The 144,179-nt window shown below is 43.9% G+C and overlaps 1 protein-coding gene across 9 annotated transcripts; it reads left to right on the top strand.

The window, feature by feature from the left end:
• The first annotated feature begins 1,446 nt into the window (after positions 1-1,446).
• Positions 1,447-115,074, top strand: LOC110513668 (histone deacetylase 9-B-like). 9 transcript variants are annotated; one of them, XM_036965598.1, is made up of 12 exons: positions 1,447-1,595; positions 2,596-2,751; positions 80,835-81,070; positions 84,441-84,609; positions 87,903-88,035; positions 91,543-91,664; positions 101,992-102,123; positions 103,222-103,337; positions 105,300-105,425; positions 107,392-107,578; positions 107,895-108,112; positions 113,846-115,074. In XM_036965598.1, the coding sequence occupies exons 3-12, from the start codon at positions 80,900-80,902 to the stop codon at positions 114,221-114,223; spliced, it is 1,752 nt and encodes a 583-aa protein (XP_036821493.1). In that variant the 5' UTR covers positions 1,447-1,595; positions 2,596-2,751; positions 80,835-80,899; the 3' UTR covers positions 114,224-115,074. The 9 variants fall into 9 exon arrangements, with proteins under 9 accessions (XP_036821493.1, XP_036821496.1, XP_036821470.1 ...); XM_036965601.1 differs by having other exon boundaries at positions 1,451-1,595; positions 2,543-2,751; XM_036965586.1 differs by lacking the exons at positions 1,447-1,595; positions 2,596-2,751 and adding exons at positions 54,978-55,020; positions 55,233-55,324.
• The last annotated feature ends 29,105 nt before the right edge of the window (positions 115,075-144,179 follow it).

The raw sequence follows: 144,179 nt of genomic DNA on the forward strand, positions 1-144,179 counted from the left end.
TGAAGATGGGGATGACCGCGGCAGCTTTCCAATCTTTAGGGATCTCGGACGATACGAAAGAGATATTGAACAGACTGGTAATAGGGGTTTCAACAATGGCGGCAGATAGTTTTAGAAAGAAAGGGTCCAGATTGTCTCGCACAGCTGATTTGTTCGGGTCCAGGTTTTGCAGCTCTTTCAGAAGAACTGCTATATGGATTTGGGTGAAGGAGAAGCTGGGGTGGCTTGGGCAAGTAGCTGCGGGGGGTGTGGAGCTTTTGGCCGAGCTAGGGGTAGCCAGGAGGAAAGCATGGCCAGCCGTAGAAAAATGCTTATTGAAATTCTCGATTATCGTGGATTTATCGGTGGTAACATTGTTACCTAGCCTCAGTGCAGTGGGCAGCTGGGAGGAGGTGCTCTTATTCTCCATGGACTTTACAGTGTCCCAAAACTTTTTGGAGCAACAGGATGCAAACGTCTGTTTGAAAAAAGCTAGCCTTGGATTTTCATACAGAATAATACGAAGTGCTTGTGGTGCACGTTAGCTAACCCTTCCCCTAACCCTTACCTTAAACCTTTTAGCTAACCTTTCCCCTAACCCTAACCATAACATTAACCCTTTAACCTAACTCCTAAACTTAACCCTAACCCCAACCCCAACCGCTAGACTAGCTAATGTTAGCGAGCTCGGTAACGTTAGCCACCTAGCTAGAATTCGTAACATATCATGCAGTTACAAATCTATAACACATTGTACATTTTGCAAATTTGTAACATATAATACTAATTGTAATTGGTACCATATCATACGAAATGAGTGATGGACAGCCACAAATGAATTCATACCATACGAAACGTAACATATCATCCTACAGAATAATACGATATGCTCTGAGACCAGGTTGCCACAAGACACCCAGGGGAGAAAGTTCTCTTCAGTGGCCCTGAGGACAACCACCCCCGCCACCCATACACATACACAGACCACAGCTTCCCGCCCACCACAGTGGACCCCAGACACCTCAGACAGCCCAAACCAACAGAACATAAGCAGCCTGCTCTGCAGCATACTAACTGCACTTTCTCACAAAGACAAACTTAAATAATAACCCTATCACTCATTAATACCATTCCTTTGTGACATGCAATCTATTGTAATAGCAGTACAAAGTAAAAACACAATCACAAGGTAGTCTAGTATTATTTAAATGTATGTAGGGTAATCTGTTATCAAGATATTCACTGGCACCTGTAACAAGGCATGATTTTTAAGACTAGTTCTTCTTTATCCAGTGCAATCTTGTAGAGGTTGAAATATAACATCACTTTATATCCACATGTATTTATAAACACCGTTGCTATGTCTACAGTCCCTCAATACCACATAGGCTACAATTTTGATTGTACGGCTCCTGCTCTCTCCTCGTAGTTATTTTTAGCCCATTCGTCATACCGTTTTTAGACGCATTTCTATTCGCTTCGATTTTAAAACACGGCGCTCGCCTGACCCGAAGCCCTCTATCTGCCTTCGAGCAGGGTACTAAATTCACTTTACCGTTGCCAAATTGATCCAACCGAGTTTCTTCTCAACTCAACGTGGTTTTGTTGTACAGAAGGTAAGATAGCTAGTGTCAAATCCTTGCAATGAGATACAATAGTGCACCAGGTCGGTACAGTAGCAAACATGATCATGTTTTTAGTAGAGAATCTACTATTTTGAATCGGAATGTATTACTGTTATTTAGCCTATTACTGTCAACTCTAGCTTGGTCTGAACTTAATTGTATTTTATCACAGTTCAAAAGTGACTTCCATGTTTTCATTCATAGCCCACCTGTATCTTGCCACTTGCTTTTTTTATGTAAGAGGCTGTTTATTACATGATACAAAATGTTTTACTTAATAATAACCTAACTGAATTCATATTGCACATACTTCACATTACTCTGCATGAGCATAAACTACCCGATATTGTCCCCCTTAATTGTTTTACGCCGGTAGACAGATAAAATGCCATGCGCATTGATTCTGTCTCCAAGCAGTACCACAGCCAGACTATAAATAGACCAATGCCCACATGTATGATCTCACCACCAGACGTGACTGAAGTAACAATGAGTTAGCTGCCTGCAACAGTATCATCTCTGCTATTATCTCCACAGATAGATAGACATGGTGTTAAGCGGCTGACTTAAAAAGTGGTTGTTTAAATGCATTTACATAAGGTTTATATGGCCGGCTATGTTAGTAGAGGCTGCTGAGGGGTGGAATGGCATTAAATCCCTGGAAACTATGTGTTTGATGTATTTGATACCATTCCACTACCATTCTGCTCCAGTCATTACCACAAGCCTTTCCTCCCCAATTAAGGTGCCACCCACCTCATGTGGTGAGTGTGTGTGTGTGTGTACGTGTGTGTATGTGTATATGTGTGTGTGTGTGTACGTGTGTGTACGTGTGTGTGTGTGTGTGTGTGTGTGTGTGTGTGTGTGTGGCTTTACAATACACGCTATCAGTATATTAGTATTATCCCTTATCTAGATTGTTCACCTGTTGGTTACAGGGATGGTCCATTCTCATCAGCATCATAATATCTGTGGATCTCTTGTTCTACAGTCAACTTCTCTAGTCAAACAGCCAAAGAGCAAAGACAGGACAACAGCACAGAAGAAAAAATCAGCACAGTTATAAACCCACCACGGTCATCCTGGCTGATCGCCTACGAGCGTTACGTCTCACAGACAACCATACGACCAACAGATCCAGCTAGTGGTAAGTGACCCCCCCCCCCCCCCCATTCCCCCTACACAATAAAACAAAAACAGGATGTCAACATTGATTCCTTGCAATTTTAAAATATTTTTTCAGATTTGACTCTAAATCCAAGAGTGGACAGCTCAATTAAATATCAATCAGCATTGGCTGTAGGGATGTTGTGATATTGGTGAAAATGCATATTTGACTGTCTTGTTGACCCCAGTGTTTGAGTTGCCAAGTTTCCTATGGTAACTTATTGCAGACATGCTGCTAGATGGCTTTGATTCAATTTTTGAGTAAATTTCAGGTTTTATGAAGCTATTGTATCTGCCAATGTTCTGTCTCGAGGTGTCAGATGTTGACAAAAGCCAACTGTTATTTCGGCGTGGTAATGAGAACACACAGGAAGTGGGGGCTTGCCAGTATTCACTTGACATTTTCAACTGTGACAAGAACAAAATGCTCATGTGTTTTGATACGAAAGCCCTTCTCAGACCACGTGCAAACGACCCTTCAGTCTTTTCTCCACCTCATAATGTTGATGGTATTTTTACATCAGACTTTTTCTTGGCAGTGCGAGGGCTCACAGATGTCCACTCTGTGCTGTTCAGATGGCTTGAGGGGGCAGGTACCATCTGAGCTGTGTCATGGATGGACCGAGTCATTTTAACAGCTCCATGCACTTACAGTAGGTTTGACACAGTGCATCCTGATTGGCACCCTTTTCCCTATATAGTGCACTGCATTTGACAGAGCTAATAGAATAGGATGCCATTTGGGATGCAGCCTCAGTTTCATGGTACCAAAATGTTGCTTAGATTAAAACATTTTTTGGGATTAAATACAGAGGGACGAAACACGTTGATTTGACAGGTATTGTTAGTCACTTGTAGATTATGATAATGTACGTCCGTAGAGGTGTGGCCATATTACTAAGCACATTGGCAAGTCAGATCCAATGAGGCACAGCACAGTACGTGCTGCTAGTCAACACACACTGACAATACATTCATGTCTAGTTGGATATTTAACTTGTCGGTCCAATTCTGCGATAACACTGTGATTGCAAAGTGAATGTAATGTAATGTGTTTACTGAGTTTGATGATAATTGTTTATTGTTTTGACACATTGTACACAGGAAAGAATAATGCCTGTGAATGTGTTCATTCAACCAGTTAGAACAGCACTTGTTGAACATGGGCCCTGGTAAAAAAAAGTAGTGCACTGTCGAGTGCATAGAGTGCCATTTAGGACGTAGATATTGTTTCAAATGGGACTTGTTACAGTAAAGAGAAGTGTGCATTGCCTTGTAGTTTAGAGGGAATTGAAACTAAAGGCCTGTTGTTGAATGGCTTGGTCATCATAGTTTCTGTTCCACAAACACTCCTTTGATATAGTAGATGTCTCCATAGCAGGTTTGATTTGATGCCTTGTTATACAGTGTCTGGCTGTGTTTTCCCTCACATCTTACTGAAACCTGACCTGTAATGTAGTGAGGGACATGTAAGGGAACTGAAAGAAGAAATGCTGAACATTTTGTTCTTTTTATTATTCTCCTATTGATATGAAATGGCCTTTGGGAGCCCCCTTGTTGGCCTTTTCACCAAACTAATGACAGTTTTAAAGTGATGTGAGAGTGTAGGGTTTGAGAGTACTGAGGTTCACAACAGTGATGTGTCCAAAATGGCACCCTATTCCCCCCAGGGCTCTTGTCAAAAGTAGTTGCACTATATAGGGAATAGGGTGCCATTTGGGATGGAGGAAGAGGAAGTATGTATGATGACGCTGGTCAGAGGAATGATATACAGCACAGTAGTCAACAGTCATGTGCTTTATAACATGACTGTGTGAAAAATAACATTACTAATCGAAAAATGGGAAAATTGGGAGCAAAAAAAACAGATCATATTTTGCTATGTAATTATTGCCCGTATGCGAACCAAAATGAGAAGCTCTGACGTTAGTCATATTTCACACATTGAATTTCACACATTGAAAATGTGTGCCGTCAATTTAACCAGCATTTTCACCAACAGTAATCAGTTTTAACTTGACAAATTGAAATGCATTATAGAATCAGTTTCAACAACATAAAGCAGTTAACCTTATTACTGTAAGTTTCATACGTACAGTAGATATATAGGCAGTAACAATATAAATATGGCCATTTTTGACTAATAGAATGTGTTTATGGTCAATCAATATCCTACTATACATCAGACAGTTACTATACATCAGAGAGTTACTATACATCATACAGTTACTATACATCAGACAGTACAGTTACTATACATCAGAGAGTTACTATACATCAGACAGTTAATATACATCAGACAGTTAATATACATCAGACAGTTACTATACATCATACAGTTACTGTACATCAGACAGTTACTGTACATCAGACAGTTACTATACATCAGACAGTTACTGTACATCAGACAGTACAATTACTGTACATCAGACAGTTACTATACATCAGACAGTTACTATACATCATACAGTTACTGTACATCAGACAGTACAATTACTGTACATCAGACAGTTACTATACATCAGACAGTTACTATACATCATACAGTTACTATACATCATACAGTTACTATACATCAGACAGTTAATATACATCAGACAGTTACTATACATCAGACAGTTAATATACATCAGACAGTACAGTTACTATACATCAGACAGTTACTATACATCAGACAGTTACTATACATCAGACAGTACAGTTACTATACATCAGACAGTTACTATACATCAGACAGTACAATTACTATACATCAGACAGTTACTATACATCAGACAGTACAGTTACTATACATCAGACAGTTACTATACATCAGACAGTTACTATACATCATACAGTTACTATACATCAGACAGTTAATATACATCATACAGTTACTATACATCAGACAGTTACTATACATCAGACAGTACAGTTAATATACATCAGACAGTTACTATACACCAGACAGTTACTATACATCAGACAGTTACTATACATCAGACAGTTACTATACATCAGACAGTTACTATACATCAGACAGTTACTATACATCAGACAGTTACTATACATCAGACAGTACAGTTAATATACATCAGACAGTTACTATACATCAGACAGTTACTATACATCAGACAGTACAGTTACTATACATCAGACAGTACAGTTACTATACATCATACAGTTACTATACATCAGACAGTTACTATACATCATACAGTATAGTTAGTATACATCAGACACTATAGTTAGTATACGTCAGACAGTATAGTTAGTATACATCAGACAGTATAGTTACTATACATCAGACAGTATAGTTAGTATACATCAGACAGTATAGTTAGTATACATCAGACAGTATAGTTACTATACATCAGACAGTATAGTTAGTATACATCAAACAGTTACTATACATCAGACAGTACAGTTACTATACATCAGACAGTATAGTTAGTATACATCAGACACTATAGTTAGTATACGTCAGACAGTATAGTTAGTATACATCAGACAGTATAGTTACTATACATCAGACAGTATAGTTAGTATACATCAGACAGTATAGTTAGTATACATCAGACAGTATAGTTACTATACATCAGACAGTATAGTTAGTATACATCAGAAAGTTACTATACATCAGACAGTATAGTTAGTATACATCAGACAGTATAGTTAGTATACATCAGACAGTATAGTTACTATACATCAGACAGTATAGTTAGTATACATCAGACAGTTACTATACATCAGACAGTATAGTTAGTATACATCAGACAGTTACTATACATCAGACAGTATAGTTACTATACACCAGACTGTTACTATACATCAGACAGCTACTATACATCAGACAGTACAGTTGCTATACATCAGACAGTACAGTTGCTATACATCAGACAGTATAGTTACTATACACCAGACAATTACTATACATCAGACAGTTAATATACATCATACAGTTAGTATACATCAGACAGTACAGTTACTGTACATCAGACAGTTACTATACATCAGACAGTTGCTATACATCAGACAGTTACTATACATCAGACAATTACTATACATCAGACAGTACAATTACTATACATCAGACAGTTAATATACATCAGACAGTTACTATACATCAGACAGTTACTATACATCAGACAGTTACTATACATCAGACAGTACAATTACTATACATCAGACAGTTAATATACATCAGACAGTTACTATACATCAGACAGTTACTATACATCAGACAGTTACTATACATCAGACAGTACAATTACTATACATCAGACAGTTAATATACATCAGACAGTTACTATACATCAGACAGTACAGTTACTATACATCAGACAGTTAATATACATCAGACAGTTACTATACATCATACAGTTACTATACATCAGACAGTACAGTTGCTATACATCAGACAGTTACTATACATCAGACAGTTACTATACATCAGACAGTTACTATACATCAGACAGTACAATTACTATACATCAGACAGTTAATATACATCAGACAGTTACTATACATCAGACAGTACAGTTACTATACATCAGACAGTTAATATACATCAGACAGTTACTATACATCAGACAGATACTATACATCATACAGTTACTATACATCAGACAGTACAGTTGCTATACATCAGACAGTTACTATACATCAGACAATTACTATACATCAGACAGTACAATTACTATACATCAGACAGTTAATATACATCATACAGTTACTATACATCAGACAGTTACTATACATCAGACAGTTAATATACATCAGACAGTACAGTTGCTATACATCAGACAGTACAGTTACTATATATCAGATAGTTTCTTTACATCATACAGTACAGTTACTATACATCAGACAGTTACTATACATCAGACAGTATAGTTAGTATACATCAGACAGTATAGTTAGTATACATCAGACAGTATAGTTACTATACATCAGACAGTATAGTTACTATACATCAGACAGTATAGTTAGTATACATCAGACAGTTACTATACATCAGACAGTACAGTTACTATACATCAGACAGTATAGTTAGTATACATCAGACAGTATAGTTACTATACATCAGACAGTATAGTTAGTATACATCAGACAGTACAGCTACTATACATCAGACAGTGTAGTTAGTATACACATCAGACAGTTACTAGACATCAGACAGTATAGTTAGTATACATCAGACAGTATAGTTAGTATACATCAGACAGTTACTATACATCAGACAGTATAGTTACTATACATCAGACAGTTACTATACATCAGACAGTATAGTTAGTATACATCAGACAGTTACTATACATCAGACAGTATAGTTACTATACACCAGACTGTTACTATACATCAGACAGTATAGTTAGTATACATCAGACAGTTACTATACATCAGACAGTATAGTTACTATACACCAGACTGTTACTATACATCAGACAGTATAGTTAGTATACATCAGACAGTTACTATACATCAGACAGTATAGTTAGTATACATCAGACAGTTATTATACATCAGACAGTATAGTTACTATACACCAGTCTGTTACTATACATCAGACAGTACAGTTGCTATACATCAGACAGTTAGTATACATCAGACAGTACAGTTGCTATACATCAGACAGTTATTATACATCAGACAGTATAGTTACTATACACCAGACTGTTACTATACATCAGACAGTACAGTTGCTATACATCAGACAGTTAGTATACATCAGACAGTATAGTTAGTATACATCAGACAGTTACTATACATCAAACAGTACAGTTACTATACATCAGACAGTTAATATACATCAGACAATTACTATACATCAAACAGTATAGTTAGTATACATCAGACAGTTACTATACATCAAACAGTACAGTTACTATACATCAGACAGTTACTATACATCAAACAGTACAGTTACTATACATCAGACAGTTAATATACATCAGACAATTACTATACATCAGACAGTTACTATACATCAGACAGTATAGTTACTATACACCAGACTGTTACTATACATCAGACAGTATAGTTAGTATACATCAGACAGTTACTATACATCAGACAGTATAGTTACTATACACCAGACTGTTACTATACATCAGACAGTATAGTTAGTATACATCAGACAGTTACTATACATCAGACAGTATAGTTAGTATACATCAGACAGTTATTATACATCAGACAGTATAGTTACTATACACCAGACTGTTACTATACATCAGACAGTACAGTTGCTATACATCAGACAGTTAGTATACATCAGACAGTACAGTTGCTATACATCAGACAGTTATTATACATCAGACAGTATAGTTACTATACACCAGACTGTTACTATACATCAGACAGTACAGTTGCTATACATCAGACAGTTAGTATACATCAGACAGTATAGTTAGTATACATCAGACAGTTACTATACATCAAACAGTACAGTTACTATACATCAGACAGTTAATATACATCAGACAATTACTATACATCAAACAGTATAGTTAGTATACATCAGACAGTTACTATACATCAAACAGTACAGTTACTATACATCAGACAGTTACTATACATCAAACAGTACAGTTACTATACATCAGACAGTTAATATACATCAGACAATTACTATACATCAGACAGTTACTATACATCAGACAGTACAGTTACTATACATCAGACAGTTACTATACATCAGACAGTTACTATACATCAGACAGTTACTATACATCAGACAGTACAGTTACTATACATCAGACAGTTACTATACATCAGACAGTTACTATACATCAGACAGTACAGTTACTATACATCAGACAGTTACTATACATCAGACAGTACAGTTACTATACATCAGACAGTTAATATACATCATACAGTTACTATACATCATACAGTTACTGTACATCAGACAGTATAGTTACTATACACCAGACTGTTACTATACATCAGACAGTTACTATACATCAGACAGTTACTATACATCAGACAGTTGCTATACATCAGACAGTTACTATACATTAGACAGTTACTATACATCAGACAGTTACTATACATCAGACAGTTACTATACATCAGACAGTTGCTATACATCAGACAGTTACTATACATTAGACAGTTACTATACATCAGACAGTTACTATACATCATACAGTTACTATACACCAGACAGTTACTATACATCATACAGTTAGTATACATCAGACAGTTAATATACATCAGACAGTTACTATACATCAGACAGTACAGTTACTGTACATCAGACAGTTACTATACATCAGACAGTTACTATACATCAGACAGTTACTATACATCAGACAGTTAATATACATCAGACAGTTACTGTACATCAGACAGTTACTATACATCAGACAGTTACATTACATCAGACAGTTAATATACATCAGACAGTTACTATACATCAGACAGTTACTATACATCAGACAGTTACTATACATCAGACAGTTACTATACATCAGACAGTTACTATACATCAGACAGTTACTGTACATCAGACAGTACAGTTACTATACATCAGACAGTATAGTTACTATACATCAGACAGTTACTGTACATCAGACAGTACAGTTACTATACATCAGACAGTACAGTTGCTATGCATCAGACAGTACAGTTGCTATACATCAGACAGTTACTATACATCATACAGTTACTATACATCAGACAGTTACTATACATCAGACAGTACAGTTACTATACATCAGACAGTTACTATACATCAGACAGTTACTATACATCAGACAGTTGCTATACATCAGACAGTTACTATACATCAGACAGTTACTATACATCAGACAGTACAGTTACTATACATCAGACAGTTACTATACATCAGACAGTTACTATACATCAGACAGTACAGTTACTATACATCAGACAGTTACTATACATCAGACAGTACAGTTACTATACATCAGACAGTACAGTTACTATACATCAGACAGTTACTATACATCAGACAGTACAGTTACTATACATCAGACAGTACAGTTACTATACATCAGACAGTTACTATACATCAGACAGTACAGTTACTATACATCATACAGTTACTATACATCAGACAGTTACTATACATCAGACAGTACAGTTACTATACATCAGACAGTTACTGTACATCAGACAGTACAGTTACTATACATCAGACAGTACAGTTGCTATGCATCAGACAGTACAGTTGCTATACATCAGACAGTTACTATACATCATACAGTTACTATACATCAGACAGTTACTATACATCAGACAGTACAGTTACTATACATCAGACAGTTACTATACATCAGACAGTTACTATACATCAGACAGTTGCTATACATCAGACAGTTACTATACATCAGACAGTTACTATACATCAGACAGTACAGTTACTATACATCAGACAGTTACTATACATCAGACAGTTACTATACATCAGACAGTACAGTTACTATACATCAGACAGTTACTATACATCAGACAGTACAGTTACTATACATCAGACAGTACAGTTACTATACATCAGACAGTTACTATACATCAGACAGTACAGTTACTATACATCAGACAGTACAGTTACTATACATCAGACAGTTACTATACATCAGACAGTACAGTTACTATACATCATACAGTTACTATACATCAGACAGTTACTATACATCAGACAGTACAGTTACTATACATCAGACAGTTACTATACATCAGACAGTTACTATACATCAGACAGTTACTATACATCAGACAGTTACTATACATCAGACAGTTACTATACATCAGACAGTTACTATACATCAGACAGTTACTATACATCAGACAGTACAGTTGCTATGCATCAGACAGTACAGTTGCTATACATCAGACAGTTACTATACATCAGACAGTACAGTTGCTATACATCAGACAGTACAGTTGCTATACATCAGACAGTTACTATACATCAGACAGTTACTATACATCAGACAGTACAGTTGCTATACATCAGACAGTACAGTTGCTATACATCAGACAGTACAGTTGCTATACATCAGACAGTTGCTATACATCAGACAGTTACTATACATCAGACAGTACAGTTACTATACATCAGACAGTTACTATACATCAGACAGTTACTATACATCAGACAGTTACTATACATCAGACAGTTGCTATGCATCAGACAGTACAGTTGCTATACATCAGACAGTTACTATACATCAGACAGTACAGTTGCTATACATCAGACAGTTACTATACATCAGACAGTACAGTTGCTATACATCAGACAGTTACTATACATCAGACAGTACAGTTACTATACATCAGACAGTTACTATACATCAGACAGTTACTATACATCAGACAGTTACTATACATCAGACAGTTACTATACATCAGACAGTTGCTATGCATCAGACAGTACAGTTGCTATACATCAGACAGTTACTATACATCAGACAGTACAGTTGCTATACATCAGACAGTTACTATACATCAGACAGTACAGTTACTATACATCAGACAGTTACTATACATCAGACAGTACAGTTGCTATACATCAGACAGTACAGTTGCTATACATCAGACAGTACAGTTGCTATACATCAGACAGTTGCTATACATCAGACAGTTACTATACATCAGACAGTACAGTTACTATACATCAGACAGTTACTATACATCAGACAGTTACTATACATCAGACAGTTACTATACATCAGACAGTTACTATACATCAGACAGTTGCTATGCATCAGACAGTACAGTTGCTATACATCAGACAGTTACTATACATCAGACAGTACAGTTACTATACATCAGACAGTACAGTTACTATACATCAGACAGTTACTATACATCAGACAGTACAGTTGCTATACATCAGACAGTTACTATACATCAGACAGTACAGTTACTATACATCAGACAGTTACTGTACATCAGACAGTACAGTTACTATACATCAGACAGTACAGTTACTATACATCAGACAGTTACTATACATCAGACAGTAGAGTTGCTATACATCAGACAGTTACTATACATCAGACAGTAGAGTTGCTATACATCAGACAGTTACTATACATCAGACAGTACAGTTACTATACATCAGACAGTTGCTATACATCAGACAGTACAGTTGCTATACATCAGACAGTACAGTTGCTATACATCAGACAGTACAGTTGCTATACATCATACAGTTGCTATACATCAGACAGTTACTATACATCAGACAGTTACTATACATCAGACAGTATAGTTACTATACATCAGACAGTACAGTTGCTATACATCAGACAGTTACTATACATCAGACAGTACAGTTACTATACATCAGACAGTTGCTATACATCAGACAGTACAGTTGCTATACATCAGACAGTACAGTTGCTATACATCAGACAGTACAGTTACTATACATCAGACAGTTACTATACATCAGACAGTTACTATACATCAGACAGTTACTATACATCAGACAGTATAGTTACTATACATCAGACAGTACAGTTACTATACATCAGACAGTTGCTATACATCAGACAGTACAGTTACTATACATCAGACAGTTACTATACATCAGACAGTTACTATACATCAGACAGTTACTATACATCAGACAGTATAGTTACTATACATCAGACAGTACAGTTACTATACATCAGACAGTTACTATACATCAGACAGTTACTATACATCAGACAGTACAGTTACTATACATCAGACAGTACAGTTGCTATACATCAGACAGTAGAGAGACTATATGTGTACGTTATGCTGTATATTGTAGTACATTGTTGTCATTTGGGAATAGAGATTTCTATAGAGGGCAATTGAAAGGCTTGTAGGCTGTGGTAGTTGTTCTGTTTAATTCTGAGATGAATCCTCAGCATGCCATTAGGTTACCAGGCAACAGTGTGCTCTTCTGTCAAATGCTTCTTGTATTTATTTATTTACCTACTTAGCATTTAGTTATGAGGGCAGGAAGTAAATGGTTTCATGCCTGTCTGGCAATAAACAAGAATATTAGCTATATGCCAACAAATCACTTGATAAACTGTGTCATGCGCTTATGATAAAATATAATGTAGTTTTCCATTCAAGCTATGTACTTTTCACAGTATCTCCTCAGAAATGATTGAGGCTGAAAACATCTCTCCATAACTTTTCATAAATGCATGTTTTATACAGAACATTTCACCTACTTTGCAGTACAATTTGATACAGGATACAGGACGCGTACTCAGAGCGCTGACTAGTTGGCAAGTATCTTTTTCAATCTCTCCCTGACCCAGTCTGTAATACCTACATGTTTCAAGGAGACCACCATAGTCCCTGTACCCAAGAACGCCAAGGTAACCTGTCTAAATGACTATCGCCCCGTAGAAATCACATCTATAGCCATGAAATGCTTTGAAAGGCTGGTCATGGCTCAGATCAACACCCATCCCAGACACCCTGGACCCACTCCAATTCGCATACTGTCCCAACAGATTCATAGATGACGCAATCCCCCCCCACACACACACACACGGACACTATTTTTCCTACCTAAATGTACATATTACAGATGTAGGATCTTCATTTATTTGATCACCTACTTTACCTGCAAAACAATGTGATACATGATAGTAATAGCTTTCCTATAATGAGTAAGTTATGTATACATTATGGTATATATGCTGTTTATAGGGATTTGGGACTGTTGATATGTAGTGCTCGGCAGGGACAGATTGGGACTGTTGATATGTAGTGCTCGGCAGAGCCAGATTGGGACATTTAATGTGTAGTGCTCGGCAGGGCCAGATTGGGACATTTAATGTGTAGTGCTCGGCAGAGCCAGATTGGGACATTTAATGTGTAGTGCTCGGCAGGGCCAGATTGGGACTGTTGATATGTAGTTCTTGGCAGGGCCAGATTGGGACTGTTGATATGTAGTTCTTGGCAGGGACAGATTGGGACTATTGATATGTTGTCCTTGGCAGGGCCAGATTGGGACTGTTGATATGTAGTGCTGGGCAGGGCCAGATTGGGACTATTGATATGTAGTGCTGGGCAGGGACAGATTGGGACTATTGATATGTAGTGCTTGGCAGGGCCAGATTTGGACTGTTGATATCTAGTGCTGGGCAGGGCCAGATTGGACTGTTGATATGTAGTGCTGGGCAGGGCCAGATTGGGACTGTTGATATGTAGTGCTGGGCAGGGCCAGATTTGGACTGTTGATATGTTGTGCTGGGCAGGGACAGATTGGGACTGTTGATATGTTGTCCTTGGCAGGGCCAGATTTGGACTGTTGATATGTAGTTCTTGGCAGGGACAGATTGGGACTATTGATATGTTGTCCTTGGCAGGGCCAGATTGGGACTGTTGATATCTAGTGCTGGGCAGGGCCAGATTGGACTGTTGATATGTAGTGCTGGGCAGGGCCAGATTGGGACTGTTGATATGTAGTGCTGGGCAGGGCCAGATTGGGACTGTTGATATGTAGTGCTGTGCAGGGCCAGATTGGGACTGTTGATATGTAGTTCTGGGCAGGGACAGATTGGGACTGTTGATATGTAGTGCTGGGCAGGGCCAGATTGGGACTGTTGATATGTAGTGCTGGGCAGGGCAAGATTGGGACTGTTGATATGTAGTTCTGGGCAGGGACAGATTGGGACTGTTGATATGTAGTGCTGGGCAGGGCCAGATTGGGACTGTTGATATGTAGTGCTGGGCAGGGCAAGATTGGGACAGTTAATGTGTAGTGCTTGGCAGGGCCAGATTGGGACACTTAATATGTACTGTATTGCCAGATTGGGAAGAAGTGGAGACAGACAGAGGCTCAGAGAAAGGAGGAAGGCTGAGAGGTGAGAGACAGGTTTATAGTGCATGGCCTCAGAGGTTTGGGTTGCATCTCAAATGGCACCCTGTTCCCTATTTAGTGCACTACTTTTGACCTTGGCTAAAATCAGTTCTGGTCAAAAGTAGTGCACTATATCAGGAATAGGGTGCCATTTGGGACGTATCCTCTTGGGCTGTCTATATTTGGCTTTTATGCTCTGATGTGTTCTGATTACATTTTGTCTGTCTGAGGGATGTCAGCATCCCTCCTATCTTGCTACAGTATAATGTTAGCAGGGGATAACAGAGAAATGAACGGCTGTTTTCAGAGCATGAAAAATGCAGCTGGGTCAAGTGGGCGAGGGTCCTGAGTATATTAATCTACTGTATGTGTGTGTGTGCGCAAGTGTGTGTGTTTGTGTATGCATTATGTGTGTGTGTGAGGTTAAAGAGAGGCATGTGGTGTGGAGCGCTGGAGTCTATCTCAGTGTGTTTTCATGATAGGAACACCAGAGACGTGGTGTGGAGCGCTGGAGTCTATCTCAGTGTGTTATCATGATAGGAACACCAGAGACGTGGTGTGGAGCGCTGGAGTCTATCTCAGTGTGTTGTCATGATAGGAACACCAGAGACGTGGTGTGGAGCGCTGGAGTCTATCTCAGTGTGTTGTCATGATAGGAACACCAGAGACGTGGTGTGGAGCGCTGGAGTCTATCTCAGTGTGTTGTCATGATAGGAACACCAGAGACGTGGTGTGGAGCGCTGGAGTCTATCTCAGTGTGTTGTCATGATAGGAACACCAGAGACGTGGTGTGGAGAGCTGGAGTCTATCTCAGTGTGTTATCATGATAGGAACACCAGAGACGTGGTGTGGAGCGCTGGAGTCTATCTCAGTGTGTTGTCATGATAGGAACACCAGAGACGTGGTGTGGAGCGCTGGAGTCTATCTCAGTGTGTTGTCATGATAGGAACACCAGAGACGTGGTGTGGAGCGCTAGAGTCTATCTCAGTGTGTTGTCATGATAGGAACACCAGAGACGTGGTGTGGAGCGCTGGAGTCTATCTCAGTGTGTTGTCATGATAGGAACACCAGAGACATGGTGTGGCGCGCTGGAGTCTATCTCAGTGTGTTGTCATGATAGGAACACCAGAGACGTGGTGTGGAGCGCTGGAGTCTATCTCAGTGTGTTGTCATGATAGGAACACCAGAGACATGGTGTGGAGCACTGGAGTCTATCTCAGTGTGTTGTCATGATAGGAACACCAGAGACGTGGTGTGGAGCGCTGGAGTCTATCTCAGTGTGTTGTCATGATAGGAACACCAGAGACGTGGTGTGGAGCGCTGGAGTCTATCTCAGTGTGTTGTCATGATAGGAACACCAGAGACGTGGTGTGGAGAGCTGGAGTCTATCTCAGTGTGTTGTCATGATAGGAACACCAGAGACGTGGTGTGGAGAGCTGGAGTCTATCTCAGTGTGTTGTCATGATAGGAACACCAGAGATGTGGTGTGGAGCGCTGGAGTCTATCTCAGTGTGTTGTCATGATAGGAACACCAGAGACGTGGTGTGGAGCGCTGGAGTCTATCTCAGTGTGTTGTCATGATAGGAACACCAGAGATGTGGTGTGGAGCGCTGGTCAGGTGATCTAGAGGTTACACTGCTGCTACCTACAGCACATCTACAGTACTGTGTTGGAGTGGATTTGAATACGGCCTTCTAACATAATGTCTCTCTTAACTTCCTGTCCTTTTGTCACTGTCTCTAGACAACAATTCTTATTCGTATTATATATACATATATTATAAATACATTAGCTATATGCCATACATACAGTACATTATCTACGTATATCCCAAATGGCACCCTATTCCCTATATAGTGCACTACTGATGTGGGATGAAACCTTAGAAGACATCTAATTCTGACACTGCGGTTTTGCTAGTGGAGAACATTCTACACAGTACTGTATGTAGGGTAACTCATCCCTCAGTGTTGTTAGTGGAGAACATTCTACACAGTACTGTATGTAGGGCAACTCATCCCTCAGTGTTGTTAGTGGAGAACATTCTACACAGTACTGTATGTAGGGTAACTCATCCCTCAGTTTTGTTAGTGGAGAACATTCCACACAGTACTGTATGTAGGGTAACTCATCCCTCATTTCCAGTCATGTTCCTCACTCCTCTACTCCAATGTTCCCCACGCAACATCACCTGCAGCTGGAGCCACACTGAGGGAGAGAGGGTCAGAGCAGTCCTTACAGACATACCACGACATTTCTCCTACAACAGCTTCTCTTTTATAAATGAGTGGGCAGTGCTGTACTGTTGTATAGCCTAGTTGGAGGAATGTTGATACTCCCCATTGCACTTACCGGGGGAGTAGCCTTGCGCCACAGAGGGGCTCTCTCAGTCACTCAGACAGGCTGCAGCTGAGAGGTGGGCTGGGGGACTGGGGCTGGGGGACCTGGCTGGCTGGGGTTTTAGCCTGGGTTACATCCCAAATGGCACCCTATTCCCCGGGCCTGGTCATAAGCAGTGTTTTATAAAGAATTGGGTGCCATTTGGGACGCAACCTAAGCCTCCCTCTATTTGTTTCCATTTCCTGTCCCAGTGCATGCTGGGCCATGAATCATTCATGTCTCATCCTGTATGGATGAGAAATGGAATAATTTAAAGAGGCTGTCGCAAGTGTTTATGTTAGATTAATGTGTTTTTTGTCTTTTTTTTTGGTTTGTTTAATTTTAAACTACAATTTGACTTCAACTTTATTTGACAAACAATGTCTGCTATGTCACTGTATTTTCATATACTTTCATGTATTCTAATGCTGAAAGGCTTTTTCTAAATAAAATGTCAGTATACATGTGAAATTGTAAAAAAATAGAAAAACACACTTTTCAATGACGTGCGCCCCATAAATAGACCGGTGGCCGACCCATAAATAGACCGGTGGCCGACCCATAAATAGACCGGTGGCCGACCCATAAATAGACCGGTGGCCGACCCATAAATAGACCGGTGGCCGACCCATAAATAGACCGGTGGCCGACCCATAAATAGACCGGTGGCCAACCCATGTGGAGCTTGTTGTTTACGTTGCCCAGTCAAAGCAGCAAAGAGGCTCAATGTGTAGCAAGTGTGTAGCAGAGTTCACTAATGCAATGAAACTTGGAATAAAATGACGGAATGAAAAGTTTGTGAAATGAACAGGAGTAGGCTACAACGAGCAATCAACAGGTAGGCTGTTGATTTACCTGAATGGGGTTGTGGTTTATATGAATGGGGTTGTGGTTTATATGAATGGGGTTGTGGTTTATATGAATGGGGTTGTGGTTTATATGAATGGGGTTGTGGTTTATATGAATGGGGTTGTGGTTTATATGAATGGGGTTGTGGTTTACCTGAATGGAGTTGTGGTTTATATGAATGGGGTTGTGGTTTATATGAATGGGGTTGTGGTTTAAATTAATGGGGTTGTGGTTTATATGAATGGGGTTGTGGTTTATATGAATGGGGTTGTGGTTTATATGAATGGGGTTGTGGTTTATATGAATGGAGTTGTGGTTTATCTGAATGGGGTTGTGGTTTATATGAATGGGGTTGTGGTTTATATGAATGGAGTTGTGGTTTATATGAATGGGGTTGTGGTTTATATGAATGGGGTTGTGGTTTACCTGAATGGAGTTGTGGTTTATATGAATGGGGTTGTGGTTTATGTGAATGGAGTTGTGGTTTATATGAATGGAGTTGTGGTTTATATGAATGGGGTTGTGGTTTATATGAATGGGGTTGTGGTTTACCTGAATGGAGTTGTGGTTTATATGAATTGGGTTGTGGTTTATGTGAATGGAGTTGTGGTTTATATGAATGGAGTTGTGGTTTATATGAATGGGGTTGTGGTTTATATGAATGGAGTTGTGTTTTATATGAATGGGGTTGTGGTTTATATGAATGGAGTTGTGGTTTATCTGAATGGGGTTGTGGTTTATATGAATGGAGTTGTGGTTTATATGAATTGGGTTGTGTTTTATATGAATGGGGTTGTGGTTTATATGAATGGGGTTGTGGTTTACCTGAATGGAGTTGTGGTTTATATGAATGGGGTTGTGGTTTATGTGAATGGGGTTGTGGTTTATTTGAATGGGGTTGTGGTTTTACTGAATGGGGTTGTGGTTTATCCGAATGGGCGCAGCATGTAGCTTCAATTAGCCTAGCTAGCTATACTGTGTAGCTAGCTTCTCTAGGCTACTCCAGTCAAGACAGGCACTGTTATATGGGATGATAAATAACGTTGTGGCTGCTACAAGTTATTAAGTCTTGGCTGTCGCCGAGTTGCCTTGGCTACAGCGTCTCCCTCTCTCTCCCTCCATCTGCACGCTCCCATCTCACAAACCCCGGCCCCTCCGCAGCTGCAGCAATAGAGAGCAAGCCTCTCTCCCTAGTGCAGCAGTGCTCAGATTTGATGTGTGCATAAATGTGAGAAGTAAGTATATGCGACCAGGTATTGAATGTGCCCAGGAGACAGCCACCTTAGGGCCAGGGCCAGGGCCAGCTCCGTCATGACTCCAATGGTCGGCCAATCCAAGCAGATTATTCATGATGACAATATAAATATGTACAACAACAAAATAACAACTTAAAAGCATTCCCATCTTCAGAGGTGGACTAACACAAAGAAAGGCCTCTGAGAAGTTTCCAACCTCCTCTCTCTCCCGGACTGACAATCATCTTCATTGGCAGCACCTGTGTGCAAATAAAAGCTTGGCTCAGCAGATAGACCATTTTAGTGCTGCCACCTGGGGATGGAGTGTGGAAGTGTATCATGGTAGTGTGTTTGTCTATAACACCAACCTTCCCCCCCATATCATAACAAGGGCCTGTAGAGATTCAGAAAGCCCTTGCCCAATATCCTCTTCTCCCAGTTAGTCAGAAAGCCCTTGCCCAAGATCCTCTTCTCCCAGTTAGTCAGAAAGCCCTTGCCCAATATCCTCTTCTCCCAGTTAGTCAGCCACTCCCGTCTGTCCTGTAAAAACATGGAGCCCAGGTTGGTGATGACTTGGATCTTCAGAATGATGTGATGCTGTCACTGAGACGTCAACTGATCCTGATGGCAGAAACAGACCCTCAACAGACTTGACAGAGTCACGAGGTGTCACTCCTCCCCATCTCGTCCCATCAGCCACTGGGGTGCCCGTTTTCCCCTGGGCTGCCACGCTCTGTGTCCAAAGGGGCTGTCTTTGTTGTCTTCTTTCATCTGACAGGGGTACCTGCCACCTCGCCTGAAGCAGCCAGACCCCATCCTGTGAGTTATGGGGCCTGTGAGTTATGCCACTCCCCCCACCTGGCGTGAAATGTGCAGAACAAACTGGTGGGGGATTACACAGGGATTGGACACACTGACTCTGACTGGCCCTGGAGATCCAAGGATATAAGAGTCCCCCCACAACCCCTCGTAAAGACCCTCTGTCCAGATAGGTGTGAAAGAGGTTACCAGCCCATCTGTTTCCTCAACATGATCTTCCTCCCTTTGAGGTGACAACCTGGGATCATCCTCTGCTTTCTCTCGTTTAACTGGGTGTGCTCCGACGGTCTGACCTTCTCCACCAGGACATTGACTGAATTGACCATTTCCCAGAAGCGGTGGAGAACCCAATGAGGAAGATCCATCGTGTTCACATTAAAGGCAAAGGAAAATGTCAATCAATCATGTATATTGTAGAGAGAGGAGAGAAATGTGTTAAAGGCTTCTGAAGTTATTGGAAAGGAAAGAAGAAAGGTTTTCTATAAACACCAAGAATGTGGTGCATTTCAACATCAGTTAGCATCATCAGCAGGCAGAGCAGAAACACGATAGCATGAAAAGGCTCTTTTGATCTTTAGCGTTTTCCCCTCAGTTTCTGATTTCTCTTTTCTATGTTCAGAATGTTAAAAGGTACACTGGCTTATTCTGACATGCCGTGTTTAGTACAGGGAACAGGGTTGAAATGTTTGATGAAATCTTCTCTTTTTTCATCATGTTGTTTGTTCTGTGGCTCAACAGATTTGTCACACGTTGCATGTGTTTTAGGCAGTAGAGGCATAAAACTGAAATATCTCCCATTCAGCTTCATCAGATCCCATAGCTCTGAGACGAATGTAATGGTTTTTGTTGCTCCCAGTCTGTGGATGTTAGGGATATCAGTCTAAAGCTTGTTAGTCCCAGTGTTATTACTGGGGCTGGGTTGAAAAGTCAACATGGTTGTTACTGGATCTGAGATGAAAGGAGAGGTCAGCGACGTTGCAGCCGCTCCCAAACACAGCATGGGGTGTGTGTGTGCGTGCATGTGTGTGTGGTGTCTGTTTATCTGTGTGTGTGTGTGTGTGTATGTGTGCATGTGTGTGTGTTGTCTTTACTGCAGGGTGGGACATTTTTTTGCAGGTAAGTAATGCATTCACAGTGTACCTCCAGGGGGCACTGTTGCAGAGGGATTTGGGTTTCTATCCCAGATGGACCCACTGTCCTACCTATCGTTACCCTTATGCACCTTGTACACTAGCAGGTGGTGCCGCGCTGTGAAACACCGCTTCCCATTCATTTTCAATGGAAGGAAAGCGGTGAGAAGCGGAGAGGGCGGGGGATCTTTGTGCGGAGGGTAGGTGGCAGTGAAAATGTTCAACATTTCCCAACTTCATGCACATCACCAGCGACGACCACTGGGCGATGACCAATCATATTGACTGGTTCCCATTACCAAGTTGATGCTAGGAGACCCAAGGCTGGAGACTTTATTCAGCAAAGATGGCTGACAAAAATACTAGGATGGGAGCAAATGTAAGTAATTATAACGTCATAGCATATCATGCAAAAAAAATGTACAATTGAGAGGAATATGTTACTTAATGTAGAGACAAACGATTATGTATTTTTTTTGTCATTAAGTTAATTTATGAAAATCACTATTTAGCAAGCTATCTGACTAGCTAACATTAGCCAGCTAGCTGACTAGCTAACATTAGCCAGCTAGCTGGCTAGCTCTATGGGTGTTGTGACATGAGTATGAAATTGTAATTCTAGTTGTTTAATGTTTTATCGACTCCTGAAACAACCAGCAAACCAGGCTGTCGTCTTGTGAAACAGTGGATGTAAAGAATATACCTAGCTAAAGCATTTACTGCAAATGTAATGTACAATTGTGTACGCTTGCCTTGCTAATATTGTCCATACAATGAGGCCAAGGTAACGTAGCTAGCTAGCTATTTTCTTGCTTATTGTGCAGTGGAGGATAAAATTACCTGTATGCCTATGGATGTGTAGCTAGCTATGTAGCCGATCTGTGTATCGATCCAAAAACTTTTGGAATACATATTTGTTCAGAACCTAGTGATGCGCCTCAGCTATCAGTGTAGGCCGTCATTGTAAATAAGAATTTGTTCTTAACTGACTTGCCTAGTTAAATAAAGGTTAAATAAATAAAAATAAATACAAAATCATAGCCAGTTGTATCAACTTCAAAACAGTCTTAATGACATTAATGAAGCTTATGGATTGAGTAGAATGTAATATAACTTTGTGCCAAGCATGCAAGTTGTATGTATATATGTAGTTATTACCATGCATGAGATCCCCACATTGTAGCAGTGGTGTAAAGTACTTAAGTAAAAATATTTAAAGTACTAATTAATTTGTTTTTGGGGGTATCTGTACATTATTAATTTATATTTTTGCCAAGTTTTACTTTTACTTCACTACATTCCTAAAAAAATAATGTACTTTTTACTCCATACATTTTCCCTGACACCCAAAAGTACTCGTTACAATTTGACAGGAAAATGGTCCAATTCACACACTTATCAAGAGAACATCCCTGGTCATCTCTGTTGCTTCTGATCTGGGGGACTCACTAAACACAAGTGTTTTGTTTGTAAATTATGTCTTAGTGTTGAAGTGTGCCCATTTTTTTAAATGGTGCCGTCTGGTTTGATTAATATAAGGAATTTAAAATGGTGCCGTCTGGTTTGATTAATATAGTATATTTAAAACCAAATACTTCTAGACTTTTACTCAAGTTGTATTTTACTGGGTGACTTTCACTTTTACTTTTTCATTTTCTATTAAGGTATCTATACTTTTACTCAAGTATGACAATTGAGTACTTTTTCCACCACTGTATTGTAGCCTGTACATTTAATATATTCACTGATCATATACTCTACCTTGGCAACTAAAGGTGCAGTTCAAGTATTTCATTAATTAATTAACCTTTATTTAACTAGGCAGGTCAGTTAAGAACACATTCTTATTTTCAATGACGGCCTAGGAACAGTGGGTTAACTGCCTTGTTCAGGGGCAGAACGACAGATTTTTACCTTGTCAGCTCGGGGATTTGATCTTGCAACCTTCCGGTTACTAGTCCAACGCCTGTGAGATTATTTTTCAGTCATATCCAATACCAAGAGTATCAAATTTCAGTATTTGAATGATGCTGTGTCTGCATGTATGTATTACAATTATACACTTCAACAGTGTTTACCGCTCCTGGTTCTGGGACATCAATGGTTACACATTGTAACTATCAAATAGACTAGAACCAGGATTTAACTAGGTATAGGCTGATTTGTAATTCATATATACAGAAATATAATTGATAAAACAGTACACTACACTTCCTATGCATCATGTAAATTCTCTAAAACCGGTTCATCTCAGTATCTAATTTCCCTCATCTGCATTTATCTGATAAACACAGGATAGGTGTAGTACTTCATCAAATTAGAGACTTAATTTAAACCAGTAGAGAATGTGAAACGCTTTATTGAAAGAAGTTCATTATCCAAGTGTTATAAATATGTAATACATGCATTATAAATATTATACTTGTAATATTATTTTATAAATACAAGTTCAATCTGTACTTCAGTGCACATCTGTTGTGCATTATAAATACAGAGGAAGAAAGAGGAGGTGGGGAGAGAGATGTAAAAGACAGAAAGGGAAAGAGGTAAGAACAGAGGAACAGGGAAGACAGAATATGATTAATGAATCACATTGCTACCCTAATATTCTCTCAGTTCATCACAATTACATAAAAGTGTCTCTAGTGGTGTCTCCAAACCAGCCTATGGCTCCCAGTCGACCTGAATGTGATCTTAAGAGCGGGTGAGGTGGCGATGACAGGACTCGGGGTTGGCATCCTCTCTCACATCAAAACATACCTGCAGTCGAGAGACCGATGGAGAGAGAGAGAGAGAGAGATAGCATGTTTAAGTCTTGTGTTTTTTTTATTCTAACACTGTCAGTCATCATAATCATCAGGAGGTGAAATGCAAAACTGACTTTGGGGACTACCACATCTCTATCTGTATTTCATTGTAAAGCATTTGTTTAATAATACTTCCTGTTGACCCGACCAAGTGACCTCTCACCTCTGATCATGCTGTGCCCTCTATGTAGCCAGTTCAGAGGATTTAGGGAGAAGGGGAAAGAGGGATGAAGTGAAGGAGGGAGACTGTTATTGAGAAAATACGGTAGTTAAAGAGACAGTGTTCAACAGGAATATGTGTGTTTGGCCTCACCTGGAGTCCACACTAAGTGGCTGCAGAGTATTGAATACTGAAAAACATGCACAGACACACTAAGTGGCTGCAGAGTATTGAATACTGAAAAACATGCACAGACACACGAGGCCAAACAATACAGTGTAGTTACAGAAATAATGAAGTGTCTTACTATTCTCCATGGTTGGCCCTCTTGCCTATTCTCCATGGTTGGCCCTCTTGCCTATTCTCCATGGTTGGCCCTCTTGCCTATTCTCCATGGTTGGCCCTCTTGCCTATTCTCCATGGTTGGCCCTCTTGCCTATTCTCCATGGTTGGCCCTCTTGCCTATTCTCCATGGTTGGCCCTCTTGCCTATTCTCCATGGTTGGCCCTCTGGCCTATTCTCCATGGTTGGCCCTCTGGCCTATTCTCCATGGTTGGCCCTCTTGCCTATTCTCCATGGTTGGCCCTCTGGCCTATTCTCCATGGTTGGCCCTCTTGCCTATTCTTTGAAGGTGGAAGGAGCCACAGTTATACACCTGAGCTTGCCTACTGCACAACACAATCCATCAATCAGATTGATACACGGCTGTGTAGGTGTGGGTTATAAGGTGTCTAATTGTTCGAATTCTTAAAATAGCCTCTTTTGTTTTTGTACGGACATCACACCCCCTTATCTAAACAGCAGCCTCATCTGAGAAGTAGAAATCAAAGGGAGAGAAACTGGGAAATTAATATACAGTTGACATAGCTAAGTAAATTGAAGAATACTCTTATTGCAATGTGAATGGCTCTTAAACGAGCCTTTGGTTGTGCATAGTGTGGTCTATGGTGTTGCCAGGGAACAGCAACCTCGTTTAAGAAGTAGGAGGTGCAGATCTCCCGCACATGGATTGCCTCTCTTGCTGCGTTGTTGGACCCCATCTTTGAAACATCCTGCAGAACAGCAGGCTTCTCCTCTGGCACACAGCGGCGAGCTGCAGATCCCCTCCTGGTCCTCGTGTCTATCCTCAGGAAGTTATGCAGGACACAGGTAGCCTTCAAACACCTGAATTCCTCCAGGAGGCAGTCCCAGATGGCCCTGGTCACCCAACCTTGCAGTGCCCTACAGCCTACAAGGTAACTGTAGGTAATCATTTTGAAGGAATCTGGTAGGAATATGAAAGACAATGTAATTATTAGACTTTTACATCACCAGCTCAGTGTGGATTACTACAGTATAATATCCTTTCTAACAAATCATGATAACATTAGATAGATAGATAGATAGATAGATAGATAGATGCATGTGCACACAGACGTGCATGTGTAGCATGTGACAATAGCAGGATCATATCAAGGATAGCATCACAAATGACATAAATACCACTAGAATATTGATCATGAGTTGATCATTTGAATCACCTGTGCAGTGCTAAGGCAAAAACAAAATGTGCCCCTCTGAGTCCCCAGGACCAGGACTGAGAACCACTGCTCTTCATCTGCAGACAGGCTTCACAGATCTCTGTATCTGAGGACAGAAAACCTCACAAGAAACAGACTTCATTCTAGTCAAATTACACCACACTGAATATTATGTTACTATTATCTCTGTCCTCACTTCTAGGGACAGGAACTACACAAAGTATCTGCCCTATCCAGAATAGCCTACTCTCTCACTGACAGTTGGTGCTGCTATCCTTTCACCCTCCTACATGGCGGTTAGCTAGCTACCTACAAATGCATTTGGAGTTGTTTTTTTTATAGTGATAAATACATCAAGATAGCTAGCTAATATGAAGTTAGGTACAAACCTGCTATGCTGAATTCTTGATGCACAATCAAACATGCTGCCATATGCTGCCAGCACGCCCACAAGCAAGTCTCTCTGGACGGCCTTAGCGGCATGCAGCAATTTACAGTGTGCCAGTGTACACGAGCCGTTAGTACTGCTGTCTCAGTTCACTGTACTCTGATCCACCACAAGGGACAAACACACAAAACAATATATTTTAGAATCGGTAGCTAGGTTCCCATCCGATTGGCGACAGATTGTCATGTGAATACTCCACAGTGTGTGGTTATGTACTTTTTTCCTTAAATGTTCATGTACCGAATTAAAATCTAAAGTTCAATAGGTTTCCATCACTGTAGCAATATATATCATCGCGTGACTCCAAGTTTACTTCGATATGATGTTTATTATATCCATATTTGTGCATAAAAGCATTGCCACTGCCATTTTCCTCATAATAAATTATACCAACACAATAAGACCCCTCCATGTCGAACGATGATCTGTCGGCATTCATAAAATTGTAGCGAAACTTCCTGTTCCCATCACAGCTGTCATGATTTGTTTTTATACACTATTTTATAATGTCTATGGACTTCGCATAAAAGCTGTGGATGGAAACGTGGTTAGTGTAGTGAAACGTTTTGGCTGAAGTCCATCGACAAGCTCCACTGAATTACTCTTCTGACCATAGAAACATGTCAATTCAGCTTGAGAAAGTCTATGCTGTGAGGACAAGGAGACGCTGGTGGTGGGGGAGATTGATGTAGACAGGGGCTGGAGATGAGACTGGGAGACTGGGAGACTAGGAGACTGGGAGACTAGGAGATAGGAGACTGGGAGACTAGGAGACTAGGATACTGGGAGACTAGGAGACTGGGATACTAGGAGACTAGGAGACTGGGAGACTAGGAGACTAGGAGACTGGGAGACTAGGAGACTAGGAGACTGGGAGACTAGGAGACTGGGAGACTGGGAGACTAGGAGACTGGGAGACTGGGAGACTGGGATACTAGGAGACTAGGAGACTGGAAGACTAGGAGACTGGGAGACTGGGAGACTAGGAGACTGGGAGACTAGGAGACTAGGAGACTGGGAGACTAGGAGACTGGGAGACTAGGAGACTGGGAGACTAGGAGACTGGGAGACTGGGAGACTAGGAGACTGGGAGACTAGGAGACTGGGAGACTGGGAGACTAGGAGACTGGGAGACTAGGAGACGGGGAGACTAGGGACTCATCAGTGGTGGAAGTGAACGTTCTGTAAGAGGTCTGCCATTGCTTTTCTACCAAACAAATGGGATGACCCCTGACCTCTTGCCTCATCACTCTGAAGAGAGGAACACAGGAAGCTGGGAGCTCTAGGTGCAATTTAAATAGAAGGTCAGACGCTCTCTCAGGAGTGATTATTTCATTTTTTGAAAAAAAGTTATCCCAGGCCCAGCAATTTACAAGTAGTTTGTAAATGCCCGTAGCTCAACTAAAACATGTGGGTTGTGTGAATTTGTAAGTATGGTATACTGTATATGATACTGAAATAACATCCCAGACCTCAATAATGTCACCTGTAGCAAGCAAGGCCCTCAATCTTTAGCCCTCCAGGTTTTTACATTTTAATACAGACATGGTTGCATCCCAAATGACACCCTATTCCCTATTTAGTGCACTACTTTAGACCAGAGCCCTAGATAGGGAATAGGGTGTTATTTGGAAATTGGAACACAGAAATGAACTATTTTAACAGTGGTGGCAGTCAAGTCTGTGTGGACTATTCCCTAGCTAATACTGCACTGTTTTAGTTAATAGTCAGAGGAAGAGGTGTTTTTTCAGCAGCATTGTTGTGTCTGAGACCTCTGAGACAACACAGCAGGAGAGGACACACTCACCATGGTCAAGAGAAGAAACGGTGGCGTAGGTGGAAGTCGCTGGGACAATGAGCGACAGCCGCCCCTTCCTATAGGCAATCTGATTTCCTGGTCCGTTTTTTCTGTTGACCTTTGAAAGTCTATGAATGGAATCCTTGCTGCTTTAAAGGTCAGTGAGAAAATGTCAAGTCAAGTTAACTACTGTTACTTCCAGGGTATGTACTGTAGACTATCCATCATTAGTTGAGTATATAACAAGTTTAGTCATATTTTTATGTTTTATTTTAATGAATAGAATTGAATAGTATGTATAATATTTAGAATGTTTCAGAATTGAGCAGTTGTTGAACATACTCAGTCTTTATCCCTATTTCGCTTTCTAACTCTATATTATTCCCAATCTATCATTTAGCGAAATCAAGGACACATTTTGAAATACAGTACTGTTGGCTCACTATTTAAAAAGAAGATGAAGAACAAGCTATAAGGATGAAAAATACCAGATTTTTGTCACAGGTAGCCAGTTGACTAGCGCTAGCTGATGCTACCTAGAAAACATTGTTTATTATTATAAGAGAGCATGATCTGTCAATCTGTAGAAATAGTGGATCAATGTTTTCCTACAGAGATGAACACATTGATCAGTTTGATGATTTCGGAGAGGCGGAGAGGTGGAGAGGCGGAGAGGTGGAGAGGCGGAGCGGCAGCCTCTGTTTTCAGTGGTCCTTTGTGTTTGGCTGCTGGCTACCACTGCTATATTTAGAAAGCCTAGCAATGCAGCCCGCTGAAAGCACAGCATCAGGGACCTGGCTAAAGATAGAACGCTGACCTGTAGGTCAGGATACAATGCGGCTAGGATGCTTTTAAAATGGGCTTTCAGATTTAACACAAGAGTAAACACTGAGTGTACAAGACATTAGAAACACCTTCCTAATGTCTTTATTTTTATTTAACCTTTATTTAACCAGGAAATATTGAGTTGCATTTTGCTCTCAGAACAGCCTCAATTCGTCAGGGCATGGACTCTGCAAGTTTCCATGTTGACTCCAATGCTTGTGGCAAGTTGTTCTTTGGGTGGTGGTCCATTCTTGATACACAACTGTTGAGCGTGGAAAAACCCAGCAGCTTGCAGTTGTTGACACAAACCAGTGCGCCTGGCATCTACTACCATACCCCGTTCAAAGGCACTTACATCTTTTGTCTTGCCCATTCACCCTCTGAATGTAACACAATCCATGTGTCAATTGTCTCAAGACTTCCCTTCACTTACACGCATTGAAGTGGATTTAACAATTGACATCAATAAGGGATCATAGCTTTCACCTGGATTCACCTGGTCAGTCTGTGTCATGGAAAGAGCAGGTGTTCTTAATGTTTTGTACACTCAGTGTAGTCTTTCAAATGTAAGATCAGAATAAGGGGAATAGTCTGTTTTATAGATTGATCATAACTATGTTCTAGTAGCTGCAGCACTCAGGAGAAGGGTACATTACTGTGTTGTTTTGTTGAATATATACAGTAGGTCTATCTATGTACATGTATATATGCATGTATACACACACACACACGCACACACGCACGCACGCACGCACGCACGCACTCACGCACACACACACACACACACACACACACACACATACACTGCACACACACAGTACACACATACACTGCACACACACAGTGCACACACACACACGCAAACACGCACTCTAAAAAAGTAAATTACACCCAAAAACCCAAACAGTTATTTTACTTCCACAGACGCGTCCTAGACTCCCAGGGGTTCCCTTGCATTATTGCATTATAATTAGCTTCATCACCAAACATTGTTTTAAATTGAGGAACCAAACATTACTGCCTTTTAAAAGCTTTTTGTGTGCTATTTGATCCAACATGTAAAGTGCCCTCTGTATCACCCAGAAAGTCCAACAGGAAATACCACAGGACGCCAGACAGGCTAACCTAATAAAAGTGAGAGCGCCCAATCATTAGCCAGGGAAACTCACTCCCATAACGCGTCCAGATGTAAGCTAATTGGGTATAGACATCAAATCAACAGTTCTAATGCCTTTGCGCTTTTATGAGGCCCAGCCGCAAAAGTATGCCACAGTCAGAGAAAATTGACTTTCTTTATTTTTTTAAAGTGATTTTATCCTATCTTACCCATACACCTCAGTGGGTAGTCTAGGCTAGGGGGCTTTTCCTGGTTTCTCCATGCCGTGGTGAGTCACCGTCAGAGAGCTGATGTAATGTTGCAGGCTCCCGAGGCTCCCAGTTACACTGGTAATTGGTGTGTGGAGGTAATTTCCCAGCAGGGCTATGTCTCCTCTTAGGGCAGAGGAGGGCCAGCAGGAGGGACGGGGGACTGTTACCTCAGAAAGCCCTGTTACCAGGCACCTCCACCTAGGGATGGTCCCTAGTGGTTTAGGGAGGTTGTCACCTGGTCATATTTACATCCTCTGTGACATCCCAGGGTAGCATGATGAAACTCTGTTAATTCTGTGACATCCCTGGGTAGCATGATGAAACTCTGTTCAAACTGTAACATCCCTGGGTAACATCCCTGGGTAGCATGATGAAACTCTGTTCACACTGTAACATCCCTGGGTAGCATGATGAAACTCTGTTCAAACTGTAACATCCCTGGGTAGCATGATGAAACTCTGTTCACACTGTAACATCCCTGGGTAGCATGATGAAACTCTGTTCACACTGTTACATCCCTGGGTAGCATGATGAAACTCTTTTCACACTGTAACATCCCTGGGTAGCATGATGAAACTCTGTTCACACTGTAACATCCCTGGGTAGCATGATGAAACTCTGTTCAAACTGTAACATCCCTGGGTAGCATGATGAAACTCTGTTCACACTGTTACATCCCTGGGTAGCATGATGAAACTCTGTTCACACTGTAACATCCCTGGGTAGCATGATGAAACTCTGTTCACACTGTAACATCCCTGGGTAGCATGATGAAACTCTGTTCAAACTGTAACATCCCTGGGTAGCATGATTAAACTATGTTCACACTGTAACATCCGTGGGTAGCATGATGAAACTCTGTTCAAACTGTAACATCCCTCCCTGGGTAGCATGATGAAACTCTGTTCACACTGTAACATCCCTGGGTAGCATGATGGAACTCTGTTCAAACTGTAACATCCCTGGGTAGCATGATGGAACTCTGTTCAAACTGTAACATCCCTGGGTAGCATGATGGAACTCGGTTCACACTGTAACATCCCTGGGTAGCATGATGAAACTCTGTTCACACTGTAACATCCCTCCCTGGGTAGCATGATGAAACTCTGTTCACACTGTAACATCCCTGGGTAGCATGATGGAACTCGGTTCACACTGTTACATCCCTGGGTAGCATGATGGAACTCTGTTCAAACTGTAACATCCCTGGGTAGCATGATGGAACTATGTTCAAACTGTAACATCCCTGGGTAGCATGATGAAACTATGTTCACACTGTAACATCCCTGGGTAGCATGATGAAACTCTGTTCAAACTGTAACATCCCTGGGTAGCATGATGAAACTCTGTTCACACTGTAACATCCCTCCCTGGGTAGCATGATGAAACTCTGTTCAAACTGTAACATCCCTGGGTAGCATGATGAAACTCTGTTCACACTGTAACATCCCTGGGTAGCATGATGAAACTCTGTTCAAACTGTAACATCCCTGGGTAGCATGATGAAACTCTGTTCACACTGTTACATCCCTGGGTAGCATGATGAAACTCTGTTCACACTGTAACATCCCTGGGTAGCATGATGAAACTCTGTTCACACTGTAACATCCCTGGGTAGCATGATGAAACTCTGTTCAAACTGTAACATCCCTGGGTAGCATGATGAAACTCTGTTCACACTGTTACATCCCTGGGTAGCATGATGAAACTCTGTTCACACTGTAACATCCCTGGGTAGCATGATGAAACTCTGTTCACACTGTAACATCCCTGGGTAGCATGATGAAACTCTGTTCAAACTGTAACATCCCTGGGTAGCATGATGAAACTCTGTTCACACTGTTACATCCCTGGGTAGCATGATGAAACTCTGTTCACACTGTAACATCCCTGGGTAGCATGATGAAACTATGTTCACACTGTAACATCCCTGGGTAGCATGATGAAACTCTGTTCACACTGTTACATCCCTGGGTAGCATGATGAAACTCTGTTCACACTGTTACATCCCTGGGTAGCATGATGAAACTCTGTTCACACTGTAACATCCCTGGGTAGCATGATGAAACTCTGTTCACACTGTAACATCCCTGGGTAGCATGATGAAACTCTGTTCACACTGTAACATCCCTGGGTAGCATGATGAAACTCTGTTCACACTGTAACATCCCTGGGTAGCATGATGGAACTCTGTTCAAACTGTAACATCCCTGGGTAGCATGATGAAACTCTGTTCAAACTGTAACATCCCTGGGTAGCATGATGAAACTATGTTCACACTGTAACATCCCTGGGTAGCATGATGAAACTCTGTTCAAACTGTAACATCCCTGGGTAGCATGATGAAACTCTGTTCAAACTGTAACATCCCTGGGTAGCATGATGAAACTCTGTTCACACTGTTACATCCCTGGGTAGCATGATGGAACTCTGTTCAAACTGTAACATCCCTGGGTAGCATGATGGAACTCTGTTCAAACTGTAACATCCCTGGGTAGCATGATGAAACTCTGTTCAAACTGTAACATCCCTGGGTAGCATGATGAAACTCTGTTCACACTGTAACATCCCTCCCTGGGTAGCATGATGAAACTCTGTTCAAACTGTAACATCCCTGGGTAGCATGATGAAACTCTGTTCACACTGTAACATCCCTGGGTAGCATGATGGAACTCTGTTCAAACTGTAACATCCCTGGGTAGCATGATGGAACTCTGTTCAAACTGTAACATCCCTGGGTAGCATGATGGAACTCGGTTCACACTGTAACATCCCTGGGTAGCATGATGGAACTCTGTTCACACTGTAACATCCCTGGGTAGCATGATGGAACTCTGTTCAAACTGTAACATCCCTGGGTAGCATGATGAAACTCTGTTCACACTGTTACATCCCTGGGTAGCATGATGAAACTCTGTTCACACTGTAACATCCCTGGGTAGCATGATGAAACTCTGTTCACACTGTAACATCCCTCCCTGGGTAGCATGATGAAACTCTGTTCACACTGTAACATCCCTGGGTAGCATGATGGAACTCGGTTCACACTGTAACATCACTGGGCAGCATGATGGAACTCTGTTCAAACTGTAACATCCCTGGGTAGCATGATGGAACTCTGTTCACACTGTAACATCCCTGGGTAGCATGATGGAACTCTGTTCACACTGTAACATCCCTGGGTAGCATGATGGAACTCGGTTCACACTGTTACATCCCTGGGTAGCATGATGGAACTCTGTTCAAACTGTAACATCCCTGGGTAGCATGATGGAACTATGTTCAAACTGTAACATCCCTGGGTAGCATGATGAAACTATGTTCACACTGTAACATCCCTGGGTAGCATGATGAAACTCTGTTCAAACTGTAACATCCCTGGGTAGCATGATGAAACTCTGTTCACACTGTAACATCCCTCCCTGGGTAGCATGATGAAACTCTGTTCAAACTGTAACATCCCTGGGTAGCATGATGAAACTCTGTTCACACTGTAACATCCCTGGGTAGCATGATGAAACTCTGTTCAAACTGTAACATCCCTGGGTAGCATGATGAAACTCTGTTCACACTGTTACATCCCTGGGTAGCATGATGAAACTCTGTTCACACTGTAACATCCCTGGGTAGCATGATGAAACTCTGTTCACACTGTAACATCCCTGGGTAGCATGATGAAACTCTGTTCAAACTGTAACATCCCTGGGTAGCATGATGAAACTCTGTTCACACTGTTACATCCCTGGGTAGCATGATGAAACTCTGTTCACACTGTAACATCCCTGGGTAGCATGATGAAACTCTGTTCACACTGTAACATCCCTGGGTAGCATGATGAAACTCTGTTCAAACTGTAACATCCCTGGGTAGCATGATGAAACTCTGTTCACACTGTTACATCCCTGGGTAGCATGATGAAACTCTGTTCACACTGTAACATCCCTGGGTAGCATGATGAAACTATGTTCACACTGTAACATCCCTGGGTAGCATGATGAAACTCTGTTCACACTGTTACATCCCTGGGTAGCATGATGAAACTCTGTTCACACTGTTACATCCCTGGGTAGCATGATGAAACTCTGTTCACACTGTAACATCCCTGGGTAGCATGATGAAACTCTGTTCACACTGTAACATCCCTGGGTAGCATGATGAAACTCTGTTCACACTGTAACATCCCTGGGTAGCATGATGAAACTCTGTTCACACTGTAACATCCCTGGGTAGCATGATGGAACTCTGTTCAAACTGTAACATCCCTGGGTAGCATGATGAAACTCTGTTCAAACTGTAACATCCCTGGGTAGCATGATGAAACTATGTTCACACTGTAACATCCCTGGGTAGCATGATGAAACTCTGTTCAAACTGTAACATCCCTGGGTAGCATGATGAAACTCTGTTCAAACTGTAACATCCCTGGGTAGCATGATGAAACTCTGTTCACACTGTTACATCCCTGGGTAGCATGATGGAACTCTGTTCAAACTGTAACATCCCTGGGTAGCATGATGGAACTCTGTTCAAACTGTAACATCCCTGGGTAGCATGATGAAACTCTGTTCAAACTGTAACATCCCTGGGTAGCATGATGAAACTCTGTTCACACTGTAACATCCCTCCCTGGGTAGCATGATGAAACTCTGTTCAAACTGTAACATCCCTGGGTAGCATGATGAAACTCTGTTCACACTGTAACATCCCTGGGTAGCATGATGGAACTCTGTTCAAACTGTAACATCCCTGGGTAGCATGATGGAACTCTGTTCAAACTGTAACATCCCTGGGTAGCATGATGGAACTCGGTTCACACTGTAACATCCCTGGGTAGCATGATGGAACTCTGTTCACACTGTAACATCCCTGGGTAGCATGATGGAACTCTGTTCAAACTGTAACATCCCTGGGTAGCATGATGAAACTCTGTTCACACTGTTACATCCCTGGGTAGCATGATGAAACTCTGTTCACACTGTAACATCCCTGGGTAGCATGATGAAACTCTGTTCACACTGTAACATCCCTCCCTGGGTAGCATGATGAAACTCTGTTCACACTGTAACATCCCTGGGTAGCATGATGGAACTCGGTTCACACTGTAACATCACTGGGCAGCATGATGGAACTCTGTTCAAACTGTAACATCCCTGGGTAGCATGATGGAACTCTGTTCACACTGTAACATCCCTGGGTAGCATGATGGAACTCTGTTCAAACTGTAACATCCCTGGGTAACATGATGGAACTCTGTTAATTCTGTGACATCCCTGGGTAGCATGATGAAACTCTGTTCACACTGTAACATCCCTCCCTGGGTAGCATGATGAAACTCTGTTCACACTGTAACATCCCTGGGTAGCATGATGGAACTCTGTTCAAACTGTAACATCCCTGGGTAACATGATGGAACTCTGTTAATTCTGTGACATCCCTGGGTAGCATGATGAAACTCTGTTCAAACTGTAACATCCCTGGGTAGCATGATGAAACTCTGTTCAAACTGTAACATCCCTGGGTAGCATGATGGAACTCTGTTAATTCTGTGACATCCCTGGGTAGCATGATGGAACTCTGTTCAAACTGTAACATCTGTGGGTAGTATGATACAACTATGTTCAAACCGTGGACATAAAGATAAATAGACACACATTCAAATGTAGAAATGCTTAATCAAACTGGTCATGGGAGACACATGTACGCATAACACACGTACAAGTGTGTTACAAGTGTGTTACAAGTAAGCTGATATACCCCCCTCCCTTTGCCTCTAGAACAGCCTGAATTCTTTGTGGCATTAAACATTGCTCAATTGGTATCAAGGGACCTACCGTGTGTCAGACACAACATAAACCGGGATTCGAAACACCAGGAAGGGTTTTTCACTCCTCAATTGTCCAGTGTTGGTGATTCATATTGATCTTGAATCTTGAGATGATGTAACATCGCTGTGAGATACACTCTCTGTCTTACTAATGTGTTTGACATAAGAAAACCTTCTATGTCTGAGATAACAGGACTCTTTGAACTAGAATAGATAAAACAGTTCCTCCTCCCATGTCTCCTCCTGCCATCCTCCCCTGGCTCCTCCTGCCATCCTCCCCTGGCTCCTCCTGCCATCCTCCCATGGCTCCTCCTGCCATCCTCCCCTGGCTCCTCCTGCCATCCTCCCCTGGCTCCTCCTGCCATCCTCCCCTGGCTCCTCCTGCCATCCTCCCCTGGCTCCTCCTGCCATCCTCCCATGGCTCCTCCTGCCATCCTCCCCTGGCTCCTCCTGCCATCCTCCCCTGGCTCCTCCTGCCATCCTCCCCTGGCTCCTCCTGCCATCCTCCCATGGCTCCTCCTGCCATCCTCCCCTGGCTCCTCCTGCCATCCTCCCCTGGCTCCTCCTGCCATCCTCCCCTGGCTCCTCCTGCCATCCTCCCATGTCTCCTCCTGCCATCCTCCCCTGGCTCCTCCTGCCATCCTCCCATGACTCCTCCTGCCATCCTCCCCTGGCTCCTCCTGCCATCCTCCCCTGGCTCCTCCTGCCATCCTCCCCTGGCTCCTCCTGCCATCCTCCCATGTCTCCTCCTGCCATCCTCCCATGGCTCCTCCTGCCATCCTCCCATGGCTCCTCCTGCCATCCTCCCATGGCTCCTCCTGCCATCCTCCCCTGGCTCCTCCTGCCATCCTCCCATGGCTCCTCCTGCCATCCTCCCATGGCTCCTCCTGCCATCCTCCCATGGCTCCTCCTGCCATCCTCCCATGTCTCCTCCTGCCATCCTCCCCTGGCTCCTCCTGCCATCCTCCCATGTCTCCTCCTGCCATCCTCCCATGGCTCCTCCTGCCATCCTCCCCTGGCTCCTCCTGCCATCCTCCCATGTCTCCTCCTGCCATCCTCCCCTGGCTCCTCCTGCCATCCTCCCATGTCTCCTCCTGCCATCCTCCCATGGCTCCTCCTGCCATCCTCCCATGTCTCCTCCTGCCATCCTCCCCTGGCTCCTCCTGCCATCCTCCCATGGCTCCTCCTGCCATCCTCCCATGTCTCCTCCTGCCATCCTCCCATGGCTCCTCCTGCCATCCTCCCCTGGCTCCTCCTGCCATCCTCCCATGGCTCCTCCTGCCATCCTCCCATGTCTCCTCCTGCCATCCTCCCATGGCTCCTCCTGCCATCCTCCCATGTCTCCTCCTGCCATCCTCCCCTGGCTCCTCCTGCCATCCTCCCATGGCTCCTCCTGCCATCCTCCCATGTCTCCTCCTGCCATCCTCCCATGGCTCCTCCTGCCATCCTCCCATGTCTCCTCCTGCCATCCTCCCATGGCTCCTCCTGCCATCCTCCCATGTCTCCTCCTGCCATCCTCCCATGGCTCCTCCTGCCATCCTCCCATGGCTCCTCCTGCCATCCTCCCATGTCTCCTCCTGCCATCCTCCCATGGCTCCTCCTGCCATCCTCCCCTGGCTCCTCCTGCCATCCTCCCATGTCTCCTCCTGCCATCCTCCCCTGGCTCCTCCTGCCATCCTCCCCTGGCTCCTCCTGCCATCCTCCCATGGCTCCTCCTGCCATCCTCCCATGGCTCCTCCTGCCATCCTCCCCTGGCTCCTCCTGCCATCCTCCCCTGGCTCCTCCTGCCATCCTCCCCTGGCTCCTCCTGCCATCCTCCCATGGCTCCTCCTGCCATCCTCCCCTGGCTCCTCCTGCCATCCTCCCCTGGCTCCTCCTGCCATCCTCCCCTGGCTCCTCCTGCCATCCTCCCCTGGCTCCTCCTGCCATCCTCCCATGGCTCCTCCTGCCATCCTCCCATGGCTCCTCCTGCCATCCTCCCATGGCTCCTCCTGCCATCCTCCCATGGCTCCTCCTGCCATCCTCCCCTGGCTCCTCCTGCCATCCTCCCATGTCTCCTCCTGCCATCCTCCCCTGGCTCCTCCTGCCATCCTCCCATGTCTCCTCCTGCCATCCTCCCCTGGCTCCTCCTGCCATCCTCCCATGTCTCCTCCTGCCATCCTCCCCTGGCTCCTCCTGCCATCCTCCCATGGCTCCTCCTGCCATCCTCCCATGGCTCCTCCTGCCATCCTCCCATGGCTCCTCCTGCCATCCTCCCCTGTCTCCTCCTGCCATCCTCCCATGTCTCCTCCTGCCATCCTCCCCTGGCTCCTCCTGCCATCCTCCCATGTCTCCTCCTGCCATCCTCCCATGTCTCCTCCTGCCATCCTCCCCTGGCTCCTCCTGCCATCCTCCCATGTCTCCTCCTGCCATCCTCCCCTGGCTCCTCCTGCCATCCTCCCATGTCTCCTCCTGCCATCCTCCCCTGGCTCCTCCTGCCATCCTCCCATGTCTCCTCCTGCCATCCTCCCATGGCTCCTCCTGCCATCCTCCCCTGTCTCCTCCTGCCATCCTCCCATGTCTCCTCCTGCCATCCTCCCCTGGCTCCTCCTGCCATCCTCCCATGGCTCCTCCTGCCATCCTCCCATGGCTCCTCCTGCCATCCTCCCATGGCTCCTCCTGCCATCCTCCCATGTCTCCTCCTGCCATCCTCCCATGGCTCCTCCTGCCATCCTCCCATGGCTCCTCCTGCCATCCTCCCCTGGCTCCTCCTGCCATCCTCCCATGTCTCCTCCTGCCATCCTCCCATGTCTCCTCCTGCCATCCTCCCATGTCTCCTCCTGCCATCCTCCCATGTCTCCTCCTGCCATCCTCCCCTGGCTCCTCCTGCCATCCTCCCATGTCTCCTCCTGCCATCCTCCCCTGGCTCCTCCTGCCATCCTCCCATGTCTCCTCCTGCCATCCTCCCCTGGCTCCTCCTGCCATCCTCCCATGTCTCCTCCTGCCATCCTCCCCTGGCTCCTCCTGCCATCCTCCCATGTCTCCTCCTGCCATCCTCCCATGGCTCCTCCTGCCATCCTCCCCTGGCTCCTCCTGCCATCCTCCCATGTCTCCTCCTGCCATCCTCCCCTGGCTCCTCCTGCCATCCTCCCATGGCTCCTCCTGCCATCCTCCCATGGCTCCTCCTGCCATCCTCCCATGTCTCCTCCTGCCATCCTCCCATGGCTCCTCCTGCCATCCTCCCATGGCTCCTCCTGCCATCCTCCCCTGGCTCCTCCTGCCATCCTCCCATGTCTCCTCCTGCCATCCTCCCATGTCTCCTCCTGCCATCCTCCCATGTCTCCTCCTGCCATCCTCCCATGTCTCCTCCTGCCATCCTCCCCTGGCTCCTCCTGCCATCCTCCCATGGCTCCTCCTGCCATCCTCCCATGGCTCCTCCTGCCATCCTCCCATGGCTCCTCCTGCCATCCTCCCCTGGCTCCTCCTGCCATCCTCCCATGACTCCTCCTGCCATCCTCCCATGTCTCCTCCTGCCATCCTCCCATGTCTCCTCCTGCCATCCTCCCCTGGCTCCTCCTGCCATCCTCCCATGTCTCCTCCTGCCATCCTCCCATGGCTCCTCCTGCCATCCTCCCCTGGCTCCTCCTGCCATCCTCCCATGTCTCCTCCTGCCATCCTCCCATGTCTCCTCCTGCCATCCTCCCATGTCTCCTCCTGCCATCCTCCCATGTCTCCTCCTGCCATCCTCCCCTGGCTCCTCCTGCCATCCTCCCATGACTCCTCCTGCCATCCTCCCATGGCTCCTCCTGCCATCCTCCCATGTCTCCTCCTGCCATCCTCCCCTGGCTCCTCCTGCCATCCTCCCATGACTCCTCCTGCCATCCTCCCATGTCTCCTCCTGCCATCCTCCCATGTCTCCTCCTGCCATCCTCCCCTGGCTCCTCCTGCCATCCTCCCATGACTCCTCCTGCCATCCTCCCATGTCTCCTCCTGCCATCCTCCCCTGGCTCCTCCTGCCATCCTCCCATGTCTCCTTCTGCCATCCTCCCCTGGCTCCTCCTGCCATCCTCCCATGTCTCCTCCTGCCATCCTCCCATGGCTCCTCCTGCCATCCTCCCATGGCTCCTCCTGCTATCCTCCCATGCATGGATCATCGGTTAAGAACAACACATTTAGAAGTGGGATCATATGAGGGTAGAGGAGACCCCTAGGAGTCCCCTAAGCAAGCTGGTCCTGGGGCTCTGTTCACAAACACAAACAAACCCCACAGAGCCCCAGGACATGGCCAAATTTTCTATTGTTTTTTTCTCTCTTTTGTTTATTATCTATTTCACTTGCTTTGGCAATGTAAACATATGTATCCCATGCCAATTAAGGCCTTTGAAATGAATTGAGAAAGAAAGAGCGTTAGAGGGAGTGTGAGAGAGAGAGAGAGAGAGAGAGAGCAGCCATGCTGCATTGATTAAGCCACAGACATCACCATTTGGAGGAGAACAACACAGGACATCACCATTTGGAGGAGAACAACACAGGACATCACCATGTAGAGGGAAACAGCACAGTCAATCACCACGTAGAGGGGAACAACACAGGACATCACCATGTAGAACAACACAGGACATCACCACGTAGAGGGGAACAACACTGGACATCACCATGTAGAACAACACAGGACATCACCATGTAGAGGGAAACAGCACAGTCAATCACCACGTAGAGGGGAACAACACTGGACATCACCATGTAGAACAACACAGGACATCACCATGTAGAGGGGAACAACACAGGACATCACCATGTAGAGGGAAACAGCACAGTCAATCACCACGTAGAGGGGAACAACACAGGACATCACCATGTAGAACAACACAGGACATCACCACGTAGAGGGGAACAACACAGGACATCACCATGTAGAACAACACAGGACATCACCATGTATGAATGTTTTAGGTGGCAGAAAACCTGTTCTAGCGTGTGTCCTTGTGTGTGTGTGTGTGTGTGTGTGTGTGTGTGTGTGTGTGTGTGTGTGCTTGTGTGTGTGTGTGAGTGTGTGTTTGTGTGTTTGTAGTGAGTGCGTGTGTGTGTTTGTAATGTGTGTGTAGTGTGTGTGTGTGTGAGTGTGTAGTGTGTGTGAGTGTGTAGTGTGTGTGTGTGTTTGTAGTGTCCTTTCTCTGTTGACACCCTGATCTCTCTGAGTAGAGCTATAAAGGCCTTTATTGGAAAACACTCTGGGCCACCTCCACACACACACACACACACACACACACACACACACACACACACACACACACACAGTGTGGGGAGGGAGGTGACAGAGGCCCAGTCCCCCTACACTAGCACCTAGTCTCTCCAGGAGCAGAGTGGAGTGACTCCCTCTCCAGACGCCGTGCTGACGTTGACAGTTAAATGCTTTAATCGGACTAAATCAGACCACGGGCTCTGGTGACGCAGGAGAGCAAGCTATAACAGGCCACAGGTACTGGTCATGACTCTGTCCAGCCACACAACACCTCATCAGACTCAGGAAGAGGAGAGACGGGTTGAAATACAAAGTATAGGTTAATCCCTGCTCACGGCCTCCAATGAGTTGTCTCTGTTAGCTGCCAATGAAAGCTTGTCTGTGGAGAAAGTGGGGTGATTTTGTTAGATATGACTGATTGATTCGTGCAACGTTCCAAGACATGCATTGTTTATATGCAGTGCAAATATTTTAAATTATTCTGCCGGGGCAGCAGGTAGCCTAGTGGTTAGAACGGTGGACTAGTAACCCACAGGAGGTAAGATCAAATCCCTGAGCTGACAAGGTCAAAATCTGTAGTTCTACTCCTGAACAAGGCAGTTAATCCACTGTTCCTAGGCTGTTATTGAAGATAAGAATGTGTTCTTAACTGACTTGCCTAGTTAAATAAAGATCATTCAGGTCAGAGTTGAAAAATGCAATTATTTTTGGAATTGGTCATATTTAGGCAATATTGTAACACAGTATTCCTAGAACTCATTGTGAAATGATAATGGTATCATTATGTGACTAGTCATTCAGGAATTTCCTAGCCTGGTTAACCAGCTTTCTGTGTGTCAGGACTTTCCACCCAGTAGAGTTTTAATTTCTCATAATAGGAATTGCATTGTCATAATCCCAAACCTAATGCCTGGACGCTTGAGACTTCCTCTGTTTAGCCTGACCTCACCTGTGACCTGTGACCTGTGACAGCTCCAGGTCTCTAGGTTTTAGGATCAGAGCTGGTCTGTCACTGTGACAGCTCCAGGTCTCTAGGTTTTAGGATCAGAGCTGGTCTATCACTGTGACAGCTCCAGGTCTCTAGGTTTTAGGATCAGAGCTGGTCTGTCACTGTGACAGCTCCAGGTCTCTAGGCTTTAGGATCAGAGCTGGTCTGTCACTGTGACAGCTCCAGGTCTCTAGGTTTTAGGATCAGAGCTGGTCTATCACTGTGACAGCTCCAGGTCTCTAGGTTTTAGGATCAGAGCTGGTCTGTCACTGTGACAGCTCCAGGTCTCTAGGTTTTAGGATCAGAGCTGGTCTGTCACTGTGACAGCTCCAGGTCTCTAGGTTTTAGGATCAGAGCTGGTGGGTCACTGTGACAGCTCCAGGTCTCTAGGTTTTAGGATCAGAGCTGGTCTGTCACTGTGACAGCTCCAGGTCTCTAGGTTTTAGGATCAGAGCTGGTCTGTCACTGTGACAGCTCCAGGTCTCTAGGTTTTAGGATCAGAGCTAGTCTGTCACTGTGACAGCTCCAGGTCTCTAGGCTTTAGGATCAGAGCTGGTCTGTCACTGTGACAGCTCCAGGTCTCTAGGTTTTAGGATCAGAGCTGGTCTATCACTGTGACAGCTCCAGGTCTCTAGGTTTTAGGATCAGAGCTGGTCTGTCACTGTGACAGCTCCAGGTCTCGAGGTTTTAGGATCAGAGCTGGTCTATCACTGTGACAGCTCCAGGTCTCTAGGCTTTAGGATCAGAGCTGGTCTGTCACTGTGACAGCTCCAGGTCTCTAGGTTTTAGGATCAGAGCTGGTCTATCACTGTGACAGCTCCAGGTCTCTAGGTTTTAGGATCAGAGCTGGTGGGTCACTGTGACAGCTCCAGGTCTCTAGGTTTTAGGATCAGAGCTGGTCTGTCACTGTGACAGCTCCAGGTCTCTAGGTTTTAGGATCAGAGCTGGTCTGTCACTGTGACAGCTCCAGGTCTCTAGGTTTTAGGATCAGAGCTGGTCTATCACTGTGACAGCTCCAGGTCTCTAGGTTTTAGGATCAGAGCTGGTCTGTCACTGTGACAGCTCCAGGTCTCTAGGTTTTAGGATCAGAGCTGGTCTGTCACTGTGACAGCTCCAGGTCTCTAGGTTTTAGGATCAGAGCTGGTCTGTCACTGTGACAGCTCCAGGTCTCTAGGTTTTAGGATCAGAGCTGGTCTGTCACTGTGACAGCTCCAGGTCTCTAGGTTTTAGGATCAGAGCTGGTCTGTCACTGTGACAGCTCCAGGTCTCTAGGTTTTAGGATCAGAGCTGGTCTGTCACTGTGACAGCTCCAGGTCTCTAGGTTTTAGGATCAGAGCTGGTCTATCACTGTGACAGCTCCAGGTCTCTAGGTTTTAGGATCAGAGCTGGTCTGTCACTGTGACAGCTCCAGGTCTCTAGGTTTTAGGATCAGAGCTGGTCTATCACTGTGACAGCTCCAGGTCTCTAGGCTTTAGGATCAGAGCTGGTCTGTCACTGTGACAGCTCCAGGTCTCTAGGTTTTAGGATCAGAGCTGGTCTGTCACTGTGACAGCTCCAGGCCTCTAGGTTTTAGGATCAGAGCTGGTCTGTCACTGTGACAGCTCCAGGTCTCTAGGTTTTAGGATCAGAGCTGGTCTGTCACTGTGACAGCTCCAGGTCTCTAGGTTTTAGGATCAGAGCTGGTCTATCACTGTGACAGCTCCAGGTCTCTAGGTTTTAGGATCAGAGCTGGTCTGTCACTGTGACAGCTCCAGGTCTCTAGGTTTTAGGATCAGAGCTGGTCTGTCACTGTGACAGCTCCAGGTCTCTAGGTTTTAGGATCAGAGCTGGTCTGTCACTGTGACAGCTCCAGGTCTCTAGGTTTTAGGATCAGAGCTGGTCTGTCACTGTGACAGCTCCAGGTCTCTAGGTTTTAGGATCAGAGCTGGTCTGTCACTGTGACAGATGGTGCAGTTGTGTTTATTATTATTACATTTTTACGCCACGATGTCCATACACACAATAAAAAATATATTAAAGACAGACAACTTTACTATTTACATTGCAAGACTGACAGATCTTTAATCGCCCACTCCCCTCCCGGCACCACAGCCAAATTCCCCTTTAGATAGACTACATAGAGATGGATGGATCAGGAGTTTCCTAACTCTAATTGCTCTAATTTACTGGGGATTATGTCGCCTGTGGAGATAAAAACAATCACTAATTGTAGACCATGTTTTCCATGATGTAGGTACTTTAGGTTAGCCAGGCAGATATATAAATCTTACTAGGATAGATATATTTAAATCTCACTAGAATAGATACAATGATGTACAGTATGCATGGCTCTGCAAACCCGACATTGCAATCACATTGCCTCAATCTAAATCTAACATTTAAATGTAACTCAAGCTTTTAGGTAGCTGATAATTCCCAAGGCTGTCCAAATGCTCATTGCTTTATTAAGAAAAAGAAAAAGAGTGTATTGCCTACAGTATGACGCTGTTTAATATAACAGAAACAAATATGATAATTTAGTTTTATTCCAAAATGACATAGATTTTTTTGCCACTTGAGTATAGCCTGTGAGCTGTGCATTCCCTATTCTGTGTTTCCCATGTTGTGTTGTAATAAAAGCATTGAGGGTTTAACTGTTTGGCCAGCTGAAATAACACAGTCCAACTCCTTTCTCTCTTTCTCTCTCTGTCTCTCCTTCTCTCTCTCGCCCTCTCTCTCTCTCTCTCTCTCCCCTGCCTGTAGAGTCATAAAAGCGCTGAGCAGGACTCTATAAATAGCACTGTGCTGGCTTCACGCCCCTGGCTGGAGGACAGGTCAAATTATGAAGGAAAAGAAGATGACAATTTTAAAGGCATAGCCCGCTAGCTTAGCCAGTAACTCAACCCACTAACTTAGCCTGTAACTCAGCCCGCTAGCTTAGCCAGTAACTCAACCCGCTAACTTAGCCTGTAACTCAGCCCGGTAGCTTAGCCAGTAACTCAGCCCGGTAGCTTAGCCAGTAACTCAGCCCGCTAGCTTAGCCAGTAACTTAGCCCGCTAACTTAATCTGTAAATCAACACACTAACTTAGCCTGTAACTCAGCCCGGTAGCTTAGCCAGTAACTCAGCCCGCTAACTTAGTCTGTAACTCAACCCACTAACTTAGCCTGTAACTCAGCCCGGTAGCTTAGCCAGTAACTCAGCCCGCTAACTTAGTCTGTAACTCAACCCACTAACTTAGCCTGTAACTCAGCCCGGTAGCTTAGCCAGTAACTCAGCCCGCTAGCTTAGCCAGTAACTTAGCCCGCTAACTTAGTCTGTAAATCAACACACTAACTTAGCCTGTAACTCAGCCCGGTAGCTTAGCCAGTAACTCAGCCCGCTAGCTTAGCCAGTAACTCAACCCACTAACTTAGCCTGTAACTCAGCCCGCAAACTTAGTCTGTAACTCAACCCACTAACTTAGCCTGTAACTCAGCCCGGTAGCTTAGCCAGTAACTCAGCCCACTAACTTAGTCTGTAACTCAACCCGGTAGCTTAGCCAGTAACTCAGCCCACTAACTTAGTCTATAACTCAACCCACTAACTTAGCCAGTAACTCAGCCCGGTAGCTTAGCCTATAACTCAGCCCGCTAGCTTAGCCAGTAACTCAACCCACTAACTTAGCCTGTAACTCAGCCCGGTAGCTTAGCCAGTAACTCAGCCCGGTAGCTTAGCCAGTAACTCAGCCCGGTAGCTTAGCCAGTAACTCAGCCCACTAGCTTAGCCAGTAACTCAAGCCTGCTTAGCCAGTATCTCAGGCCCACTTAGTCAGTAAGTCAGGCCTGCGTCTATCAGTGGTCAGAGAGAACACTCGACCTGACGTGTATGTTATGAGTCTAATTATCATGTTATGGGTTCTCTACGGGGCTCTGATGGAATAATACACTGTTCTGTTTTTAGAGCCAGACCAAAGCGATTGCTTCCTTCCCCCTGCCATTCAAACAGATCATGTGGATGTATTATCAAACAATGAACTATTTTGTTCCTCTGTACCAGTGGAGGCTGCTGAGGGGAGGACGGCTCATAATAATGGCTGGAACGGAGCAAATGAAATGGCATCAAACACATGGAAACCATAGAAACGTGAAACATAGAAATGTGTTTGATGTATTTGATACCCTTCCACTCATTCCGCTCCAGCCATTACCACAAGCACGTCCTCCCCAATTAAGGTGCCACCCACCTCCTGTTCTCTGTAATGCTATCAATGCACAGCACTCCCTAGTGACCTAGTTCTGATGCAGTAGTTTGTGTTTTTAAAAAACCTGTTGTGTCACATGAAAGACTATGAAAAGGATAGTGTTGTCCTGTGTTTTAGACAAGGACAAACGGAAGCAAAGCTGAAAGCTGTTAAAGTTTTTTTTAAGGTCACTAACAAGCATTTACCTATACTTAAGATACTTTTTCTAAACTCTTAAATACAGCAACACACAATTAGCCAAATAGTTAATGTTCTGCTCAAAACCACATTTTGTTCATTAAATACATTTCAACATACAAAAACACTTTCTCTACCTACACTAACTCTATCAAAACACTTTCTCTACATACACTAACTCTATCAAAACACTTTCTCTACATACACTAACTCTATCAAAACACTTTCTCTACATACACTAACTCTATCAAAACACTTTCTCTACATACACTAACTCTATCAAAACACTTTCTCTACATACACTAACTCTATCAAAACACTTTCTCTACATACACTAACTCTATCAAAACACTTTCTCTACATACACTAACTCTATCAAAACACTTTCTCTACATACACTAACTCTATCAAAACACTTTCTCTACATACACTAACTCTATCAAAACACTTTCTCTACATACACTAACTCTATCAAAACACTTTCTCTACATACACTAACTCTATCAAAACACTTTCTCTACCTACACTAACTCTATCAAAACACTTTCTCTACATACACTAACTCTATCAAAACACTTTCTCTACATACACTAACTCTATCAAAACACTTTCTCTACATACACTAACTCTATCAAAACACTTTCTCTACATACACTAACTCTATCAAAACACTTTCTCTACATACACTAACTCTATCAAAACACTTTCTCTACATACACTAACTCTATCAAAACACTTTCTCTACATACACTAACTCTATCAAAACACTTTCTCTACATACACTAACTCTATCAAAACACTTTCTCTACATACACTAACTCTATCAAAACACTTTCTCTACATACACTAACTCTATCAAAACACTTTCTCTACATACACTAACTCTATCAAAACACTTTCTCTACATACACTAACTCTATCAAAACACTTTCTCTACATACACTAACTCTATCAAAACACTTTCTCTACCTACACTAACTCTATCAAAACACTTTCTCTACATACACTAACTCTATCAAAACACTTTCTCTACCTACACTAACTCTATCAAAACACTTTCTCTACATACACTAACTCTATCAAAACACTTTCTCTACATACACTAACTCTATCAAAACACTTTCTCTACATACACTAACTCTATCAAAACACTTTCTCTACATACACTAACTCTATCAAAACACTTTCTCTACCTACACTAACTCTATCAAAACACTTTCTCTACATACACTAACTCTATCAAAACACTTTCTCTACATACACTAACTCTTATCAAAACACTTTCTCTACCTACACTAACTCTATCAAAACACTTTCTCTACATACACTAACTCTATCAAAACACGGTAAACCCGACTCAATATCTAATCATTTTGTCAAAACACTAGCACATGTTTTCTATCCAAGAGGAGCATATAGTCAATCTTAGCACAACGACTTTCAAAATACTAACAGTTGATGGCATTACAAAAACTGCATTACTGTTTAGGTTTCGGTTCTACCTGCAGACATTAGACAATATGAAATCCATCGTTTTTTATAATTCAGTTTCGAGTGTCGAATGTGTGCAATTTTGGCAACATACTATCTAAAAGTGAATGAGTGATCTTTACTTCATAGAATGTACAGTGGAAACAAATAGGAAGTGCTGCAGTAAAATCGTTATCAGCAACATGAAATTACTGCCAGGGATCAACAACACATCCAACACACATGGCCTTTGGTTCAACAACACATCCAACATACATGGCCTTTGGTTCAACAACACATCCAACATACATGGCCTTTGGTTCAACAACACATCCAACATACATGGCCTTTGGTTCAACAACACATCCAACACACATGGCCTTTGGTTCAACAACACATCCAACATACATGGCCTTTGGTTCAACAACACATCCAACATACATGGCCTTTGGTTCAACAACACATCCAACATACATGGCCTTTGGTTCAACAACACATCCAACATACATGGCCTTTGGTTCAACAACACCTCCAACATACATGACCTTTGGTTCAACAACACATCCAACATACATGGCCTTTGGTTCAACAACACATCCAACATACATGGCCTTTGGTTCAACAACACCTCCAACATACATGGCCTTTGGTTCAACAACACATCCAACATACATGACCTTTGGTTCAACAACACCTCCAACATACATGGCCTTTGGTTCAACAACACATCCAACATACATGGCCTTTGGTTCAACAACACATCCAGCATACATGGCCTTTGGTTCAACAACACATCCAACATACATGGCCAATTACAGTAAAAAAGGCACAGAAGGTAAAAACAGTAAGATGCCCCGTTCTGTTCTAATCTATACCATCTTCAGCATTTGGCCACATGTTCTCATTCACATCACATCTTATGTCGTCTCTCGCTATGCACCTTGGATAGAAACGCTTGGCCTGCCTTATCCACCCCTGGCAGTCTTCAGCTGAAATGTCTCTGCATCTTGGATAGAAATGCTTGGCCTGCCTTATCCACCCCTGACAGTCTTCAGCTGAAATGTCTCTGCATCTTGGATAGAAATGCTTGGCCTGCCTTATCCACCCCTGGCAGTCTTCAGCTGAAATGTCTCTGCATCTTGGATAGAAATGCTTGGCCTGCCTTATCCACCCCTGACAGTCTTCAGCTGAAATGTCTCTGCATCTTGGATAGAAATGCTTGGCCTGCCTTATCCACCCCTGACAGTCTTCAGCTGAAATGTCTCTGCATCTTGGATAGAAACGCTTGGCCTGCCTTATCCACCCCTGACAGTCTTCAGCTGAAATGTCTCTGCATCTTGGATAGAAACGCTTGGCCTGCCTTATCCACCCCTGACAGTCTTCAGCTGAAATGTCTCTGCATCTTGGATAGAAACGCTTGGCCTGCCTTATCCACCCCTGACAGTCTTCAGCTGAAATGTCTCTGCAGACGGCATCCATTGCATCCAGAAGGGACATTTGGTCATGTGACCGATGATCATACACTTTCCACCTCCAGGCAGAAAAAAGGTTGGGGAACGGTGAGTGGAGGGGGGGGGGGGGGGGCATTCTTGGATGGTCTTCCAAACCAGTTTGTGATTGCATGTGAATGGTGGAATGCTACATTGTCCCATGCAATCACACATGTCCTCATGTTTCCTCCCAGCTGTTCTCTTTCTGCTTCTGGCACCAGTTGTTGGTGGAGGTCATCTAAAAACAAAAGAAGGTGCTCAGTGTTGCAGGGACCAATCTGGCATTTCTGCAGGACCAAACCAGCACTCGAGGTTGAAGCACACATTGGGATATTTGCTCCTCTCTGACCCGGCACGTCAACAGTGGCCCTTTTCTCTATGACGTTTCTTACCCTCCAATGTGCTTTTGCCAGGTTAAACCCTGCCTCGTCTACATAAATTATTTCCTTATGGGGTCTGATTAGCCTCCACCTCCATGACTCTCTGAAAGAAATCAAACACAGCATGTGTAAATGCTTTTCAGTATGTCCTACTGTATGTACTGTAACCTATGTTTACATGTAGAGTAGCATAGTGTAAAAGTCACTATAGAACTAGACATATTGGATAGACATCATACCTGGACGTATTGGTGCCGGAGTTCCTTGACCTGTTCCTTTCAAAAGTGTGTAAAACTGTTTCATTCCAACTCTGTGTTTGGTCAGAGTCTGAGCAATGGTAGTCAGGCTGATGCTTTCCACATTTTTAAATACCAGGTTGTACCAAAAAAGTGTTAAACAAATTAAAATATATTTTATATTTGACATTCTTCAAATAGCCACCCTTTGCCTTGATGACAGGGCAAAGTATTGACAAGTTTTTTTGAATTGAGAAACGAGCTTAAAGTTTTCTTTACTGACCATAATTTTCACTTGTCTGACCACTTGCATGATGACGAGTTTCTCACACGACTGGCCTGTCTGGGTGATGTTTTTTCTCACACGGCTGGCCTATCTGGGTGATGTTGTTTCTCACATGACTGGCCTATCTGGGTGATGTTTTTTCTCGACTGAATGATCTGAATCTAGGATTGCAGGGACTCTCCGCAACTATATATTCAATGTGCGGGACAAAATTGAGGCTATGATTAAGGAGTTGGAGCTCTTCTCTGTCTGCATTAATAAGGACAACACACAGGTCTTTCCATCATTGTATGATTCTTTGTGTGAAAATGAACTCAAGCTTATGGACAATGTCAAATGTGATATAGCGAAGCACCTGAGTGAGTTGGGTACGCAATTACACAGGTACTTTCCCGAAACAGATGACACAAACAACTGAATTCGATATACCTTTCATGCCCTGCCTCCAGTCCACTTACCATATCTGAACAAGAGAGCCTCATCGAAATTGCAACAAGCGGTTCTGTGAAAATTTAATTTAATCAGAAGCCACTGCCAGATTTCTGGATTGGACTGCGCTCAGAATATCCTGCCTTGGCAAATCCTGCTGTTAAAACACTGATGCCCTTTGCAACCACGTACCCATGTGAGAGTGGATTCTCGGCCCTCTCTAGCATGAAAACTAAATACAGGCACAGACTGTGTGTGGAAAATGATTTAAGACTTTGACTCTTTCCAATACAACCCAACATGTTGAGTCATTGCCAATTTTTGATGAACAAATACAGTTTTATATGTAAGATGGTTAAATAAAGAGCAAAATTGTTGATTATTATTATATTATTATTTGTGCCCTGGTCCCATAAGAGCTCTTTGTCACTTCCCACGAGCTTTGTGAGAAGTTGTGACAAAAACTCACACTCATTGTTATGTTTAAGAAATGTACCGTATGAGTGTGGCAGGCTTACAATGATGGCAAAAAAACAGCATTTGAGAGTGCGCTGACCCTGGTGCTAGAGGGGGTATGCAGCTGGAGGTTGAATGTTTGAAGGGGTATGGGACTATAAACATTTTGGGAACCACTGCCTTAGGGCACGCTTCCTCACATGATTGTCTGGCTCACGGCATGCTTCCTCACACGATTGGCTGGCTCACGGCATGCCTCCTCACACGATTGGCTGGCTCAGGGCATGCTTCCTCACACGATTGGCTGGCTCACGGCATGCTTCCTCACACTATTGGCTGGCTCACGGCATGCTTCCTCACACGATTGGCTGGCTCAGGGCATGCTTCCTCAAGAGCAGTACAGATTTAGGATCTTATTTGATGACTATTTTGTATCTGAGAATGTTCCAGCATGGCAGGAAAGGCCAACTTGTAGTGTAGGGTTAGGGTTAGGGTTAGGGTTAGGGTTAACCCTATTTTGTAGCTGAGAATGTTCCTGCACGGCAGGAAAGGCCAACTTGTAGGGTTAGGGTTAGGGTTAGGGTTAGGGTTAGGGTTAGGGTTAACCCTATTTTGTAGCAGAGAATGTTCCTGCATGGCAGGAAAGGCCAACTTGTAGGGTTAGGGTTAGGGTTATGGTTAGGGTTAGGGTTAGGGTTAGGGTTAGGGTTAGGGTTATGGTTAGGGTTAGGGTTAGGGTTAGGGTTAGGGTTAGGGTTATGGTTAGGGTTAGGGTTAGGGTTAGGGTTAACCCTATTTTGTAGCTGAGAATGTTCCTGCATGGCAGGAAAGGCCAACTTGTAGGGTTAGGGTTAGGGTTAGGGTTATGGTTATGGTTATGGTTAGGGTTAGGGTTAGGGTTAGGGTTAGGGTTAGGGTTAACCCTATTTTGTAGCTGAGAATGTTCCTGCATGGCAGGAAAGGCCAACTTGTAGTGTATTCAGGGTTTTAAAAAGGTTCTAAAGTTTGTCATTTCCACGTTAAAATGTAAGACTTGATTTGCCCTGATGAAACATGTATTAACGCCATCATAAAAATACCCATTCATTATAATCCACACAATAATTCACTTTTCTTGTTGCTGCAGGATTTGTTTCCTGTTATAGCAAACTGGCTGAAATGAAGATCCTACATCTGCAGTGTCCTGGATGCACACTGACCCCTGCTCTCTCTCCATCCTACAGTCTGAGATAATAGCTACTATTCCACTTGGTCAGGTGGTTAGGTCAGGGTGATCCCTGCTTCTACACCTGCATTGCTTGCTGTTTGGGGTTTTAGGCTGGGTTTCTGTACAGCACTTTGAGATATCAGCTGATGTACGAAGGGCTATATAAATACATTTGATTTGATTGGATTTTGATTTGATCTGGGAGGGTTGACACAGCTAGTTATATAATACATGTGTTTCTTTAACATGCAGAATATGGTGCTCGTTTGTTACTCTCAATGACTAACCAATCATCTTGAGATTGAACTAATGACCAACCTATCAGATATGGGCTGCTTGAACTAATAACCAACCTATCAGAAATGGGCTGCTTGAACTAATAACCAACCTATCAGAAATGGGCTGCTTGAAATAATAACCAACCTATCAGAAGTGGGCTGCCAATAAGAATAGAAGTTACGTTGTCAAAATACAGAATATCACAGGCACCATGTACGGATGAGGAAATATATTTGATTTGGATAGTATGTTTTGGAAAAAGGGATATAAGGATGAATCTTGTACGAGAGAAAGAAATGAAGAATCCCAGTTGAGAGAGGGTAGAGAGAGAGGGAGAGAGAGATGAGAGAGAGAGAGGGAGAGAGAGATGAGAGAGGGTAGAGAGAGAGAGAGAGAGATGGAGGGAAAGAGAAAGGAGAGAGAGATAAATAGAGTTGAAATGAGAGAAAGAGTGAGAGAAAAGAGCAAGAGAGAGAGAGAGGGGGAGAGAGAGGAATCAAGCAGAGTGAGCCTCCATCTGCAGCTTGGCTGGGCTCTGCTCTGGGAGAGAGGGAGGGGGAGAGTCAGTCAGGAGACATGCCTTCTGGCAGGAATCTAGCTGTAGAGCTGTAGAAGAGACAGCTGTGTTTGGTGGAGGTATTTTTAAACGCATCACTGCTGCTCCAATCCCCTCGCCTCGGCCCTCCTATTTATAGCTGGGGCCGGCCATTGTTCTATTTCTGTCACCTGTGGGCCACGCTGTTGTTAATTCACATGCAAATGAAGCTTGCACCCTCTCCGGCTCAAGCATTACTTTCCTGTGAGAGGTTGACGGATAAACAGTGCACGGCTTAGCTCATCTCTGACTAGTACACCCCCCACTGGAAGCTTGAAACACAGGCAGGCTCACTCTCACCGCTCAGACATTACTGAGAGAGGAACAGAGAGGAGAAGACAGACAGACGAGAGAGAGATCAGAGGGAATAAGAGCAGGGTAGTAGCTCGGTGTCACAACAAGAGAAGAGAATCAGACTGCCAGTCATCTTCTAACTCTGTCTGAACAGGGACTTCTTGACTGAAGCTCTGTGTTCTATTGTGCTGTGTAGTCACAGTATAGTGGGGAAAGCCTCACAGAGGGAGTGTGTGGTGTGGTTATTGTATTGCGTTTCAGCACAGCAAGAGAGAGAGAGTTTCCTCAGAGGAAAAGGAGGAGAGCTGTTTCTGTGTCTAGTCTCCGTACGCCGTCGTGGTCGTTCCCCTGAGTGCACTGCTGTGAGAGGGTTGGCTCTTTAGGGACAGGAAGAGCAGGACTTGCGATGCGACCTGAGCGCTGAGTGGAGTATGCTGCAGACGATTTACGAGAGCGAGTCAAATTTCTCCACCACAACAAACAAGCTCGTTGTCCAACAGCGACTCTTGGACCAGCAGAAGATGCACAACGTTAACTCAGGTGACCAGACCCACCATGCTCTCTCTCTGCTCCTAAAGGGATCTTTCTCTTTTTCCTCTGGATTTTTACAGCACTCTTATCCTCTCTCTCTGTTTCTCTTAATCTGGCGGTCTGCCGCTCTCTCTCCTTATTTCCCACTCTCTCTCTTTTTCTCTCACTCCCTACCTCCCTCTCCCTCGGTTTCATTCTCTCAACTCTCCGGTCTCTCCCAGTCAGTCTCTATCTGTCTGCCTCTGTGAAAGGAGGGCTCCAAACTTCTCAGCACAGCAACGCGTTATGATCAGGCACTGCTTTCTGTATCCAGGTATTTACATGTGTAATACTATACTGCATGGTTTTACAGTGTGCAGTGCTTCTGGATGGGCAGTTCCTCCTTGTATTCATTTACTGTCATTGTTTCTCTGTTTGCTTGTGTCTGAAAGGAGTAAAACAAACATGTTTAAAACGGTCTGTATAGTGAGTGTTAGTAAATACACATAGTTTTATCATTGTGTGGATATGGGACTGGGACTGGATGTTTTGGTGCATATTAATAGCACTGTGCTTTTTACACTCATTGTCACCACAATGAAATGGCATGGAAGGGATGTTGTGTTTGGATAGGGAGGCTTCCATGTCAGGCTTCACTTTTTGAGGTATAACAGTAGCAGGAAATGCCATGGTAAAAATACAGACAGTACAAGGCAAAGGGAAATGAACATCAAAAGATTATCTCTGCGTCTCTGTGGATGTTTACCGAACACAATGACATTCTATTCCTGACCTGAGAAATGAATCTCAGGGTTCAAACGAATCTGACATCATTCTGAGTAATGTCGGTTTTTCGGTATTCACTCAATGTGAGTCACTCTGCTATTCTCTGCCTTTTGGACTTGTGGTAGTTCAGAACATTCACTTGGCTGTTGTCATCTAATGGGACCAGCATTGTATTATGGGAAAGCACACACACTACAGTAAATGTCAGGAGTTTTGGTGGGCAGCATTGTTATGACAATACACAGATTGAGTCATGTACTGCGTATTGTGGGCAGAGTTGTATACAGGAAATGAATATTATGGCTATTGATTTCTCAATAACTTGTGAACATCAGAGATAAATGCTTAAATGATTCATTTCACACATCCTCACATTGATCACCAAGGATACCACATGCTCTGTGAACATGACTCTTATAGTGTGTTTCTGTAAACTCAGTGTATTTCTCCTCATTGTACTGTTGTCTGTTGTAGAACTATATTTAACCACCAGTACAATATATTAACTACAGGACAAACACATATCTACTTCATTAACTACAGAACAAACACATATCTACTTCATTAACTACAGGACAAACACATATCTACTTCATTAACTACAGAACAAACACATATCTACTTCATTAACTACAGAACAAACACATATCTACTTCATTAACTACAGAACAAACACATATCTACTTCATTAACTACAGAACAAACACATATCTACTTCATTAACTACAGAACAAACACATATCTACTTCATTAACTACAGAACAAACACATATCTACTTCATTAACTACAGAACAAACACATATCTACTTCATTAACTACAGTACCAAAACATATCTACTTCATTAACTACAGTACCAACACATATCTACTTCATTAACTACAGAACAAACACATATCTACTTCATTAACTACAGTACCAACACATATCTACTTCATTAACTACAGGACAAACACATATCTACTTAATTAACTACAGTACCAACACATCTCTACTTCATTAACTACAGGACAAACACATATCTACTTCATTAACTACAGTACCAAAACATATCTACTTCATTAACTACAGAACAAACACATATCTACTTCATTAACTACAGGACAAACACATCTCTACTTCATTAACTACAGGACAAACACATATCTACTTAATTAACTACAGGACAAACACATATCTACTTCATTAACTACAGAACAAACACATATCTACTTCATTAACTACAGTACCAACACATATCTACTTCATTAACTACAGAACAAACACATCTCTACTTCATTAACTACAGAACAAACACATATCTACTTCATTAACTACAGTACCAACACATCTCTACTTCATTAACTACAGAACAAACACATCTCTACTTCATTAACTACAGAACAAACACATCTCTACTTCATTAACTACAGGACAAACACATATCTACTTCATTAACTACAGAACAAACACATCTCTACTAAATTAACTACAGGACAAACACATATCTACTTCATTAACTACAGGACAAACACATCTCTACTTAATTAACTACAGTACCAACACATCTCTACTTCATTAACTACAGAACAAACACATCTCTACTTCATTAACTACAGGACAAACACATTTCTACTTAATTAACTACAGTACCAACACATCTCTACTTCATTAACTACAGAACAAACACATCTCTACTTAATTAACTACAGGACAAACACATATCTACTTCATTAACTACAGAACAAACACATATCTACTTAATTAACTACAGTACCAACACATCTCTACTTAATTAACTACAGAACTAACACATCTCTACTTAATTAACTACAGAACTAACACATCTCTACTTAATTAACTACAGAACAAACACATATCTACTTAATTAACTACAGTACCAACACATCTCTACTTAATTAACTACAGAACTAACACATCTCTACTTCATTAACTACAGAACTAACACATCTCTACTCATTAACTACAGAACAAACACATATCTACTTCATTAGCCACATAACTAAAAATCTCTACTTCATTAACTACAGAACTAACACATCTCTACTCATTAACTACATACTGCATTGTTATTCTATTCTGCTCTGTTCGATTATATTCTATTATAGTATGTCTCTATTCTGTCCTATTTTATTTTATTCTGCTCTGTTCTATTATATTCTATCCTATTCTATCCTGCTCTGTTCTATTATGTCTCTTTTCTGTCCTATTCTATTCTGCTCTGTTCTATTCTATTCTGTCCTATTCTATTCGGCTCTGTTCTGCTCTATTCTATTCTGTCCTATTCTGTTCTATTCTTTTCTGTCCTATTCTATTCGGCTCTGTTCTGCTCTATTCTATTCTGTCCTATTCTGTTCTATTCTATTCTGTCCTATTCTGTTCTGCTTTGTTCTATTATGCTCTAATCTGTCCTATTCTATTCTGGTCTGTTTGATTCGTTTGTATTCTGCTCTGTTCTATTATATTATATTGTATTCTGTCCTATTCTATTCTGCTCTGTTCGATTATGTTCTATTCTGTCATATTCTATGATATTCTACTCTGTTCTATTATATTATATTCTGTCCTATTCTGTTCTGTTCTGCTCTGTTCAATTCTGTTCTATTCTATTCTTCTCTGTTCTATTCTGCTCTGTTCTATTCTGCTCTGTTCTATTCTGCTCTGTTCTATTCTGCTCTGTTCAATTATGTTGTATTCTATTCTTCTCTGTTCTATTCTGCTCTGTTCTATTCTGCTCTGTTCTATTCTGCTCTGTTCTATTCTGCTCTGTTTTATTCTGCTCTGTTCTATTCTGCTCTGTTCTATTCTGCTCTGTTCTATTCTGCTCTGTTCTATTCTGCTCTGTTTTATTCTGCTCTGTTCTATTCTGCTCTGTTCTATTCTGCTCTGTTCTATTCTGTTGTTCTTTTCTGGTCTGTTCTATTCTGCTCTGTTCTATTCTGCTCTGTTCTATTCTGCTCTGTTTTATTCTATTCTGTTGTATTGTATCCTGTAGACAAGCTGAAAGGTAGTACAGTACATGATCCATGGTAGTCAGCAGAACAAGAAGAGCAGAACAAGTGTGAATAAGGCTCTAGCATGACACATTCTATCTCCTCTGCTCTGTCAATAGAACACCAGGTCAATCCCAACGTCCATTGCTGCGTTTCTCTCTCCTTCAAGCCAAGCATTTCAGCTCTTCTTGTTCTTCTTGTTCTTCTTGTTCTTCTTCTCACAGAACATTATCTGCCAAACAACAAGATATTTTAAGTGCCTGAAATTCAGGCTTCTTGCTTATTCTGTGGGTCAGCTATTCTTAGGTGTGTTATTTTGGGCTTATGGCATTAGCCAGCTAAGATTAGGCGCCTTGCTGTCTTTATCACTCCATCTCAGCAGCCAGCAGCACACCCCTGATATAACAGTGCTTTTGGAAGGAGAGATATACTTTATTTATCATTCATCTATTAAGTGTGTGTGTGTGTGTGTGTGTGTGTGTGTGTGTGTGTGTGTGTGTGTGTGTGTGTGTGTGTGTGCCTGTCTCTTATTCTGGTTTCACTTGTTGACGATTATATTTTCGGTTCTAAAAATAGCCTTGTCACATGCCTTTTATGACGGCTGCATGGGAGGCAGGGAGGCACCACAGTGACTGCTGCACAGCACATAGGTCTGTTCTGTTGGACTAAGACCATGGAGACAGGGTAAACAGTGTAGACAGGGTAAACAGGTTAAACAGGGTAAACAGTGCAGACAGGGTAGACAGGTTAAACAGGGTAGACAGGGTAAACAGGGTAGACAGGGTAAACAGGTTAAACAGGGTAGACAGGGTAAACAGGGTAGACAGGGTAAACAGGGTAGACAGGGCAGACAGGGTAGACAGGGTAAACAGGGTAGACAGGGTAAACAGGGTAGACAGGGCAGACAGGGTAAACAGGGTAGACAGGGTAGACAGGGCAGACAGGGTAGACAGGGTAAACAGACGTTGTTAGGAATTTGACCTAGTGAAGCTCACGTACAGAAAGATACCCATACATTCATTCCCTGACAGTACACATGTTAGACATAACATCTGAAACCATCTAAAATGGTGTGTTATGAGTGGGTTTATAATCACATTCAGTGGTGATGAAGCTGTTCTTGCCACTATCTGGAGAACCAACATTCATAAAGGTTTCTGTCCACAGAGCTCTTCATGAATTCACACTTCACTTAATAACACTCTCATCTCTCCGGCTTTCATGTTGAAGAAGCTCAATGAATTCAGAGGGAGGAAGACAACATGTCTTTGTGATTTTAATGAGATGAGCCATGTAGCAGTGACATCAACATGTTCTAACGTGACCAAAACAAAGTGCTCAGACACAAAGGCTTTTTGAAAAAGAGAAAATGACTAATTAGTTAACTGAATGTAATGTCAGGAAGTGGGATTGTTGAGAATAATAAAACACACAACAACACTGTGTTTATAATGCGCTCTAATATGACCATGGCCTCTCCTTTGTCTGCTGCTCTCTCTACCGTTATATTCATTTCAATCATCTGCTGCTTAACAAAGACTGTCATTGGTGAAGTAGATTTGTATATTGCATTACAGTTACTCTGTACCCCTTCTGCATTACAAATATGTAACAAGATGTTCCTCTTGAGCTGTTAAACAATAGTTGAACGTTCCAAATATACGGTTTGAAAATGAATAATACCAAGACTACGATAAGCATAGTCTTGGTATCAAGCAATTATTTCTTCACTCTAATAATTTGATGAAATTTAGAGGAACATAATATCAGAGGAGCAGCTGTTGTTGCGTAATTTCTAATACACAACGGCCAATCAGAGTGTCTGTACGGCCTATCAGAGTGTCTGTACGGCCTATCAGAGTGTCTATACGGCCTATCAGAGTGTCTGTACGGCCAATCAGAGTGTCTGTACGGCCAATCAGAGTGTCTGTACGGCCTATCAGAGTGTCTGTACGGCCTATTAGAGTTATCTATACGGCCTATCAGAGTGTCTGTACGGCCTATCAGAGTGTCTATACGGCCTATCAGAGTTATCTATACGGCCTATCAGAGTGTCTATACGGCCTATCAGAGTTATCTATACGGCCTATCAGAGTGTCTATACGGCCTATCAGAGTTATCTATACGGCCTATCAGAGTTATCTATACGGCCTATCAGAGTTATCTATACAGCCTATCAGAGTGTCTGTACGGTCTATCAGAGTTATCTATACGGTCTATCAGAGTTATCTATACGGCCTATCAGAGTTATCTATACGGCCTATCAGAGTTATCTATACGGCCTATCAGAGTTATCTATACGGCCTATCAGAGTTATCTATACGGCCTATCAGAGTTATCTATACGACCAATCAGAGTGTCTGTATGGTGTGAAGCTCTGTTGAGTTGCTCTGAATGTGCTGGACCTGTACAAGGAAAAAGACAGGCTTCGCATGGCATCCTGGGAAGGTAGTAAAGTGCTATACAAATGTGAAACGTACAGTTCTCTCTCTGTCTGCCACCCTTATGTACATTACCTTGATTGTGTTGCTATGTTACTGTACAGAACAGAACGGTAGTGATTTTGGGAGGTGACAGAGTCCTATAGACTGTATAAAGCAGTGCCCCATGGTTGGACAGTGTACAGAACAGAACGGTAGTGATTTTGGGAGGTGACAGAGTCCTATAGACTGTATAAAGCAGTGCCCCATGGTTGGACAGTGTACAGAACAGAACGGTAGTGATTTTGGGAGGTGACAGAGTCCTATAGACTGTATAAAGCAGTGCCCCATGGTTGGACAGTGTACAGAACAGAACGGTAGTGATTCTGGGAGGTGACAGAGTCCTATAGACTGTATAAAGCAGTGCCCCATGGTTGGACAGTGTACAGAACAGAACGGTAGTGATTTTGGGAGGTGACAGAGTCCTATAGACTGTATAAAGCAGTGCCCCATGGTTGGACAGTGTACAGAACAGAACGGTAGTGATTCTGGGAGGTGACAGAGTCCTATAGACTGTATAAAGCAGTGCCCCATGGTTGGACAGTGTACAGAACAGAACGGTAGTGATTTTGGGAGGTGACAGAGTCCTATAGACTGTATAAAGCAGTGCCCCATGGTTGGACAGTGTACAGAACAGAACGGTAGTGATTTTGGGAGGTGACAGAGTCCTATAGACTGTATAAAGCAGTGCCCCATGGTTGGACAGTGTACAGAACAGAACGGTAGTGATTTTGGGAGGTGACAGAGTCCTATAGACTGTATAAAGCAGTGCCCCATGGTTGGACAATGTACAGAACAGAACGGTAGTGATTTTGGGAGGTGACAGAGTCCTATAGACTGTATAAAGCAGTGCCCCATGGTTGGACAGTGTACAGAACAGAACGGTAGTGATTTTGGGAGATGACAGAGTCCTATAGACTGTATAAAGCAGTGCCCCATGGTTGGACAGTGTACAGAACAGAACGGTAGTGATTCTGGGAGGTGACAGAGTCCTATAGACTGTATAAAGCAGTGCCCCATGGTTGGACAGTGTACAGAACAGAACGGTAGTGATTTTGGGAGGTGACAGAGTCCTATAGACTGTATAAAGCAGTGCCCCATGGTTGGACAGTGTACAGAACAGAACGGTAGTGATTTTGGGAGGTGACAGAGTCCTATAGACTGTATAAAGCAGTGCCCCATGGTTGGACAGTGTACAGAACAGAACGGTAGTGATTTTGGGAGGTGACAGAGTCCTATAGACTGTATAAAGCAGTGCCCCATGGTTGGACAGTGTACAGAACAGAACGGTAGTGATTTTGGGAGGTGACAGAGTCCTATAGACTGTATAAAGCAGTGCCCCATGGTTGGACAGTGTACAGAACAGAACGGTAGTGATTTTGGGAGGTGACAGAGTCCTATAGACTGTATAAAGCAGTGCCCCATGGTTGGACAGTGTACAGAACAGAACGGTAGTGATTTTGGGAGGTGACAGAGTCCTATAGACTGTATAAAGCAGTGCCCCATGGTTGGACAGTGTACAGAACAGAACGGTAGTGATTTTGGGAGGTGACAGAGTCCTATAGACTGTATAAAGCAGTGCCCCATGGTTGGACAGTGTACAGAACAGAACGGTAGTGATTTTGGGAGGTAACAGAGTCCTATAGACTGTATAAAGCAGTGCCCCATGGTTGGACAGTGTACAGAACAGAACGGTAGTGATTTTGGGAGGTAACAGAGTCCTATAGACTGTATAAAGCAGTGCCCCATGGTTGGACAGTGTACAGAACAGAACGGTAGTGATTTTGGGAGGTGACAGAGTCCTATAGACTGTATAAAGCAGTGCCCCATGGTTGGACAGTGTACAGAACAGAACGGTAGTGATTTTGGGAGGTGACAGAGTCCTATAGACTGTATAAAGCAGTGCCCCATGGTTGGACAGTGTACAGAACAGAACGGTAGTGATTTTGGGAGGTGACAGAGTCCTATAGACTGTATAAAGCAGTGCCCCATGGTTGGACAGTGTACAGAACAGAACGGTAGTGATTTTGGGAGGTGACAGAGTCCTATAGACTGTATAAAGCAGTGCCCCATGGTTGGACAGTGTACAGAACAGAACGGTAGTGATTTTGGGAGGTGACAGAGTCCTATAGACTGTATAAAGCAGTGCCCCATGGTTGGACAGTGTACAGAACAGAACGGTAGTGATTTTGGGAGGTGACAGAGTCCTATAGACTGTATAAAGCAGTGCCCCATGGTTGGACAGTGTACAGAACAGAACGGTAGTGATTTTGGGAGGTAACAGAGTCCTATAGACTGTATAAAGCAGTGCCCCATGGTTGGACAGTGTACAGAACAGAACGGTAGTGATTTTGGGAGGTAACAGAGTCCTATAGACTGTATAAAGCAGTGCCCCATGGTTGGACAGTGTACAGAACAGAACGGTAGTGATTTTGGGAGGTGACAGAGTCCTATAGACTGTATAAAGCAGTGCCCCATGGTTGGACAGTGTACAGAACAGAACGGTAGTGATTTTGGGAGGTGACAGAGTCCTATAGACTGTATAAAGCAGTGCCCCATGGTTGGACAGTGTACAGAACAGAACGGTAGTGATTTTGGGAGGTGACAGAGTCCTATAGACTGTATAAAGCAGTGCCCCATGGTTGGACAGTGTACAGAACAGAACGGTAGTGATTCTGGGAGGTGACAGAGTCCTATAGACTGTATAAAGCAGTGCCCCATGGTTGGACAGTGTACAGAACAGAACGGTAGTTATTTTGGGAGGTGACAGAGTCCTATAGACTGTATAAAGCAGTGCCCCATGGTTGGACAGTGTACAGAACAGAACGGTAGTGATTTTGGGAGGTGACAGAGTCCTATAGACTGTATAAAGCAGTGCCCCATGGTTGGACAGTGTACAGAACAGAACGGTAGTGATTTTGGGAGGTGACAGAGTCCTATAGACTGTATAAAGCAGTGCCCCATGGTTGGACAGTGTACAGAACAGAACGGTAGTGATTTTGGGAGATGACAGAGTCCTATAGACTGTATAAAGCAGTGCCCCATGGTTGGACAGTGTACAGAACAGAACGGTAGTGATTTTGGGAGATGACAGAGTCCTATAGACTGTATAAAGCAGTGCCCCATGGTTGGACAGTGTACAGAACAGAACGGTAGTGATTTTGGGAGGTGACAGAGTCCTATAGACTGTATAAAGCAGTGCCCCATGGTTGGACAGTGTACAGAACAGAACGGTAGTGATTCTGGGAGGTGACAGAGTCCTATAGACTGTATAAAGCAGTGCCCCATGGTTGGACAGTGTACAGAACAGAACGGTAGTGATTTTGGGAGGTGACAGAGTCCTATAGACTGTATAAAGCAGTGCCCCATGGTTGGACAGTGTACAGAACAGAACGGTAGTGATTTTGGGAGGTGACAGAGTCCTATAGACTGTATAAAGCAGTGCCCCATGGTTGGACAGTGTACAGAACAGAACGGTAGTGATTTTGGGAGGTGACAGAGTCCTATAGACTGTATAAAGCAGTGCCCCATGGTTGGACAGTTTCATTACATTAAAGGCTATTTCTGGATTTTCACCAGTCAGATGAACTTGTGGATACCGTTTTTATTAGTGCAATTGCTAACTAGCATGCTTGCAGATAACCATAGACTTCCAGTCATTATGCTAACGCTAGTTAGCATTGGCTGATGAGACTACCTCTAACTTCCTTCATACTGGACACGGAGACACACCACAGAGTTCATCTGATTCTTGGGAAGTAGATAAAGGGCCTCATTGCCAAAATCCCCAAGTATCCCTTTAAGGACATACACATTAAACTCTATGGTGAATGACCAGGGTTTGAGTGGTTCGGTTTGTGGCTCGGCAGCGGCTCGGCAGCGGCTCGGCTCCTTTTGTTAGCGTTAGATGATAGCCTGCAAGCCACAGCTCTGTTTGAGCTGCGAAGACGAGCCTGACCGCCTGGGACTTAAAAATAAAGCTCTGTTTCCTGCTTTAGACGTGCCAGCTGCCCAAAAATAACAAGGCACTTAATGAGAGATCCAGCACCACATAGCAGACCCAAGCATCAGGCTATTCCTGCCCTGAAACATCTTCTGCATCTCCCAGTTTCTATTTATACAAGGCCAGTTAGAAAGAGCTCTGAGAGCTTGGTTGAATGTCACAACGTTTTTGGAAAGCAGGAAAAAGTATTGTTTGGGATTGTTGGATTGACTCTATTGCACTGTATTTATAATTAAGTGTCAGTTGTTGTGATCTAAATTTTTGTTTGTTGATGTCTTTTCACTTATATTCAGATCATTTTGGATTGTTGGATTGTAAGTGTTATATTATTATTATCATTATTGTCTTGTTGTTTGTTGCTGTCTTTTAACGAATGTGCCTGTAAGATCCAAAACAGATGTAGAATCTTATTTGATCGCTCTTTTGTTGCTGAGAATTCTTCTTTGCCACAGGAAATGCAGATGAGCTTCCTAATTTACATAAATTCACTGAAAACCCTCATTATCACACTGTTATATTAAGATTATTGCACTTTTTATAGTCTTCACAGAGATCTATAATATTATTATGGTTTTCACAGAGATCTATAATATTATTATGGTCTATACAGAGATCTATAATATTATTATAGTCTTCACAGAGATCTATAATATTATTATGGTTTTCACAGAGCTCTATAATATTATTATGGTCTATACAGAGATTTATAATATTATTATGGTCTTCACAGAGATCTATAATATTATTATAGTCTTCACAGAGATCTATAATATTATGATGGTTTTCACAGAGCTCTATAATATTATTATGGTTTTCAAAGAGCTCTATAATTTTATTATAGTCTTCACAGAGATCTATAATATTATTATGCTCTATACAGAGCTCTATAATATTATTATGGTTTTCACAGAGCTCTATAATTTTATTATAGTCTTCCCAGAGATCTATAATATTATGATGGTCTATACAGAGCTCTATAATATTATTATGGTCTATACAGAGCTCTATAATATTATTATGGTTTTCACAGAGCCTTATAATATTATTATGGTTTTCAAAGAGCTCTATAATTTTATTATAGTCTTCACAGAGATCTATAATATTATTATGGTTTTCACACAGATCTATAATACTATTGTGGCTTTCACAGAGCTCTATAATATTATTATGGTCTATACAGAGATCTATAATATTATGGTCTATAAAGAGCTCTATAATATTACTATGGACTTCACAGAGCTCTATAATTTTATTATAGTCTTCACAGAGCTCTATAATATTATTATGGTCTATACAGAGCTCTATAATATTATTATGGTTTTCACAGAGCCTTATAATATTATTATGGTTTTCAAAGAGCTCTATAATTTTATTATAGTCTTCACAGAGATCTATAATATTATTATGGTTTTCACACAGATCTATAATACTATTGTGGCTTTCACAGAGCTCTATAATATTATTATGGTCTATACAGAGATCTATAATATTATGGTCTATAAAGAGCTCTATAATATTACTATGGACTTCACAGAGCTCTATAATATTATTATGGTCTTCACAGAGATCTATAATAATATTATGGTCTTCACAGAGATCTATAATAATATTATGGTCTATAAAGAGCTCTATAATATTACTATGGACTTCACAGAGCTCTATAATATTATTATGGTCTTCACAGAGATCTATAATAATATTATGGTCTTCACAGAGATCTATAATAATATTATGGTCTTCACAAAGTGTTGCTATGAGTAAGCAGTCAAGCAGTCAAGCAGTCAAAGTACCATCAGAAAGATGAATAACCCAATACTTCTTAATTAACCTAGTGGTGATATGTCTACTTAGTGTCATAGTGTCGGCCACAGTCTCATCGCCATTCAGAATGATACATTAAACACTATGGGCCAGTTTCTCGGACACTGATTAATTAAGACAATACTATATATATAAAGGTATGTGGACACCCCTTCAAATTAGTGGATTCGGCTATTTCAGCCACATCCGTTGCTGACAGCACACAGCCATGCACACAGTCATATGATGCCACCTTTCCAACAAGTCAATTCGTCAAATGTATGCCCTGCTAGAGCTGCCCCATTCAACTGTAAGTGCTGTTATTGTGAAGTGGAAACGTTTAGGAGCAACAACGGCTCAGCCTCAAGGTGGTAGGCCACACAAGTTCACAGAAAGAGACCTCCGATTGCTGAAGCGCACAAAAATTGTCTGTCCTCGGTTGCAACACTCTCCACCCAGTTCCAAACTGCCTCTGGAAGAAAACGTCAGCACAAGAACTGTTCGTCAGCAGCTTCACTAAATGGGTTTCCATAGCCGAGCAGTGGCACACAAGCCTAAAATCAACATGCGCAATGCCAAGCGCTGGCTGGAGTGGTGTAAAGCTCGCCACCATTGGACTCTGGAGCAGTGGAAATGTGTTTTCTGGAGTGATGAATCACGCTTCACCATCTGGCAGTCCGACTGACGAATCTGGGTTTGGCGGATGCCAGGAGAACACTACCTGCCCCAATGCATAGTACCGACTGTAAAGTTTGGAGGAGGAAGAATAATGGTCTGATGCTGATATTTCATGGTTTGGGCTTGGCCCCTTAGTTCCAGTGAAGGGAAAACTTTGTGGCAACAGTTTGGGGAAGGTCCTTTCCTGTTCCAGTGTGGGAGAACTTTGTGGCAACAGTTTGGGGAAGGCCCTTTCCTGTTCCAGTGTGGGAGAACTTTGTGACAACAGTTTGGGGAAGGCCCTTTCCTGTTCCAGTGTGGGAGAACTTTGTGGCAACAGTTTGGGGAAGGTCCTTTCCTGTTCCAGTGTGGGAGAACTTTGTGGCAACAGTTTGGGGAAGGCCCTTTCCTGTTCCAGTGTGGGAGAACTTTGTGGCAACAGTTTAGGGAAGGCCCTTTCCTGTTCCAGTGTGGGAGAACTTTGTGGCAACAGTTTGGGGAAGGCCCTTTCCTGTTCCAGTGTGGGAGAACTTTGTGGCAACAGTTTAGGGAAGGCCCTTTCCTGTTCCAGTGTGGGAGAACTTTGAGGCAACAGTTTAGGGAAGGCCCTTTCCCGTTCCAGTGTGGGAGAACTTTGTGGCAACAGTTTGTGGAAGGTCCTTTCCTGTTCCAGTGTGGGAGAACTTTGTGGCAACAGTATGGGGAAGGTCCTTTCCTGTTCCAGTGTGGGAGAACTTTACAGGTCTGCACAGAGCCCTGACTTCAGCCACATCCAACACCTTTGGGATGAATTGGAACGTTGACTGTGAGCCAGGCCTAATCGCCCAACATCAGCGCCCGACCTCACTAATGCTCTTGTGGCTCAATGGAAGCAAGTTCCCACAGCAACGTTCCAACATCTAGTAGAAAGCCTTCCCAGAAGAGTGGAGGCTGTTCTAGAAGCAAAGGGGGGGGGACCATCTCCATATTAATGACCATGATTTTGGAATGAGATGTCTGACGAGCAGGTGTCCACATACCTTTGGTCATATAGAGTCTGTCACTTTTTTATTGAATGTTTTTATTGAACCTTTATTTAATTCGGTCAGTCAGTTAAGAACAAATTCCTGTTTTACAATAACGGCCTCGGCCAAACCCTCCCCTGACCCGGACGACGCTGGGTCCATTGTGTGCCGCCCTGTGATTCAATGATGAGTCTCCATTAAGCATGCTTTTTAGTCCAGGACGAGGCTTCATCTGTGTCTGGGAAACTGGCCCTGTAGCCTATCCATTGACTGCAAATGATGCTGGACACCACCTATGGTATGTAGCTGTAGGATCTAACATGGGCACTGTCTTCTAGCCTATTGTCATTATTATTATTAGACAAATAGATAATGGAAAGAGATCCAAGAACACATATCTCACATCACAGACGTCACAACATGTAACACTCTCACCAGTCCAGACGACTGAAGCCTGCTAGTGTGAGTCCTCAAGGTAAAAACAGACACGGACTGTGTCCCACATGGCACCCTATTCCCTATGGGCTCTGGTCAAAAGTAGTGCACTATATAGGAAATGGGGTGCCAATTGGGAAGCAAACACCTGCCATTGCCATGCCAACATCTCAAATGAAGGCTGTGATCGTCACTCTAACCGCCATGGGGGCTAACGAGAGACAGATCTGTTATAGAAATAAACACGTTGGGGACAGGCGGTCACGGAGCTGTGTGGTGGTAGTGTTGGCCCATGGTGTCAGGGAGGAGGCTAGTGCAGTGGGAGTGCAGCCACTGGTTATGAGTCACCCTATCCCCTGTTGGCAGGGCCCTCGGAGGGGAAGAATTTGGGCATGGGGCAGGGTGCTGCTTGTCTCTCCCTGGTGCTAAAAACAAATTGGACCTGTCATTCATAAATCTCCTTTACCCGCCAGTCCCTGCCGTTGGCGCTTAGTGACACCTCTCCACCAATGAGGAGGCCCCATCACTTCTTTCGCTCAAGGAAAACTGCAGGTGAATTAATATCTAGTAGTAACAGTTTATTGTATCTTATTCAAAAAGCCAAAGAGGTTGATTCAGTGCTCCTTCAGGGCGTTTAGCTTAAAAACAAAACTCTGTGTTAAATTAAGCAGACAGCCTGACATCCGTGACAGTCTTTCACACATTGTCTATATTAAGACCCAGGCAGCTCAGAAAGTCTGTTATATTTAGCCGTAGTTACTGCTGCTTCCGTGTTCTCCTCCTGGTATTTGCAGTGCATCAACAGCAGATTTCAGTTTCACGTATAACATTTGACATAGTCATTTCTGAATCCTAAACTTAGCCGTAGGCAGCCACAGATATAACCAGATAGACATGGGTCTATTTTAATGTCGGTGTATGATGCTGGTTAATTCAAAACAGACAAGATGATAATATCTGGGGAAAAGATCTGCCTTCTTTACTATGGGTTCTGTTTAACAGGGTGCTGTGTCTCTATACAGTCTGCACTTCACCTGAACAACAGATGGCTTATGTTGATAAGAAGTGTAAGGACTAGTTTGAAAAAAATATTTCAACTTATAAAATAGTTTTCCCACCGACTTAAAATGTTGCATCTTACAATGTAACTGTACCTTTGGTCATGTTAACTTTCGAAATGGACGTTACTTAAAGTCTGAAGGTGGCTGGGGTCACTTACCTTTCTGGAACAACTACCATTGTCTAAATGGAAGAATCTGCAGTGGAGAGTAAACCTCACATCCTCATTCCCTATTCCCTATGCACAGTTGAAGTCTGAAGTTTACATCCACATTCGCCAAATACATTTAAACGCAGTTTTTCTTAATTCCTGACATTTAATCCTAGTAGAACGTCCCTGTCTTAGGTCATTTAGGATCACCACTTTATTTTAAGAATGTGAAATATCAGAATAATAGTAGAGAGAATTATTTATTTCAGCTTTTATTTCTTTCATTACATTCCCAGTGGGTCAGAAGTTTACATACACTCAATTAGTATTCGGTAGCATTGCCTTTAAATTGTTTAACTTGGGTCAAATGTTTTGGGTAGCCTTCCACGAGCTTCCCATAATAAGTTGCGTCAATTTTAGCCCATTCCTCCTGACAGAGCTGGTGTAACTGAGTCAGGCCTCCGTGCTCGCACACGCTTTTTCAGTTCTGCCCACAAATTTTCTATGGGATTGAGGTCAGGGCTTTGTGATGGCCACTCCAATACCTTGACTTTGTTGTCCTTAAGTCATTTTGCCACAACTTTGTAAGTATGCTTCGGGTCATTGTCCATTTGGAAGACCCATTTGCGAACAAGCGTTAACTTCCTGATTGATGTCTTGAGATGTTGCTTCAATATATCCACCTAATTTTCCTACGTCATGATGCCATCTATTTTGTGAAGTTCACCTGTCCCTCCTACAGAAAAGCAACCCCACAACATGATGCTGCCACCCCCGTGCTTCACGGTTGGGATGGTGTTCTTCGGCCTGCAAGTCTCCCCTTTTTTCCTCCAAACATAACGATGGTCATTATGTCCAAACAGTTCTATATTTGTTTCATCAGACCAGAGGACATTTCTCCAAAAAGTACGATCTTTGTCCCCATGTGCAGTTGCAAACCGTAGTCTGAAATTTGTGGAGATGTTGAAAAACGAGTTTTAATGATTCCAACCTAAGTTTATGTAAACTTCCGACTTCAACTGTATTTATAGTGCCCTACTTTTGAACAGGGTCGATATGTCTCTGGTCAAAAGTAGTGCACTAAATAGGAAATAAGGTCAAAGGTGTCCTTTTTCCTCACCTCTTAGAGCTTGGACCCTTACGAAAAAACACACATGAATTTCACTTGTGAACACGTGAAGTGTTCCAAAAACACATGTTGTCATGTGATCACTTGTGATCTTATGTGAAGTTAATGTAATAATGTGAAAACATGTAAAGCAACATGTGATAACCATTTCCTTTCACGTGATAACCATTTCCTTTCATGTGATAACCATTTCCTTTCTGTAAGGGGAGGAGTCACATCGCTGTGTTGTGCTCTATGATTCTGCTGGAACCTCGATAGGTTGGGAGCCACAATGCTGTGCTGATTGATTCTGATGGAGTCACAGAGCTGTGCTGTATGATTCTGATGGAGTCACAGAGCTGTGCTGTATGATTCTGATGGCGTCACAGAGCTGTGCTGTATGATTCTGATGGCGTCACAGAGCTGTGCTGTATGATTCTGATGGAGTCACAGAGCTGTGCTGATTGATTCTGATGGAGTCACAGAGCTGTGCTGTATGATTCTGATGGAGTCACAGAGCTGTGCTGTATGATTCTGATGGCGTCACAGAGCTGTGCTGTATAATTCTGATGGAGTCACAGAGCTGTGCTGTATGATTCTGATGGAGTCACAGAGCTGTGCTGTATGATTCTGATGAGTCACAGAGCTGTGCTGTATGATTCTGATGGAGTCACAGAGCTGTGCTGTATGATTCTGATGGAGTCACAGAGCTGAGCTGTATGATTCTGATGAGTCACAGAGCTGTGCTGTATGATTCTGATGGAGTCACAGAGCTGTGCTGTATGATTCTGATGGAGTCACAGAGCTGTGCTGTATGATTCTGATGGAGTCACAGAGCTGTGCTGTATGATTCTGATGGAGTCACAGAGCTGTGCTGTATGATTCTGATGGAGTCACAGAGCTGTGCTGTATGATTCTGATGGAGTCACAGAGCTGTGCTGTATGATTCTGATGGCGTCACAGAGCTGTGCTGTATAATTCTGATGGAGTCACAGAGCTGTGCTGTATGATTCTGATGGAGTCACAGAGCTGTGCTGTATGATTCTGATGAGTCACAGAGCTGTGCTGTATGATTCTGATGGAGTCACAGAGCTGTGCTGTATGATTCTGATGGAGTCACAGAGCTGAGCTGTATGATTCTGATGAGTCACAGAGCTGTGCTGTATGATTCTGATGGAGTCACAGAGCTGTGCTGTATGATTCTGATGGAGTCACAGAGCTGTGCTGTATGATTCTGATGGAGTCACAGAGCTGTGCTGTATGATTCTGATGGAGTCACAGAGCTGAGCTGTATGATTCTGATGAGTCACAGAGCTGTGCTGTATGATTCTGATGGAGTCACAGAGCTGTGCTGTATGATTCTGATGGAGTCACAGAGCTGTGCTGTATGATTCTGATGGAGTCACAGAGCTGTGCTGTATGATTCTGATGGAGTCACAGAGCTGTGCTGTATGATTCTGATGGAGTCACAGAGCTGTGCTGTATGATTCTGATGGAGTCACAGAGCTGTGCTGTATGATTCTGATGGAGTCACAGAGCTGTGCTGTATGATTCTGATGGAGCCTCAGCTGGATTCTCCAGATCAAAGTGGAGCGTCTTAATACCCGTCACAGTGAGGGTAGGGAATTAAATATTAAATGAATAAGACATCATAGTGCTGGGTTCTCCCTCAGCCAGCCAGCAGGTGTTTCTCTGGCTATATTTAATACCATTAGAGAAGCAACAGCACCATACCGCCAGGGTCCTTGCTGTCTGTCTGACTCACTGCAGCCAGCCAGCAGAGAGAAGCAGCAGCACCGTACCGCCAGGGTCCTTGCTGTCTGTCTGACTCACTGCAGCCAGCCAGCAGGTGTTGCTCTGGCTATATTTAATACCATTAGAGAAGCAGCAGCACCGTACCGCCAGGGTCCTTGCTGTCTGTCTGACTCACTGCAGCCAGCCAGCAGGTGTTTCTCTGGCTGTATTTAATACCATTAGAGAAGCAGCAGCACTGTACGGCCAGGGTCCTTGCTGTCTGTCTGACTCACTGCAGCCAGCCAGCAGGTGTTTCTCTGGCTATATTTAATACCATTAGAGAAGCAGCAGCACTGTACGGCCAGGGTCCTTGCTGTCTGTCTGACTCACTGCAGCCAGCCAGCAGAGAGAAGCAGCAGCACCGTACCGCCAGGGTCCTTGCTGTCTGTCTGACTCACTGCAGCCAGCCAGCAGAGAGAAGCAGCAGCACCGTACCGCCAGGGTCCTTGCTGTCTGTCTGACTCACTGCAGCCAGCCAGCAGGTGTTGCTCTGGCTATATTTAATACCATTAGAGAAGCAGCAGCACCGTACCGCCAGGGTCCTTGCTGTCTGTCTGACTCACTGCAGCCAGCCAGCAGGTATTGCTCTGGCTATATTTAATACCATTAGAGAAGCAGCAGCACCGTACCGCCAGGGTCCTTGCTGTCTGTCTGACTCACTGCAGCCAGCCAGCAGAGAGAAGCAGCAGCACCGTACCGCCAGGGTCCTTGCTGTCTGTCTGACTCACTGCCGTACGCAGCCCTTTCATTGGTTCACAGGTTCACCGCTGCGCCTGGAACACCTCCGGTGCTGCTACAAGATAGTATTTTGTCAAGTACTTACCACTAAGATGAATATTCCCTGTCACTAGAGGAAGGCTGTGTGCTACAGGTGCTGGGCTGCTCTTTGACAGGAGTTTCTCTGTTATTTAAAATTAGCTGTTTTTAGAACACAGAGGAGAGAGAGAGAGAAGAGAGAGAGGGAGGGAGGGAGGGAGGGAGGGAGGGAGGGAGGGAGGGAGGGAGGGAGGGAGGGAGGGAGGGAGGGAGGTGAAGTACAGCCTTGGGGGAGTCCCCTTTGCTCTCTTCACTCTGAATGTAACAAAGAAATGAGAAAACCCCTAGCATCAAGTAAACAAAACACAAACTGGGAGGATAAGGAAATATGGTGATGGTATCTTTTATTCCATTCATGTAGCCTTTCTCAAAACAAGGTACAGGTTACAATGCAATCATTATTATTGTGTTTGTGGCATGATGTGTGTATGAATTTTTTATTTTTTTCTCCCAATGTATCAACTCTTACATAGCGATAACAGTCTAAATAGGATGATGGTAGTTTACCCCAGTGTCACACAGCAACTGTAGCTAGGATAGGAAGGATGAGACAAGGAGACAACACGCAACAAGACTCGATATCTGTTCTGCAGGAAGGAGGGACATTATTATGACGCCTGCCGCCGCCTGCAAACGTTACCATGGCAGCCAGTTAGGGTGGTAGTGGTGGTGGAAAGGGTGTGGGGTTGTCAGAGCCCAGGATTGCGGCACTTGCTTTAATGTTTCTATTTATAATCATTTATAACGACAGCGCCGCCCGCTGCACCACACAGAGGGGTTGGTTGGATGGTGTAATGAAAAACTGGTTGCACCGCCACCACCAAGCGGAGGAAAGACAATATGTTTCACATTATCAGTGAACACTATAACAGGGAAGGCATGTTGTTCACGGACAACTGGGCTAATGGAGACCTTTTCTGGTAGGGCTCAACTCTGACCAACTTGGGTTTGACATTTTATGCGTTTTACATGTGCAGCACGAGTGAGGAACGCTTAGTCTGCGTCCCAAATGGCACCCTATTCCATATATAGTGCACTACTTTTGACCAAAACCCTATATGGGGAATAGGGTGTCATTTGGGATGCAGACTTCTAGTGGCCACCGATTCCCATAGTGTGAACAGGTACAGTGAACGCTGTCAGGACTCTCACAACAGGTGCTGCCTGAAACACTGCCTGTATTTGTTCTCCTAAATGTGACCCTTGAGAAGATTACGGCAGTGAATGCACCCGATAAATCTCCCCTCAGCCTTTGGCATTTTAAGTAGGTTTGAATATTTTCTTTCAGGCTAAAAATGGAAGAGACATGTATAAGGCCTGTACAGTGTGTACTCTTCTCACAATGTGACTGATGCCATGACAAGAATAGAACTAGAATATTATCTAAGAGTTGGAAAAAAGCTAAACGTAGCAGTGAACAAAATGTCCTGTCACCAGAGAACAGTAGTTACTATCTGGTATTATGAGACATGGGTTGCTTTAAAACAAAAGGCTTGCTGTTCTCCATAACCTCATATGACAGGAGGAGAGATACAGTGACACAGTAACCTGGGTTAAACCATCCTCTCCTCTAGGGCAGAGAGATGGACTAGCCTTGTCCTCTATGGTGTAAATGAGAGGAGGAGAGATACAGTGACACAGTAACCTGGGTTTAACCATCCTCTCCTCTAGGGCAGAGAGATGGACTAGCCTTGTCCTCTATGGTGTAAATGAGAGGAGGAGAGATACAGTGACACAGTAACCTGGGTTTAACCATCCTCTCGTCTGGGGCAGAGAGATGGACTAGCCTTGTCCTCTATGGTGTAAATGAGAGGAGGAGAGATACAGTGACACAGTAACCTGGGTTTAACCATCCTCTCCTCTAGGGCAGAGAGATGGACTAGCCTTGTCCTCTATGGTGTAAATGAGAGGAGGAGAGATACAGTGACACAGTAACCTGGGTTAAACCATCCTCTCCTCTGGGGAAGAGAGATGGACTAGCCTTGTCCTCTATGGTGTAAATGAGAGGAGGAGAGATACAGTGACACAGTAACCTGGGTTTAACTATCCTCTCCTCTGGGGCAGAGAGATGGACTAGCCTTGTCCTCTATGGTGTAAATGAGAGGAGGAGAGATACAGGGACACAGTAACCTGGGTTTAACCATCCTCTCCTCTAGGGCAGAGAGATGGACTAGCCTTGTCCTCTATGGTGTAAATGAGAGGAGGAGAGATACAGGGACACAGTAACCTGGGTTTAACCATCCTCTCCTCTGGGGAAGAGAGATGGACTAGCCTTGTCCTCTATGGTGTAAATGAGAGGAGGAGAGATACAGTGACACAGTAACCTGGGTTAAACCATCCTCTCCTCTAGGGCAGAGAGATGGACTAGCCTTGTCCTCTATGGTGTAAATGAGAGGAGGACAGATACAGTGACACAGTAACCTGGGTTTAACCATCCTCTCCTCTAGGGCAGAGAGATGGACTAGCCTTGTCCTCTATGGTGTAAATGAGAGGAGGAGAGATACAGTGACACAGTAACCTGGGTTTAACCATCCTCTCCTCTAGGGCAGAGAGATGGACTAGCCTTGTCCTCTATGGTGTAAATGAGAGGAGGAGAGATACAGTGACACAGTAACCTGGGTTTAACCATCCTCTCGTCTGGGGCAGAGAGATGGACTAGCCTTGTCCTCTATGGTGTAAATGAGAGGAGGAGAGATACAGTGACACAGTAACCTGGGTTTAACCATCCTCTCGTCTGGGGCAGAGAGATGGACTAGCCTTGTCCTCTATGGTGTAAATGAGAGGAGGAGAGATACAGTGACACAGTAACCTGGGTTAAACCATCCTCTCCTCTGGGGCAGAGAGATGGACTAGCCTTGTCCTCTATGGTGTAAATGAGAGGAGGACAGATACAGTGACACAGTAACCTGGGTTTAACCATCCTCTCCTCTGGGGCAGAGAGATGGACTAGCCTTGTCCTCTATGGTGTAAATGAGAGGAGGAGAGATACAGTGACACAGTAACCTGGGTTTAACTATCCTCTCCTCTGGGGCAGAGAGATGGACTAGCCTTGTCCTCTATGGTGTAAATGAGAGGAGGAGAGATACAGTGACACAGTAACCTGGGTTTAACCATCCTCTCGTCTGGGGCAGAGAGATGGACTAGCCTTGTCCTCTATGGTGTAAATGAGAGGAGGAGAGATACAGTGACACAGTAACCTGGGTTTAACCATCCTCTCCTCTGGGGCAGAGAGATGGACTAGCCTTGTCCTCTATGGTGTAAATGAGAGGAGGAGAGATACAGTGACACAGTAACCTGGGTTAAACCATCCTCTCCTCTGGGGCAGAGAGATGGACTAGCCTTGTCCGCTATGGTGTAAATGAGAGGAGGAGAGATACAGTGACACAGTAACCTGGGTTTAACCATCCTCTCGTCTGGGGCAGAGAGATGGACTAGCCTTGTCCTCTATGGTGTAAATGAGAGGAGGAGAGATACAGTGACACAGTAACCTGGGTTTAACCATCCTCTCCTCTGGGGCAGAGAGATGGACTAGCCTTGTCCTCTATGGTGTAAATGAGAGGAGGAGAGATACAGTGACACAGTAACCTGGGTTTAACCATCCTCTCCTCTGGGGCAGAGAGATGGACTAGCCTTGTCCTCTATGGTGTAAATGAGAGGAGGAGAGATACAGTGACACAGTAACCTGGGTTAAACCATCCTCTCCTCTAGGGCAGAGAGATGGACTAGCCTTGTCCTCTATGGTGTAAATGAGAGGAGGAGAGATACAGTGACACAGTAACCTGGGTTAAACCATCCTCTCCTCTAGGGCAGAGAGATGGACTAGCCTTGTCCTCTATGGTGTAAATGAGAGGAGGAGAGATACAGTGACACAGTAACCTGGGTTAAACCATCCTCTCCTCTGGGGCAGAGAGATGGACTAGCCTTGTCCTCTATGGTGTAAATGAGAGGAGGAGAGATACAGTGACACAGTAACCTGGGTTTAACCATCCTCTCCTCTGGGGCAGAGAGATGGACTAGCCTTGTCCGCTATGGTGTAAATGAGAGGAGGAGAGATACAGTGACACAGTAACCTGGGTTTAACCATCCTCTCGTCTGGGGCAGAGAGAAAACATCTTGACAAACCAATTAGGATCTGGCAAATAATACTTGAATCAGTTGTAGAACCCATTGCCCTTTATGGTTGTGAGGTCTGGGGTCCGCTCACCAACCAAGAATTCACAAAATGGGCCAAACACCAAATTGAGACTCTCCATGCAGAATTCTGCAAAAATATATTTTGTGTACAACGTAAAACACCAAATAATGCATGCAGAGCAGAATTAGGCCGATACCCGCTAATTATCAAAATCCTGAAAAGAGCTGTTAAATTCCACAACCACCTTAAAGGAAGCGATTTCCAAACCTTCCATAGCAAAGCCATCACCTACAGAGAGATGAACCTGGAGAAGAGTCCCCTAAGAAAGCTGGTCCTGGGGCTCTGTTCACAAACACAAACACACCCCACAGAGCACCAGGACAGCAACACAATCATGAGAAAACTAAGGACCGCAGCACCAGGACAGCAACACAATCAAGAGAAAACAAAAAGATAATTACTTGACATATTGGAAAGAATTCACAAAAAAACTGAATAAACTAGAATGCTATTTGGCCCTAAACAGAGAGTACACAGTGGCAGAATACCTGACCACAGTAACTGACCCAAACTTAAGGAAAGCTTTGACTATGTACAGGCTCAGTGAGCATAGCCTTGCTATTGAGAAAGGCCGCCGTAGGCAGACCTGGCTCTCAAGAGAAGACAGGCTATGTGCTCACTGCCCAGAATATGAGGTGGAAACTGAGCTGCACTTCTTAACCTTCTGCCCAATGTATGACCATATTAGAGACATATTTCCCTCAGATTACACAGATACACAAAGCATTTGAAAACAAACCTAATTTTGATCAACTCCCATATTTATTGGTGAAATAACACAGTGTGCAACCACAGCAGCAAGATTTGTGACCTGCTGCCACAAGAAAAGGGAACCAGTGAAGAACAAACACCAATGTAAATTCATCCCATATTTATGTTTATTTATTGTCCCTTTTGTACTTGAACTATTTGCACATAATATGACATTTGTAATGTTTTTATTATTTTGGAACTTTTGGAGTGTAATGTTTACAGTTCATTTTTATTGTTTATTTCAAATGTGTTTATTATCTAATTCACTTGCTTCGGCAATGTTAACATATGATTTTCCCATGCCAATAAAGCCCTTAAATTGAATTGAATAGAGAGAGAGAGAGAGAGAGAGAGAGAGAGAGAGAGAGAGAGAGAGAGAGAGAGAAAGAGAGGCAAACCAAAACATTTGTATTTTTATTTTGTTAATATTTCAAACATTAAATTGTAAACCAGAGATGTGTTCTGGTTGATGATGCAGAGTGGAGGGAGTCAAGAGGGAGCACATCCCCTAAATGGATGCTTTATTTATTTATTTATGGAGCCGTGAACAGACAGGATTTTCATGTAAATACTTGAAATAACTACTGAGACATGTCGTGCCAAGGGTCCATTGAGTCTCTGTGCTGTTGCCCGAAGTGGGCTCCCTGAAGACTTGAAGGCTTTGTGTCAGGAAGTGATCTGCTGTTTGTTTATAGACACTGTAATATAATTGTGGCTTTTTGAGGATGACACGAGAAGAGGAGACGCAGGGAGGAGGAGAGGAGACGCAGGGAGGAGGAGAGGAGACGCAGGGAGGAGGAGAGGAGACGCAGGGAGGAGGAGAGACAGAGGCAGGGAGGAGAGGAGGCAGGGAGGAGAGGAGACGCAGGGAGGAGGAGAGACAGGGAGGAGAGGAGGCAGGGAGGAGAGGAGACGCAGGGAGGAGGAGAGGCAGGGAGGAGAGGAGGCAGGGAGGAGGAGAGGAGACGCAGGGAGGAGGAGAGACAGAGGCAGGGAGGAGGAGAGGAGACGCAGGGAGGAGGAGAGGAGACGCAGGGAGGAGGAGAGACAGAGGCAGGGAGGAGAGGAGGCAGGGAGGAGAGGAGACGCAGGGAGGAGGAGAGACAGGGAGGAGAGGAGGCAGGGAGGAGAGGAGACGCAGGGAGGAGGAGAGGCAGGGAGGAGAGGAGGCAGGGAGGAGGAGAGGAGACGCAGGGAGGAGGAGAGGAGACGCAGGGAGGAGGAGAGGAGACGCAGGGAGGAGGAGAGACAGAGGCAGGGAGGAGAGGAGGCAGGGAGGAGAGGAGACGCAGGGAGGAGGAGAGACAGAGGCAGGGAGGAGGAGAGGAGACGCAGGGAGGAGGAGAGGAGACGCAGGGAGGAGGAGAGGAGACGCAGGGAGGAGGAGAGACAGAGGCAGGGAGGAGGAGAGGAGACGCAGGGAGGAGGAGAGGAGGCAGGGAGGAGGAGAGGAGACGCAGGGAGGAGGAGAGGAGACGCAGGGAGGAGGAGAGACAGAGGCAGGGAGGAGAGGAGGCAGGGAGAAGTTCCTGTCTTTGGTTCCTGTCTCTCTCTCTCTTTTCTTTTGGCTCTGTGCCCATAAGCTGTCTTTCCCTTCGAAAGCTTCTCCTCTTTCCTCTGCTGAAAACACCATGCACTTTGTATTGGGACTCATGTAATGCAAAGCACAGTTTGTTCTCTGCAACAGGACTGTTAAGTAACGCAGAGTGGGAACTCACTAAGACTAATGTAGGCATGTTTATGAATATGAATATAATATAGGAAAATATTGTGCTCATAGTTCATATTCCCTCCCTCCCTCCCTCTCCCAGTGGACATTAAGCCAGAGGTACTTTTGGATCCCGTGTCTCCGTTGGACCTGCGTACAGACCTGAGGATGCTGGGGCCTGGCTCGGACCCGGGAATGTGGGAGCGTCAGTTGCAGCAGGAGCTGCTCCTCATCCAGAAACAGCAGCAGGTCCAGAAACAGCTGCTGATCAGCGAGTTCCAGAAGCAGCATGAGAATCTGACCCGCCAGCACCAGGCCCAGCTCCAGGAGCACCTCAAGGTCAGGACTACAACATCAACTACAGTATACTATAGCAACAGTAGTATAGTATAGCATAGCATAGTACAGTATAGTATAGCATAGTATAGCAACAATAGTATAGCATAGTTAGCAACAGTAGTATAGTATTGTATAGCAAAGAATAGTATAGTATAGAACCTGACACCAGGCCCAGCTCCATGAGTAAATCAAAGTCAGAACCCCTCACGGTTAAACAGAACAATAGTTTACAAACAGTAGTATAGCATAGTCAGAGTACAGTATAGAAATAGTATAGTATAGTAATAATATAGCCAAATATAGTAATAGTATAGTAATAATAGAGTATAGCATAGTAATAGCAGGATAGTATAGTAATAGTATAGTACTATTATAGTACTAATATAGTATAGTATAGCAATAGTACAGAAATAATATAGGAATCGTATGGCAATAGTATCGTGATAGTATATAAATAGTATAGTAACAGTATATAATTAGTATAGTAATAGTATAGCAATAGCGTAGTAGTAGTATAGTCATCGTATAGTGATATTAGCATGGCATAGTAATAGTATAGTAATATTAGCATGGTATAGTAATAGTATAGTAATATTAGCATGGTATAGTAATAGTATAGTAATATTAGCATGGTATAGTAATAGTATAGTAATATTAGCATGGTATAGTAATAGTATAGTAATATTAGCATGGTATAGTAATAGTATAGTAATATTAGCATGGTATAGTAATAGTATAGTAATATTAGCATGGTATAGTAATAGTATAGTCATATTAGTATAGTATCGTAATAGTACAGCATTGTATAGTAGCAGTATAGTGATATTAGCATAGTATAGTACTAGAATAGAAATAGTATAGTAATAGTTTAGCAATATTAGCATAGCATAGTAATAGTATAGAAATAGAATAGAAGTAGTATCGTATAGTAATATTATAGCAATAGTAATGTATAGTATGGTAGTAGTATACAGCAGTATAGTAATACTATTGCAATAGTGATAGTATGGTGTAGTAATATTGTAATAATAGTAATAGTATAGTATGGTAATAGTATAGTAATAGTAATATTAGCATGGTATAGTATAGAAATGTTATAGTAATAGCAATAATACTGTATAGTATAGTATAGAAATAGTATAGTATAGGGATAATATAGCATTACTATACTATTACAATAAGTAATAGTATAGTAATAATATAGCATAGTATAGTAATAGTAGGATAGTATAGTAATGCTATTGTAATAGTACAGTAATAATATAGTATGGCATAGTAATAGTATAGTAATAATACAGCATAGTATAGTAATACTATTGTAATAGTCCAGTAATAATATAGTATGGCATAGTAATAGTATAGACATAGTATAGTAATAGTATGGTAAAAGCATAGTAGTATTATAGTGATGGTATAGCACTGGTATAGTAATATTAGCATAGCATAGCATAGTAATACTATAGTGTGGTAATAGTATACTACAGCACTATAATAGTATAGTAGTAGCATAGTAGCAGTATAGTAATAGTAATATTATAGTATAGTAATATTAGTATGGTAATATTAGCATAGTAATATTATAGTAGTAGCAATAATATAGTATAGTTTAGTAATAGTAGCATAGTATACTATAGTAATAGTATAGTATTGTAATAGTGAATATATAGTAGTTCATAATTTTTGTGTGTGTGGTACGATATCTTTGATGCAAGGTTGCTAGAGCTATGCTAGGAGAAAAACAGTCACTGGAAACAATGCTTCAAGTGCATTCGGAAAGTTTTCAGACCCCTTCCCCTTTCCCACATTTTCTTACATTACAGCCTTATTCTAAAATGGATTAAATTAATTATCATCAATCTACACACAATACCCCATAATGACAAGGCTAAAACAGGTTAGCTTATTTACATAATTTATTTAACCAGGCAAGTCAGTTAAGAACAAATTCTTATTTTCAATGACGGCCTAATGGGTTAACTGCCTGTTCAGGGGCAGAGCGACAGATTTGTACCTTGTCAGCTCGGGGTTTGAACTTGCAACCTTCCGGTTACTAGTCCAATGCTCTAACCACTAGGCTACCCTGCCGCCCCATAAGTATTCAGACCTTCTGCTATGAGACTCGAAATTGAGCTCGGGTGCATCGTGTTTCCATTGATCATCCTTGAGGTGTTTCTACATCTTGATTTGAGTTCACCTGTGGTCATTTCAATTGATTGGACATGATTTGGAAAGGCACACACCTGTATATATAAAGGTCCCACAGTTGACAGTGCATGTCAGAACAAAAACCAAGCCATGGGGTCGAAGGAATTGTCCGTAGAGCTCCGAGACAGGATTGTGTTGAGGCACAGATCTGTAGCAGGATACCAAAAAATGTCTGCAGCATTGAAGGTCCCCAAGAACACAGTGGCCTCCATCATTCTTAAATGGAATTAAATGGAAGAAGTTTGGAACTAGGGCAGGGCGATATGGCCAAAACCTCATATCCCAATATAGGTCGTTTCATATCCCGATAATGATACATATCACGATATAGCACATTTTCTGTAAATTCAATGAATAAATAGTTTATATAAAATGACCACATGTAAATGCCTATTCCTTCTTTTTTGGTCTCATTCGTAGACTCTCTTCATACTGTCTCACAAGATTCTTGCGTAGGTGGTAAAAGAGGTTAGTGGTGTTTGAGCCTGTTGTCAGGACCGGCCTGTAGTATATTTTGCAGAGGACGGTTTTCTGGTCCATGTCAGACTTTTCATACCCAAACCGTCATTATACCCCATTATGGGGTATTGTGTATAGATTGATCAATTTTAGAATAAAGCTGTGACTTCAATATGATCTAGTTATTTTCAGTAAAGGTTTCCCCCTTTTTACCAGGACTACACTACACAGCACCTTCACCACTATAGTTTGTTACTCTATGGCTGGGGTCCATACTGTCTGACTGACTGATTGACTGGATCTCTCTCTCTCTCTCTCTCTCTCTCTCTCTCTCTCTCTCTCTCTCTCTCTCTCTCTGTGTATCTCACTCTCTCGCTCTCTCTGTATCTCTGTATCTCCCTCTCTCTCACTCTCTTGCTCTCTCTGTATCTCTGTATCTCTCTCTCTCTCTCTCCCCTCTCTCTGTATCTCCCTCTCTCTCACTCTCTTGCTCTCTCTGTATCTCTGTATCTCTCTCTCTCTCTCCCCCCTCTCTCTGTATCTCACTCTCTCGCTCTCTCTGTATCTCTGTATCTCTGTCTCTCTCTCTTTCTCTCTCTGTATCTCTGTATCTCTGTCTCTCTCTCTATCTCTGTATCTCTGTCTCTCTCTCTCTTTCTCTCTCTGTATCTCTCTCTCTCTTTCTCTCTCTCTCTCTGTGTGTTAGCTGCAACAGGAGCTGCAGGCCATGAAGCAGCAGCAGGAGCTGGTGGAGAAGGAGAGGAGGCAGCAGCTGCAGCAGCAGCAGAGCCAGCAGGAGAAGGAGCAGGAGAGACATCGCAGGGAGCAGCATGTCCTCTGTCTCAGCCTCAGGGGCAAGGAGCGCACCAGAGAGAGTAAGGGCTCACCACCGAGTCCACTCACCACAGCTAACTCTCTGCCCAATCACTGATAACTAACCTCCTCCCCAACTCAATTGATACTGCATATATAGATAGATAGAGGGCTCGTGAACGAGATTAACCGATAACTAACTGCTAGTTTACCAACCAAAACCTTGGAGGCAGCTAACTCACTGCCCAATCACCGATAACTAACTGCTAGTTTACCAACCAAAACCTTGGAGGCAGCTAACTCACCGTGTGTCATTGTGGCTCTTTTATCATAATGGTAATGATTGTAACAGTGCAAGGCTGTACACTGAGATGAACAACCAATGGGGAAACAAGAATTCTAATTTCCTGTAGTGACAAGTGATCATTAATGAGACACGAGCCAGGGCTGTAGTGTCTAGTGATGACTAATGAAACACTAGCCAAGGCTGTAGTGACTAATGAAACACTAGCCAAGGCTGTAGTGACTAGTGATGACTGATGAAACACTAGCCAAGGCTGTAGTGACTAGTGATGACTAATGAAACACTAGCCAAGGCTGTAGTGACTAGTGATGACTAATGAAACACTAGCCAAGGCTGTAGTGACTAGTGATGACTAATGAAACACTAGCCAAGGCTGTAGTGACTAGGGATGACTAATGAAACACTAGCCAAGGCTGTAGTGACTAATGAAACACTAGCCAAGGCTGTAGTGACTAGTGATGACTAATGAAACACTAGCCAAGGCTGTAGTGACTAGTGATGACTAATGAAACACTAGCCAAGGCTGTAGTGACTAGTGATGACTAATGAAACACTAGCCAAGGCTGTAGTGACTAGGGATGACTAATGAAACACTAGCCAAGGCTGTAGTGACTAGGGATGACTAATGAAACACTAGCCAAGGCTGTAGTGACTAGTGATGACTAATGAAACACTAGCCAAGGCTGTAGTGACTAGTGATGACTAATGAAACACTAACCAAGGCTGTAGTGACTAGTGATGACTAATGAAACACTAGCCAAGGCTGTAGTGACTAGTGATGACTAATGAAACACTAGCCAAGGCTGTAGTGACTAGTGATGACTAATAAAACACTAGCCAAGGCTGTAGTGACTAATGAAACACTAACCAAGGCTGTATTGACTAGTGATGACTAATGAAACACTAACCAAGGCTGTAGTGACTAGTGATGACTAATGAAACACTAGCCAAGGCTGTAGTGACTAGTGATGACTAATGAAACACTAGCCAAAGGCTGTAGTGACTAGTGATGACTAGTGAAACACTAGCCAAGGCTGTAGTGACTAATGAAACACTAACCAAGGCTGTAGTGACTAGTGATGACTAATGAAACACTAGCCTAGGCTGTAGTGACTAGTGATGACTAATGAAACACTAGCCAAGGCTGTAGTGACTAATGAAACACTAGCCAAGGATGTAGTGACTAGTGATGACTAATGAAACACTAGCCAAGGCTGTAGTGAGTAGTGATGACTAATGAAATACTAGCCAAGGCTGTAGTGACTAGTGATGACTAATGAAACACTAGCCAAGGCTGTAGGGACTAGTGATGACTGATGAAACACTAGCCAAGGCTGTTGTGACTAGTGATGACTGATGAAACACTAGCCAAGGATGTAGTGACTAGTGATGACTAATGAAACACTAACCAAGGCTGTAGTGACTAGTGATGACTAATGAAACACTAGCCAAGGCTGTTGTGACTAGTGATGACTGATGAAACACTAGCCAAGGCTGTAGTGACTAGTGATGACTAATGAAACACTAGCCAAGGCTGTTGTGACTAGTGATGACTAATGAAACACTAGCCAAGGCTGTAGTGACTAGTGATGACTAATGAAACACTAGCCAAGGCTGTAGTGACTAGTGATGACTAATGAAACACTAGCCAAGGCTGTTGTGACTAGTGATGACTAATGAAACACTAGCCAAGGCTGTAGTGACTAGTGATGACTAATGAAACACTAGCCAAGGCTGTAGTGACTAGTGATGACTAATGAAACACTAGCCAAGGCTGTGGTGACTAGTGATGACTAATGAAACACTAGCCAAGGCTGTAGTGACTAGTGATGACTAATGAAACACTAGTCAAGGCTGTCGTGACTAGTGATGACTAATGAAACACTAGCCAAGGCTGTAGTGACTAGTGATGACTAATGAAACACTAGCCAAGGCTGTAGTGACTAGTGATGACTAATGAAACACTAGCCAAGGCTGTAGTGACTAGTGATGACTAATGAAACACTAGCCAAGGCTGTAGTGACTAGTGATAACTAATGAAACACTAGCCAAGGCTGTGGTGACTAGTGATGACTAATGAAACACTAGCCAAGGCTGTAGTGACTAGTGATGACTAATGAAACACTAGCCAAGGCTGTAGTGACTAGTGATGACTAATGAAACACTAGCCAAGGCTGTAGTGACTAGTGATGACTAATGAAACACTAGCCAAGGCTGTAGTGACTAGTGATGACTAATGAAACACTAGCCAAGGCTGTGGCTTGGGCTTTATTGTTGCATGTTCTTCCCCCACTAGAGGGAGATGTTCCTACATTACATGTGGATCCACTCAGAAATATCAATTATATGAGAAATAAAATACATGATATTTGGTGTGCTAGTTATGGATATAGTCAAAAACTATACAATGTGAAATATTTCAGAGCAATACAATGTGTGGATGTGATGAAAACATACTATAGAATAGCTAAACCCAGTCTCTAACATTTCAATGCAACAATATGTGTGGATGTGATGAAATCTACTGTAGGAATACAGTGCTGTATAGATATACCTTTTGGTAAACTGTCTCTGCGTCCCCAATGGCACCCTATACCCTATATAGTGTGCTATTTTTTAAAAATATTTTTCATTTGACCTAAGTAGTGCACTACAAAGTGAATAGTGTGCCATAGGGGACACAGTATCTCTAAGTCTGTACCCCCTGAGCACCAGGGTGACCCCAATCCCGGTACCTCTCTGAGTCTGTACCCCCTGAGCCCCAGGGTGACCCCAATCCCTGTCTCTCTCTGAGTCTGTACCCCCTGAGCCCCAGGGTGACCCCAATCCCTGTCTCTCTCTGAGTCTGTACCCCCTGAGCCCCAGGGTGACCCCAATCCCGGTCCCCCTCTGAGTCTGTACCCCCTGAGCCCCAGGGTGACCCCAATCCCTGTCTCTCTCTGAGTCTGTACCCCCTGAGCCCCAGGGTGACCCCAATCCCGGTCTCTCTCTCTGAGTCTGTACCCCCTGAGCCCCAGGGTGACCCCAATCCCTGTCTCTCTCTGGCTGCTGGTCTCACAGGTGCTGTGGCCAGTAATGAGGTGAAGCAGAAACTCCAAGAGTTTCTGTTGAGTAAATCAAACAAGGACCTGTCTACTGCCGGAGCCACACACATGGTCATCCACCACCCCAAGCTCTGGTACACGTAAGTACACACTGTTGTGATTCTGTCTTGTAACTTCTTCCACTACCCACTGTTGTGATTCTTTCTAGTAACGTCTTCTACTACACACTGTTGTGATTCTGTCTAGTAACTTCTTCCACTACCCACTGTTGTGATTCAGTCTAGTAACTTCTTCCACTACCCACTGTTGTGATTCAGTCTAGTAACTTCTTCCACTACCCACTGTTGTGATTCTGTCTAGTAACTTCTTCCACTACCCATTGTTGTGATTCAGTCTAGTAACTTCTTCCACTACCCACTGTTGTGATTCAGTCTAGTAACTTCTTCCACTACCCACTGTTGTGATTCTGTCTAGTAACTTCTTCCACTACCCACTGTTGTGATTCTGTCTAGTAACTTCTTCCACTACCCACTGTTGTGATTATGTCTAGTAACTTCTTCTACTACACACTGTTGTGATTCTGTCTAGTAACTTCTTCTTCTACCCACTGTTGTGATTCTGTCTAGTAACTTCTTCCACTACCCACTGCTGTGATTCTGTCTAGTAACTTCTTCCACTACCCACTGTTGTGATTCAGTCTAGTAACGTCTTCCACTACCCACTGTTGTGATTCTGTCTAGTAACTTCTTCCACTACCCACTGTTGTGATTCTGTCTAGTAACTTCTTCCACTACCCACTGTTGTGATTCTGTCTAGTAACTTCTTCCACTACCCACTGTTGTGATTCTGTCTAGTAACTTCTTCTACTACACACTGTTGTGATTCTGTCTAGTAACTTCTTCCACTACCCACTGTTGTGATTCTGTCTAGTAACTTCTTCTACTACACACTGTTGTGATTATGTCTAGTAACTTCTTCCACTACCCACTGTTGTGATTCTGTCTAGTAACTTCTTCCACTACCCACTGTTGTGATTCTGTCTAGTAACTTCTTCCACTACCCACTGTTGTGATTCTTTCTAGTAACGTCTTCTACTACACACTGTTGTGATTCAGTCTAGTAACTTCTTCCACTACCCACTGTTGTGATTATGTCTAGTAACTTCTTCTACTACACACTGTTGTGATTCTGTCTAGTAACTTCTTCTTCTACCCACTGTTGTGATTCAGTCTAGTAACGTCTTCCACTACCCACTGTTGTGATTCTGTCTAGTAACTTCTTCCACTACCCACTGTTGTGATTCAGTCTAGTAACTTCTTCCACTACCCACTGTTGTGATTCTGTCTAGTAACTTCTTCCACTACCCACTGTTGTGATTCTGTCTAGTAACTTCTTCCACTACCCACTGTTGTGATTCTGTCTAGTAACTTCTTCCACTACCCATTGTTGTGATTCTGTCTAGTAACTTCTTCCACTACCCACTGTTGTGATTCAGTCTAGTAACTTCTTCCACTACCCACTGTTGTGATTCTGTCTAGTAACTTCTTCCACTACCCACTGTTGTGATTCTGTCTAGTAACTTCTTCCACTACCCACTGTTGTGATTCTGTCTAGTAACTTCTTCCACTACCCACTGTTGTGATTCTGTCTAGTAACGTCTTCTACTACACACTGTTGTGATTCTGTCTAGTAACTTCTTCCACTACCCACTGTTGTGATTCTGTCTAGTAACTTCTTCTACTACACACTGTTGTGATTCAGTCTAGTAACTTCTTCCACTACCCACTGTTGTGATTCAGTCTAGTAACTTCTTCCACTACCCACTGTTGTGATTCTGTCTAGTAACTTCTTCCACTACCCACTGTTGTGATTCAGTCTAGTAACTTCTTCCACTACCCACTGTTGTGATTCTGTCTAGTAACTTCTTCCACTACCCACTGTTGTGATTCTGTCTAGTAACGTCTTCTACTACACACTGTTGTGATTCTGTCTAGTAACTTCTTCCACTACCCACTGTTGTGATTCTGTCTAGTAACTTCTTCCACTACCCACTGTGATTCTGTCTAGTAACTTCTTCCACTACCCACTGTTGTGATTCAGTCTAGTAACTTCTTCCACTACCCACTGTTGTGATTCTGTCTAGTAACTTCTTCCACTACCCACTGTTGTGATTCTGTCTAGTAACTTCTTCCACTACCCACTGTTGTGATTCTGTCTAGTAACTTCTTCCACTACCCACTGTTGTGATTCTTTCTAGTAACTTATTCCACTACCCACTGTTGTGATTCTGTCTAGTAACTTCTTCCACTACCCATTGTTGTGATTCTGTCTAGTAACTTCTTCCACTACCCACTGTTGTGATTCTGTCTAGTAACTTCTTCCACTACCCACTGTTGTGATTCTGTCTAGTAACTTCTTCCACTACCCACTGTTGTGATTCTGTCTAGTAACTTCTTCTTCTACCCACTGTTGTGATTCAGTCTAGTAACTTCTTCCACTACCCATTGTTGTGATTCTGTCTAGTAACTTCTTCCACTACCCATTGTTGTGATTCTGTCTAGTAACTTCTTCTTCTACCCACTGTTGTGATTCTGTCTAGTAACTTCTTCCACTACCCACTGTTGTGATTCAGTCTAGTAACTTCTTCCACTACCCACTGTTGTGATTCTGTCTAGTAACTTCTTCCACTACCCACTGTTGTGATTCTGTCTAGTAACTTCTTCCACTACCCACTGTTGTGATTCTGTCTAGTAACTTCTTCCACTACCCACTGTTGTGATTCTGTCTAGTAACTTCTTCCACTACACACTGTTGTGATTCTGTCTAGTAACTTCTTCCACTACCCACTGTGATTCTGTCTAGTAACTTCTTCCACTACCCACTGTTGTGATTCTGTCTAGTAACTTCTTCTACTACACACTGTTGTGATTATGTCTAGTAACTTCTTCTACTACACACTGTTGTGATTCTTTCTAGTAACGTCTTCCACTACCCACTGTTGTGATTCTGTCTAGTAACTTCTTCCACTACCCACTGTTGTGATTCTTTCTAGTAACGTCTTCTACTACACACTGTTGTGATTCTTTCTAGTAACTTCTTCCACTACCCACTGTGATTCTGTCTAGTAACTTCTTCCACTACCCACTGTTGTGATTCAGTCTAGTAACTTCTTCCACTACCCACTGTGATTCTGTCTAGTAACTTCTTCCACTACCCACTGTTGTGATTCAGTCTAGTAACTTCTTCCACTACCCACTGTTGTGATTCAGTCTAGTAACTTCTTCCACTACACACTGTTGTGATTCTGTCTAGTAACTTCTTCCACTACCCACTGTTGTGATTCAGTCTAGTAACTTCTTCCACTACCCACTGTGATTATGTCTAGTAACTTCTTCCACTACCCACTGTTGTGATTCTGTCTAGTAACTTCTTCCACTACCCACTGTTGTGATTCTGTCTAGTAACTTCTTCCACTACTAGACAGTCTAAAGCAAGCACACCATTTTTATTCAGGAAAATGAACTTTTCTAGTTACTATTTATCATTCAAAATGATGTATATATATTCATATGTATCACTATTTGCACCTGGCAAGAAGAAATAAACCAAGATTTGTGACGTGTTGGCGCTGTGTGTTCTGTGTCCAGGTCCTCCCACCACACGTCTCTGGACCAGAGTTCTTCTCCCCTGGGAGGCATGTCTCCTGTCTGCCACTACACACTCCCCTCCCTTCAGGACGGACAGGACGACTTCCCACTGAGGAAAACAGGTACGGCCACACACACACGCACCCACACACACACATAATAGTATGAACTGCTTGGTGGTCACAGGTGATAATATTATGAACTGCTTGGTGGTCATAGATGATAATAGTATGAACTGTTTGGTGGTCATAGATGATAATAGTATGAACAGCTTGGCGGTCATAGATGATAATAGTATGAACTGCTAGGCGGTCATAGGTGATAATAGTATGAACAGCTTGGCGGTCATAGATGATAATAGTATGAACTGCTTGGCGGTCATAGGTGATAATAGTATGAGCTGCTTGGTGGTCATAGATGATAATAGTATGAACTGCTTGGCGGTCATAGATGATAATAGTATGAACAGCTTGGCGGTCATAGATGATAATAGTATGAACTGCTTGGCGGTCATAGATGATAATAGTATGAACTACTTTGCGGTCATAGATGATAATAGTATGAACTGCTTGGCGGTCATAGATGATAATAGCATGAACTGCTTGGCAGTCACAGGTGATAATATTATGAACTGCTTGGTGGTCATAGATTATAATAGTATGAACTGCTTGGCAGTCATAGGTGATAATAGTATGAACTGCTTGGTGGTCATAGGTGATAATAGTATGAACTGCTTGACGGTCATAGGTGATAATAGTATGAACTGCTTGGCGGCCATAGATGCTAATAGCATGAACTGCTTGGTGGTCATAGATGATAATAGTATGAACTGCTTGGCGGTCATAGATGATAATAGTATGAACAGCTTGGCGGTCATAGATGATAATAGTATGAACTGCTTGCTGATCCTAGATGATAATAGCATGAACTGCTTGGCGGTCATGGATGATAATAGCATGAACTGCTTGGCAGTCACAGGTGATAATATTATGAACTGATTGGTGGTCATAGATGATAATAGTATGAACTGCTTGGCGGTCATAGGTGATAATAGTATGAACTGCTTGGCGGTCATAGGTGATAATAGTATGAACTGCTTGGCGGTCATAGATGATAATAGTATGAACTGCTTGGCGGTCATAGATGATAATAGTATGAACTGCTTGGCGGTCATAGATGATAATAGTATGAACTGCTTTGGCGGTCATAGATGATAATAGTATGAACTGCTTGGCGGTCATAGATGATAATAGTATGAACTGCTTGGCGGTCATAGATGATAATAGTATGAACTGCTTTGGCGGTCATAGGTGATAATAATATGAACTTTCTGTTCAATAAAGGAAAGGTAAACATTAAAAAAGTTGGGACTGAACTCGTAAACGGCGACCATGTTCGGTACAACCACACGACCACGCACAACAGCATACACTCAACCACATACACCAGCATACACTCAACCACACACACCAGCATACACTCAACCACACACACCAGCATACACTCAACCACACACACCAGCATACATTCAACCACACACACCAGTATACACTCAACCACACACACCAGCATCAATTGACCAAACTCAACCACAATCAAACTATTTCTAACACTTCATTCCAAATGAACTGCAGGACATTCCAAAGTCCTTTATATCCTTCTATTCTCATTAGTGTTAGCATTAAGATACGTGTGGATAAATCCTTCAACAGACATCTTGTCCTCAACCAGTAGTGTGTGTCTGTCTGCAGGGTGGTACAATGACCTTCCATCAATGAGTTATTAATACAATGAATGTGCTGTGACCTCTGTCATCCCAGGGTTACCTCTGTGTATCCACACAGCATTTCCTGACCATACTGATGACCTGCTAATGACACCAGTTAGGCCTATTATGACCTTTGAACCTCCACCCCGCCCCCAAGGCCCCTCTCACCCCTCGTACCCCTTCAGGGGACCCCTTACTCAAATAATGGGGAGGGGTTACGAGGTAAGCCAGAGCAGTAATATCTATCAGAATCCTTCCCTCCTGTTTGACCTCTCCCAACACAGAGCCAGACGTGTGCAACCCCGACAGAACACGAACACACACTGTCGACAATATCATACAAAACCATTGCAATCTTTTTGTTGTTGTATTGTAAGTTGATGATGCTATATATTGTGTGTTATTTTCCTCACAAAGACATATGCTACAATACTGATCCCTAAGAACAATCTTTGGTTATTTATTGTGTTATTAGCGATAATACACAGACAAAAGGCAAGGCCTCACTGTTAGGGCTTCTCAGTTGAACAGTTAATGTACGACTTAAAGCACCTTTCATTTCTTCAGAGTTATGAGCTCCACTAACTCTTTTGAAAACACACAACTTGTCAGCAAAAGGCAGCTCAGGTTTGTTGGTTTAAAGCTGAGGATCTCTCTAGGGAACACTGTATAAATAAGAATTATACCTCCCTCTTGGTTTCGCTGCGCCACAAGCTAAAACGGTTCATGATTTTGCTGTGAGGTCACGGAAATGACATTACATTCTTTCCCTTTTGTGTCTCGTCAAATTACGACGGTAAACAATAATACCTGTTTAATGACTTTACCGCATGAGCTGGCATATTGTGTATAAACACACTTTAGGGATCAGGCTAGGGGAATTATAGTGCCAGTTTTTGTAGTACTTTGTAACATACATTTAAGCTAATTTGTAGTCATTGTGGAGACTTTGTGGTTAAAATAACAATTGGGGAAGCACATGAAAGACAATTGTGTTTATTGTGTCTCTCTTTGAAAAAACAATCCCGCACCAGGAAATACCTCCTCTCTCTCTGTCTGGTAACATACCTGTAAACCTAGGAGGTTAGGAGTGGCCTGCAAGTCCAAATAACCAGTTGCCAAAGTAAAATAATGTGCCTCGACCAAATAAAAGGTTTCCCAGAAATGATTTAGAATTTATCTTGCGAGGCAGACAGAGTCTTACCATCAATGCTTTAGCCTATGTTTACCTTTGACGCAAGCTGCAAAGAAACAGCACATTTATTAACACTAACAGAACTCTGCTTGCCTTATTCTTCGCAGGACAAAATTCTAATAATCCCTATGATCTTCCTTTTGGATTATCTTGAAATAATCTCTGTTTCTCTGAGTAATTCTTATGCATTGATAAAAGCCCCTTAATAAAAACATTTCCTTTGGATTCTAGAATCTATATGTGGTCATTTTCTGTGCGAGCCCCACCCCCCCCATTTCCTGTCCGTCTTCATTAAAGTCCTCTGAGAGATTGGCATGCAAACACACAAAGGTAGTGTTGTTCCTGGACACGTTGTCCGTCATCGATAGCTGACACTCTGACAGGCAGGTGTCACTGCGTTAAGAGGACTGTTGCCGGGCAGAATGAAGTAAGACACCACTGTTTGTTTAAGCAAAAACAGCCTTCTGAAAACAAAGTGGAGAAGACTTTACAGGTCTGGGTTGAGTCGCAAATGGCAGCCTATTCCCTATATAGTGTACTACTTTTGACCAGGCCCCAGAGGATTCTGGTCAAAAGTAGTGCACTATATATGCACTATATAGGGAATAGGGTGCCATTTGGGACACAGTCTGGGGGTTTGACTTCCTCGTTTTATAGCTTGGCTGGCCGTGGGGTCCAACACCTTCTTTTTTTTGTGGGGGTGGGGGGTGGGGGGGGGTGGGGTGTTGCAGTTGTTGTGGGGAAACTGTACCATTTTAGCACTTTTATGATTTGCTTTGAAGCTAGCCACTTAGCCAATTATCCTATGCCATACCTGCCCTGCTGCCTGATGTCTCTGCTGGATAAGTCAAGAGCTACTGTACTGGTTAAATTAACAATAGTAACTTTTTTAGTTCTGTCGTTTTTTTGTTTCTACAGCCACATGCCCTTGAAAGCCACAGAACCTTTGCCTTGGTTTGGACGATTTGAAAAGGATCAAACACGCATCATTTGACAGGCTATGAAATATGAATTGTTGTTGTTGATGCATTCTAAGAGACTAAGAGTCCCCCTAGCCAGCCTCCTGGCCTTGTCTTGGTCCGACAGCCTAACGGAGAAGGCATCACACTGAGAGCAGAGTTAACATTGAGATGGAGTGGAGACAGGCATCACACTGACAGCAGAGTTAACATTGAGATGGAGTGGAGACAGGCAGAGTTAACATTGAGATGTAGTGGAGACAGGCATCACACTGACAGCAGAGTTAACATTGAGATGGAGAGGAGACAGGCATCACACTGACAGCAGAGTTAACATTGAGATGGAGTGGAGACAGGCATCACACTGCCAGCAGAGTTAACATTGAGATGTAGTGGAGACAGGCATCACACTAACAGCAGAGTTAACATTGAGATGGAGAGGAGACAGGCATCACACTGACAGCAGAGTTAACATTGAGATGGAGTGGAGACAGGCATCACACTGCCAGCAGAGTTAACATTGAGATGTAGTGGAGACAGGCATCACACTAACAGCAGAGTTAACATTGAGATGGAGAGGAGACAGGCATCACACTGACAGCAGAGTTAACATTAGATGGAGTGGAGACAGGCATCACACTGACAGAGTTAACATTGAGATGTAGTGGAGACAGGCATCACACTGACAGCAGAGTTAACATTGAGACGAGGTGGAGACAGGCAGAGTTAACATTGAGATGGAGTGGAGACAGGCAGAGTTAACATTGAGATGTAGTGGAGACAGGCATCACACTGACAGTGGAGTTAACATTGAGATGTAGTGGAAACAGGCAGAGTTAACATTGAAATGTAGTGGAGACAGGCAGAGTTAACATTGAGATGTAGTGGAGACAGGCATCACACTGACAGCAGAGTTAACATTGAGATGTAGTGGAGACAGGCATCACACTGACAGCAGAGTTAACATTGAGATGTAGTGGAGACAGGCATCACACTGACAGCATAGTTAACATTGAGATGGAGAGGAGACAGGCATCACACTAACAGCAGAGTTAACATTGAGATGGAGTGGAGACAGGCATCACACTGAGAGCAGAGTTAACATTGAGATGGAGTGGAGACAGGCATCACACTGACAGCAGAGTTAACATTGAGATGGAGTGGAGACAGGCAGAGTTAACATTGAGATGTAGTGGAGACAGGCATCACACTGACAGCAGAGTTAACATTGAGATGGAGAGGAGACAGGCATCACACTGACAGCAGAGTTAACATTGAGATGGAGTGGAGACAGGCATCACACTGCCAGCAGAGTTAACATTGAGATGTAGTGGAGACAGGCATCACACTAACAGCAGAGTTAACATTGAGATGGAGAGGAGACAGGCATCACACTGACAGCAGAGTTAACATTGAGATGGAGTGGAGACAGGCATCACACTGCCAGCAGAGTTAACATTGAGATGTAGTGGAGACAGGCATCACACTAACAGCAGAGTTAACATTGAGATGGAGAGGAGACAGGCATCACACTGACAGCAGAGTTAACATTGAGATGGAGTGGAGACAGGCATCACACTGACAGCAGAGTTAACATTTAGATGAGGTGGAGACAGGCAGAGTTAACATTGAGATGGAGTGGAGACAGGCAGAGTTAACATTGAGATGGAGAGGAGACAGGCAGAGTTAACATTGAGATGTAGTGGAGACAGGCATCACACTGACAGTGGAGTTAACATTGAGATGTAGTGGAGACAGGCATCACACTGACAGCAGAGTTAACATTGAGATGTAGTGGAGACAGGCAGAGTTAACATTGAGATGTAGTGGAGACAGGAAGAGTTAACATTGAGATGTAGTGGAGACAGGCATCATACTGACAGCAGAGTTAACATTGAGATGTAGTGGAGACAGGCATCACACTGACAGCAGAGTTAACATTGAGATGTAGTGGAGACAGGCAGAGTTAACATTGAAATGTAGTGGAGACAGGCAGAGTTAACATTGAGATGTAGTGGAGACAGGCATCATACTGACAGCAGAGTTAACATTGAGATGTAGTGGAGACAGGCATCACACTGACAGCAGAGTTAACATTGAGATGTAGTGGAGACAGGCATCACACTGACAGCAGAGTTAACATTGAAATGTAGTGGAGACAGGCAGAGTTAACATTGAGATCTAGTGGAGACAGGCATCACACTGACAGCAGAGTTAACATTGAGATGTAGTGGAGACAGGCATCACACTGACAGCAGAGTTAACATTGAGATGTAGTGGAGACAGGCATCACACATTCAGCCTCCACCAACCTCCTACCCAGGACTTTCTACTGTAATAACCTGGTTGTTGTATGGACATGTTAAACCCATCGTGGCTCATTCATATTGCCACCTGTTTTAGTTGGGTGATGTGTTCTTGGCACTTTGCCAGTTATCCAATGAAGTAGCCCAGGTGTTTGTATCAACGTGAGAGCTGTGTTAGTTAGAGATGTCTGCTGCCAGCTTCTCTTCCTGTTGCGTCGTAGGCAGGTAACGCTACCACTGGTTTTTCCACAGAGACTAATGAGATGCATCCTAAATGGTACCCTTTGCCTTAAAAACAGTAGTGCACTATATAGGGAATAGGGTGCTATTTGGAACACAAACACGGTGACAAAGTCTGTCCGTTTCCCACTTCGCCGCTGTCTGGCGTTCCCGTGGCGACGGAGCGCTTGGTGGCAGCGAACGGAGCAGTGCTAAAAATAGAAAGCAATCAGGGCAGCGGGGCATGAAGAGGATTCATGAAGACTCCCTGCAGCCCTTTCTCTCCCTGTCTCGCTCTCTCTCTCGCTCTTCCTCTCTTTCAGTACCCCTCACTCACAGGACGGATGGCTGATAGACAGGGAAAGAGAGGGGCTGGTGCTGCTGTATTTGACAGGACTCTCAAAATAGAAGCATCTGGCCCTGTCAACTCCCCCCTAACGCTCGTGTTCTCGTCTCCCCTCGTCTCCCTTGTGCAACATCACGTCGTATGGTCACATCACAAAAACAACCCTTCTCAATAATTGATCTCAAGGAAAGGATAAATAATTGAAACAACATGGTGTTTAGTTATTGTATAATACTGAGATGGCCGTTTATGTAACTGTGTTCCATCCTCCTCCTACAGCACTAGTAGGTTGACCTCTGTGTTGATCTGGATCCTCCTCCTACAGCACTAGTAGGTTGACCTCTGTGTTGATCTGGATCCTCCTCCTACAGCACTATTAGGTTGACCTCTGTGTTGATCTGGATCCTCCTCCTACAGCACTAGTAGGTTGACCTCTGTGTTGATCTGGATCCTCCTCCTACAGCACTAGTAGGTTGACCTCTGTGTTGATCTGGATCCTCCTCCTACAGCACTAGTAGGTTGACCTCTGTGTTGATCTGGATCCTCCTCCTACAGCACTAGTAGGTTGACCTCTGTGTTGACCTGGATCCTCCTCCTACAGCACTAGTAGGTTGACCTCTGTGTTGACCTGGATCATCCTCCTACAGCACTAGTAGGTTGACCTCTGTGTTGATCTGTATGTCAGTAGTGTTAAAGTGTGAGTGGAGGGGATTCCAGGGCTGTAGGGAGTGAGAGAGAGAGAGAGAGGGGGGGGGGCATAGGGAGACATTATTAGCGCCCATAGGGCTCTGGTCAAAAGTAGTGAACTAAATAAGCAATAGGGTGTCATTTGGGGTGAGTTGAGCTAGGCTGAGCTGGCCTACTGACTGACTCCTCCTCAGGGCTTGACAGGATCATCCTCATCATCACCGCCACGCCTCAACAACACTCAGACACAACAACAACCCTTCATATATCAACACACTCAGTGGCAGTCTGTACTGTGTGATGCTAGATAGATATTTGACTGAAATATTACAGTTTTTTTCCCAATAGATTTCTGTATATACCAATGATGTTGCTTTTGCTGCTGGTGATTCTCTGATCCACCTCTACGCAGACGACACCATTCTGTATACATCTGGCCCTTCAACTGCTCTTAAACACAAGTCAAACTAAATGCATGCTTTTCAACCGTTCGCTGCCCGCACCCTCCCGCCCGACTAGCATCACTACTCTGTACGGTTCTGACTTAGAATATGTGGACAACTACAAATACCTAGGTGTCTGGTTAGACTGTAAACTCTCCTTCCAGACTCACATTAAGAATCTCCAATCCAAAATTAAATCTAGAATCGGCTTCCTATTTTGCAACAAAGCCTCCTTCACTCATGCCGCCAAACATACCCTCGTAAAACTGACTATCCTACTGATCCTTGGCTTTGGCGATGTCTTTTCCAAAATAGCCTCCGACACTCTACTCAGCAAACTGGATGTAGTCTATCATAGTGCCATCTGTTTTGTCACCAAAGCCCCATATACTACTCACCATTGTGACCTGTATGCTCTCGTTGGATGGCCCTCACTACATATCCGTCGCCAAACCCACTGGCTCCAGGTCATCTATAAGTCTTTGCTAGGTAAAGCCCCTCCTTATCTCAGCTCACTGGTCACCATAGCAACACCCACCCGTAGCATGCGCTCCAGCAGGTATATTTCACTGGTCACCATAGCAACACCCACCCGTAGCATGCGCTCCAGCAGGTATATTTCACTGGTCACCATAGCAACACCCACCCGTAGCATGCGCTCCAGCAGGTATATCTCACTGGTCACCCCCAAAGCCAACACTTCCTTTGGCCGCCTTTCCTTCCAGTTCTCTGCTGCCAATGACTGGAACAAATTGCAAAAATCACTGAAGCTGGAGTCTTATATCTCCCTCTCTAACTTTAAGCATCAGCTGTCAGAGCAGCTTACCAATCACTGTACCTGTACACAGCCAATCTGTAAATAGCACAACCGACTACCTCATCCCCATATTATTACTTACCCTCTTGCTCTTATGCACCCCAGTATCTCTACTTGCACATAATTTGCACATCTATCACTCCAGTATTAATGTTAAATTGTAATTATTTTCGCCACTAGAGCCTATTTATTGCCTACCTCCCTACTCTTCTACATTTCCAAACACTGTACATACATTTTTCTATTTTTCTTTTCTTTTGTGTTATTGGCTGTATGTTTGTTTATGTGTAACTCTGTGTTGTTGTCTGTTCACACTGCTTTGCTTTATCTTGGCCAGGTTGTAAATGAGAACTTGTTCTCAACTGGCCTACCTGGTTGAATAAAGGTGTTCTCAACTGGCCTACCTGGTTAAATAAAGGTGAAATAAATAAATAAATAGTAGGAGCTGATCATTTGGCTTGGTTCCATGTTATTTGTCCATGTGTCCTACTCCTTGGTATCAGTCCAGTAGTCACTCTCTCAACTTCACTCTGTCACTACTTGACTTTCTTCATATTCCTGTCAAACAGAGGCTGTCCATTAGGACTTCATCTAAAAGTGGGTCTGGATTCATTTAGCCTGGGACGTGTTTGTCCAGTGACATGGGAGTGTGTGTTTGTGTGTTTGTGTGTGTGTGTGTGTGTGTGTGTGTGTGTGTGTGTGTGTGTGTGTGTGTGTGTGTGTGTGTGTGTGTGTGTGTGTGTGTGTGTGTATGTGTGTGTGTGTGTGGTGTGTGTGTTGTGTGTGTGTGTGTGGTGTGTGTGTTGTGTGTGTGTGTGTGTGTGTGTGTGTGTGTGTGTGTGTGTGTGTGTGTGTGTGTGGGGTGGTATCTCTGGTTTGCATTAGGAATGTGGAGATGGTGTGAGGAACGTATCTGAAACATCTGCCATGCGTTTGTGTTAGTTTAACTGCTGCTACTGTATCAGGCTGTGGTCACCAGGGCAGCAGGTAGCGACCACTTCACTTAGAGAGACCCTGTGTGTTGCTCAACCTAATTTAGACCAGATGAGGTGGAAATGGGCCCAATCTTGACTCATTGCATCTCCTCAAACAGCTCAGAATCTTCTCTCTGAAATGAAATGGTGTCATTTGGTTGAAGAGAAACCACCAGAACTGTGTCTATACTTCTTCTTACAGGTTTAAATGTATTAAAACTTTGACAGGACCACTATTCTGACCTTGCTGAGTTGTTCCTCATTTTTAGGATTGTGTTTAAAGATATGGAGGTATGTGTCATTCTGTCCTGGTCGGGTCTACAATATATCAAAACCATCTTTGGAATCCTGTCAGGCGTGAGCTACAGTCCCTCCCACTGGTAAACATTTCTTTGAGGGAACTCAAGCTGATTGGTGGCTGGCTGTCTTCTGTTAGTGACAGTGGCCACCAACATCAACCACTACAGGCATATAAATAGATCTAGTACATGGAGTATGAACTATGCTGAACCATAGTCTCTCTCTCCCCCTCCAGCCTCGTCTTACGAAACCACTCTCTCTCACTCTCTCTCTCTCTCTCTCTCTCTCTCTCTCCCCCCCCCTCTCTCTCTCCCTCTCCCCTTCTTTCTCTCCCTCTCTCCCCCTCTCCCTCTCTCTCTCTCTCTCTCTGTCCTCCTCTAGCCTGAGTCTTACTAAACCATCCCCTCTCTCCCTCCTCTCTCTGTCCTCCTCCAGCCTCAGAGCCCAACCTGAAGGTGAAGTCTAGACTGAAGCAGAAGGTAGCAGAGAGGAGGAGTAGTCCACTGCTGAAGAGGAAAGACAGCAACGTCATGACCCCCTACAAGAAGAGGGCCCTAGAAATGATGGGTATGATTGTTGTTGACACATATTGTGTAATGTATAACTCTACAGCCACTAACATTATCTCTGTCCTCTCTATAGCCAATAACATTATCTCTGTCCCCTTCACAAACTCTACAGCCACTAACATTATCTCTGTCCTCTCTATAGCCAATAACATTATCTCTGTCCCCTTCACAAACTCTACAGCCACTAACATTATCTCTGTCCTCTCTATAGCCAATAACATTATCTCTGTCCCCTTCACAAACTCTACAGCCACTAACATTATCTCTGTCCTCTCTATAGCCAATAACATTATATCTGTCCCCTTCACAAACTCTACAGCCACTAATATTATCTCTGTCCTCTCTATAGCCAATAACATTATCTCTGTCCCCTTCACAAACTCTACAGCCACTAATATTATCTCTGTCCTCTCTATAGCCAATAACAATCTATATCTCTGTCCCCTTCACAGACTCTACAGCCACTAATATTATCTCTGTCCTCTCTATAGCCAATAACAGTATCTCTGTCCCCTTCACAAACTCTACAGCCACTAACATTATCTCTGTCCTCTCTATAGCCAATAACAATCTATATCTCTGTCCCCTTCACAAACTCTACAGCCACTAATATTATCTCTGTCCTCTCTATAGCCAATAACAATCTATATCTCTGTCCCCTTCACAAACTCTACAGCCACTAATATGATCTCTGTACTCTTCACAGACGCTACAATCATTAACATTATCTCTGTCCTCTTCACAGACTCTACAGCCACTAACATTATCTCTGTCCCCTTCACAGACTCTACAGCCACTAACATTATCTCTGTCCTTTTCACAGACTCTACAGTCACTAACATTATCTCTGTCCTTTTCACAGACTCTACAGTCACTAACATTATCTCTGTCCTCTTCACAGACTCTATAGCCACTAACATTATCTCTGTCCTCTTCACAGACTCTACAGTCACTAACATTATCTCTGTCCTCTTCACAGACTCTACAGCCACTAACATTATCTCTGTCCTCTTCACAGACTCTACAGCCACTAACATTATCTCTGTCCTTTTCACAGACTCTACAGTCACTAACATTATCTCTGTCCTCTTCACAGACTCTACAGCCACTAACAGTGCCCCAGGCTCAGGACCCAGCTCTCCCATCGGAGCCTCCAGCGCCCTGGGGGCCGAGAACGGGCCCTCCTCTCTCCCCACCACCACAAAAACCGAGGTACGAACCCAGAACATCAATCAATCCATTTTATTTTATAAAGCCCTTTTTACATCAGCAGTTGTCACAAAGTGCTTCACAGTGACCCGGCTTAAACCCCAAGGAGCAACCAAAGCAAAAGCTAAAGAACAGTAGCCAGACCGCTCGTATTTATCCTCTACACACTACGGTGACTTTTAATTGATTCAAGTGGATTCAAGATAAATAATCTGAATCGTGAAAATCTAACTTCTTAAGTCATGTCTCACACGGGGTGTCTGTCTGCCTGCCTGCCTGTGTATGTGTGTGTGTGTGTGTGTGTGTCTGTGTGTGTGTGTGTGCAGCTATGAAAACAGCCAGTTGTCCCTGCCGTCTGTCTCTAAGCGTTCAGTCTGTTACAGTCCAGTAGAAATGACTCCCCACACTGAGGGTAAAGAGACACAGCTCTCCCATAATGTCCACATACGTAATACACACCTGCTTTACTTCTTTCTTTCTACTTACTATTTATTTTACTTTTTCTTCTTATGTCTTATTTTTCATAAAGGGTGAAATGCAAAGCGTTTGCATATCCATGGCATGAACTCTTATGGTGAGGCAATATTGGCAGCAACATTTTTGTTGCAATTCAATCTCTATAAATTCTCAGGGCAGAAAGCATCTTGGATCCCTGTGTGTTTCCCTATGGTTTTGTGGTTAAAAATGCCTCATCCAGTATCTCGATTCACAATTTTCATACCTCTTGATTTTTTCCCTTGCTCAACACGTATCGTGCAAGCTATTTAGCTACTCTACGCTACAATAGAATCCAAATATTCAACAACAACAGAAATATTCCAAAAGCAGTCTAAAAGAATCCAAGCTAAGCGTTCTGTTGGCGTGTCATAGTATATCTGTCACTGAGCTGTCTGACCACAGCCCTGTGAGTTGTTCCCTTCCTTCTGAGGCCTTCCCCAATAGATTCATGACTCAGTAACTAGCCGGGGGCAGGGGCTCTCCTAGGACCCCAGCCTCACAAAACACTGCGTTCTAGCGGGTGGCAGATATGATACATCTCTGAACCATCTTTAACAGAGCAGCTGTGTTTTCTTTAACCAGCGATGTTTACTCTTTCAGGGACCTCAGTGACATTGAGAGGGGAGTAACAGGCCTGCCATTGGGGTGGAGGGGGGTAGGAGGGGGGGAACCGTGGAGCTTAATTGATATCCCAGGCGCTGGTAGCCAAAGACACCCACCCACATGCTAACAACATAAACACACAGGATTGCTATTGTATCAGCCCAAAGCTAAGACTCGTTCTCTCATGAAACGTACTGTGGCGGGACTGTTAGTGGGGGCTAACTGGCGGGGGCTAACCGAAGGCCTCATGCCTGTTGCAAAAGCAAGTCGTGTTTGTGCACCGTTACATTAGGTATCCTTTTTCAGAGGGAACGGGTCCCTGGGGTGGAATACAGGCCGGATATCCCTGTTCAGGTCACTGAATACTAGAGGGGGTTGGAAGGATAAACACGGCCCTTCCAGAACCACATGCTGCTAGGCTGCTCTGCTGGCCCTGCTGGGTACAGGAAGCATGCCCCAGCTACACTGATGTTCTCTGGTAGAGAGAGTAGCCTGAGGAGGGTGAGGCCTGGGGCTGGAGGATGGGAAGACCAGGGACGGGGTACAGAGATCTTTTGAAGAGAAGGGTAGATTTCTGGTGGATGGGGGCGGGGGGGTGATGCTAAACGATACCTGATCATGTTGTCTTCACAATATCCTACAATTTGATGACACACTTTTAAGTGGCACTCATTTTGATCATCCGTCAGTAATAGCGCATATCTTTCTGCTATACTGCAGGGAGCCGGAACGTCGTCCGTCTTAGTGCATTAATGTTTATTACAGTGCTCTTGTTGCTCTTTTAAATGTTCCATAGTCCGATTTTCTAAATCTCTCTATCTATCTCTCTCTATCTCTCCCTCGCTCTCTTTCCTGTCATTTCAGCGCTGGCCATCACAGCCTAGGTTATTTCGTCCAGAGGGCTCCATGTCCAACCTTCTGAGCTTATACACGTCTCCCTCCTTACCCAACATCACCCTGGGCCTCTCCGCCACCTCCTCCCAGATCAACGTGAGTACCACCAGCCACCATGACCTGATCCTGGTCAGCCAGTACAACCAGCCACCATGCCCGGATCCTGGTTAGCCAGTACAACCAGCCACCATGACTCATCCTGGTTAGCCAGTACAACCAGCCACCATGACCTGATCCTGGTTAGCCAGTACAACCAGCCACCATGACTCATCCTGGTTAGCTAGTACAACCAGCCACCATGACTCATCCTGGTTAGCCAGTACAACCAGCCACCATGACTCATCCTGGTTAGCCAGTACAACCAGCCACCATGTCCTGATCCTGGTTAGCCAGGACAACCAGACACCATGCCCTGATCCTGGTTAACCAGGACAACCAGCCACCATGACTCATCCTGGTTAGCTAGTACAACCAGCCACCATGCCCTGATCCTGGTTAGCCAGTACAACCAGCCACCATGACTCATCCTGGTTAGCCAGTACAACCAGCCACCATGACCTGATCCTGGTTAGCCAGTACAACCAGCCACCATGACTCATCCTGGTTAGCCAGTACAACCAGCCACCATGACCTGATCCTGGTTAGCCAGTACAACCAGCCACCATGACTCATCCTGGTTAGCTAGTACAACCAGCCACCATGACTCATCCTGGTTAGCCAGTACAACCAGCCACCATGACTCATCCTGGTTAGTCAGTACAACCAGCCACCATGCCCTGATCCTGGTTAGCCAGCACAACCAGACACCATGCCCTGATCCTGGCTAGCTAGTACAACCAGCCACCATGACCTCATCCCGGTTAGCTAGTACAACCAGCCACCATGACTCATCCTGGTTAGCCAGTACAACCAGCCACCATGACCTGATCCTGGTTAGCCAGTACAACCAGCCACCATGACTCATCCTGGTTAGCCAGTACAACCAGCCACCATGCCCTGATCCTTGCTAGCTAGTACAACCAGCCACCATGACCTCATCCCGGTTAGCTAGTACAACCAGCCACCATGACTCATCCTGGTTAGCCAGTACAACCAGCCACCATGACCGGATCCTGGCTAGCTAGTACAACCAGCCACCCTTGACCTGATCCTGGCTAGCTAGTACAACCAGCCACCCTTGATCTGATCCTGGTTAGCCAGTACAACCAGCCACCATGACCTGATCCTGGCTAGCTAGTACAACCAGCCACCCTTGACCTGATCCTGGTTAGCTAGCTGGCTAGCTTTTACACCTTCTCACAAACACAGGCCATTGGAGAGAGGATTTCTAATTTGTTACGTAGATAGCTATCAACTAGTCTTTCATTTGTAGAACAACATTCTGTAACGCTTTTAATTGAACCACGTTTGTAATACATAGCCAGGTGGTTCAAAAAAGGTTTTAGCCAACAATAGACTCTTAGATAACAAAGTCAGGTTTTCACTAAAAACAAAGGGAAGTGTAGTTTGAGAGATGTTCTCTGCCTTGTCTGGCTGTTGAAAGACTTCAGCATCAGTGGCTGTCAGGATTATACATACGGCAGCAGGGCAACGACCTTTAACCCCAGATTATTTTATTCCACTTAGATGTTAGATGTTGTTAAGAGTCTGTTGTCAGGCCTCCTCTTATCTCTCTCTATATGACCTCATTAATCACAGCTTTTTAAAACGTCCCAGCGGCCCCTTGCCCGGTCAAGTACAGCTAGCTCCAGTCCAGATAAGGGCCAAATGATACATCACTTTTAGCTCCCTGACACATTCCTTACATTGAGACCTGTCTGGTACATCAGCTGGATAGAAAGAGTGTAACCATTTGAAGAGGTGATTGTCAAAAACAAAATTATACCAAGTGTTTCTGGCAAATAATGCAGAGGAAAAACTGACTGCACAAAATGACAACTCTTCTCAGTTTTTTGGGAATGAAAACTTAATAGAATATATAGAAGCACCATTATATTGTGAGAACTTTAGTCCTCAGTTGTATTTCTAAGCCCCTGCTCTGTGTGTCTCTGTGTTCTCTCAGGCTGCCATCGGGCTGAAGGAGAAGACTGGGGAGGTCAGGCATGGTCTACCAGGGCAGCTTCTGGGGCCTGTGCCCATGCCCACGGTGACCTCCATGGAGACCAAGGTGTCCCCCAGCCATCAGGCCCTGCTCCAACACCTCCTTCAGAAGGAGCAGATAAGACGGCAGAAGATCCTCTCCTCCTCTGGTGAGTCCTTATCCTTACACTGAGACAGACTTAAACCGAGATGTAGGGCCCGTTTCCCAGACATTGATTAAGCTTAGTCCTGGACTAAAAAGCATACTCAATGGAAAATCACAGTGGAACTTTTCAGTCCAAGACTACAATCTGACCAGGTTACTGGGCAATAGAATTACACCACTTTGAATGGGAGAGATATTGAATTATTAAATATTGCTTATAATTAGTTGAAGAAGTGGTCATGAAGATCATGAATTAAATGAGTTGGAATTAGTGTAGATTTAGAACGTTGAATCTTAGTGCCGCCGTCTTGCCCCTCCAGGTCAAGGCTCCATGCCCACCCACCCCCACTCCCCTCTGGCCATGAAGGACAGGCCCTCCTCCAACAGCAGACCCAAGCTACCCAAGCACCGGCCCCTGAACCGGACCCAGTCAGCCCCTCTGCCCCAGAGCACCCTGGCTCAGCTGGTCATCCAGCAGCAACACCAGCACTTCCTGGAGAAGCAGAAACAATACCAGCAGCAGATCCACATCAATAAGGTAAGAAACAGTACCAGCAGCAGAGTAGGAGTGTGTATCTAGGATCAGGTCCCCCTGTCCATTCATTTTGATGTAGAAAACTAAACTGATCCACATCAATAAGGTAAGAAACAGTACCAGCAGCAGAGTAGGAGTGTGTATCTAGGATCAGGTCCCCCTGTCCATTCATTTTGATGTAGAAAACTAAACTGATCCACATCAATAAGGTAAGAAACAGTACCAGCAGCAGAGTAGGAGTGTGTATCTAGGATCAGGTCCCCCTGTCCATTCATTATGATGTAGAAAACTAAACTGATCCACATCAATAAGGTAAGAAACAGTACCAGCAGCAGAGTAGGAGTGTGTATCTAGGATCAGGTCCCCCTGTCCATTCATTATGATGTAGAAAACTAAACTGATCCACATCAATAAGGTAAGAAACAGTACCAGCAGCAGAGTAGGAGTGTGTATCTAGGATCAGGTCCCCCTGTCCATTCATTATGATGTAGAAAACTAAACTGATCCACATCAATAAGGTAAGAAACAGTACCAGCAGCAGAGTAGGAGTGTGTATCTAGGATCAGGTCCCCCTGTCCATTCATTTTGATGTAGAAAACTAAACTGATCCACATCAATCAGCTAACTGACCTTTACTGTACTTTTGCTGTACACTAACATCCCCATATCGCCTGTAAATAATACATGCAACCTATACATTAAAATCACCAAGTGTGTGCCCAGTGGGGATTTTAATTTCAGCAGTTTATACACACACAAGGCTATATTTAGTCTTATCAAACATTCTGTGGTAGCTGCTTTGTGTTTACAGAGCCCTTCCACCCGGCTCAGCCTCCCTGTGCTATTTCTGCTAAGTAAACATGTTGAGCCTGACTTCAAATAGGGGAAGAAATGCTTCCCATAGCACTAATTCTGTTATCATAGCTTAAGGCATCAGTGGCATTCGCATGCAAACCCTGTGAAATTCAATTCAGCCAAATTCAAATGGCCCCAGAATACACGCTTTTGTTCCTCTGTGGCAATATTTGTGTTTCTGTGAGCAGGCTGTGGTGACCGTGCCATCGGCAGAGTGCAATTATTCAGCCACGGGAAGTGAGTGGTTGAGGTGGCGGACATACAGAGACACAGCCAGAGAGACACAGTGAAAGGCAGCATTGTGTTGCTCTCACACTGATCTGTCCCAATGCACAAGCCCTCAAACAGCCATGGGAATCTGAGAGCAACAAGACGCGCAATCTCACTTAAAACTAACAAGGAAGGGCCTCAAAAGTCCCCTAACTACACAGTTTAAGTCTCCCCAGTCAAACTTCCCAATGATGCCATAAGCTGTTTAAAACACTTCCTTAGTTCTGATTCTAGTCCCTCTTAATCAATATACAAAAAAAATAATGCAGTGACTCAAAATAGGTTGTGCTATGCACAAGCATTCCTTGAGCTTGAAGGTGCATTTGATTGACCGGAGGAAGGGGCATTGGATGTTTATCTAAACAAATAACCCTAGCTACCCTATCACCCCTGATGTGAGCACTCAGGTCAATAACAGTAGATACTTTAGACCAAAGCACCTCTCTCACTAAGAGGAGGTTATAAATGTCTACTAATCAGAGATGAGCTCTGTGTTTATTTAGAAGGATCTTAGCCATTGGCCCAATTCATTTACAGCAGTAGCAGTAACAGTAGTAGTAGTAGCAGTAGAGGTAGCAGCAGCAGGGGTAGAAGTAGCAGTAGCAATAGGAGTTGTACTGTAGTAGCAAAGGGTAGCAGTAGCAGTAACAGTAGCTGTAGCAGTAGCAGCAGCAGTTGTAGCGGTAGTGGTAGCGGTAACAGTAGCAGCAGCAATAGTAGCGGTAGTGGTAACAGTAGCAGCAACAATAGTAGCGGTAGTAGTGGTAGCAGTAGCAACAGCAGTAGTAGCATTAGCGGTAGTGGTAACAGTAGCAGTAGTAGCGGTAGTGGTAGTGGTAGCAGTAGCAACAGCAGACCCGTGGCACTCACATCCGTAGCCATGAAGTGCTTTGAAAGGCTGGTAACATCATTATCCCAGAAACCCTAGACCTACCCTAATTTGCATACTGCCCCAAAAGATCCACAGATGATGCAATCTCTATTGCACTTCACACTGCCCTTTCCCACCTGGACAAAAGGAACACCTATGTGAGAATGCTATTCATTGACTCCAGCTCAGCGTTCAACACCATAGTATCCTCAAAGCTCATCACTAAGCTAAGGATCCTGGGACTAAACACCACCCTCTGCAACTGGGTCCTGGACTTCCTGACGGGCCGCCCCCAGGTGGTGAGGGTAGGTAGCAACACATCTGCCACACTGATCCTCAACACTGGAGCTCCCCAGGGGTGCGTGCTCAGTCCCCTGCTGTACTCCCTGTTCACCCACGACTGCATGGCCAGGCACCGAGCACGTCCCCATTCTCATCGACGGGGCTGTAGTGGAGCAGGTTGAGAGCTTCAATTTCCTTGGTGTCCACATCAACAACAAACTAGAATGGTCCAAACACACCAAGACAGTCGTAAAGAGGGCACGACAAAGCCTATTCCCCCTCAGGAAACTAAAAAGATTTGGCATTGATCCTGAGATCCTCAAACGGTTCTACAGCTGCAACATCGAGAGTATCCTGACCGGTTGCATCACTGCCTGGTACGGCAATTGCACGGCCTCCGACCGCAAGGCACTTCAGAGGGAAGTGTTTACGGCCCAGGACATTACTGGGGAAAAGCTGCCTGCCATCCAGGACCTCTACACCAGGCGGTGTCAGAGGAAGGCCCTGAAAATTGTCAAAGACCCCAGCCACCCCAGTCATATACTGTTCTCTCTACTACCGCATGGCAAGCGGTACCGGAGTGCCAAGTCTAGGACAAAAAGGCTTCTCAACAGTTTTTACCCACAAGCCATAAGACTCCTGAACAGGTAACCAAATGGTTACCCGGACTATTTGCATTGTGTACCCCCCCAACCCCTCTTTTACGCTGCTGCTACTCTCTGTTTATCTTATATGCATAGTCACTTTAACTATACATTCATGTACATACTACCTCAATTGGCCCAACCAACCAGTGCTCCTGCACATTGGCTAACCGAGCTATCTGCATTGTGACCCACCACCCGCCAACCCCTCTTTTTACGCTACTGCTACTCTCTGTTCATATGCATACTATATGCATAGTCACTTTAACCATACCCACATATACATGCTACCTCAACAAGCCTGACTAACAGGTGTCTGTATATAGCCTTGCTACTCTTATCGTTTTATTTCTTTACTTACCTACACACACACACATAGTTAAAAAAAAAAATATCTCTGCACTATTGGTCAGAGCCTGTAAGTGAGCATTTCACTGTAATGTCTACACCTGTTGTATTCGGCGCACGTGACAAATAAACTTTGATTTGATTTAATTTAGTAGCAGTAGCGTTAGCGGTAGTGGTAACAGTAGTAGTGGTAGTGGTAACAGTAGCAGTAGTAGCGATAGTAGTAGAGGTAGTGGTAAGAGTTTATTTTATTTATTTAACCTTTATTTAACCAGGAAGGGCTCATTGAGAATAAAATCTATTTTTCAAGAGCGCCCTGGCCAAGATAGGCAGCACCAAGTCATTACTGGAACAGTTAGCAGGATAAAGTCCAGCAAACGAAGAGAGTACCCACCACATTTCTGAACAGTTTAAAATAAATCTCAAAGTGCCATGGTAAAGAGTGTCAATTGATCTCAAACATAGTAGTGGTAGTGGCAACAGTGGTAGTGATAGTGGTAACATTAGCAGTAGTAGCGGTAGTGGTAGTTGTAACAGAGGCAGTAGTAGCGGTAGTGGTAGTGGTAGCAGTAGCAAGAGCAGTAGTAGCAGTAGAGGTAGTGGTAGCAGTGGTAGTGGTAACAGTAGTAGCAGTAGCGGTAGTGGTAGCAGTGGTAGTGGTAACAGTAGCAGTAGTAGTGGTAGTGGTAGTGGTAACAGTAGCAGTAGTAGTGGTAACAGTAGCAGTAGTAGCGGTAGTGGTAGTATTGGTAGTGGTAGTGGTAACAGTAGCAGTAGTAGTGGTAGTTGTAGCAGTAGTAGTTGTAGTGGTAACAGTAGCAGTAATAGCGGTAGTGGTAGCAGTAGCAGCAGCAGTAGTAGCAGTAGCGTTAGCGGTAGTGGTAACAGTAGCAGTAGTAGCGGTAGTGGTAGCGCTAGTGGTAACAGTAGCAGTAGTAGTGGTAGCAGTAGTAGCAGCAGTAGCGGTAACAGTAGCAGTAGTAGCGGTAGTGGTAGCGGTAGTGGTAACAGTAGCAGTAGTTGTAACAGTAGCAGTAGTAGTGGTAGTGGTAACAGTAGCAACTGCAGTAGTAGCAGTAGCGGTAGTGGTAACAGTAGCAGTAGTAGCATTAGCGGTAGTAGCGGTAGTGGTAACAGTAGCAGTAGTAGCATTAGCGGTAGTGGTAACAGCAGCAGTAGTAGCGGTAGTGGTAACAGTAGCAGTAGTAGTGGTAGTGGTAGTGGTAACAGTAGCAGTAGTAGCGGTAGTGGTAACAGTAGCAGTAGTAGTGGTAGCAGTAGTAGCGGTAATGGTAACAGTAGCAGTAGTAGCATTAGCGGTAGTGGTAACAGCAGCAGTAGTAGCGGTAGTGGTAACAGTAGCAGCAGCAGCAGTAGTAGCAGTATTGGTAGTGGTAGCAGTAGCAACAGCAGTAGTAGCAGAAGCGGTAGCGGTAGTGGTAACAGTAGCAGCAGCAGTAGCAGTAGTGTTAACATTAGTGGTAGTGTTAACAGTAGCAGCAATAGTGTTAGCATTAGCAGTAGTGATAACAGCAGCAGTAGCGTTAGCATTGGCGGTAGTGATAACAGCAGCAGTAGCGTTAGCATTAGCAGTAGTGATAACAGCAGCAATAGCGTTAGCATTAGCGGTAGTGATAACAGCAGCAGTAGCGTTAGCATTAGCAGTAGTGATAACAGCAGCAGTAGCGTTAGCATTAGCAGTAGTGATAACAGCAGCAATAGCGTTAGCATTAGCGGTAGTGATAACAGCAGCAGTAGCGTTAGCATTAGCAGTAGTGATAACAGCAGCAGTAGCGTTAGCATTAGCGGTAGTGGTAACAGCAGCAGCAGCAGCAGTAGTAGCAGTATTGGAACCAGTAGCAGCACCAGTAATGGTAGGAATAACAGTAGCACTATGGCGCAGGATTGTTTTGCAAGGTTGGTATTTTGTAAGGTTTTTACACCAACAATAGGGGCCACTAATCACTAATGGACATTTACAAGAGCTTAGAGAGGATTTTAGAGGGAGGTATAAAAAGCGTTGACTAATACCAAGATAAAGAGGCTAATTCTCTGCTGGAGAGATATTTATACCAGGCCTACGTTCTTACGCCAAAGTGTTTGTGCTATCTTACCAGCTGTCAATGGTTAAGGTGTTTAAGTGATTGCTCCACTTTCTGTTGTCTAACAAATAAAGTTTGACTAGATGTTGAGACATGAAACCCATAGCAGTGCCTCATAGTACTGTCTGGGGCATGCTCTTAAGGAGACAGCACCAGTGACTGCATTCTCTGTGTAGCCTTATTTATGCGGAAATGTAGTGTTAATTTGGATGAATTTGACTTGTGCTGCTTTGCACAGAACACCCTACTCTCTACTGGCTAGGTCAAACTCATAATAAAACGTAAAGATGAATTGTGAAATAATAATGAATCTGTCTGTTGAGCATTATAACTAAATTACCTCTGATGCTGTACCTCTCTGCAGCTGCTGTCCAAGTCCATCGAGCAACTCCGTCAGCCCAGCTCCCTGGTCAACCCACACCTGCAGGAGTCAGAGGAGGAGGAGGAGGACAACACCCGGAGGATGGCGGATGAGAGGATGGACATGCAGGAGGACAGGATGCCCCCTGGTGGCGTGATCCAGAAACACACCCTTCGCTCCAGCAGCAGCAGTGGCAGCAACAGCTCTCTCGGGGAACTGTCCTCCATCGTAGAGGCCCACCACCGCCTGGGGGTCATAAAGGTCAAAGAGGAGCCAATCGACAGCGAGGACGAGTCCCTGTCCAGTCAGAGCCTAGAGGCGGAGCAGAGGGCCTCACTCCACCAGGTCAAAGGTCAGCTGGTGATAAGAGCTATGATCTGAGAGGGGGCAGAAGATGAAGGAGATCACACACTGCGACATTCAGAGACGCATACGTACACACACACACACACACACACACACACACACACACACACACACACACTGCAGCCAACACACACACACAGAGCCGACTAGGACTCCCCAGGCAGTCCTCTCCCTGCCCTGAGATGTGACGCTGTCTCAGTGAAGTGCAGCCGCACCCCAAACCCCCACCAGACTGACTCTCTGTTTGTGAACTTTGTGAAGTGATCTGTAATGTAAAGTATGTTTCATCGTGCTGTATATAACATGAAGAGAAGATTTACTAGAAGAGTGCTCCTTCTTTTTTTACTTCTAAGGAACTGCTTTGATTGTTTTCAGGTTCTGCTCAATTGACAGAATGTAGTATGTATGTATACAGTAGATTTAGCGTAAGAGAATATTCTAGAAGGGATGGAAAGTTTAACCGTTGTACAATTTATGAATGCCATTTTATGTTCCCATAGTGTAACATTTATGCCATCAATTCACTTCAACTTTGACTTGCTGACTTGTTTTATTCAAATGTCATATTCTCCGTCGTTCTCCAAAAAGCTGTGATGTTCTGTGTTCAGTGGTCTCTGAAAATGACATGAAAATAAGGAAGCATGCTCATGTCTGTATGAGAGAGAATGTATTGTTCAACCTTAACACAACACAGCCCACCCTTACGACTGAGTACAGCCAGCCTACACTGGGAATGAGACTGTTTATTGATGTACAGTACTGCAGAGTGGAGGAGCAAACGCTAAATCAGTGGATGGATGGATGGATGGATGGATGGATGGATGATAGATAGATAGATGATGGATGGATGATAGATGATGGATGGATGGAGGGAGGGAGGGAGGGAGGGAGGGAGGGAGGGAGGGAGGGAGGGAGGGAGGGGGGAGGGAGGGAGGGAGGGAGGGATGATGGATGGATAGATGATGGAGGGATATATGAATGGATGGATGGATAGATAGATAGATGGAGGGAGGGAGGGATGGATGGATGATGAATGGAGGGAGGGATGGATGGATAGATGATGGATGGATGGATGGATGGATGGTGCGTGCAGGCAGTCAGCTCCATCAGACCATAGGACCAGGTCTGCTTCACAAATGGGCATCCCTTAGGCCTCAGATTAAAAGTTCTGTGCTATATAGGGAATATAGCAAGAACAAAACAACAAAATCATCCTGTGTTGAGATGCCGTGTCATCCTAATCTTCCTCGTTCTCCTCTTCCTCGACCTCCTCTTCCTTCTCTTCCTCCTCCTTCTCCCCTCTGGGTCCAATTCAAAGCTCAGCCAGGTTCCTACCCAACTTTCAGCAGAGGATTCACTAACAGAGAGAATGAGAGAGAAAGAGAGGGAGAGAAAGAACAAGAGAGAAGGAGGGGAGAGAGAGAGAGAGTGTGAGAGAGAGAAATAGAAGAAGAGAAATAGCGAGAGGGAGAGAGAGAGAGAGAAGGAGAAGGAGAGAAAGAGAGAGTGAGAGAGAGAGGGAGAGAAAGAGAGTGAGAGAGGAGAGGGAGAGAGAGAGAGAGAGAAAGAAGGAGAGGAGAGAGTAGAGGGCGGGCAGGAAATGCCTTCTAGAAGCCAGGAGTCGGAATGATTCATGTGTGCAGGAATGTTAGGGGAGAGGAGGACCCAGGGTTGTAGGAGTCCAAGGGGCCAGGCTTGAGAATTGATTTACTGTCAAGGCGAATTACAAAGCGAGTGGGGATATGGTTAAGGGAGACCCTTTTTTAAAGGGAATCGCTTCCTTCGTACTCCCCAGTGACATGCTTACCTCCACACGCAGGTTTGATGTTACTTCAATAAAATAAAAAACAAGATGGGACCTCTCTCCTTCTCCCCATCCCCCACCCCTGACTCCCTCTTCAAATTGCCCCATGCAACATGTCGACTCTGGTCTTAACGTGGTCAATCAATGTATGTAAAGCTGTAACTTTTTTTTCCTGTTTCGTTTGTCTTGTCAATGTATAAAATATTACTATGGGGTTCTGTGTTTGGGTTCCTGTGAAAGACATAAACTATGTCTGTCAGTTTGTCTGTCTGCCTGTCTGACTCATACTGTACATTTAGCTCAGCCCATTCTAATGTTTGTAGTGTAAAAATCACTTTCAATCCGAACAATGTCAGTCTTGTTCCCTTGCTTCTTTGATTGGGCTGTAACGGGGCCCCTTCTCTACCCGTGGGGGGTCCCTGGATTCTGTTCATAGCTGTTTGCGTTTGTTCTCTTTTTTTTCTGCCTTGTGCTACAAACCTTTCTTTTATAAAATAAAGTTCATTCCCCTACTGTGCAACTGTCTGGTCTTTGTAGAGGATGTTTCTAACATGTCATACAGCTTGAGTCTATACTTCCAACTTCTCATAGCCTTATTTTGGGACATAGATTTTCATTTTTCACATTCAAGACCCAACACAAGACTGTGTTCATGTTATTGTACATCTCAGATGTCTCCCCCTAAACTAAACCATTAGCCCACTTTCCCACACTCAGTCACATAACCCACTAAACACAGGCCAGCTCCTCATTTCTCTGGGATCTGTGTAACCCTTTAAAGGAGAGCTTAAGGGGCTTTCTAAGCAGCTCTTTGATGAGCAGAGAGGCTCCTAGCGGCAGCATTACAGCAGTTAAGACTAGGTGAGGCTAGGCTAGGAGTGGGTGATAGGTATGACTTGCACTGAGACTTAAACTGAGCTTAAGCAATTTCACACCCAGGCTTAGTTCTTTCTTGCACTGGTAAGACTTGATATATTTCACACTACACGCAATAATGACAATAGGAAAGATCACAGCTCAGACCCTTGAGCAGTTTTCTGCAATTTAAGGTAGCCTGTTTGGGATGGTTGTTATTTGTCTCCAGTGACATTTCTGTAGCCAAAGTAACTGCTGCAAATGTAGCAAATATTGGGCAACCATTTCTTCTTCTTTCAGTTTCAGCCTTCTTCCCTCAAAGCTTCCAGATACCTCTTCCGGAACATTCACAAAGGTGTAATGTTACCTTATATTAGGAAGTATTCAGAGTCAAATTAAACCTTGATTATTTTTTAAGTTGATGCCATCTGTCTTGGGGCCTCTTGCCCTTGTGGTTTTAAATGAGCTGTTACAAAGGCAGAACAAATAATGGAGTCCCCATCTATCTGCACCAGCCCTCCCCAAGGTGCCCACAGACCCAGTTGTAAAAGCAAACAAGCGTTTTTAAAGGGTGGCCAAGCAGGGGAGGAAGCAAGAAAACATACCTATTTCCTCTCCGCACCGAGTTATAGTGTGTAGGGGGGTCTTCATTAGGAGAGCATAGTGTGTAGGGGGGGTCTTCATAAGGAGAGCATAGTGTGCATGGGGGGGGTCTTCATAAGGAGAGCATAGTGTGCAGGGGGTCTTCATAAGGAGATCATAGTGTGCAGGGGGGGTCTTCATAAGGAGAGCATAGTGTGCAGGGGGGGTCTTCATAAGGAGAGCATAGTGTGTAGGGGGGGTCTTCATAAGGAGAGCATAGTGTGCAGGGGGTCTTCATAAGGAGATCATAGTGTGCAGGGGGGGTCTTCATAAGGAGAGCATAGTGTGCAGGGGGGGTCTTCATAAGGAGAGCATAGTGGGGCAGGGGGGTCTTCATAAGGAGAGCATAGTGTGCAGGGGGTCTTCATAAGGAGAGCATAGTGTGCAGGGGGGTCTTCATAAGGAGAACATAGTGTGCTCTAAAGATTGGGATGTTGTGTGTGGGTGCGTGTGTGTGTGTGTGTGTGTGTGTGTGTGTGTGTGATAGATGATGATACACTTCCTGTCAATTAATCTCTCCCAAAGCACCTCAAATTCTCAGAATTTGGTCCCTAGTGCTTCCCAAATGGCATTCCTATCCTATATAGTGTACTACTTACTCCAAGGCGTTTTACTATGACTTCAGCAGTGCATGGCCGGTCGAACCAAATCATGGGCCCTGGGAAGGAACATTTTAAAGTCCTGCCTTTTGACATCAGAGAGAAAATATTGTAGTTTTCAAGCAAATGTTCTGTAATTCTACACATTTTGTCATGAGTAAAGATTTTTGGTTTTTGCAGCTTTAACAATAATATCCTGCAATTTTTTATGGGGCAGAGATAAAATGTTGCAGTTTTAAAGCTTCAATTACATTGCATGTATGTATATATAAAAAAGACGTAGGGAGTGGGAAAATGTAGAATTGGTGGAGTACTGTAGATACCAATATCCCTGTGAGCCTCCCAAGCCCATGCTGCCCAGGGTTAAAACATACCTTTTAGATGAATAATGTTACATTGTCTTATAATACACACCATATACTTATTCCACTGATCCTTTGGCCAAAATTGGTTTCATCTTTTGTTCTTAGTACTATTCATATAAAAATATATACTGTATGTAAATCAAAATCTATTCATTTGTAATATATTTTGAGATCTAGCTGCAGTACCCCACTTGGAGAAGCCCTGATATAGGGAACAGGGTCCATTTGGGACAGAACTCCTGTCTGTGTTGAGGCCTAAATAATGAGCTGGAGCGTTCCCATGAGGAGTTCCGCCCCCTGGGGCTCCGGCAGCAAGATATGGGACAGAACCTCTGTCTGTGCTGAGGTAGGCCTAAATGATGATCTGGAGGGTTCCCATGAGTAGTCCTGCCTCCTGGGGCTCTGGCAGCAGGACATGGGACATCGCCTGGCTGGAAGCAGAGAAAACCAGGATAGCCTGAGGTCCAGCTGTCAGGAGGAAGTCAGAGTAGTGGACTACAACACTATTGTCAGTCTCTCTGTCTCTCTAGCCCTGTTCATACCTTGTTCTAGCATAAGGCCATAAGGCCACATTTTTAGACAGGTGTAGACGATTAAAATACGTATTGGGATCTGATTGTGATCAGATCTTGAAAGTGTAAACGGATAAGATCAGGACAAGATCAGGGCGAAGGACACATGTTAACAGGGCTTCTGTCACTCTCTCTCTCTCTCTGTCCATCTGTCAGTCCGTCCGTCCGTCTTTCTTCTCTTATCAATAAGTTTTAATATTACCTTACTGTAATTTCCTTTCATTTACTCATAGCAAAAGTTAATTTTCTTGCTTATTTTAGGCAAGGTACTAAGAACTGTTTTAGCTAACTGTGTGAAAACATATGTTAAACATTGGCCCCTGTATTAAAACTTTTTGGAACCAAGTTCCTTGGGTCAGTTTGTTAGAAAAGATTATCGAACCGCGGCTGAGACTTCAGTTCATTTGATTAGCTTTGGTTTCATTAAAAGCGGCGTCACTAGAGACGTCATTATAGACCCGGGTTCAATCCCGGCCTGATTCATTAGCGGCCTTGATCGGGAGTCACATAGGGCGGTGCACAATTGGCCCAACATCGTCCGGGTTAGGGAAGGGTTTGCCCAGGGTAGGCCATCATTGTAAGTAAGAATTTGTTCTTAACTGACTTGCCCAGTTAAATAAAGGTTAACTAAAATTAATTCATTCATTTGAAAAATCAACTAGATGAGGCATGATTGCCACACAATCGTACCAGTTCGTATAACTGTCTATGTTTTTACTTGTCATGCTAACGATAGCATAAAGTTGGCTGTTCGGTGAAGACCTTATACCCTGTGTTTCTATTTCCTGACTAAAACCCTGTTTATTATTCTCCGTTGTCTGATCAAACCCTGTGCTATTTGAAAGCCACTTGCACAGCTGAAATGGAAGCAGATGAATAGTACGGCACAGCATTGAAGTTTTCCAGCTTTCTCGTGTGGATGCGAGGGGATTTTTGCGATGTTGGCATCCACTTGGAAGCTATAATACAACGGGCTGTTTTTCTTTCCATTTGCTCGTACCAATGCTGGAGGTGTGGGACACTGACATTACAGCAGAGACACCACTGGCAGCAAATAAAGTAGACACTGTGTTTGTCTGCTAGCTAGTGTCAAAAAGACCACCTGGAACTTTAAAGAAATAGTGCTCTGGTAGACTGGGGACTGACTGTGGTGGACTCATTTATGTTGGAGGCCTCTGTGTGCCCAGTTCTCCAGGGTTTGGGCTGAGGTTATTTTCACAAGACTGTCAAACCAAATGTACTCGCAGTACCGTCCAATTGTTCAAGTTTGTTCCAAGTTGGCTGAGCCTGATGGTCTGTCTACTGAGCTTTGTTTGGTCCAGTGGGGCTGGTGGGCATGACATCATTGGAGACAAACTGTAATTTAATATATGATGAGATATGTAATATGGGGTGAAGAGAATAAATCAAAAGCTTCTCTATTTTTTAATACCTATTCAAAGTACATTTAGTTATGTTTATGTACTTTGCAACTAATGCGATTTTGGAACATGATTTTCAAATCAAACAAATACATCTTTTCAACCCAAATCATTCTGAAAGACCACCATCACTACAAGAAGTAACTACTGGTCTTCCTCTCACATGAACCAGGGGTTTTCTCTTCTGTTTTCCTTCTCTTCTCTTTTCTCTTCTATTCTCTTTTCCTTCTCTTCTCTTCCTCTTCTCTTCTCTTTTCCTTCTCTTCCTCTTCTCTTATTCTTCACCTTCTCTTCTCTTTTCCTTCTCTTCTCTTTTCCTTCTCTTCTCTTTTCCTTCTCTTCTCTTTTCCTTCTCTTCCTCTTCTCTTATTCTTCACCTTCTCTTCTCCTTTCTCTTCTCTTTTCTCTTCTCTTCTCTTTTCCTTCTCTTCTCTTTTCCTTCTCTTCCTCTTCTCTTATTCTTCACCTTCTCTTCTCTTTTCCTTCTCTTCCTCTTCTCTTATTCTTCACCTTCTCTTCTCTTTTCTCTTCTCTTTTCTCTTCTCTTCTCTTTTCCTTCTCTTCTCTTTTCCTTCTCTTCTCTTTTCTCTTCTCTTCTCTTTTCCTTCTCTTCTCTTTTCCTTCTCTTCCTCTTCTCTTATTCTTCACCTTCTCTTCTCTTTTCCTTCTCTTCCTCTTCTCTTATTCTTCACCTTCTCTTCTTTTTTCCTTCTCTTCTCTTTTCCTTCTCTTCTCTTTTCCTTCTCTTCTCTTTTCCTTCTCTTCTCTTTTCCTTCTCTTCCTCTTCTCTTATTCTTCACCTTCTCTTCTCTTTTCCTTCTCTTCTCTTTTCCTTCTCTTCCTCTTCTCTTATTCTTCACCTTCTCTTCTTTTTTCTCTTCTCTTTTCTCTTCTCTTCTCTTTTCCTTCTCTTCTCTTTTCCTTCTCTTCTTTTTTCTCTTCTCTTTTCTCTTCTCTTCTCTTTTCCTTCTCTTCTTTTCCTTCTCTTCTCTTTTCCTTCTCTTCTCTTTTCCTTCTCTTCCTCTTCTCTTATTCTTCACCTTCTCTTCTCTTCTTCTTCACCTTCTCTTCTTCTTCAACTTCTCTTCTTCTTCACCTTCTCTTCTTCTTCACCTTCTCTTCTGTTCTATTTTCTTCTTATCTTTTCTTCTTCACCTTCTCTTCTTCTTCAACTTCTCTTCTCTTCTTCTTCACCTTCTCGTCTCTTCCATTTTCTTCTTCTTCCCTTCTCTTCCTTCTTCTTCTCCTTCTCCAGACAGAGATGAAACACCCAAAGCCAGTCAGATAGATGGTGTCCAGGGGTTTATACCTCTGTCTCCTTGAGCGGTGTCATCCATACTGTTATCTTAGCTCCACCAGGATTAATGCTCCTTTTCAAGTTTAATGAGATAAGAGACCTGGGGGAGGCATCCCCCTGCTGTGTTCAAAGACCCTGCAGCCCCACCAGGAACTGCTTTATCTCAGCCCAATGATTGGCCTGGCTGATAGGTGATTCTGAGGAACTGCAGTGGCCCAGAGAAGTGGGATCTGGGGGTGATGGGGTGGGAGTGGGACAGACTGGCAAACTTGGCCTCTTCTCTTAAAAGAAAGAAAGCTCCACCGTTGTGGCTCAGGCATCCCCGAGATGCCTCCTGTTCCCCCTCTCTATTTGATTCCAGCGACCAGGACACTTTTTAAGTGCCTGCCTCCCTCACACCACCGGTGCTCCAGAGCCCATAAAGCAAGTGGGCCCGCTCCCGGAGGCTCAGAGGCTAGTTGGACAGGACGTGTTTGTAAGCGTTGCCTGAATGCACCGCCAGGAGAAACAACACCCCCAGGGCTCGTAAGGCTTGTGAGTTTTTCTTCCAACTCCAAGCCAAGAAGCCATTTCCAGTTCCAGCTCAATTCCTCTAGTCGTTTGTGGCCTGTGTGATCATGAAGCATCGGGACCTACCTCATGGTCTATATGGCATGCTAAATGATATCTGTTAGGGAAAAAGGCCGTAACTGATAGGGGACAGAGTAAACTAATATACTGCCCTGATTAAATCTCCATCATCAAACTGCATGTCCTTTAATGACTATAGAATTAGCATTGTTTCCATGTTCCAAAAAATGTGTAATATTCTAGAATATCCGTCAGGTCCGGTTTCAGTTCCGCAGTTAGAATTTGACCTTAAACCATTAGAGCATGAAGCACTGATGTCATATATCAAGTCTACTAAGTTGCACACATACAGTACCACTCAAAAGTTTGGACACACCCACTCATTCAAGGATATTTCTTTATTTTTTTACTATTTTCTATATTGGAGAATAATAGTCAAAACATCAAAACTATGAAATAACATATATGGAATCATGTAGTGACCAAAAAAGTGTTAAACAAATTTAAATATACTTTAAATTTGAGATTCTTCAAAGTAGCCACAATTTGCCTTGATGACAGCTTTGCACATTCTCTCAACCAGCTTCATGAGGAAAGCTTTTCCAACAGTCTCGAAGGAGTTCCAACATATGCTGAGCACTTTTCCTTTACTCTGCGGTCCAACTCATCCCAAATCATCTCAATTGGGTTGAGGTCGGGTGATTGTGGAGGCCAGGTCATCTGATGTAGCACTCCATCACTCTCCTTGGTGAAATAGCCCTTACACGGCCTGAAGGTGTGTTTTGGGTCAATGTAGTGTTGAAAAACAAATGATAGTACCACTAAGCGCGAAACAGATGGGATGGCGTATAGCTGAAGAATGCTGTGGTAGCCATGCTAGTTAAGTGTGCCATGAATTCTAAATAAATCACTGATAGTGTCACCAGCAAAGCACCACCTCACCATCACACCTCCTCTTCCATGCTTCCCGGTGGGAACCACACATGCGGAGATCATCCGTTCACCTACTCTGGTGTCCATTAGTAGTGGTTTCTTTGCAGCAATTGACCATGAAGGCCTGATTCACACAGTCTCCTCTGAACAGTTGATGTTGAGATGTGTATGTTACTTAAACTCTGTGAAGCATTTATTTGTTTTGCAATCTGAGGTGCAGTTAACTCTAATGAACTTATCCTCTGCAGCAGAGGTAATTCTGGGGCTTCATTTCCTGTGGCGGTCCTCATGAGAGCCAGTTAACTCTAATGAACTTATCCTCTGCAGCACAGGTAACTCTAATGAACTTATCCTCTGCAGCACAGGTAACTCTAATGAACGTATCCTCTGCAGCAGAGGTAACTCTGGGTCTTGTTTTCCTGTGGCTGTCCTCATGAGAGCCAGTTAACTCTAATGAACTGATCCTCTGCAGCAGAGGTAACTCTGGGTCTTGTTTTCCTGTGGCTGTCCTCATGAGAGCCAGTTAACTCTAATGAACGTATCCTCTGCAGCAGAGGTAACTCTGGGTCTTGTTTTCCTGTGGCGGTCCTCATGAGAGCCAGTTAACTCTAATGAACTGATCCTCTGCAGCAGAGGTAACTCTGGGTCTTGTTTTCCTGTGGCTGTCCTCATGAGAGCCAGTTAACTCTAATGAACTTATCCTCTGCAGCAGAGGTAACTCTGGGTCTTGTTTTCCTGTGGCGGTCCTCATGAGAGACAGTTAACTCTAATGAACTTATCCTCTGCAGCAGAGGTAACTCTGGGTCTTCCTTCCCTGTGGCGGTCCTCATGAGAGACAGTTAACTCTAATGAACTTATCCTCTGCAGCAGAGGTAACTCTGGGTCTTCCTTTCCTGTGGCGGTCCTCATGAGAGACAGTTAACTCTAATGAACTTATCCTCTGCAGCAGAGGTAATTCTGGGTCTTGTTTTCCTGTGGCGGTCCTCATGAGAGACAGTTAACTCTAATGAACGTATCCTCTGCAGCAGAGGTAACTCTGGGTCTTGTTTTCCTGTGGCGGTCCGCATGAGAGCCAGTTAACTCTAATGAACTTATCCTCTGCCTCAGAGGTAACTCTGGGTCTTGTTTTCCTGTGGCGGTCCTCATGAGAGACAGTTAACTCTAATGAACGTATCCTCTGCAGCAGAGGTAATTCTGGGTCTTCATTTCCTGTGGCTGTCCTCATGAGAGCCAGTTTCATCACAAAGTTTGATGGTTTTTGCGACTGCACTTGTTGAAACTTTCAAAGTTCTTGAAATGTTCCGTATTGACTGACCTTCATGTCTTAAATTAATCATGGACTGTCATTTCTCTTTGCTTATTTGAGCTGTTCTTGACATAATATGGACATGGTCATTTTTTTACTTATCTATTTTTTTACTTAACACTTATTTTCCTTAAACTGCATTGTTGGTTAAGGGCTTTTAAGTAAGCATTTCACCTGTTGTTTTCGGCGCATGTGACAAATAAAGTTACATTTGATTTGATTTGGTATTTTACCAAATTTGGTATTTTACCAAATCAAATCAAATCAAAATGTATTTGTCACATGCGCCGAATACTACAAGTGTAGACTTTACCGCGAAATGCTTACTTACAAGCCCTTAACCAACAGTGCAAGAAAATAGTAAAAAGTAACACAATAAGAATAACAATAACGAGGCTATATACAGGGGGCACCGGTACTGAGTCAGTAATTTGTACATGTAGGTAGGGGGGATGTGACTATGCATAGATAATAAACAGCGAGTAGCAGCAGCGTACAAAAGGGAGGGAGGGTACCGCTTACCATGCGGTAGCATGGCAAGCTTTGTGGGCACTATGGTGTTGAACCCTGAGCTGTAGTCAATGAACAGCATTCTCACATAGGTGTTCCTTTTGTCTAGTGGGTCTAAGGTGTCCGGGAGGATGCTGTTGATGTGAGCCATGACCAGCCTTTCAAAGCACTTCATGGCTACCGACGTGAGTGCCACGGAGCGGTAATAATTTAGGCAGGTTACCTTCACTTCCTTGGGCAGAGGGACTATGGTGGTCTGCTTGAAACATGTAGGGATTACAGACTCGGTCAGGGAGAGGTTGAAAATGTCAGTGAAGACACTTGACAGTTGGCCCGCACATGCTTTGAGTTCACGTCCTGGTAATCCGTCTGGCCCAGCGGATTTGGAATGTTGACCTGTTTAAAAGGTTTTGTTCACATCGGCTACCGAGAGCGTTATCACAGTCATCCAGAACAGCTAGTGATCTCGTGCATGCTTCAGTGTTGCTTGCCTCGAAGTAAGCATAAAAGGCATTCAGCTCATCTGGTAGGCTCGCGTCACTGGGCAGCTTGCGTCTGGGTTTCCCTTTGGAGTCTGTAATACTTTTCAAGCCCTGCCACATCCGACGAGCATCAGAACTGGTGTAGTAGGATTCACTCTTAATCCTGTATTGACGCTTTGCTTGTTAGATGGTTCATCTGAGGGCATAGAAGGATTTCTTATAAGCGTCCGGATTAGTCTCCCGTTCATTGAAAGCGGCAGCTCTAGCCTTTAACTCGATGCAGATGTTGCCTATAATCCATGGCTTCAGGTTGGGATATGTACGTACAGTCACTGTGGGCACGATGTCATCGATGCACTTATTGATGAAGCTGATGACTGAGGTAGTGTACTCCTCAGTGCCATTGGATGAATCCCGGAACATATTACAGTCTGTGCTAGCAAAACAGTCCTGTAGTGTAGCATTCACGTCATCTGACCACTTCCGCATTGAGCGAGTCACTGGTACTTCCTGCTTTAGTTTTTGCTTGTAAGCAGGATTCAGGAGGATAGAATTATGGTCACATTTGCCAAATGGTGGGCGGGGGAGAGCTTTGTATGGATCTGTAAGGAGTAAAGGTGGTCTAGGATTTTTTTTCTCTGGTTGCACATGTGATATGCTGGTAAAATTTGGTTAAACTGATTTAAGTTTGCCTGCATTAAATTCCCTGGCCACTAGGAGCGCCGCTTCTGGGTGAGCATTTTCTTCTTTGCTTATGGCCTTAAAGAGTTGGTTGAGAGCGGTCTTAGTGCCAGCTTCGTTCTGTCGTGGTAAATAGACGGCTATGAATAATATAGATGAGAACTCTCTTGGTAGATAGCGTGGTCTACAGCTTATCATAAGGTACTCTACCTCAGGTGAGCAATACCTTGAGACTTGTTTAATATTAGACATCACGCACCAGCTGTTATTGACAAATAGACACACACCCCCACCCCTCCTCTTACCAGAGGTAGTGTCTCTGTTCTGCCGGTGCGTGGAAAACCCCGCTAGCTCTATATTGTCCGTATCGTCGCTCAGCCACGTCTCGGTGAAACATAAGATGTTCCAGTTTTTAATGTCCCGTTGGTAGGATAATCTTAATCGTAGGTCATCAATTTTATTTTCCAATGATTGCACGTTAGCAAGAAGAATGGACGGCAGTGGGAGTTAACTCGCTTGCCGACAGATTCTCAGAAGGATCTCGATCTGCGGCCCCTTTTCTTACGTCTTTTCTTCATGCAAAAGGTCAGGATCTGGGCCTGTTTCATTGAAAGCAGGATATCCTTCTCGTCGAACTCGTTAAATTAAAAAGTTTCTTCCAGTCCGCGGTGAGTAATCGCTGTTCTGATGTCCAGAAGTTATTTTAGGTCTTAAGAGATGGAAGCAGCGACATTATGTACACAATAAGTTAACAAATAAGTTACACTATACACAAAAAAAACGAACAAAATAGCACAATTGGTTGGGAGAATGTAAAATGTCAGCCATGTTCTTCGGCACCATCATCTGTATACCACCCTACCTTGTCACAACAAAACTGACTGGGTCAAACACATTAAGAATCAAAGAAATTCCACAAATTAACAAGGCACACCTGTTAATTTAAATGCATTCCAGGTGACCACCTCGTGAAGCTGGTTGAGAGAATGCCAAGAAAGTGCAAAGCTGTCATCAAGGCAAAGGGTGGTTACTTTAAAGAATCTCAAATATAAAATAGATTTAGATTTAGATTTGTTTAACTCTTTTTGCTTACTACATGATTACATATATGTTTTTTTCATAGTTTTGATGTCTTCACTATTATTTTACAGTAAAAAGAAAGAAAAACCGTGGAATGAGTAGCTGTGTCTAAACTTTTCACTGGTACTATGTATGTATAGCCACTTACACATTGACTTCTCTAAAGAATGCATTTCAGTCTATAGGATACAGTTATTTCCAGATCTTCTAGAGGAGATCTAAGACAGGTTTTGAGTAATGTTATTAAGTGGCTCTGGGGAATTCAGCTCGAGGCACATTTTTCAAGGTTGGGGTGAAGGATTCCCTCATTATCACTATATATTCAGAAAATGAAACAAAGGACCCAGGAGAGGTCCCAAAGGCATCCACCCCGTCCCGCATGGCATGCAGGGGAGTTGACTGTCCTTCATGCTACACACTTTATCACTATAGGGCTAATCTCTGGGGTGAACATCTGTATGGTGATACGTAAGGCGCGTGGTTGTGCATGTAGACTAACCTCTAACAGGGTCAGTGGGAAATACAGGGCTCCAACGGCCATTAATGTCACTGGCAGCCATGTTTGTTCATCTGTGTAATGTTCAAATTGCGTCATCACTCCAATACATTACAGAGGAGGCCCTGTCTTCGGTCCAAAGGGCACCATATTCCCTATTTAGTGCACTGCTCTTGATCAGAGCCCTATTATGGAATAGGGTGTCATTTGGGATGCAGCCCTTGCTTGTGGAGCCATGTCCATAGCTCATGTTGGATTCCACATTATGTGAAGTGTATAAAATATCCATAAAAAGTATGTTCCCACAAGAGGTACTGAAACTTCATATCTTGTATCTTTAGTACGGAGGTGTAAATATTAGACAGACTGTATAGACAGAGTGGGGTTTCCGTCAAGCTACTGGGAATGTCAAACTCTCAAATAAGCAATGCAGCCTGTGCCAAACTGAGTGGTTCTTTGTAGTATGTTTAAAATGTACAACAAACTCTGTGAGGTTTCCTGTTTCCAATTTGAATGACGAGTAGACTTGGAGGACAGCTTTTTCACTTAAATATATATATTTTTTATCTCTGAAATAAAATCTAATTACACCAAATATTTGTTTGAATCTCGTTCTATTTTTCCTTAATATTGTTTACTTTAGCTAAGTAAGAGAGAGGTCACATCAAAACTAGAGCTGTGGAATGTTAGGGTGCTTAACTCAATATCTAATACAAACATCTCGGAGCAAGGCTGTCTGTCCAACACCATTATGAGGGTCATCATCTGTCTCTGAGCGGTATGAGGCTCCTGGCCAAGTCCCTGGGCTAAGTCTGTCCCAAATGGCATCCTATATTCCATATAAAGTGCATTACTTTTGACCAGGACTCCATAAATGTACGCCTTTCATATGCTCGTCTTTACTATGGACTTATCAGTAGTTGGTATTCAGTCTTATGCAGATGCCTTTACTATGGACTTCTCAGTAGTTGGTATTCAGTCTTATGCAGATGCCTTTACTATGGACTTCTCAGTAGTTGGTATTCAGTCTTATGCAGATGCCTTTACTAGGTACTTCTCAGTAGTTGGTATTCAGTCTTATGCAGATGCCTTTACTATGTCCTTCTCAGTAGTTGGTATTCAGTCTTATGCAGATGCGTAATGGGCTTTGCAGGCGTGGTCCTCTTGCGCGCGCTGAATAAATGTAATTCAACCACTGAAAACCCTCCCACTTGCTGGCCAACAGATTGTATAATGGAGTTTTCATTTAATAGGGTTTTCAGTACATTTAAATAAAGCCATCTCTTTAAATTTGGTGTACCACTTTTACTGCAGGGGGCTAAATCAGGGTCATACCGAGTAGTCAAACAAATCTACCTGGAAACAAAAGTCTACACCTCACACACATGGTTATGGGCTTTAAAAAATGAAGACACCTGTACCATGTCAGATATTGAGTTGAAATGTACTCAATTTTGAGTTTGCATCCCCATATTACACTTTATATACATCACAGAAGACTGAAAATATCAACACCGTTTGACATAGAAACACCGAATTTTCGGGCTGTTTAAAAAAATCAATAATGTTTATTAATTACAAAATGATGAAACGATCCACCCATGAGGCCGTATTTGACTGCAGGAAAAGGGCTATACTTTGAAATTTCTCGACAGGCTCACTAGAATATATGGAGAGAACGTTCCGAATATTAGGATCAATGACAGAAAGCCATGTCAATACATGCATATTTGTCTCGTTTTCAGCATCAATTGGTGGACAAAAAAATACTCTGATCTTGCTTAATATTTAGAGTTAGGAAAGTATTCATGAATAATAATAAAAACAGGGTTGAAGAGCCTTTATGAATATATTGGTGAATAAAAAATACAGTGGTTTGGTTCATCTTGAAAGTTGCCATATTCAATTGTTCAATCCATAAAATATTGAATGGTGTGAAAAGTACAGAATAGGGATTTGAAAAATAATCCTATACATCTACCCTAATAATCCTCACTAATCATGGACCTGTGATGAAATGGGTCCAGTGGGAATGAACCGTGCTCCAGGGTCCAGGGTTAAACTGGTGTGTCTGGTCTGTGTCCCATAATGATTGAAATATGCTTGTAATGCGTCAACCTATTATGATCCTTCCACTATTGTTAGCGATCCTGAGGAACCACCACACGAACATGACAGAGGAAAGAAATGTAAACTAATAATGGAATGAAGGAAACTAACACTAAAGTGACAGTTATAAATGTCAGGAAACTAACACTAAAGTGACAGTTATAAATGTAAGGAAACTAACACTAAAGTGACAGTTCTAAATGTAAGGAAACTAACACTAAAGTGACAGTTCTAAATGTAAGGAAACTAACACTAAAGTGACAGTTATAAATGTCAGGAAACTAACACTAAAGTGACAGTTATAAATGTAAGGAAACTAACACTAAAGTGACAGTTATAAATGTAAGGAAACTAACACTAAAGTGACAGTTATAAATGTAAGGAAACTAACACTAAAGTGACAGTTCTAAATGTCAGGAAACTAACACTAAAGTGACAGTTATAAATGTAAGGAAACTAACACTAAAGTGACAGTTCTAAATGTAAGGAAACTAACACTAAAGTGACAGTTATAAATGTCAGGAAACTAACACTAAAGTGACAGTTATAAATGTAAGGAAACTAACACTAAAGTGACAGTTCTAAATGTCAGGAAACTAACACTAAAGTGACAGTTCTAAATCAATGTGGGTATACTTGATTGTTGTTACAGATAGTGGTTATTATTTAACACCATACAAATGGTAAAAAATACAATAAAAAGTCTGAGGATATAATGAAGACCTTCTAAAAATCACAAATCAAGTCGGTAGGTTTGGCGCTATACTGTCATTTGCGCTTGGCTACAGAAGCCTATAGCTTGGGTCTCCAAATGTTATCCCTGCAAGTTAACAAGGCCAGCATTTCAGAAGCTGCACTGTGGAAAAGGTGATAGATATGTTGCTATGCTTCAGTTAAACCGTTTGCTGCCATATGACTGGTTTCACATTTGTCTCCAGCGATCATAAGGTAAAATAGATCTAAAACAATTGTAATGTATATTTACCACCCCCTTACCCAAACAGCTTACTCATTTACCTCGCTCTTATCAATAGTTCTTATCAATCTGTAAATTACAGTGCATGGAGAATGCTGTTATTTCTATCAGAAAATATCAAGTAGATGAGGTTCACCGTTTCAGGTGGAGGAATTATGAGGGAGTTAAGTCAAGGTCAGAATAGGGCGTATCTGTAGACACACCTCCGCCACACCTTCATTTATTTGATCTCCACCACACACGATTAGCGGTGAATACCACGCTATTCTCATGCTTTAGTTCAAAGTTGTAATACACGTAGAGAGAAAAGTGCTTAAAAGGGTCTGAATTCAGCCCTCCCCATGAGCCCTGGAGCATCCCTGTCCCTAAGAGACATAGAACGGGCAGGTAATTCACCATGAGCCCTGGAGCATCTCTGTCCCTAAGAGACATAGAACGGGCAGGTAATTCACCATGAGCCCTGGAGCATCCCTGTCCCTAAGAGACATGGAACGGGCAGGCAATTCCCCATGAGCCCTGGAGCATCCCTGTCCCTAGGAGACATAGAATGGGCAGGTAATTCACCATGAGCCCTGGAGCATCCCTGTCCCTAAGAGACATGGAATGGGCAGGTAATTCACCATGAGCCCTGGAGCATCCCTGTCCCTAAGAGACATGGAATGGGCAGGTAATTCACCATGAGCCCTGGAGCATCCCTGTCCCTAAGAGACATGGAATGGGCAGGCAATTCACCATGAGCCCTGGAGCATCCCTGTCCCTAAGAGACATGGAATGGGCAGGCAATTCACCATGAGCCCTGGAGCATCCCTGTCCCTAAGAGACATATAATGGGCAGGCAATTCACCATGAGCCCTGGAGCATCCCTGTCCCTAAGAGACATATAATGGGCAGGCAATTCACCATGAGCCCTGGAGCATCCCTGTCCCTAAGAGACATATAATGGGCAGGCAATTCACCATGAGCCCTGGAGCATCCCTGTCCCTAAGAGACATATAATGGGCAGGCAATTCACCATGAGCTAAGTATCCTTACTCTCCTGCATGTTGTGCATCCATCCTCTGAAAGCAGTGATGATTATGTACTCAACAGTATTTCACATTATTTAGTCTTTAGGAAAGGAGTATGAGACAAGGCTGAATATCATAGAGCTCATTATAAGAATTAAAGATGTGTTTAATCAAGTTCCCAATATGTGTGTGTTCAGATTATGAGTTCATGTACATATGAGCTGGTGATATCCTGGCAAGGCATTCAACGCACATAGTTAAACTTTGAGTTTGAATTGAGTTATAAATGAATTACTCCCATCGTACAGGTGTTGACTATCATTATTTTCGCAGGTTTAATCAAACATTGAGTCTTGCCAAATGTGAGGCTCAAGCAGAGTACAGCTGCACACAGTATCTGCAGAGAAAATATCTCTCGTCATTATCACCATCATAGTTGCTATTTGGGTCTAGTCCTGTTCAGTGTGAGAAAGCAGAAAGAAGCTTTGCAGGAACAGTGGTCTCCTGACAGAACACAGAATCAGAACCTGACTCGCTTCATGAATCCATCCAATCCACAGTCATTAGTCGGAGTCAGGAACAGTGGTCTCCTGACAGAACACAGAACCAGAACCTGACTCACTTCCTGAATCCATCCAATCCACAGTCATTAGTCGGAGTCAGGAGCAGTGATGACAAACATTCTAGAATCAGTTGAAGAGGTTCTGAGGAGGGAGCTCACAGTCTCCTAAACCCGACCCTAGGCAACAGTCTGCCTAGGAAGACTATAGGAGCTCCACAGTCTCCTAAACCCGACCCTAGGCAACAGTCTGCCTAGGAAGACTATAGGAGCTGCACAGTCTCCTAAACCCGACCCTAGGCAACAGTCTGCCTAGGAAGACTATAGGAGCTCCACAGTCTCCTAAACCCGACCCTAGGCAACAGTCTGCCTAGGAAGACTATAGGAGCTCCACAGTCTCCTAAACCCGACCCTAGGCAACAGTCTGCCTAGGAAGACTATAGGAGCTCCAGCATCACTGTTGATCCAAGAGAATCTGTCTGGATCAGTTTGGATCTGGTTAGCCAGCCAAGCAGCAAGTTTATAGGAAATTACGTAAATGAGTAAAAACAGTGGTTCGCCTTCATTTGCTTGTATAACAGGAGCTCCATGACCAAGGGGCTCACACTGTTCCAAGATACCCACGTGGATGTTACTACAGTGGGCATGACTACTACTGGACACAACCCTCACCCTGGTGCCATGGCCCTGCCAGTGTTTCAATCAAGCGTTCTACACTAATGTAAGGATGCATGACTCGCCTGGACTAGAATGTATGCCCCTTCTCGAGCACGACACTACAAGTCTTTTCAGACAGGGCTTTGCTTTTGACGACCCTGGAAATCGCCAGATACAACACAGGAGGTTGGTGGCATCTTAACTGGAGAGGACTGGCTCATGGTAATGGCTGGAGCGGAATAGGTGAACGGTTCAAATACATTCAACACATGGTTTCCAGGTCTTTGATGCCATTCCATTTGATCCGTTCCAGCCATTACTATGAGCCGTCCTCCCCTCAGCAGTCTCCACTAATATACAAGTATGGGGATTATCTGATTTAAATGCACAAGATGCCACACTGTGCTGCTGCTGCAGTTCTGATGTTCAGCTGGCACTGCCCACCTTATCTGGGCTGGTGGTAATCCTCCATGAACAAGCTTCACATTATGCTGAGAGCAGTGTGGAAGTAACTGCAGAACAGGTGGTCTCTCTCTCTCTCTCTCTCTCTCTCTCTCTCTCTCTCTCTCTCTCTCTCTCTCTCTCTCTCTCTCTCTCTCTCTCTCTCTCTCTCTCTCTCTCTCTCTCTCTCTCTCTCTCTCTCTCTCTCTCTCTCTCTCTCTCTCTCTCTCTCTCTCTCTCTCCGACTATATATATATATATATATATATATATATATATATATATATATATATATAGAGAGAGAGAGAGAGAGAGAGTACCAGTCAAAAGTTCTAGAACACCTACTCATTCTGTTACGGTGAGTGAATGAGGACCCAAAAGCGAATTAACTTAAACAGAGCTTCTTTAATAACCAAACATAGGTAGGCTCAGATAGACCGGCAGATTCCGACAGGACAGGGTTACAGCAAACATGACGATAGTCTGGTTCAGGCATGAAACACAACAAACAAGAATCCGACAAGGACAGGAACAGAAACAGAGAGAGATATAGGGACCTAATCAGAGGGAAAAAGGGAACAGGTGGGAAACGGGGTGAATGGGTAGTCAGAGGAGACAAGGAACAGCTGGGGGAAAGCGGGGGAGAAAAGGTAACCTAATACGACCAGCAGAGGGAGACAGGGTGAAAGGAAAGGACAGAAAGACACAACATGACAATACATGACAGTACCCCCCCACTCACCGAGCGCCTCCTGGCGCACTCGAGGAGGAAACCTGGCGGCAACGGAGGAAATCCTCGATCAGCGCACGGTCCAGCACGTCCCGAGAGGGAACCCAACTCCTCTCCTCAGGACCGTACCCCTCCCAATCTACGAGGTACTGGTGACCACGGCCCCGAGGACGCATGTCCAAAATCCTGCGGACCCTGTAGATGGGTGCGCCCTCGACAAGGATGGGGGGGGGGGGGGGAAGACGAGCGGGGGCGCGAAGAACGGGCTTGATACAGGAGACATGGAAGACCGGGTGGACGCGACGAAGGTATCGCGGAAGAAGAAGTCGAACTGCGACAGGATTAATGACCCGAGAAATACGGAACGGACCAATGAACCGCGGGGTCAACTTGCGAGAAGCCGTCTTAAGGGGAAGGTTCTGAGTGGAGAGCCAAACTCTCTGACCGCGACAATATCTAGGACTCTTAGTTCTACGCTTATTAGCAGCCCTCACAGTCTGCGTCCTATAACGGCAAAGTGCAGACCTGACCCTCTTCCAGGTGCGCTCGCAACGTTGGACAAAAGCCTGAGCGGAGGGGACGCTGGACTCGGCGAACTGAGATGAGAACAGCGGAGGCTGGTACCCGAGGCTACTCTGAAAAGGAGATAGCCCGGTCGCAGACGAAGGAAGCGAGTTGTGGGCGTATTCTGCCCAGGGGAGCTGTTCTGACCAAGACGCAGGGTTGCGAAAAGAAAGACTGCGTAAGATGCGACCAATAGTCTGATTGGCCCGTTCTGCTTGACCGTTAGACTGGGGGTGAAAGCCGGAAGAGAGACTGACGGAAGCCCCAATCAAACGGCAAAACTCCCTCCAAAATTGAGACGTGAATTGCGGACCTCTGTCTGAAACGACGTCTGACGGAAGGCCATGAATTCTGAAAACATTCTCGATGATGATTTGTGCCGTCTCTTTAGCAGAAGGAAGCTTAGCAAGGGGAATGAAATGAGCCGCCTTAGAGAACCTATCGACAACCGTAAGAATAACAGTCTTCCCCGCTGACGAAGGCAGTCCGGTGACAAAATCTAAGGCGATGTGAGACCACGGTCGAGAGGGAATGGGAAGCGGCCTGAGACGGCCGGCAGGAGGAGAGTTACCGGACTTAGTCTGCGCGCAGACCGAACAAGCAGCCACGAAACGACGCGTGTCATGCTCCCGGGTGGGCCACCAAAAACGCTGGCGAATGGAAGCAAGCGTACCCCGAACGCCAGGGTGGCCGGCTAACTTGGCAGAGTGAGCCCACTGAAGAACGGCCAGACGAGTAGGAACGGGAACGAAAAGAAGGTTCCTAGGACAAGCGCGCGGCGACGGAGTGTGAGTGAGCGCTTGCTTTACCTGCCTCTCAATTCCCCAGACAGTCAACCCGACAACACGCCCCTCAGGGAGAATCCCCTCGGGGTCAGTGGAGGCTACTGAAGAACTGAAGAGACGAGATAAAGCATCAGGCTTGGTGTTCTTAGAGCCCGGACGATAAGAAATCACGAACTCGAAACGAGCGAAAAACAGTGCCCAACGCGCCTGACGCGCATTAAGTCGTTTGGCAGAACGGATGTACTCAAGATTCCTATGGTCAGTCCAAACGACAAAAGGAACGGTCGCCCCCTCCAACCACTGTCGCCATTCGCCTAGGGCTAACCGGATGGCGAGCAGTTCGCGGTTTCCCACATCATAGTTACGTTCCGACGGCGACAGGCGATGAGAAAAATACGCGCATGGGTGGACCTTGTCGTCAGAGAGGGAGCGCTGAGAAAGAATGGCTCCCACGCCCACCTCTGACGCGTCAACCTCGACAACGAACTGTCTAGAGACGTCAGGTGTAACAAGGATAGGAGCGGATGTAAAACGATTCTTGAGGAGATCAAAAGCTCCCTGGGCGGAAACGGACCACTTAAAGCACGTCTTGACAGAAGTAAGGGCTGTGAGAGGAGCTGCCACCTGACCGAAATTACGGATGAAACGACGATAGAAGTTCGCGAAGCCGAGAAAGCGCTGCAGCTCGATGCGTGACTTAGGGGCGGGCCAATCAATGACAGCTTGGACCTTAGCGGGGTCCATCTTAATGCCTTCAGCGGAAATAACAGAACCGAGAAATGTGACGGAGGAGGCATGAAAAGTGCACTTCTCAGCCTTCACAAAAAGACAATTCTCTAAAAGGCGCTGGAGGACACGTCGAACGTGCTGAACATGAATCTGGAGTGACGGTGAAAAAATCAGGATATCGTCAAGGTAAACGAAAACAAAGATGTTCAGCATGTCTCTCAGGACATCATTGACTAATGCCTGAAAGACAGCTGGAGCGTTAGCGAGGCCGAAAGGAAGAACCCGGTATTCAAAGTGCCCTAACGGAGTGTTAAACGCCGTCTTCCACTCGTCCCCCTCCCTGATGCGCACGAGATGGTAAGCGTTACGAAGGTCCAACTTAGTGAAAAACCTGGCTCCCTGCAGGATCTCGAAGGCTGAAGACATAAGAGGAAGCGGATAACGATTCTTCACTGTTATGTCATTCAGCCCTCGATAATCTATGCAGGGGCGCAGAGACCCGTCCTTCTTCTTGACAAAAAAAAACCCCGCTCCGGCGGGAGAGGAGGAGGGGACTATGGTACCGGCGTCAAGAGCTACAGACAAATAATCCTCGAGAGCCTTACGTTCGGGAGCCGACAGAGAGTATAGTCTACCCCGGGGGGGAGTGGTTCCCGGAAGGAGATCAATACTACAATCATACGACCGGTGTGGAGGAAGAGAGGTGGCCCTGGACCGACTGAACACCGTGCGCAGATCGTGATATTCCTCCGGCACCCCTGTCAAATCACCAGGCTCCTCCTGTGAAGAAGAGACAGAGGAAACAGGAGGGATAGCAGACATTAAACATTTCACATGACAAGAGACGTTCCAGGAGAGGATAGAATTACTAGACCAATTAATGGAAGGATTATGACAAACTAGCCAGGGATGGCCCAAAACAACAGGTGAAAAAGGTGAACAAAAAATTAAAAAAGAAATGGTTTCGCTATGATTACCAGAAACAGTGAGGGTTAAAGGTAGCGTCTCACGCTGAATCCTGGGGAGAGGACTACCATCCAGGGCGAACAAGGCCGTGGACTCCCTTAACTGTCTGAGAGGAATGTCATGTTCCCGAGCCCAGGTCTCGTCCATAAAACAGCCCTCCGCCCCAGAGTCTATTAAGGCACTGCAGGAAGCTGACGAACCGGTCCAGCGTAGATGGACCGACAAGGTAGTGCAGGATCTTGAAGGAGAGACAGGAGTAGTAGCGCTCACCAGTAGCCCTCCGCTTACTGATGAGCTCTGGCTTTTACTGGACATGAAGTGACAAAATGACCAGCAGAACCGCAATAGAGACAGAGGCGGTTGGTGATTCTCCGTTCCCTCTCCTTAGTCGAGATGCGGATACCTCCCAGCTGCATAGGCTCAGCTCCCGAGCCGGCAGAGGAAGATGGTAGTGATGCGGAGAGGGGGGCGACGGAGAGCGCGAGCTCCTTTCCACGAGCTCGGTGACGAAGATCAACCCGTCGCTCAATGCGAATAGCGAGTTCAATCAAGGAATCCACGCTGGAAGGAACCTCCCGGGAGAGAATCTCATCCTTTACCTCTGCGCGGAGACCCTCCAGAAGACGAGCGAGCAAGGCCGGCTCGTTCCAGCCACTGGAGACAGCAAGAGTGCGAAACTCAATAGAGTAGTCTGTTATGGATCGATTGCCTTGACATAGGGAAGACAGGGCCCTGGAAGCCTCCTCCCCAAAAACAGATCGATCAAAAACCCGTATCATCTCCTCCTTAAAGTCCTGATACTGGTTAGTACACTCAGCCCTTGCCTCCCAGATTGCCGTGCCCCACTCACGAGCCCGTCCAGTAAGGAGAGATATGACGTAGGCGACACGAGCAGTGCTCCTGGCGTAAGTGTTGGGCTGGAGAGAAAACACAATATCACACTGGGTTAGGAACGAGCGGCATTCAGTGGGCTCCCCAGAGTAACACGGCGGGTTATTGATTCTGGGCTCCGGAGATTCGAAAGCCCTGGAAGTGGCCGGTGGATCGAGGCGGAGATGGTGAACCTGTTCTGTGAGGTTGGAGACTTGGGTGGCCAGGGTCTCAACGGCATGTCGAGCAGCAGACAATTCCTGCTCGTGTCTGCCTAGCATCGCTCCCTGGATCCCGACGGCTGAGTGGAGAGGATCCGAAGTCGCTGGGTCCATTCTTGGTCGGATTCTTCTGTTACGGTGAGTGAATGAGGACCCAAAAGCGAATTAACTTAAACAGAGCTTCTTTAATAACCAAACATAGGTAGGCTCAGATAGACCGGCAGATTCCGACAGGACAGGGTTACAGCAAACATGACGATAGTCTGGTTCAGGCATGAAACACAACAAACAAGAATCCGACAAGGACAGGAACAGAAACAGAGAGAGATATAGGGACCTAATCAGAGGGAAAAAGGGAACAGGTGGGAAACGGGGTGAATGGGTAGTCAGAGGAGACAAGGAACAGCTGGGGGAAAGCGGGGGAGAAAAGGTAACCTAATACGACCAGCAGAGGGAGACAGGGTGAAAGGAAAGGACAGAAAGACACAACATGACAATACATGACACATTCAAGGGTTTTTCTTTATTTTACTATTTTCTACATTAACGACAGCTTTGCACACTCTTGACATTATCTCAACCAGCTTCATGAGGTGGTCACCTGGAATGCATTTCAATTAACAGGTGTTCCTTGTTAAAAGTTAACATGTGGAATTGATTTCCTTTTGAATGCATTTGAGCCAATCAGTTGTGTTGTGACAAGGTAGGGGTGGTATACAGAAGATAGCCCTATTTGGTAAAAGACCAAGTCCATATTATGTCAAGAACAGCTCAAATAAGCAAAGAGAAATGACAGTCCATCATTACTTTAAGACATGACGGTCAGTCAATCCAGACCATTTCAAGAACTTTGAAAGTTTCTTCAAGTGCAGTCGCAAAAACCATCAAGTTCTATGATAAAACTGGCTCTGATGAGGACCGCCACAGGGAAGGAAGACCCAGAGTTACCTCTGCTGCAGAGGATACGTTCATTAGAGTTACCTGTGCTGCAGAGGATAAGTTCATTAGAGTTACCTGTGCTGCAGAGGATAAGTTCATTAGAGTTAACTGTCTCTCATGAGGACCGCCACAGGAAAGGAAGACCCAGAGTTACCTCTGCTGCAGAGGATAAGTTCATTAGAGTTACCTGTGCTGCAGAGGATAAGTTCATTAGAGTTAACTGTCTCTCATGAGGACAGCCACAGGAAAGGAAGACCCAGAGTTACCTCTGCTGCAGAGGATAAGTTCATTAGAGTTAACTGGCTCTCATGAGGACAGCCACAGGGAAGGAAGACCCAGAGTTACCTCTGCTGCAGAGGATACGTTCATTAGAGTTAACTGCACCTCAGAAAATGCAACCCAAATAAATGCTTCACAGAGTTCAACTAACAGACACATCTCAACATCAACTGTTCAGAGGAGACTGCGTGAATCAGGCCTTAATGGTCAAATTGCTGCAAAGAAACCACTACTAAAGGACACCAATAATAAGAAAAGACTTGCTTGGGCCAAGAAACACGAGCAATGGCCATTAGAGCGGTGGAAATTTGTCCTTTGATCTGATGAGTTCAAATTGTAGATTTTTGGTTCCAACCGCCGTGTCTTCCTGTGGTGGTCCTCATGAGAGCCAGTTTCATCATAGAGCTTGATGGTTTTTGCGATTGCACTTGAAGAAACTTTCAAAGTTCTTGAAATTTTCTGGATTGACTGACCTTCATGTCTTAAGGTATGGAGAGTAGGTGAAAGAATAATCTCCACATATGTGGTTCCCACCGTGAAGCATGGAGGAGGAGGTGTGATGGTGTGGGGGTGCTTTGCTGGTGACACTATCAGTAATTATTTCAAATTCAAGGGACACTTAATGGCTACCTCAGCATTCTGCAGCAATACACCGTCCAATCTGGTTTGCGCTTAGTGGGACTATCATTTGTTTTTCAACAGGACAACGACCCAAAACACACCTCCTCCACCTCCATCAGATGACCTGGCTTCCACAATCACCTGCCCTCAACCCAATTAAGATGAGTTGAATCGCAGGGTGAAAGAAAAGCAGCCAAAAAGTGCTCAGCATATGTTTGAAACAATATCATATGTTTGAAACACTATCATATGTTTGAAACACTATCCTCATGAAGCTGGTTGAGAGAATGCCAAGAGTGTGCAAAGCTGTCATCAAGGCAAAGGGTGGCAACTTTGAAGAATCTCAAATATAAAATATATTTGATTTGTTTAACTTATTTGGTAACTACATGATTCAATATGTGTTATTTAATAGTTTTGATGTCTTCTCTATTATTCTACAATGTAGAAAACATTAAAAATAAAGAAAAACCATTGACTGTATATATATTATTCTCTCTCTCACATTCTCTCTCTCTCTCTCTACTTCTTTGGCCTTCTCTTTCTCAGTTCAATACAATTCAAAGGGCTTCATTGGCATGGGAAACAGATAATAAACTAAACTGAAATAAACAATGTCAAATGAACAGTAAACATTACACTCACACAAGTTCCAAAGGAATAAAGACATTTCAAATGTCATATTATGGCTATATATATATATACAGTGTTGTAACCATGTGCAAATAGTTCAAGTACAAATGGGAAAATAAATAAACATATGGGTCGTTTTTACATTTTCTCTCTCTCTCATTCTCTCTCCTACCCCCAACAATACAAACTCTATTTATGGTCATGAAAATAGTTTCTGAAAACATAATGAACCATTCTAAGCCTCCACATTCATCCTATGACAAGTTAGTAGTCAGGGAGGAAATTCCCCCAGAACAATGTGCAGCAGTGGCTACCCAGAAAACCAAAATTGGTTCTGTGAAAGTTTCCAGAACATTCATTATGTCGTGGCCAGGTTAATCTTCATTCTTCAGAGGACACATATCTTCTTGTTTTTTTTACAGCTTTTCTGCTACATATACATACATTTAACATACACATTTTACATACATGGTACTTTTATATAAAGCAGTCACATAACAATAATACATGACCAAACATCAGCTCTTTAATCCCACCCCTCTGCCACTCTCAGCCAATCCCACCTATCACAATAGACCTCAGCTCTTTAATCCCACCCCTCTGCCACTCTCAGCCAATCCCACCTATCACAATAGACCTCAGCTCTTTAATCCCACCCCTCTGCCACTCTCAGCCCATCCCACCTATCACCATAGACCTCAGCTCTTTAATCCCACCCCTCTGCCACTCTCAGCCAATCCCACCTATCACAATAGACCTCAGATCTTTAATCCCACCCCTCAGCCACTCTCAGCCCATCCCACCTATCACCATAGACCGCAGCTCTTTAACCCCACCCCTCTGCCTCTCTCAGCCCATCCCACCTATCACCATAGTCCAGCCTCGATTGGTTTCCATATATTTTTCAATTGTTCTGTGATGTTTTAGATACATTTCTAACCTTTCTAATCGAATAGTATCCCCAGATTGTGAGCTAAAGATGAAATCCTTTCCTACAAATCTTTGTATATTAGTGACTGACTATGACTGTTTTTAGAGTTGTTCATTGTGTTTTTAGATACTCTTTACATTACCATACATATGGTTTCCGCTGTTCTATTAAAATGGCATGATTCTTGCACCTGTCAAACGCATGATAGTGAAATATACTAACCTATAACATATATAATATGCATCTGTCATAACATCCTTTGAGAGCATTTTTGCAATTTTCCCAATCTGGATCTTGAGATTGCACAGACCTGTGGAGCTTGATCAACTCAGAATAGCACACTTTCTTCTCTTACAGTAACGTTACCTGTGTTGAAGAGCACAAGGAGAACACAGATCTCTGACTGTTCTCTCGGATATTATTTAAGTCTGTATATTCCTGTCTGTTAGACAACAGAAGCATTTCCTTTGTAAAGATGGCGTCATCACATCTTCAAAAGACCCTGCTGTCCACAGTTGTTATCATTTATAGAATTGGCTGGAGCAGATGATGCAATTCCTTGGACTGAGGGAAAATCAATAACAGATTGTCTCCAAACCTTTCTCTGGCATCGAGGACTCTGACAAAGGATTGTAACACCTCACTACTGGCTGGGAAATGCAGCAGGAAGAGCTTGTGTTCTGTGTGTTTGGATGAGGGCTAAGCCCTCTTACTGTGCAAGGTATCTTGGATTGGCTTCAGGTGGCACGCTGAGCACAACAGTAAACGATGTTTGCTTCTATTTGGGGTGGAACCCACTGTGAGACGTTGGCTTGGGTTTCACCTGCCGCAGAGTCGCAGACTCTCAACCTAAAGAGTTCTTCAAGTCACAAAGAAATGAACGGCCCTTCATTGTCCATAATATGGGACAGCTGAATGTAAACTCCATACTCTCAACAAATCTCATTTGGATTTATTCTAAGAGGATATGACACCTCTGAGAGTAAACCAGAGCGCTGGTGTTTCCAGGTCTCCTGCACTGCTGCTGTGATATCGTGACTAGTCAGACCTCTCCCTCCATCTTTGTTTGGGTCCCAAATAGCACCATATTCATTATATAGTGCACTCCTTTTGACATATAGTGCAGTCCCTTTGACATATAGTGCAGTCCCTTTGACATATAGTGCACTCCTTTTGACATATAGTGCACTACTTTTGACATATAGTGCACTACTTTTGACATATAGTGCACTACTTTTGACATATAGTGCACTACTTTTGACATATAGTGCACTACTTTTGACCAGGGCCTATGGGGTAGTGCACCATATACGGAATAGACTGTCAGGTGTCAGTCAGCAACACCCAAGAGCCTCCTGGGGAGAGATGAGAGCTGAAACTCACTGATGCTGGGCTTGGAGCAAGATGAGAGGGTCTGGAGGAGAGGGAGGAGAGGTAAGGTCTGCTTTCCATAAAGTCCTGGCGTCCTATATGAGATAGAACCACTTCACATGCATAAATCGTGTCAGCGAGAGTCAGCGCTTGGGGCATTTTTCAATATAACAACAGGAAAATTCCCAGAAATAAAAAAATGGTCATATTTGGCAAAGGAGTTGATCTCAAAAGTATGAAAAGTATGAAATCAATCACATTCACCCTAGAAGGTCTAAAGGGAAGAAATGCAGTGCATCCCGATGTCTTGAAACGTTTCCGTTTCCGTATATAATAAGATCATTGAAAAACAGAAAACCAATACTAGTCAGCGCAAAGTTAAACACCAGTTCAGGCCTGGATATAAAAAATGTCAAAGAATTCCACGTGCTTAGAGGAACTTGTTGGAATAGGCATCCCTGTTATTTTGGCGTGTTATTGATATTTGGCTCAGTACAGTGGGCCTACTGAGTAAATAGAGGAAAATGTGAGTTGTGATGACTGTCTGTTCCCCCTCCATGTGCTGTCTGTCTGCGATAGCTAGGGCCTAGTTTTTTACCTCTCTCCCCTTGGCCCTGGCTCGCTGCGTGCAGAGAGCTGAGGTCCGTATGCAGCCCCTTTCTCTCTGACTCTGGCTGGATGTGCCCTAGCCAGCTCCAGCCCATGTGTGTAATGCTGTTTGTAATGAGAAATCTAAACAGGGAACAGCAGTGAGGCATTACAGGAATGTGTTTCCATTGGAGAGAGTCACTCCGTCAGCGCTAGAAAAAGAAAGAAGAAGAAGTAGCAGGAGAAGGAAAGAAACGGCTCAGAGTACAGTAAAGGAAGGCAGCTAGCAGAGAGAGAGAGAGAGAGAGATGTCCAGAAGTAGGAGAAGGAAAGAAACGGCTCAGAGTACAGTAAAGGAAGGCAGCTAGCAGAGAGAGAGAGA

This window comes from Oncorhynchus mykiss, chromosome 3 (assembly GCF_013265735.2).
Source record: "Oncorhynchus mykiss isolate Arlee chromosome 3, USDA_OmykA_1.1, whole genome shotgun sequence".
Classification (NCBI taxonomy): Eukaryota; Metazoa; Chordata; class Actinopteri; order Salmoniformes; family Salmonidae; genus Oncorhynchus; species Oncorhynchus mykiss.

What these genes read in the sequence shown, in the direction of transcription:
- LOC110513668 (XM_036965557.1), top strand. Translation starts at nt 54,912, where the DNA reads ATGCTGCAGACGATTTACGAGAGCGAGTCAAATTTCTCCACCACAACA. An exon ending in CAAGGAGCGCACCAGAGAGA is followed by an intron (nt 84,610 to 87,902) that starts GTAAGGGCTCAC and finishes CTCTGGCTGCTG; the next exon opens with GTCTCACAGGTGCTGTGGCC. An exon ending in CCACCTCCTCCCAGATCAAC is followed by an intron (nt 105,426 to 107,391) that starts GTGAGTACCACC and finishes GTGTTCTCTCAG; the next exon opens with GCTGCCATCGGGCTGAAGGA.